Source organism: Mixophyes fleayi, chromosome 2 (assembly GCF_038048845.1).
Source record: "Mixophyes fleayi isolate aMixFle1 chromosome 2, aMixFle1.hap1, whole genome shotgun sequence".
NCBI lineage: Eukaryota > Metazoa > Chordata > Amphibia > Anura > Limnodynastidae > Mixophyes > Mixophyes fleayi.
In genome coordinates, this window is record NC_134403.1 from 305049483 (window position 1) to 305193661 (window position 144179).

General features: G+C 39.9%; 1 protein-coding gene across 7 annotated transcripts; it reads right to left on the bottom strand.

Moving 5' to 3' along the window:
• Positions 1–1187: 1187 nt before the first annotated feature.
• On the bottom strand, positions 1188–109607 carry LOC142139148 (granulocyte-macrophage colony-stimulating factor receptor subunit alpha-like). 7 transcript variants are annotated; one of them, XM_075196507.1, is made up of 13 exons: positions 99180–99254; positions 87782–87921; positions 84572–84664; positions 84082–84202; positions 72342–72490; positions 60548–60695; positions 42467–42587; positions 42173–42375; positions 27135–27271; positions 22259–22409; positions 16831–16927; positions 15301–15385; positions 1188–2101 (listed from the first exon to the last, which is right to left on the bottom strand). In XM_075196507.1, the coding sequence occupies exons 4-13, from the start codon at positions 84164–84166 to the stop codon at positions 1982–1984; spliced, it is 1296 nt and encodes a 431-aa protein (XP_075052608.1). In that variant the 5' UTR covers positions 84167–84202; positions 84572–84664; positions 87782–87921; positions 99180–99254; the 3' UTR covers positions 1188–1981. The 7 variants fall into 7 exon arrangements, with proteins under 7 accessions (XP_075052608.1, XP_075052607.1, XP_075052609.1 ...); XM_075196506.1 differs by lacking the exons at positions 87782–87921; positions 99180–99254 and adding an exon at positions 109455–109607; XM_075196508.1 differs by lacking the exons at positions 87782–87921; positions 99180–99254 and adding an exon at positions 109340–109422.
• Positions 109608–144179: the final 34572 nt, after the last annotated feature.

Sequence of the window (144179 nt, forward strand, 5' to 3'; positions counted from 1 at the left end):
ACCTGTTCTGCGCCACCCAAAGGAATGGATTTGGAGAAAACATTTTATATATATATATATATACATACATATATATATATATATATATATATATATATATATATATATATACACATATATACACACACATACACATACTTATATATATTATATGAAACCCATGCGAGGTGGTCCAGTTGGATCCTGGACAGGTTTTCGGGGAGAGTTAGACCTCCCGTAGGTGTGCGCGGTGCAGAACTTTGAGCTGGGGAGCCTGTTCTTTCACCGGATGGATTTGGATAACATTTAATATAAAAACAAGAACGACACTGGGCAGCCACCTAATGGATGGGTTGGAAGAGCTTCTAAGCTGCTAATTATTTTTAAGATGTTGATAGTTACATCCAGCTCATTCTTAACTTAATAACTTGAAGATTTAAAAACGGGCAATGTTGGTACTGGAGCTAGTCTCTAAATATTACAACACTTGTCACAGGTCATCTGCATAACATTCTGCAAAGAAAAACAGAATACAACTCCATTTTATATACTCTCGCATTGAGTGATCAAAGCAATGGAATCTAAAAAACATATTATACCTGACAAAGAGATGGATCAATGCACTACAATAGCATAGACATAAACCTGACCCACTGCAATCCAACAAATTTTTCTCTGGTCTTGAAATTAGCATTTACCTGAATTAACCTGGGTTAAAATAATTAATTCATGCTTGTCTTATATCAGTTAACTAGGCATAATTTAACTATAGAGAAAAGTCAGAAATATCTTCTGGATTAAATGGGTCACATTGATGTCTCTGCCAGAGTAACATTGTGTAATGAGTTTAAGAGGTTAGAGTGACACATTCCAACTCCCTACTCACTTTGGAAAACTACACATCAACCTATTAGGATAAACTAAAAAGAAAATGTCAAACACTCTCACTGTGGACTGCTGCTCTTATAATATCAATAACAAGAATGAGATAACCAAAAAGAGTGCAAAAGTGTGTGAGGGCAACAAAGTGAGCCAACATAAAACACATATAATAGAATAAGGTCAAAACAAAATAAAAATATAAAATTCAAAGGGGAAATACGAAAACTGATATTCTACTATTAGGATACTTAATTTGTAATCAAAATAGTGAGCTGTAATGTGTTCTTAGGATCAGTAATATTAATAAAAGAATGACATACACAGTCTCACATTTTTATGTTGTATCTTTATTTTATTAATGAGCTGCAACAACTTGAAATAATCAACAAAGTGGATTGTCATAAGAAATATGTGTTTTTCATACATCACATTTTGCTGAACCTTGCAGCATAAATACACAGTCACATTCTTTCCTCTCCAGACTATATACTATCTTTACAGTCTGCTTCTCAAAACATTATTTCCAAACCGCTTAACTCCTAATTGTAAGTAATGTACTGGTCAAGGGATTTGAATATCACTCCATACTACCCTTATGTTAGCTCAGAAGACAGGCAGGTCTGAAAAAGGAGATGGTGGGACAAGTAGCTTATTGCAATTTTTGCCTTGTACGTAATAATTTTGCTACCATGGATTATTTGTGGGGTTTATGATGGGCGATCCATTATTATGTGCACTGATGGCTTTCATTCTATGGAAATAAATGGGGCTTATTGCAAATTTACAGTAATCTATAGCAACCTTTGCTTTCCTTGTTCAACTTGAACTATACTATTTAGCTGAAATTGCTGTTGGTTAATGCGAATTTGCTATTTGGTTCTTTAATTTAAAAAAAAAACAACAATATCTCAGTAAATTGACACTAGTGATATAGTCAGTAGTTGATCGAGATTCATTTAAATTGTGACACATTATTCATTTTTTATGGTACATCAAAGAGATAAATATGACTATAAATAAAGAGAAGAGCATAGTAATTCATAAGTCCATAATAACAAAAACAAAAACCCATCATATAACAAACACTTGTTCCATATTTTGCTTGACCTTTCATATTTCTTTAAGTTTCTGTGTTGCATTCAGACTGTTGTTTTTGCAATATTTCTGTTACATCAGAGCAAACACAATCTTCTTCTTCTTGTTTCAGAAACGGAATTTCACTTTCAGGAAACTTCTGTCTCTAAAATCAAACAGGAAAATGGCAATAAAAATAAATAAATAAACAAATACAAATAGACCAATATTCGTTTAAACCTACAAGTGTTTATACAAAGACAAACCTTTACTACACATGCCACCATAAATTGCACTAATATTATCCACTTTCTAACTGGCTGTTTATATATAGATATATCTATATCTATAATATATAGATATATCTATATCTATAATATATATCCCACTTTGGTCATGATTGTTTTCTGCCAGTAGTTTAAACCTAATGAGGGGTTGGCCAAGCATTCCAAAGCCCTTCATAGGCAAAAACATTTATACAGGCTAATCATATAGTGGCATATGACATGGCAAGTCAAACTGGTACCATACTGTCCTAAATAATATATTAAAAATTGAAATCCATGCTACAGCTACGACAAATGGGTACATATTTCCTTGCCAAAGGAATTCACTTCATTATGCTAATTTTAAGCAACAGCTAATATGATGACTTAAAGCATGCTGTACGTTTTGGGGGTCCATAATATAATCAGACTAGAGAACCTTATGAACAAAATAAGAACAAGTGGGCTGTAATAGAGAGTTTACCTCCCTCTGTGCATATAGTACTGCTGTGAATCTATCTGGAATTTTTATTTAAATATTTATTTTGAATTCAATCTGTCTTTGGAATTTCTGCAAGTGTCAAAGTCATTTTCATCTTAAGCAAATCCCATCTTTCTATGATGTTTACTTTTTAATTATAAACACTTAATGAAAGTATTTAGGTATGACAATCTGCCACCTAGAAGATTATATTGTCAGTCTTAATGTGACCGCACATGTGTCAATTCTGTTAGTTGGTCAGAGTATTGAGAGGCTTAGGAAATTTGTTAGTATCTGTCAGTATTATGCATGAGTGAAGTTGCAGAAAATATTCATAAGAATCTAATTTCCAAGTGAAACAGGCCGTTTCAAAAGGTACAAAGTTTCCTCTTGCTTCACCATTCCTCAGAATGTCATTTTACATTATATTTTACAAAATTTATAGTCTAGAAAAAGAGATGGGATGAAGCTTAATTTATCCTCCTCTTTGGCGTTGGGGTTGGGTTTGGGTCAAGAGTAGAAATAGGACTTGTACTGCAGAGCATTGTGAAAATAATGCATTTAAAATCTGACAAAAATATCTATGTAACACAAAGTGTGAACAAAATAGTTTTAAATAGGGGTGCTAAAGATTAGAATGATAAAAAAAAATAGGCAGAAAAGGTGGCTGCCTCTTAGGAGCTCTGCAACCACCTATATGGTAATTATAACAGACAGCAACAAAATAGAGGCACTCATTCTTAATATAATTTATGGTAGAATTAAGCTAAAAAAATAAATGAGAGGATAATGATTTAAATAATTTAAATCATCCAAAAGACTAATGTATTACAGCACATACAGTACATAATAACTCAATCTAAATTGATGAATAAGAAACAAACTAGAAGATTGTTATATTTGCAGTTTAGTGAATTTTACTAACATGTGGCTAAATACATCCTATTTGCAAGGATAGTAAAACTTGTTGTCCAGATGCCCAGAGAACATGAGCAAAATATGGATCCGGAAATGCAAATCAATGTCCCAATTTTGGCCATTTCAGCAGTCAACAAGAGGGGTAGGTTCATTTCTTTAAAAGTTCAGATTCTTTGTTCCTGCAGCAACTTTCCAAAAATAAGCCTTGTGGTTTTTCAATAATGTAAGATGTTTACTAAAAGTAGCCAGGCAACCTGCATCCTATGACCTACAGGACTTGGTAGGCTCCGCCTCAATCTTTGCCAGCGTCTTCGGCATCTTTTGCCAGTGTCTAGCCGGTTGGTAGGCATTGGCAGTGAATTGATCTGCTGTTGTTACCAAGATCATTATTTGATGTGGCTACTGTTCTCATGCCCTTGACCACTGCTTGTATGACTGATACATACTTATATTTATATGGATATGTATATGTTGGGTCGAACACGAAAACACATGTACATTAGGATTAATTACTGTACATATTGATGGTTTCTAACGACTATCTATATGTTTCAGAAACAGTTTTTTATATTTATTTTTATTTTTATTTTTATATGATATATTTTATTGCCCTTTATTAGATTTGTTTATAAATAATTTGTATTTTATTGGTTTTATCTGGCTTTTTTTTTTATGAGTCTTTGTATTTTTATTTTTGGAGAGCTCTAAGTGTTATAATGGCTCTTCATATGTCTTCATGGCTATTGGCTATTGACATTACCTTTTGGTTAGGTAGACACATATATGGTTAAATTGGGTGAACACATATGTCCTCTTTTAAATGTATGAAATGATACCTGTACCTTTAAGGTCTCACAGATCACAACAGATGATAACAATCATGTGAGGAAATACTCTCTTTAAAAAGGGCAACTATCCACATGGGATACTATGGCTTGATAAAGTCTGTTTCACAGATGAAACGCGCCGCCTTGCTTTCTGTTGCCTGCTATACCCTGAGTGTCCTTACCGGGTTACAACTTCCATATCAGTGGGACTTCTATGTACATGCCCGTCTGTTGTTTGTCTGGATCCGGACTAACGGTGCGCACCGAAGAATTTGTTCATTATCTGGATCCACTTACATGGTGTCACGGGCACTAGGAGTCTTTACCCAGGGATCACCAGGTGATGGACTTACCAGAGCAGTATAGATGGTAATATGGTACTCTGGTAGCGGGGTGATCATGGAACAGGAGACAGCAGATGGTAGAGAATGCTCGTGGAAAGTCTATGACTAGCAGCACTGGTAATATACAGGTAGTAGTACACGAGGAACTGAATGGACAAAGGAAACGTGAGGGTAGTCAGTGGTCTGCGGTAGCAAGTTGTACCACTGCTATAGTGAGGAGGAATGTCCAGCAGCAACGAGGAGGTGATGAGAGTCAGCGGTCTGCGTTTAGCAAGTTGTACCGCTGTCTATGTGAAGGAATGGAATCCAGGTGGAGGTATCCGGGAAGTCAGTGGTCTGCGTTAGCAAGTTGTACCACTGCTATGTGAAAGGATACTGGAAACAGGTGACTCGGGAACAGGGATCAGTGGTCTGCCACTAGCAAGTTGTACCACTGAATATATATGTGAGGAGGAGCACGGGGAGAGAAATGCAATACAGAGTATACACGGGCACACTGAACTTGATCCCACGATGATATGCACAATATAGTAATGACTGAACAGCACTGCACAATAATACAAAGTCACAGGAACTATCCAGGCAAAAGGTAACACAGTCAAATGATGGCAATAGTCTCAGCGGATAGTAAACTCCAGAGGAGAACAACTCAGTCCAGCAAGATATGCAATACACCAGCACAGTCAATGAGAAGTATGCATACCGTGGTTCAGAAGCAGGCTGTCAGACAGGAGTGCAGAGATACCTGAACGGCTGGAGGCCGGCAGGATGCGAAGTCCCAGGAGGGTAGAAGCGGTAATCAAGTAGGTGCAGCACACAGGTAGATAGCCCAGCAGGGATCGAAACAAATACTCAGGAAGCAGTAGTATATAGAACTGGACACCTGGAGAACACTGAAGTGTAAAGATGGTCTAGACGAGATGAAAGCAGCGAGGCGTTGATCCGATGCAGACAGGCAAGTTGACACAGGCAGGAACACTGTAGAAGCACGGAGAGCGGATCAGCTGGCTGCAGACAGGAATAGAACTGAAGGGTAGCGGCAAGCAGGACACTGCAGGTACACGAAGGTAGCGGATAGGAATCAGCAGGTGCAGTCTCGATGAAACACGGGAGAGTTGAGATGAGCTGGAACTGTTGAGCACGGAGGCAGCGGATAGGAATCAGCTGGTGCAGTCTCGATGAAACACAGGAGAGTTGAAGTGAGTTGATAACTGTAGTGCACGGAGGCAGCGGATAGGAATCAGCTAATACAGTCACGATGAAACACAGGAGAGTAGAAGTGAGTTGATAACTGTAGTGCACGGAAGCAGCGGATAGGAATCAGCTAATACAGTCACGATGAAACACAGGAGAGTTGAAGTGGTCTGGAAACCACAGGAGAGTTGAAGTGGTCTGGAAACCACAGGAATCAGCAGAGCTGAATACACGAGGAAACACAGGAACACCTTCAGAGGCTCATGGGAATGAGACTCCAAGATCAGGCAACGAGGTATGGACAGCAGGTGCTATAAATAAAGAGTGTTGCCTGATCAGCCAATTAACTAAAAGGAACATGAACAGAAGGTTTGAAAGGGCTGCACATGCGCAGACCCTCAGGATGGTGGACGGCCACGGTTCCTAAACACACGGGAAGAAGCACTCACAGTCTGGTGAGTGACACATGGTAAGAAGCCCTTATCGTTACTAATGCTGATAGGCATTTGCCATCTGCCGATTACAATCACGGAACTACGGAATGGACACAATTGTTACATCCTGGAGGTATGTGGAACGCTTCATTTAGATAGCCGCTATAGCGGTAAGAAGTTATATATCAGCTGGATGTCCAACGTATGCTTTGTGATTTCTCATACGGGATCCTATTACTCATTGTAGCCGCGGCTGCGGTAAGATATCCCACTCTGCTGGAAATTATTCCCAGTATCACTGAACATATGACTGTTTACCCGTATACCGGCTATTATTAACACTTGACTTTAATAAGGGTGGTTTTGAGGACCTAATTTCATGAAAGTTATAGTCTATTGCATGGACATACATCGATTCATATATTTATATACAATTTTTTCAGAGTCACCTCTAGAGAGAGTTTGGATTCTTCTCTCTTGTATTTTGAAGGAAGAAATTTCTATGTTTATTCCAATGACTTTTTACCAGCTGATGCTATATAAATTACATGAACTATTGGAATATATTTCTTTATATGCATGTATGTGTATAAATTGAGATCATGTGGTCTGTATTTCACTGAACCTTTACTAGAGTTCTCCTAATTTTCATGTTTAAAAGGACAAGTGTGTACTCAGCTATATTCAATGTATACCACTTCATTGTGGTTATGTGTGCTTGCTTTATGCACTTTGTACGTTTTATTATGAATTTGTATTAAATGTTTATTAAGGTACATCTGCGCAACTCTCTGTTTCCTTTTTCCTATGTATATGTTGTGGGGAGACTCAACACTATCTCCTATTGCGAGTTGCTGCATTTGATATCTTGGAGGCACTGTGTCCTATACTTGAACCCCTCATTAGCGCCAGAGACTTAGTTTGTTTGTTCCAGAAGATATTATGTTACAGATTTATTTTCAATTCCCATTACAGTTTTAAAAAGTATTATGTGACATTCTCCAGATTAAATGGTACTTCTCCACACTCTACAATCCACAATCAAATGGTGATCCAAATTCTAGATCAATATCTAGGAGTCTACTTAAACTTTCAACAAGACACATGTACTCTTTTACAGACAATAGCTAAATTTGCTTATAATAATTATTTAAATTAATTCACCATCCAGATCCTGTTCTTTGACAATTAAAATTTCCACCTACAAGCTTATTCTGTTTCGTGGATGTGATGTACCACTAGCCATCTTTGATCTCTATCAAACTCTCCCTTTGCCTAAAACATTTCAAAATGCTTAACAAGCTCAGACCCAATTGGATAAAATATGATCCACCTCATATCCATATCAAGTGTTATCAAATCGTCTCTTAAAGGCTTAAGGTAAACCAGTCCCTTTGTCACATATCCCTCCCCCAAGCATCCCCAAGTAGGAGGAGCGCATTTTTGTTGAAAACCTGGTCTATGATTTACTGTAAATTTGAAAGGTTGCAGTGCCAAGAACCAACGGGTTACCTTGGCATTTACATCCCATTGTTCTGCATCCCCCACAATGGTGTATTATCTATTATTAATGAGAATTATTTGCCTAGAAGACAATACAGAGCTTCGATGGCCCATTTTATGGCAAGACATTCCTTCTCTATGGTTGCATATTTTTATTTCCTTGTAATTTCTGACTCACATACAAGACTGGATTCTCTATTTATTCTTTTTCTGTGTCAAAACCACACCTAATCCATAACCTGAGACATCAGGTTGAAGGAAGAACCTCCAGGTAAATTCAGGTGCTTATAGCACTGAGAGGACCAGAGCGTTAAGCAAAGATATGGCCAAGCAGCTTCTGCAGAGTCAGACCCAGCTCACTGGTCTGGACAACTTGTCTTTACCATGTACGTATGTGGAGCAGCTCTTGTGGTGAAATGGCTTGCACATCGCCTGTAGTAGCCTACTAGGCCTAAATCACCTTAACTGTGATTTCTTTTCCATTATTGGCCCGCTTTTGACTGATTTCACCTTCTCTAGTAGGGTTTTTTTTGCCCTTGCCCAACAACGAATGCCAAATATTTGGCTTCTCTTATATCTATGGCACAATTTTCCAGTCCAGCTGTCAAGCCCGTAGACCGCAATGAAGCCAAGACTGCCTTGAATTTGGCCAATTGCAACTTCCATATAAATCACTACAATTAGGAGGGTGTGTAAGCTGTGTGGGGTCATAGCAATTTATTCATGGCACTTTGAAAGCTGGCAGGTGCCCCATGCAACCCAAAGGGTAGAATCCTACACTGGAAGAGACCATCAGAGGTGGAAAATGTGGTCGTTTTCTTGGCTGAGTAAGTAATTGGAACTTAGCAATACAGATTTTAAGTCAAGAGTAGTCAAATAGTTACTACCAGCTTGTCCACCTGTAGCATAGGTTTTAGCAGAACTGAATACCCCCATTGGGTTTTGGGACAAGCACAATAGGGCTGTTCCACTCACTAGTAAATTCCTTATTCACATTCAGCTGGACAATCTTCTCAATCTCCTTTCTCACGGCAGCCCATCTGGCTTCAGGAATATGGTACAGCTTCTGCTTCACGACAACTGCCGGCAGAATGACAATGTTGTGTTCAATTAAAGTAGTGCATCTGTAGTGTGACCACGAATGGAAGAAAAGACATCCCTGTTCCAGCGTCTCATTTCCACAGTCTATTGTTATTGCCTAACAGATAAAGTTGGCTTTAGAGGAACTTCAGAATTTTCAATGACGGTAACCACTAAACGAGAAAGGTTGGTTCTCTACATATCAAGTTTTCAGGAGATTGGTGTGGTATATTTGTTCCTCCCTTCCCCTCCCCAATTCATGAATCCTGTGATTGACAGGGTTGACAGCCTCTAGGACTTCATACGGACCTTGCCATTTGGCGAAAGGTTTGCTTTCCTTTGTTCCCAGGATTGAAAGATCGAACTACAGCAATTTTATTAGAATTTCTCTTTTACTGTTCCTTAGCCTCTTCTGCCTGTTGTACAATGGGCGCTATCTTTCCCAATCACTAATACATTGGGCAACAAATTGTACCAGATTTGGCTCTCTGGCACCTTATTGCTCTCACTTTTCCTCCAACATATACAAGATACCCTTGGCTGTTTCCCAAACAACAACTCAAACTCACTAAACCCCGGTGAGGCTTGAGGTACCTCAAGGATGGCAAATATTAAATATGGGATAAGAGTGTTCAAATCTTTTTTTCTTCTGCACCATGGCTTTCTTCAGCGTATGCTTTAATGTGTGGTTAAAGCATCCACCAAGCCATCCGTTCGTGGATGGTACATGGAGGTGTTCATCCCTCTAATAGCTGACACATGTCCTTCTTTAACTTGGACATGAGCAGAATACTCTAGTCAATGAGAATTTCCTTGGGAATTCCCAAACATGTACAAATAACCCAGAGCTCTTTAGCTTTAGTGCTGGACTTTACATTCTGAAAGAAAGCTGTCTCTGTATATCAGGTTGCATAATCAACCACCATTAATATAAGCTGGTGAGCATGAGCGGACTCCTTCAGTTTCCCCACAAGGTTTATACCTATATGTACAAATGGAACCTAAACTGCAGCTATTGGTATGAGAGGTGCCCTCTATACATGGGTTTGGGACAGGTTCTCTGACAAATGGGACATTACCGACAATACCTTTTCAATGCCATATGTACACCGGGCCAGTAAAACAATACCAATTCTATACAGAAAATAATGTTTAATAACAAAATAGGACATACCTTCTGCAGGCTGGGCAGCTTCCGCTACACCATTCACCTCAGTTACACTTTTAAATGCATGTCTCAAAGTTGCATTGTTAAGCTGGTCACAAGCAAAATCCTGCTAAGGAAACAAAGCTGATATTGCAGACCAGTCTATATCCTCATCAACAGATGGGAAGGGCTCATCCACGATGTCACCAGCTAGTGCTGCTTTCGACTATCCAAGCTTCCCCAAACGATCCCACTTTTGTGGAAGTCCTGCCATGACCCACTGTATAGTATTCCAGGTTGGCAGTTCCCAAAGATCAAGGTCCAGGCACTGATTTCTCAGACAAATCCTTTAAGACCGGGTTTCCACCCATTGAATCAGTTGCCATTATGTCCGGCCGGACTTGATCACAGAGGACCTCTTTAAACAGTGGGAAGTCTAGCCCCAGAATAAGCAGATGCGGCAGCTTAGGCACGTGGCAGCAGAAGAGTTCTTTCATATTTCCCAGTCGTCACATATATGCAAAGAATCTTCACCTTGGGCAACCGAGTAGTTATGGTTTTAGGCAGGGCATAGCTGGAAACCTACATAAGCTCACTCCCAGAGTCAACCAATGCTAGGACAAGATTTTGGATGATAGCATAGTCCCTTAGAACAAACAAGGACTTCTTGAAGTGGGACTCATAGCACAACAGCTTGGATAAGCAGGCCCAAAATGTGTGACATGCAGATGCTTTGTTCATTTGCTGTAAAGCACCAAACCTCTCTACCACTGTGGCAAGTTCTTCATAAGACTTTGGGTCCGACTGCAGCACCCATATTTGCAGACCACAGTACAGCCTCTGGATGCAGTGATCTATATCCAAAACTTAAATAATCTGAGTAGGTGAATTCACCTCTAGTTGCAGCCAATTTTTTTTTTAAAAAAAATTGGATATCTCAGTCAATTGGTCTCTGACCATTTTTTTCTTGCTATAGTGCCACTCGTGCTGGGCCGGCCTGGCTCCGAAACCCCAATGCATGCCAATTTCTCAAACACGGATAGTCAGAGGCCCAGTCCTTATCCAGATCCATATAAGCTTGCTGAGCTTTGCGAGTTAGATATGGCGCTAGACTCTTAGTCCAAACTTCAGGAGGCTAATTTGCCCTCTTTGCTACTCTCTCACAAAGGCAACCGGATACGCTTCTATGTCAGTTGGCGACATATTTTGCACAGCCGGACCAGGTACAAAATTTGTATCATGCTTCGCGGGCCTCACGGGCCAATTCTGTCCATAAGAGCCTGACGTTTTCCTCCTGTAAAATGTAAATAATCAAATTCAAAGTGGTGCAGCTGCTGTACTGGTACTTTAAGCAGCCATAGTCAAAAGCTATCTAACCATGACAACATAAATAAGGAAAAAAAATAATCATCCTGAAATGAATCACACAAGTTCCATGACACAAACTAATTATGCATTTATGGGGTTAAAAGATTGAAGAGCAATTATGTTTCTTCCTATGAAGCAGCAACTGAAAAGAGGGTTTAAAATAATGCTGGTGTCAAGTTTCACGAAAACTCTGACTCACCAATAACAGCATAAAAAAACACAATAAAGAAATGCATTTATTGGGCTGTGGTGCTGCTAGTTTAGGCAAGTCTGCGATGACACTTATCAGTGATTAAATATAACAATATTGACAGCTGAAAGAGTACAATTATCCATCCCTGCATGTTTATGCATCCAAAGATAATTACAATTATAATGTTAAGAACGAAGCAGAGTAAAAAAGAGATTATTTACATATGGATAAAGATAAAAAAAAATATAGATTGGGTGGTGATAATAGATCTGTTAGTTTGCAATTGTATTGGAAGTCCCCAATGCTGACATTCTCCTCCATTCCCACAACACACTGCTTCTGCACCTCCCTCACAACCTCAATACAGCTCTGGATTGCCTACCACTGCCACCAGTGATGCTGACAATGTAGAATCAACTAGACCTAAAATTGAGCAATGCATTTCTGGTGGCCATGAAAAATCAGACTCCACAAAGGCAAGTAATAGTGATAAGTGACCATTTGTGACAGGTGGATTTACAAGTATCAATGGATTTTTTTTGCACTATATTTTATACAAATTTACAATATATCTCTCTCTCTCTCTCTCTCTCTCTCTCTTTATATATATATATATATATATATATATATATATATATATATATATATATATATGCCTTGTTAATTTATCAGTAACTTCTGAACATTTATTAGTAGGGCTGTTTTATATAAGGATATAGTTTAATTTTTTTTTTTATATATATACCTTAGCAATAAAAAACATTCAAGCCATTGTCTCATTTTAATTTGTTATATCATGGAATAAAATTGGATTTATATGGGATATCCTACCACTGACCAATTCAAAGTTTGCTGCATCTATTTAAAAAAAAAATATTTTTTTATTATCGATAAAAAATGGGAGTGGGGGGGGTGATGAATGATGTAATAATGGATTTGGTTAGTTTGTAATTTTCACTCTCGTCAATTTCCAAGGCATCCTCCGCAATTTTCCCATAATGCAGTGCTACAGATGTGCAAAGAATTTTAGTTGCTGGCATGTAAAATCTGCTCTCACTTTAATCAATCCTACACAACCTGAAACATAAGATAGATACTTTACCATTGAACAAGTTGAAAATGGAGGTCCCAAAAGATAGCGCATTCAATATTCCTGTGAAACTTCATGAGTAAAAAAATGTCATCAACAACTATGTTATGATGAAGCATTCCAAGATGCTGGGTCGGGCGTGCTCCCATCCTAGGCAATTGCAAGCCAGTGGGAGCTATGCTGTTCATGCCCTTTGAAGAGATGCTGATTTGTCTTGTGTGCAATGAATGAAGCATGAGATATAGCTTGTAGCCAGCAAGTCCATTTCTTGACTGAATATACAGGATTGCATAATCTGGGCCTGAGTCATTAAGGAACGTACATGCCGATAAGTGCCGTATATCCGTAAAATCACTCTGCACATGATGAAAAACGAACCATACACCAGAGAGCGAAGTGACGTACAATCCATCTTGGAGCGCAAAGGACCCTTACTCTAGCCTTAGATTTCAGGGGTGAAGTGAAAAGGGGACTAGGATAAGCAAGTGGTGAATATACAGTAAGGGCGTGTCAAGTCCATGCGCAGGCAGCAGCATCTGATTAAAGCTTTGGGCATCTCTATGGTAAGTGATTTTCAGTCGTATCACTTGAATCAGATACAAGTCAAGTGTGTGCAACTTACTAGAGATGACGTCTGTGTATGCAAGCTAGTTCATATACCTGCAGTAAGGAGCAACTGTAAAAAATGTTTTTCATGTGTAGTAGACATTAACATTCAAATAAATGTATTTTATGGAAGTAAAACAAAAAAAACACATTTTTAGTTTCTAATGTTTTATCATTAATGACTATATTATTATCAGGTGATATTAATTGAATATTTTTTGTCTGTGCTTTCTTTTGTGACTTCATATTCCACATATGTATTGGACATATCCTGCAGTGTCTTGTCTGCTAGAACAGAGCGGACCTAGACCATTATTTATGAACAGACATATGCTCAGGTATGCTCCTTCTTGAATATGGAGATGCATATACCCAATGTACATGTGTTTGTTTTTTTTTTTAAAAAAACACAAATTACGTTTCTTTTGCGTTTCTTGATTAATGAGATCCTCTATGTCAAATAAACCATATAATTTAAAATCATTAAAGCTATGGACTTCACATAGACCTAATTTCTTTTCAAGTTGTGCTTGCATTTGAAAATAAAGACTGCTGGATCCTAACTTTGTTTATACATGTCAACTGGCAATTTTCAAAATAGCTGCAATTTTAATTTCATTAATGAATGTTTAATAACCTTTAATTTTTAACATTTCTATATGTATTAATTTTGTTGCTGGAACACGAGATTTGCTCTCACTTTAAATGTTCTAACACAACCTGGAATATATTACACTCCATGTTATTTGGAAAATCTTCATTTCAGAATTTGAAAATTGACAGCTTCATGAGCAACAAAAAGCCATGAACAACTATGTCACTGACCATTCCAAGCTGCTGGATGGGGCTTACTTACATCATAGGCTAGCAAGACTTATGTCAACTGCACAAACCTTCGAGCAGCAGCTATTCCCAGTCTTGAACTCTTGATATTCCACCAGTGACAAAAGGATCAGGAAAGTAGGACGAAGAATTTAAATGGAGGCATAGGCTAAAATCATTCAAAATGAGTCTCAAGTGGATGAAGAATCTTGAGAATCAAGAACAGGAAGCACAGACAAAAGCAACTCGGGTTCTTGGAAAGACCTTTGGGTGACCACCTGTGACTACAATCGAAAAAGCGAAGCAGGATAGTACATGCAAGACCATGTGGCACACAACTGGATTCTGTTCACCTTTAGGCAACACTGGCATCCACAGGTTATAATACCTGTGAAAGTGTGTACATGGCATCATGCTTTCCTATGTAAATCAGATATGGGGCTGAGGTTTGGTAACATGGAGCCTCTTGTTTTTATGAGGAGAAAATTGTTCTAAATTAACAGTGATAGTACCAATATCAGTGCTAAAAATGGCAGTTACTGGGAAAAGACTCAGAGGGAAATTAGCTTAGCTTGCTGACCTGGCTCTAAACCAGAAGTCTCCCTTTTAGTATTTAATATATACATTTATTTAATTTTTCTAGGGACTTGCTTATCTTATTGACTGTACAACTCCCTAATTGATTTCTTTTCCTGCAGGAAACCATCCCCTGTAGGGAGCGTGAACCTGCATTTTTATGTGTGCTGTTCTTTTAGGAGGTTTGCGACTACGTGCCCATGCACAGCTCTTTCATTGTGATAGCAGAAAGTCTGTGAGTTCCTTCACTTGAGCAAAGGTCGAAGAAGTCAAACATGACAGCCTACTTCTGGGAAAGCATAATGCAATTTGTGAACAATGATGAAAGTGTACTTGAGTGAGGCTGGGAGCAAGACTCTGTTTATTCCGATTTCCTTTAGTGAAGCCTTTAACCATTAAATACAAAGGCATAAGCACAGTGAACAAACTCTTCCAACACACACACACACACACACACACACACACACACACACACACACACACACACACTTTAACAATGTTAAATATTCCTTATACCTCTATTTCCTTTTGTTCAACTGTATCAAACATTTTGAGTGCTGGTTTTGGCACTCGTGGAAATAGTTTTGTCCATATTCTGAACCTTGAAAGAAAAAGAACAGGTATTATTGTAATTTATACCTGCATTTTCTGTTTAGATTTATAAACAACTATTGACTAACAAGTAAATAAAATACTGCACTTATAATATAGAACTTAGAGAAAACATTAACATAACACATAATCCTGATATGACATTTCCATTCAGAGGATATTGGAAAAATACTGGTTTATACTTTCTCCAGTTTAAAGGTTTGTTAACAGTTAAAAGAAAAAAAGTTAACAGCGGCGCACGCAGGATTTTTAAGCGGGGGTCCCCCCCCAAAAAAAACCATAGAGAGAGCTGCTGCCGCGCATGCGCAGCAGCTCCATTTGGGCGGCACTGCTCTGAACAGCAGCCACGGTGCTGTCAAAGAAGCGTCCGCAGACGCTTCTTTGACAGCGCTGAGGCTGCTGTATAGTACAGTGCCGCTATGTAGGGACACTGTTCTTCACGGAGGAGAGGGGTTTCTCGAGAACCAGAAACCTCCCCTGCGTGCGCCCCTGGTTAATAACAATCTACATTAACAAAATGCAGATGTAATTGCATGTATAATTCTTGCTGAAATCAAACCCATGATTTGTAGTCGATCGTGAGCTCAAGTTAAGGAATTGTAGAATGTATAACCTGCACCAATTGCCTTACACTGACACAATCCACAACAAACATCAACTGTTTTGGTGTAATAGCATGCTACTGCTACATCTCTACTTTACAGAGTCACTTCTGCCATGTATAGTGTATAATTTTTGCCTTAAAAACTTGTTCTATAAGGGTTTTGACCCCACCTACTACATTAATTTTGTGGCAATCGGTGAAAAAGTAAAATTCTACCTCTTATTGTGGCAATGTTCACCACACTAGCTTGTCTTCAACAATCTCAGTGTATACAAGTTGAGAGGTCTGCACTATCAACTACTTTGAATGCCAGACACTAGTCTCCATATTAGATGTTGTGCCTTAGGCTGGGTACACACGACAGAAATTTTCCAATATTCTTAACTATTTTCCCAACGACTGAAAGTCCTGATCAACATGCCGATTCATGTGTGCACACTACATACATTTTACAAGCTTTACCTTCAAATTTGTGCTCTTCATCTCTCTACACTGATGGTTGTGACTGCATGCAGAATTTGCCCGACATCGTTTCCATCATTTATAAAGATTTTTAGTCCGTTTATACAATCAAACAATACGATCTGCTTTGGAACGATAAAACATGATCGTTGGAGTGCACACACTAAAGCGATATCGGACCAAACGGTCATTTATCATGTGATTTGCATGATAATCGGGTGAAAAACCTGTAGTATGTGCTCAGCCTTAAAATAGCCCTCAGATTGCAGGTCTACCTAAAACTCTACTCACCAAATTGGAGGTCTGTTAACAGCAACAGATATTTCACAATAGCATGAATAATCTTTATGAACATGTCAAGGCTTTACCTGCGACACAGAATTATGAGAAGTATTAGAACAACAGCTGTGCCTATTCCCAGTACAATCAAAAGATGTTTTGGTATAAACCCTGTTGATTTGGACCCTGGGGGAAAGAAAAAATAAGCTAAATTAGATATTATTTAAGTGGACAAATGAAAAACAAGGTAGGACAACTATCTAATATATATATATCGTGAAGTGTAACAGTCGTGATGGATCCTCATCGTGGAAGCGGGCAGCCGGACTCCAGACGTCGTGGCAAATGTTGTTGGTGCAGTCAGCACCGATCTTCCGTACCTCATCTGTTTATTGGTAGCGATAAATTGAACATAACAATATATACACACAAATAACTACAGCTACAGTGGCCAACCAGTGTCTCTCTAGTCTCATGCGGCTCTTTGTACTTTTAAAAGGGACTCCTGGCCAAGAGCAGGATTGCAGCATGGTGCTCCGGTCACCTGCGTCAATTTAACTTAAGACTGACCGGGATGTTAGTTTAACTTTTTATTTCCCCTGAGGAGATACATTAATATAACTCACATGTTGGTATCATCAGTCGACAGACTACTATCAGCTACAAAATAGAACTGTTATTAAATATTAAGCCACTCTATACACTTGAGAACTTAATGTATAAATGCAATTGATAGCACATCAGTATTTGTATGCTGCTATTTTAATCACATTTTGTGCTATGTACATACAACACACTTCTAAAGTTTTAAAATTTCACTATAACATATGTAATCAGGAGGTTGATACTTTTTACTTGAATACTTTTTAATGAGTTATTAATAAAGTTATTTTTAATCTTGTACCACATTCCAGAGTGCCCCTTTAAGGATGTAGCCTTTTCTTCTTTCTTTATACATGTAAATTAATATGTATGGGTGCACCTCCAGATAACTATATATGTTGGATTTTCTGGATGGATTTATATTTTCAGACGTTCCTGAGCATGTAGCATACCTGGTACGGTCAGATTTTTTCTTTGTCTGGGGCATGTAAAGTGGTCTGATGGGCAAGTTGGCTAAATATTTTAATGACCTTTGAACCATCCTCCAATGGACTAAGCAGCAAGGTAAGAGCTATGCTGTGCAGAGCTGTGTTGATTTGACTATTATTGTGAGCATTTTTGCAATGTACAATATTTTCTTTTTTTATTTACAGCATATGGTAACCATCTTTAAATACGCATGGGAATGTAAAAATAAGCGCATACACGAGGAACTACACAGACCTTTCTTGGCAGAATGGGAAAGCCTATATTTTCATTGAGTGCAAATGGAAACCACTTGATGTGATATGCCTGACTTTATTGGCATAATCCAAATATCAAACGCCATTTTGTCATATACCATACTAACATCAGTCAGGAATTTCTAAATTGTACTGAACTCATGCAAACTAAAATAATCAAATCGAGAAACGGACTTAAGTGTTTTGTAAATTTGTGAAGCGCTCCCAGACAGTTAGACATGCCTTGTATCAAGTCACTTGGAACATTACAATGAAGGTAAGTTTGTTAAAAAGTGTCTTGTAAATGAAGTTTCCATCTTTTGCCCAGAAAATTATATTCTGAAAAAAAATGTTGTTTTTTTTGTTGTTTTTTTTAAAAAACTTGGACACTGAAGCTTTTCATGGAAGTGAAGTAAAAGGAATACCCTGAGTTCTCAGGCCCATATTGCATTTTATATCTGGGGTAAATGTATGAAGGGTCTGTTTCTGAAAGTCACCAGAAATCAGCAACTTTGCAGGGAAAATTTAAAGCGGTGATTGCTTTTAAAGTTATGTTTGCCTTTAAAAGCTATCGCCACTTTAAATTTCCACTGCAAAGCCGCTGATTTCCGTTGACTTTCAGAAACCAATCCTTTTCAAGATGACTTCCTGGAAATATTCCATGATTTACAGCTGAAAAGATCTCAGACTACATTCCTTGTCAACTATTTCAGTACTGATGCTGACTGTTTAAAAGTCTCTTTAGTCACAGGTGAAGCAACGTCTCAGATTGAGATGGTTGAGCTTTCTAAAGGACGTTAGATTTAAACCTTTATTCAAGGGAAGAACTACTGAACTCTGGAGAACTGTACAGATGGAGAAATACCCCATGTTCAGTGGGCTGCGCTCAGACTACTATCAATGTTTGTGCCTACTTATCTTTGTGAGTCATTTTAATTGACACACACGAGGGAATTACTTTAAGTGGCCTCAGCTGAATACAGATATAAAAAATCTTGGATTTTAATAAAAAGATTATTGAAGGCAAGGAAGCCACATTGAGTCAAAAATTGCAGCACAAAAGGTTAAAATAAAAAAGGTTAAAAAGGTTTAAAAGGTTAAAAAAATAAACATTCTGATTGTTTTATCTTAGCAAGATATTATCAATTATATTATATTTGCAATGTATGTGTGTACAGTATGTATATGTGTAATTATACTATGTATAGGCACAAACATAAATGATAAACTTAGCTCTTTGTAGATTCTATAGATATTTCTCACTCCAACTCACTCGCCAATGTGTAACCTACTCAGGCACACAACACTCATCAAAAAAAATGTGAATGCTACACAGAATGAAAATTGCCCAAACCCATAAATAAAATGCCAAACCCCATTTTTTTTCTGTCACTATCTCCCATTACTTTCACCACATGGGCTTTTACATTCAGATGTCTTGTTACAAAAAAAAAAAATGTTGTAATTTTTTTTCCTGGCCGTACCACATCATAGCTTGTGTAAACTATACATACTTGGGAGACCTAGCTGAGAACAAATTTGTCTAACTTTTGGTGGTTGCCCTGATTGTGTGAAAGTAACTTTGGGAATAATTGTGATTTTCCTGTATAATGCTTTTAATATATAGGGGCATATTTAGCAATGACCGCAATATAAGAAAAATAGTTTTCAATCCTTATCGCATTGATAAGGATTGAACTATTTCTCATATTTATGAAAAAACCAACAGAGGAACAGCAGTTCCGATAAACTGCTGTTCCTGTGAAAAAATTTTTTTACCACTCCATCTTCGTATTTCGATCCTGGGTGGCTTCTTCGTTCCTCCTGTCAAATCCAACTCGGGCATGCCAACAGCACTGACCCGAAGGACCTGTTTCATGTGACAGGACTGCACATGCGCTGTAAAGCTCTGCTCTTCGGAGCTGAAAATGATCAGAAACACTAATGTACACCAGCATGAGCTGGCGTACACTACCACATGTGTAAAAGTTATTTCGAAAGTTGCTAAATCGCGGTACATAGCAGTCCCCATAGACATCTATGGGGACTGCTATGTATTTTGCAAAAAAAATTGCAAAGCAGCAGATATCTATGATATCTGCTGCGATGCATCAATAATAAATTTGCAGGGTAGTTAGATTTGCGGCTATTCCTCGAAAACGTCCATTTTCAAGGGGTTTACAGCAAAAAAAAAGATTGATAATAGGACCAATAATATTATTCTACCATACTACCATCAGAAATTGGCATCTGTCACAAAAAAAATTAAGTATCTCTATGAATTGTTCGATTAATACTTATTATTTGAAAAATAAATTAATACAAAATAATAAAAAACAATAGTATTTCAGTAATAGTAATAGTAATATTTCAGGTAATCAGTATTCTTTATATGAAACTTTCTTTTTTAATTTATTTGATCCAAAATGAGGACATTGGTGATGTCCTTAACCTGAAACAGTCTTAACATTTGTATTTAGAGTCTACCTGTTACCTACTGTACACCCTATGAAGAGAGCTATTTTTTGGACTACACTAATATTTATAAGAATCTAGTCACTTCACTCGGAATCAGTGATATCACTAACAAAGGAGGAACAAAGTGAGCCAAGTAACTCACTGCTGCTTTAGCGCCTCATTAACTTATAGGCTATATTCTCATAAATATTATTATTTATTTATAAAGCAACAACATATTTTGCGCTGTACAAAGTAATATATTTTGGAAATATAGCCATTACATGTTTTTATCATTTACACCAACATTAGACAACACTTTTATACAGACAACACCTAAAGCTACCTCTCCTGCACTGACATATCTCCTTTTCTTTTATCCTGAGTGTCCAATTGGTTCACTGCCATCATCACCTGAATGGCCCAAAGCTACCTAAACATGACCAAAACAGAGTTCATCTACTTATCTCCTGTCAGTGTTACAAGCCCTTCTATAGTCTCTCTATCGCTTGACTAAAGAACAATATTTCCTGTATCCAAAACCTGCTTTGTTGCCATAATTGACTCTGTCCTTCACTACTCACACCCAGTCGCTTGCTCTGTCTTGTCAGCTTATCATTCAAAATATTGCTACTCCATCTACAATGGTTTAATTTTGTGAAACATTACAATAAACAATAAAGATGATGACAATAGGTATGAATACCCTGCACAAAGAGTTTGCAATCTAAAGGAAAAGTGATACAAACAAGAGATGGAAGAACATGTAAGGTGTGAGACGTTCTAATGTTATGAGTTATTATAGAGTCATTTTATATACTTGCCTATAGTGTTGAATTTTAACAAAACAATTCAAATCTTGGAGCCCATGTGAGTGTCTGGTGGTACGAGAAAGACAGTTCTAGAGAATAGGTGTAGAATGAAAGAAATCACTTGTGAGTAGGAAATGAATTAATGCATGAGAGGGAAGGAATATTATCAATGGGTTGGAAGGAACAGTGGTCGTACATTGAGATGCCTTCCCCATCACCTAGTATGTACTTAGGTGTAGCTGTATGACAGAACTGAAGACCTCCACAGGCCTCCATAGAAGAGTGGTACAGGGAAGGTAACATTTGTGGAAGTGGGCCTCGCTTCTGCGAGTCCCAAGAAAGTGAAGAGAATAGATATAAACAGATCATGGCTTCATGGCTAGAGATCAGTTTGCTACCCAATGATGGGGCATTTCATGAGTACTGGGGAGGGAAAAAATATGTTAATGAGGTTGTTTAGATTTGAAGTATGAAAAAGAGGTAATAGGTAATTGAATGCCTATAAACAGATGTCATTGTGGGAACAGAAAGAGGATTAAAGTGTATTAGACAGATATGGGTTAGGAGAGATGCCTCTGGCAAATATGAGGGGGAGAAAGTAAAGTGAGAGAAGGTGAGTCTGGAATTTAAAAATGTGAGGTGTCTGTTTTGCAGCACAGAAGGGGGGTTGTAGTGTTCTTATGAAGCAGAGTAGTAGTAGATGATCTGTAACATCAATGGCATACCATAAATGAAAAATAAAATAATTGAAATATTATAATATTGGCTAATCACACAAGATACGGTACCTGTCTGTGTTGGTCCTAAGAATGCTTTAAGATAAGTATCTTTGTTTGAAGAAAGAATACCAGAATATTGTACAAACAGCATAAAACCCATGGAATATCTTTGGTTATTCTTCTCATTTATTATTTATTACTTACCAAGTTTGTGTGGGTCACTCCATTTACTCCACGTCTTATAATTCTGTGAACACAGATCAATCCATTTTACTCTCATCATTACAGTAACCTCTTCATTTGAAAGAAATTGATTGGTTTTAAAAGATGTTCCAGGTGTGGTTACATTAATTCCCTGAAATTAAATAGTTTCATTAAGTATATATAAAGCATATTTTAGTCTTTTTAATATTAAATGGGAAGTAGAAATAACTCATTTAACAAATACTAAATCTAAAAAGTGAACTTTGTGCAGAAGTTTCTAATACTCCATGTAAAAGGATCTCCTCCCTTGATTATGGGGTTTTAATCTCCATGACCTATAGACAACCCCTTTTGATGACTAGTGTACAATAAAGACCACTTGCGGTTAGCTAGTATACAATGTAGGGCAGCTTCCTGTTGGTTAGTGTAAAATACAGACTTGACTGTAGCTTCTATAAGGCAAAGTGAGTAACACATGTCTGGCTGCAGATCCCAAAGTTTCATTGGCATTAAAATTAATCAGCATGTAAACAAGTGATGTTACTTTGCATTATTAAATGTAGACTATAAAAAGTAATATCTGACTTAAATCATAGATTATGTTTATCATATAAATAACCAGCAAATCTTATCATTTCAGGCCATAGGTCAGAGTATAGTGACAATCTGGTATTAATCACATGCCATAATAGATTAAATTAATATGGAATCAAATAGACTAAAAAAAACCTATATAAAGTAAGATGAAAATATATTATTACAACAAGCTAAATTCTTGTTTACTTAAGGAAAGGGGAAAGATTGAACATTTTGTTGAATCCGTCTGGAAATCAGCATGTTAGAAGGTGCGGGACCAGCATCAGGAAGATTTTGTATCATTTTGTAGTAACCTACTGAGAGAAAAAGCACATCTGGGGACCAGACATAACTATTAACTTCTCATCCTCCATGTTAATCTGAATCAGTAAGTGTAGACTCTAAGGGCTAGATTTACTAAGCTGCGGGTTTGAAAAAGTGGGGATGTTGCCTATAGCAACCAATCAGATTCTAGCTATCATTTTGTAGAAGGTACTAAATAAATGAAAGCTAGAATGTGATTGGTTGCTATAGGCAACATCCCCACTTTTTCAAACCCGCAGCTTAGTATATCTAGCCCTAAGGCTGGGTACACACTACAGAAAATTTTTCCCGATGTGAAATCATTAAAGATTTTACCAACAACTGAAAGTCCAGATCAGCATGCCGATTCATGCGTACACACTAATGCGATATTGAGCCCAGCGGCTGTTTATCGTGCGATTGGCACAATAATCAGGTGAAAAAAGTGTGTACCCAGCCTTAAGGGCCTATTCAATTTACCATGGTTATGCTTTAAGTATAAATATGTAATACATTTTTGTCTTCACGCTATTCAATTTTTCACCTTTTCGAGCTATTCAAACCTAAAATTTACTTTATGTGCCTAGTTTATTTCCCTACAGAAATTATAGGGATGAGCACAAAAAGTTTTATTTAGTTTATCATCCACAATACTTTTACTTGCATGTAATAAATTACAGCCTAAAACTGCGCACCACACTTTGGGTGGCAAAAAGATTTAGGGAATTTCTGTCTGTGGATATAGGTGGGGTCATTACTGACCCACTCAAGTAGACTAAGTCACCTATACATGACTTAAAGAATCCTGAAAACATGAGCTGCTGGGGTTGCATAAAGATTTGAGTTAAGAAACACTGATCTAGATTAAGCAGATATCTGAATTAAAAATAAATACATGCATTAAAAAATAAATCAAAATGAAAACTTTTCACTGGTGAAAAAAATGCCCTCATCCTTAGGACTGGTTGGGTACCATTTCACGATGCTGGTAATATCGACATTGTATATACCTACAAAAAAATGCAGATTTCAAGAATGCCTACAAAAAGAAAATGACTTACCCTAAAAATGACACTGTAGATGTTCAACATCGTTCCGCTATATACCGATTGCTGTTAAAATTTCCGTCACTGATCATAGTGACATTGATATTTCTGTATTTAAAGCGGCAATGCCTAACCCTAACCTAACCATAAACCTAACCTTTAAATGAGATCTTAAAGTCGTGGGGTCCTAGCATTGGCGCTTTAAATACAGAGATATCACTGTTGCTATGATCAGTGACCTAAATAGAAAGTACCGGCATAGACAGCAATTGGTATGTAGCGGAAGGATGTTGGGCATCTAGAGTGTAATTTTTATGGCAATTCTGCATTTTCATTTTATAGGCATTCTTGAGATTGTAATTTTTTTGTAGGTATATGTCGGTATAGGGGTAGTCATTAATATGACTACCATCACTTAACACACATAGGGCCTAAGTCATTAAGGAAAGTAAGGCAAAAAAGGAACAAATGTTCTCCAGGTCAAACCATGTTACAATGTAAGGGGTGCAAATTTTTTTATTATTTTGCTGATAAGAAAAATACTGGCTACTTTTTCATCTAGCACACAATTACTTGATAACTTTATTTTTACACTGAAAGTTAAAGTTGATCTAGTACTTGTCCTACCCCAATTATAAATCTGTCATTACATTTTAAATTTACAACTCCCTCCAATGCAACATGGTTTTGCCCAGGTACAAAGTTACTTATTTTTTATGCTTTGCTCTCCTTAATGACTTGGGCCCATTGGGTGCAAATAGGTCAAAACCATACTTACCCATCCCCCATCGGTATTTTCTGATGGTGTGTGCCAGGTGCAGAGGCAGCCAAGATGTTATCATGCCAGTGTGTGATGATGTAACTGAGTTCGTTGGGGCTCTTCCACTGCACTAAGGGAAAATAAATTAAGTGCAGAGGATGTTGAGGGCACCAAATGTATCCAACCTCATCCATCCTTGCACCTACAGACTCAGGGGAATCCTCTTTTGAAAGAGGTGGATCCCTTCTTTCAAATGATGTGACCCCTTTGTAGTTATTTTTTTAGTGTTCACATGTGATAACCAAAAACCCTAAGCAACCCAGGGATGGGAGACAGGTGTTGTGATGCCCAAATCTCTACCATCTTGTCTCTTAGACACAATGAGGACACCTCATTTAAAAGAGGGTAGTCCCCTTTTAAACCATGGTGCCTTCTGGTAGTTTTTGTCTGGTGATCAGACAACAAAAAGCATTAAGTAGTTCAGTGATGAGGTTTTAGAATGTCAAGATCTCCCCTAATCTGGCTTTAATAAACTTATTTGACACGGCTGGATGTCTATTTATAAAAATTGGCTACTCATATATTTCTACACATTTTATGTATTTTCTGAAAAGAATCTGGATAGAATCCAGCCTTTTGCTGCTTTAGGAAGACGGATTGATGTCAAAGCAATTAACACAAAGTATTTCTTGGTGGTGTTTGAAAAAAATAAGTAAAAAAATATACATTTGCTTTTGTTCACTTGTCTGCAATTTTGATAGAAAAACATTTTTTGGCAATTTTCTCTATCGTGTCAGGGGATATAAGCTAACAAATAGTGTTTTCTGAAAATTTAAAGTCTTCTGAGTCTTCTGAAAAAAGCGAGATATAATTTGTGTGGGTACTGCATAAACAAATTACTGATAATCATGTTTGAATGAGACCATCCAAAAAAGTGCTAAATTAGGTTCAGCACAGGGGTAGGAAAAGTTTCACAAGTGAGGGAGTTAAAGAGAAATTAGATCTTTCAAGGTATTTTACACACTGCATCATGACCAGGTGCAAATCATACATGACCAGATAACATTTTACACTTTTGATATGTGCTGGTTAGACCAAGAATATTATTTAACCATTTTGCATACTCGATTAAATAGGGACGTTTTTTGTTAGCAAAGTGAAATAAATATCTCTTTATATTAAGAGCAGTATACAAAGAAATACATATTTTTCTCCATGTATGTATTTATTTTTAAATAGAAAACCTATTTCAGGTATTTCCTATTGACAGTAATGGTTGAATCAGCTACTGTTAGATAGAGATTACACAGCATTAAAGATAATCAGAGGTGAAGTGAAATTTTCCACAAACTGAATTCCACACAGTAACCTGCCATTTTGCAGAGTGGCAAAGTTCAAAGCAGTCTTCACGTCTCGATTTTGCTTCAGCATCCAACACTGTATTTGTAAATTCTGCATTTCCAAATAATATATAATCTATGTATATAGCTGGGACAACAATGTTGAAAATTCACTCTGTTCTGTGGTGTAGTTAGTGCAGAACTGGGAATTTTGGGTGGAACAAAAATTAATACTTATGATAAAATTCCGAGAGAGAAACTTGAAAAATCATGCACAGATGAGGAATGTGGTGAATATTCCAGGGAATTGTTGAAACTTACTAAAATTGCTTATTTCCATACTGGATCTATAATTTTTGATCTTTGAGCAGCCTTTACTTTCCTACACAGAGAGAAATGCCTGATTACATTCCTATTGTGAAGTCATGGGATTTCATGTTAGTAATGTGGAAGCCTAGTATTCCACATGCGGTAGGACATAGAAACCACTCTGAATGATGTATACAGAGATAGATGACCAGAATCTGTAAATAATAGTTCCTAACCATTTTGGTGAAACCACAGTTTTAGGTGTGGGGCAATGAGCTGGAGCACACAGACCCCATATCATGCGGATGTAAATCTAAGACCGCTAAACACAAATCCCACCTGTTGTGGAAGCAAATGGACCAACAATGGGTGTCAAAGAGTTAATGGTGAACAAATTAATTTAAACTGTGACATATTATTGACTTAATTATTGAGGCTTATATATTATTATTACATATGTACATTACATTGATTATTGATATCAGATGCATAGCATGGTCATGACCCAGTAGATGACAAAATGGTAAAAAATAAATAGTTACCCCTTTTTCCTTGAAGTAAATATTGTACTCAAAGCAAACATCCGATACATAGCTCTGTGTTATCGGCTTCTCCCATTTAATTTCAAGTTCACTTGAATAATAACTCAGATTTATGTTTCTTGGAGGATCTAAAATTACTGGAAATAAGAATGCTTGTTATAATAACATAAGCATGAGCATACATACACTGTTTTTTTAATTAAGGAAAAAAATAAATAAAATTAAATTAGATTTTTACAGTCACACAGAAATAATAGCATTTACATTATCTCTTATAAAGCAAACAAGATCACTGATGGGTGTGACAGGGTCTATATAGTAGATGAATAATAGTTATCATCTAGGTGCGATAGTAACTCTACTTTAGATGTCATAGTGGCTGCTATGATGAATAGACACTGAACAGTGTATATGGTCAAAGATATGATAATGCCTATGCTGATTTAGTGCTTATTATGCATAGTGGCTATACAGCGGTGGCTTCATTGAAGCTCTACAGTTACTATATTGCAGATCTACAGAGTTTGCATAATAACTATACAGCAAGTGTGGAAGTGTCTTTACAATGTATGCGAGAACTGCTATACCATGGATGCATTATGGCAGTGGCGCACGCAGGGTGGGGTTTCTGAGTCTCTAGAAACCCCCCCCTGCGCTAACTAAGTGGCCACTGTCCTATACAGCAGCCGCGGCGCTGTCAAAGAAGCGTCCGCGGCGGTGCTGTATTGTATACAGCACCGCAGCGGACGCTTCTTAGACAGCGCTGCGGCTGCTGTATAGGACAGCGCTGGCGAAACGGAGCAGCTGCGCATGCGCAGCAGCTCTCTCTTGTTTCTGGTTTTTTTGTTTTTTTTTTGGGTCGACGGGGGGATACCCCCCCCCCCCCCCGACAATCCTTTGTGCGCCGCTGTATGGCTATATAAATTATGTATACTGACCATGCAATGTGAGTCAATTGCAATAGGTAGCTCATAAATGGTGTCTGACAACTCCAACTCTCTTCACTTAGGTATTCTAGGACATTGAAATAGTGGTGTTTTATTTTCTACAAATATTCTGCTTTCATTTCAATATAGCGCTAAGCTCACATGCAAATAAGTTAAACGGATGGTGGTTTCCTAATTGCATTTAAAAAAACAAATTACGTACATAAAATGTTCTTAAAAGTTACACACTAAATAAACAATAACATAAATACATACATAATAGGTAAAAAAAAACTATTAAAATTAAAATGGAACAGTGCGTTGATGTATAGTAAAGCTAAAGTTAAATCTGAGATTATGAACAGAAATGGAACCTAAAAGGCATCTTTTTAAAATGTGCTTTACGTAAGCACAATTTAAAATATTTTTTAAAAGTAAAATCTTCAAATTTTTTTTAATATAGCTAATATAAATAGATTTTGAGGGAAAGCCCATAAAAAATTCTCATATATGACAATCATTTTCTTAAGTATGATGTTTTTAAAGCGTTTATACTACCCTTGTATTTGATCATCCTACATTTGTATAATAACCCATACTTGCCAACTTGTAATTTTTCCTCTCTGTGAGATCCTGGAGGGAAGGTCAGGTGCCAAGTGTGTGAGGGGGTGGTGATGCCATGGTTTCACGCAGCCCCACCCCTGTTGCAATCTGCAGCATTGTACTGTGGGGGGGGGATTGGGGCTCATGTTGTGACTAACATCATTAAGCCCCACATCCTTGGGATTCAGGAGGGTGGCTGCACATCCGGGAGTCCAGAATGACTACCCAAAATTCGGGAGACTCCCGGACATTCAGCAAGTAGGGAATAACCTATATAGGTTATTTTTTCCCCCTCCAAAACTAAAGACTAAGCGACAATTACAAATTCAAAGTTCTTGTCTACTTTACAATATTGAAAAACTCCCCAGCAAACTAGACGTGCGTTTAGCTTTGCAGAGAGGTACAAGTGCACATCTTTATTACATATGGCATTATTGTGTGTTTGAAGCCTTTTTAATTTGGGCACAAGTACACCTAGAAATGCACTTCTTCACTCAAGTGCAACTTAGGACTACACATTAAAAGCAGAGGAGAGAAAATATCTTATCCAGAGCTGGTGAAAAGTGTTTTTGAGTAGCGGCCTTTTGCAAAGCAAGGAACATCCATAGAAATGTGTTCTCTGTAGCCCTTAATCTCATTTCAATAATCTTGTTTCCCTATTTCAAACCTAATTTTTGCACTGCTCTGACATATTAGGTGTGCCTCCTCCGTACTTAGCATGACAACACTAAGGGGTAAATGTATAATACCCCAGTTTTTTCATCTCGCGGGAGATTGGCGTCTTCGCAGCAAAATTTAAAGGGGCGATGGCTTGTAAAGGCAAGTTTGCCTTTACAAGCCATCGCCCCTTTAAATTTTAGCTGCGAAGACGCTGATCTCCCGCGAGATGAAAAAACCGGGGTATGATACATTTACCCCTAAAGCTCCGTCTTACTCCTCCTAGTAGGTGGTGCAAACTTCGGATTCTTCGCAAATGCTGCTTTCTTGCCAAGTAAGCCCATGAGCTTCAGTAAACATTTAGGCGTACCATTTTACACTTGGTAATATGTCCTCAAGTGAGTTTTTCTGAAAGGCTCTTAAATCAGTCAGGAAGAATTGTTTGAAAGTAGTGTTAAACTGTCCTGTCATGAATTTTATGCTTTATAATAAAATAACATTTGCTTAAAACTTCTAATAACTTAACATAAAACTTAATTGCTAATTTGGCACCTTTAACTTCAATTCATATAAGCAAAAGTGGGCATTTAAAAAGAAAATACAAATAAATGTTTTATTGAACAGACTAGTGTCGAACTAGGGCATGAAGGGCCCACTGGAGGATTGCCACAGTAGGGGCCCATCAGAGGGGGTGTGGCCAGCCACTATAGAGGGGAGACCAGACTAGAGATGCTCACTGACCACTGTGTTTTGGTTTTGGATCTGGATTACCATCGTGTTTTGGTTTTGCCAAACCGCCCTTGCGCGTTTTGGTTTTGGTTTTGGTTTTGTTTTGTTTTTTTAGCAATTTTGTTTAAAAATCAATGTTTTTGGGCATAAAATAACCAAATTTAGTGCTCCACCTGTTTCTTGGATAAGTAAGGTAATTCTAAAGCTAATAAATTAGGAAGAAAACAGTTTAATCCCTGGTAGGCCGTCCTTAATTCTGCACACAAACCTGATTGTCTTCCTCTCCATCTTAGCCTATTGGCAATGCAGCCATCGTCTTTGGGTGTATATAACACCCTAGACTTATAGTTAAATATATAAAGAAATGGACAAATGCAGTTTGGTTTCTGTGTCTCTAGGCCCCCATCCACTTGAAGTTAAATAGAAAAAAAGCAGCCTGCATAGACTGAACAATATAAAAAATAAATGGACCAAGGTAGTTTGGTGGCTGTCTATGACACCCCCCCCTCCCGCCCTCCACTTGTAGTTGAATAGAAAAAAAGCAGCCTGCATAGACTGTAGAATTAGAATATAAAAATAAATGGACCAAGGTAGTTAGTGGTTGTCTATGACCCCCCCCCGCCCTCCACTTGTAGTTGAATAGAAAAAAAAGCAGCCTGCATAGACTGAACAATATAAAAAATAAATGGACCAAGGTAGTTTGGTGGCTGTCTATGAACCCCCCCCCGCCCTCCACTTGTGGTTGAATAGAAAAAAAGCAGCCTGCATAGACTGTAGAATTAGAATATAAAAATAAATGGACCAAGGTAGTTTGGTGGCCGTCTATCACCCCCCCCCCTCCACTTGTAGTTGAATAGAGAAAAAGCATCAGATCCCCTCTCCACTAGGAGTAAAATAGAAAACTATTCAGCCGTTATAGAGTCTAGAATATAAATAGAAATTGAGAAAGGCAATTTGGTATCTGTCTGCATCATAATCATCAACATCATCATTAGTGCCCTCGCTGCCTACACAAATCTCCCCCTCATCATCTTCTAATTCCAAAGTGGCATCCTCAATTGGTATATCACCGGCTACACTTGTGGTGTTCAGGCACACATCAGCAGAACTGCTGAAAGGGCTCTTCTTTAAGGGTACACTAACAGAATGCTCACAATTAGACAAACCACTGGTGGATGAACTCTCCACAGGGATTGTTGTAATTATCCTCTAATGCCTTACTGTTTTCTTGCAGCTCGTCTTTGACGCGTAACAGTAGTTGTGCTCCACTTTTCGACTCCAAATTACTTGGTCTTGCTTTTCTTGCGTGACTTGAGTGACCGTACAAGAAGAAGGCTCGGTAACATTTTTGGATATGGCACTTATAGAGGAAGGCGAAGGCCTCATTCTTTCTTTGCCACTGCGTGTGTAGAATGACATGTTGGCAATTTTTTTTTTATCGGCACTTAACTTTTCCTCAGTTACACTTCTTTTTCACTTCAACACGGTAAATTTTTATTTGGTGTGTGTTTTTTTCCCTGATTTAAAAAGACTATGTACTTTGACATCGCCTTTCCCAGATGACGTACTGGGAACACTACCATCAGGACTGATGACATAACCAGGTTGCTGATTTTGCTCATGTGTGGACTGTTTTGAATCCATTTTAATGAGGCCAAAGCACTTGTAGTGCCAAAATTGTATTAGATAGATACAGCTGACAAATATGACTTTTGACAGCCAGAAAAATTTGTGTTTCACACTGGGGAATATGGGACACCCCAAAAGCACTTGAAGTGCAAAATATTGTTTTAGATACTGCTGACAAATATGACTTTTGACAGCCAGAAAAATTTGTGTTTCACACTGGGGAATATGGGAGACCCCAAAAGCACTTGAAATGCAAAATATTGTTTTAGATACTGCTGACAAATATGACTTTTGACAGCCAGAAAACTTACTGTAAAACAATGGGGAATAAGGGACACCCCAAAAGCACTTGGAGTGCCAGAAATTGAAAAAAAAGCCTCCTCTATCCTCCTCTCTTACTGCTCTAACAATTGGTATTAATATTAGAATTGTATAGAATAGAAACAATAATGTGTCCAATTATTGCTCTGTCCCTGCGCTGATATAGCCTGTGACCTAACCCTGCTCTCTCCCTCTGTCAAATGGTGATGGATTGCTGTGGAGGCGGGTATTTATGCTTTTCAAATCTTGCGAGAACCGAGCTCAGAAATACAAATACGTCACAATGACATTTTGCCTTGATTTTGATTCCGAATGGGCGGGAGAGTACCGAGTCTGCTCGGCTCGGTACTCGGATAGGCGAAATTCGGATGAATTCGGATCTCGGGGAACCAAGCCCGCCCATCTCTAGACCAGACACTAGAGGGGGAGTGGTCAGTCTATGAAGGACATGGCTAACGGCATAGTATATTATATAAAGAATGCAGTGTATATAAAGAGTGCATAGTCTAGGCCGAACCCCGTAGATGAGGACAAAGTCCGGCCGCACTAGAATTAGAACAGTTGGCAGACTGTCTTGCTCTTTCCTACCTGTTCTTGTTCATTACCTGCTGCTGCTGATGTCTTAAGCTCAGTTGCTGTTTGGACCCTGAAATGTTGGGGTCCTGTTTGGAAAAACAAAAGGTACATTAAATGTGAAAAGCTTAGCAATGAGGGCACACTCTAGACCCCTTCCCCAACCAGTCACAATGTTAAATCAATAGCTCTCACGTTTAATACTCCCTGCACACAGCCCTGACATTAAATTAATAGTGTTCACATTTACTAAATAAATATATTCCCCAAGACATTGATTAACAGTACTTACATAAAAAAATACACATACCCTCTACAATATTAAAAATAATTGTATTTTCATGTAATAAATAAACCTATTACGCTCCCTAAAAAGCTCAAACACTAAATAATTAGCATTCTCACTAAACCAAAAGCAATACTTCTCCCCAGACTCAGCCATGTATTCAATTATTAGACCCAAAACCACCCCAGCATCACCCCACCAATAAATTAATATGTCCTGCAAACTATTAAATAGCCCACGCCCCCACCTAAAGTAAATTGAAATCACCACCCCTCTCCCCACACTTACCTGCTTTCATTCCAGCACTGCAGTGAAAAAATAATGTTTCAAAGAAAGACAAAAATTGAAAACACACACAAAATATATATACAAGCAGAGGGGCACCCTGTCTCCAAATAGTTACATGTCCACATGCACACTATTACTACCCTTAGTGAGAACATTCAGTGCCACCCCAGACCTTGGCTTCATGTGAATTACCTTTGTTGCAGATCAGGGGTTGGCACTAAAGTCCAGTCAAGCCCAGATGTGGCAATTGCGTATTTAGATATATATATATATATATATATATATATATATATATATATATATATATATATATATATATATATATATATTATAAGGGCACAGATGTGTCCTTATATTAAGGTTGCATCTAATAAACGGCATTCCGTCATGTTGAATCTGTGAGGGGGGGTGGCATGGTGTTTGAGGGGCTACATTTTAAAACATTATTAAAGCTATTTAGCTGAAATTCGGCATGCGAACGGAGAACTGTCCACAGTGCCGCATGCCAAATTTCAGAAAAAAAAATTAAAAAATGACAAAATAGGAATAATCTAAAGTTCAAACTTTCGCCTTTTTTTCTACTTCCTGCCTTTAAAAAGTCACCGTTTTTTTTTTTTTGGGAGAGCAAAACTCAGTGTACAGGAGGTTTTAAGACTTTGGGTTTGTTTTGGTAGAAAGCTATTATGGCTGAGGACTGCCTTTGAGGGTTTAAAATTTTGATAAACTTACAGTTTTTTTACAATTTGGTAAAATATGTCTCATTTTAAAGATAGTGGATTTCACAGAATTTCATAATGTTGCGCATGTCAAATAGAGGTGTGTGCAGGGTATACTCAGAGTGGCTTCACTTGCCTGTACTACTATGGGTGACCCTCTCGCAAAGAAATTTTCTTCTGTGAGCAGGAGCAATTAGCCGTATTTGCTGGGTACAGTGGGGCCTGGTTGGTGTTTTGGGAATGAGGGATGGCACCCTGTAGTAATATTAACCCTGGCACCGTTTCTATTTCACAGTTTAATATCTTGGAGTGGTGCCAGAGTGGCTGTAACAGAGACTGTTTTAAACTTCCAGCTCCTCAGTGACATCAGTTAATTTATTAACTACACTGAGCTGGGAGCGGGACATTTAAAAGTTCTCTGTGAGAGGAGCAGGTTTTAAGGTGTTCCAAATATTCAAGTCTGTATTATTTGCCTCCCCCATCGCTGTGCCTAGTAACAGAAGCAGGAGAAGCGCTAAACTTGAGGATACCTTCCCCGACAGGATGACCCTGTTAATATCAACACCCCCCTCCCGTTTGTTATATCCTGCCCCTTTCCGTATTGTTTCCTGACTTCTTCTGTGTTATCTCCTGACCCACTGTGTTGTTTCCTGCACTCCCCTGTATCATATACTGCCATGCGGAGCGGGGGCATGTTCCAGTAGCATCGGGGACAGCTATATGACTCACCTCCGATTACCAAATCCTCAGTTAATAAGGGAGAGTACTGATGCTCAAACTTCAGTTATGCACTAGTAAATACTAAATCCTCAATATGAGGTTCTGTTCACCCAAATCTCGGTACATTCACAAATCATGCTCTAGTATGAAGCTCCAAACTTGCATACACACTTATATAAATTACCATCCATAAATCAAGACTAAGAGGGATGGCTGTGGGGACTATCATCTGTGTATTCCAGTGAACACACAAATCTGTGAATTAGCAGCTGCACCATTTTGTGAGTGACAGCAATCTCACTCCATGATAGTGCTGAATCAGCAGCTAACCACAGGATGTGATGGTATACCATGTCTGTATTGCGCAAGAAACACGCCCATTAAGGTTTCTGCCTTAATCGTCGTAATTTCATTGCTTTTTGGAGTTTGAGTTAAAGAGTTTCAATCGTTTTCTTACATTGTAGATTGTGTATAAGGAACCTTAATTGGACATGTTAAACCATAAGGTTTTTTGTCTATGGAATTTCATGGCTTTTTGCAAAGTGAAAATATTAATAATAAATACATGAACTTAGAATTTCACACCAGTTATAGTGGAAACTAGATGGGCCAAGTGGTTCTTCTTAATCCCTAACAAACAAGAGTGTTTACATTGCTCTACTATATTAGCCTCTACCACCTCTGTTAGATGCCTATCCCACCTGTCCCCTACTGTTTTGATAAAGTAATTTTTCCTCAGATTTCCTCTAAAGCTAGTACCCTCCATTTCCAGTGTATGTCTTTTTTTCACATATCCCCAACTGCCGACCAGCTTTGTAACCTCATGCACACGTCACCGCCGATTGCACCAACTTCCGGTTTCCTCCCACACTCAAAAAACATACAGGTAGGTTAATTGGCTGCTATCAAAAATTGACACTAGTCTCTCTGTCTATGTGTGAGTGTGTGTCTATATTAGGGAACTTAGACTGTAAGCTCCAGTGGGGCAGGGACTGATGTGAATGGGTTCTCTGTACAGCGCTGCGGAATTAGTGGCGCTATATAAATAAATGATGATGATGATGATGATAATGATGTTACCTCCTGCGTACCAGTGTCTCTCACTTGACACCCCATTCTCACCAGCTCTATTTTCACTTGTCACCCCCTTTGCACCAGAGAATCTTTCAAATGTCACTGCAATGTGGTGCAATATGTATGTAAGTATATTTTGGCAGGCAGTGATGGGGTGCAGCATGTACGTTTGTTCGTTATGGCAGGCTGTGATAGGGTGCAGTATGTATGTTGTGACAGACAGTGGTGGGGTACAGTATGCATGTATGTTCTGGCAGACCAAAACCAATGAGTAAAACACAGCCCACAGCAGGCAATGAGAAGTGGGTGTGTATAGATTATCTGCAGATTCTCTCCAGTACATGTCACTTGTAAAGAGGGACATGTCAGATACTAATGTCCAGATACCTCACATCTACTCCCCGCTGTGATTACCACTGAGTGTGATCAGTACAAATACCACAAAGCGCTTTTGAATAAATTAACTGATGTCACTGAGGGCCAGGAGGTTTACAATGGATTCACTAACAGCTGTCTCAGGGAGAGATTAAACTCTCAATTGAGAGCAGTGTCTGGGCTAATAGTACTACAGGGTGCCCCTCCCATATCCCCAAAACATTAACCAGCCCCCCTGTGGCTAGAAAATGTGGGTAATTTCTTCAGCTCAGAGATGAAAATCACTTAGCCAGAGACTCAGTCATGTTTGTGATCTCAAGTGAAGAAAGTCTGAGTACACCCAGCACAAACCTCTAACTCATACTTGCCAACTCTCCCAAAATGTCCGGGAGACTCCAGAAATTCGGATAAGTCTCCCGGACTCTAAGGCGAGCAGGCAAATATCCTGCAAAAAGCATCTTGCTGTCAAAATGACGCGATTCCCAGTGAATCACATCATTTTGGCCCCATCCCCGCGACAAAATGCCGTTTTTGTCACTGGGGGCGGGACCAAAATGACGCGATTCACCGCGCTCCGACCCTCCCGCCCTCTATCCGGGCCCCCCTGCCTAGAATTTCCTGGAAAGAAGATTATAAAGGTTGGCAAGTATGCTCTAACTGACATGTGCAACATTATGAAATCCTCTATCTTTAAAATGGGGCATATTGTAAAGAAACTATAACTTTCTTAAAATTTTAAACCCTCAAAAGGCACTCCTCAGCCCTAATAGCTTTCTTATAAAACAAACCCCAAGTCTTTAGACCTCCTGTACACTGAGATACGCTCTCCCCCCAAAAAAACTGAAAAACAGTGACTTTTGCAAAACAGGAAGTGGAAAAAAATGGCGAGATTTTGAACTTTAGATTATTCCTAAATTGTAATTTTTTATTCTATTTTTCTGTGTATGTGGCACAGGTGGACAGTTCTCCATTCGCATGCCAAATTTCAGCTTAATAATTTCAATACTTTTTAAAATGTAACCCTTCAAACACCATGCCCCCCCTCCAATGGATTTCCAATGGCAGAATGTCGTTTTTTACATGTAACCTTATAATATATTGGAGATTACTCCTATACATTACAGTTATCTGTAATAACTGACTTCATGTATGCAGGAATGGAGTGCTGAGTGCATTCCCTATCCATTCCGGATGCCGGAATGGATTTCTCACTGCATTCCCCATCAATTCTGGCAGCTGGAATGGAGTGCTGAGTGCATTCCCCATCTATTCCACTAGCCGGAATGGATGGCTGAGTGCATTCACCATCCATTCCGGCTGCCGGACTGGATGGCTGAGTGCATTCCACTCCGGGAATGGAGTGCTGAGTGCATTCCCCATCCATTTCGGCTGCCGGAATGGAGTGCTGAGTGCATTCCTCATTGATTGCGGCTGCCGTAATGGTGTGCTGAGTGCATTCCCCATTCATTCCGGCTGCCGTAATGGTGTGCTGCGTGCATTCCCCATACATTCCGCCGGAATGGATGGCTGAGTGCATTCCCCATCCATTCCGGCTGCCGGAATGGATGGCTGAGTGCATTCAACATCCATTCCGGCTGCCGGGATGGAGTGCTGAGTGCATTCCCCATCCATTCCGGCTGCCGGAATGGTGTGCTGAGTGCATTCCCCATCCATTCCGGTTGCCGGAATTGATGGCTGAGTGCATTCCATTCCCGGAATGGCTTTCTCAGTGCATTCCCCATCCATTCCGGCAGCCGGAATGATGTGCTGAGTGCATTTCCCATCCATTCCGGTTGCTGGAATGGTGTGCTGAGCGCATTCCCCATTCATTTCTTCTGGCATCGCACTGAGAAAATAAACTTTGAAGTAAAGCGGTGCCAGGGCTAAAAAATATACAGTGTGCCCCCCCTCAGACCCAAAACACTAACCAGCCCACCTACAGCCAGTAAATATCTCTAATTTGTCTGTAGTTTACAAACCAAAATTAGTATGCGGGGGAAGACACAGCCAAATTTGTAATCCCAAGAGAAGCCACATATACTACACCCAGCACAATACTCTATCTGACATGTACAACGTTATGAACTTTTCTGAAATCCCCTATCTTTAAAATGGGGCATGTTTTACCAAATTGTAAAAAACTGTAACTTTGTCAAACTTGTGAACCTTCAAAGGCACAGCTCAGCCCTTATAGCTTTCTAGCAAAACTTACCACGTGTCTTTAAAAGCCCTGTACTCCGAGTTACGCTCTCCCAAAAAAAAAAAAAAAACCTTTGACTTTTGCAAAACAGGAAGTGGGAAAAAAACGGCGAGATTTTGAAGTTTAGATTGTTCCTAAATTGTCATTTTTTATTCTTTTTTTCTGACATTTCACACGCGCTACCTGTGGACAGTTCTCCTTTCACATGCCAAATTTCAGCTTAATAGCTTTAATACGTTTTAAGATGTAGAGCCTCATACACCATGCCCCCCCTCTCAGATTTCCAATGGCAGAATGTCCTTTTTTACATGTAACCTTAATATAAGGGCACGACTGTGCCCTTATAATATATATATATATATATATATATATATATATATATATTTATTTTTTATTTTATTTATCTATTTAATGGAGCCAGCGAATAAATGTGCATATTATGCCACACAGTAGTATCCCCAAACAATATTATGCCACACAGTAGTGCCCCCAAACAATATTATGCCATAGAGTAATACCCCCAAACAATATTATGCCATAGAGTAATCCCCCAAAAAATATTATGTCATAGAGTAATCCCCCCAAAAAATATTATGCCACCGGTCCCCAAGTTCAATTAATGCCACATTGTTGAATTTAAGCCACAAAGTAATGCCCCCGAATCATATTATGCAACACAGTAGTGCCCCCAAACAATAATATGCCACACAGTAGTGCCCCAGTTCAATTTATTGTCCTCTCCTCATCCCTCACTGTTACAATGACAGGCTGCTGATGTACTAACATGTGGCCAAAACAACAATGACTGGCTCCTGAGTCTTTTGTCCTGCTCCTCTGGGTGGCAGCTCCTCCTCCGTGGGCAGGTCTGCTTCCACGTGACACACCATTGCTGGCAACAACAAGGTGCAGAGAGCCTTGTTGCGGCTCTTTTTAAGTAAAATCGCTTGTGGCAAGTGGTCCACTGCTGCTCCACCCCACCATGGAAGCAGGCAGAGTTATCAAGTGCCTGGGCCCACCGAGGAATACCTCGGCACCCCAGCAGTCCAGTCCAATGCTGGAACAGTCTTAAAAATGATGCTCCCCATGGAGGATTTGTGCTGCAACTCCCAATGCATGTATTAGGACACATTTGCAGGTAACCATAACAAGCTGTATCTAACACGCAAATACATTTTAAGTGTTACAGAAGAAAAAGGTCTTATAATAACAAACTCATGCAATGGTCATAATATGTGTGGACGGTTTCCCCCTCACCTCACACATGGCCTGATCTTGCTGAATGGGTTAAATCTCAGCACTGAGAGATTAAAGATGTATTAAAGGGTATATTTATTAATTTAAATGTAAATATTTAATGTATGGGCACTTTGGCACCAGTTAGTCTCTGCGCTGGGAGTATAAATGTATTTATTTTCATATTCATCTATTGATTCCTGATGCAATAGCCATTTGTTGGAGGAAAGCCTCATGCTAATTAGTCACTTTTCCACTGAGTGGCCAACATCTTTTCAGCCTGAATACCCAGTGAGGAGTCGTTACCTGTTATCATGTCTTGTTAGAGAGACAGGAAACCTGCTAACAATGTAGACAGTATTAAAGTTATTCTATCTTTTTCAAATAAGCATTGCCCAAGCGATTGTATTGTGTTTCCAACGCACAAAGTAATTTATTTTAGCAGATGCAAAGTTTAACAGTTCAATACATGATTATAATATAATACAGTACAGCCAATACCAAAATATACATACATACCGCGCTCGCTGCGCTCCCACGGGTACCAGTGAACAGTAGTTCACTCTAGAATACTGTGGTCAGAGAATGACTGAAGCTAGTGGAAGCACAGCTATGATTATATACATTCAGTGTTACAGAGAGAACAATGCAGATGACGTGGCTTGCTTCTATAGGTCCAGACTTTAGGCGGGTCCAGTGTAAACAAGTCATAGGCTAGTTCAAACAACCCCCTCAAAGGCTGAGGGTCAACATTACAGTTGATTCTCCCGCCCAGAAACCAGTTAAAACTAGGCCATTAGCATTTTACAGTTTGGTATCACTCTGACTATTTATTCCCTAACATCAATAACTAGAGTATGCAATATGCGATCTCTTCGGCGAATGAACCGGACAGCTGCTGATGAATAGGGGATTAAAATGATATCAGACATGACACATTTCCTATAACCTGAACCTTAAATAACACTGAAGTGTACATATAATCATAATATATAAACTAATAATAAACTAAATACTATCTGCTCATAAATCACTGTATAACGGAACCAATATGAATATGAATTATATAAATAACTAAATGTTGTAATGCGAGTGTGTGCGTGAGTATTTTACCGTGCAATCGCAGTATGCCACTTGTAGCGTGGCATACTGAGTGCAATCGCACAATAAAACAATATTAACCAATATACTTTCGTTCATCCGATTATACGACTTCGACAACAGCAAGTTTTAGGAAATCACAGATTGATGTGAATTTTTTAAATTAAAATTGCAATAAATACACAGAAAATATTCAATGTACAATTTCAGACGTTTTGGTGCCAGCAAGGATCAGGGGGCTAGACTAACCCCTGCCAACATGGGTATCAGAATCTGTATGAAAATCTGTATAAAAAGCCTTCTGTTTTACCATGTAATGTATCATTCCATCTGTAACTTCTGGAGATTCGCTAGTATCTCAAACTAGGGTGTAAAAGCCCTTGTCATGGCTCTTGAGAGGAAAAACTTCACTGTTTGAAGAATCTGCCTGCGACTATTTCCCTTCCTCGGCGTCTCTGTGTTAACACTCTGCCTGCTACCCAGCAGTCCTGAGCCATAGTAAGTGGTCAGGAGGTACCAGCCAGCCAACAGCAAAGAGGCATTGCAGCAGCTATACCAGTTACCGCAGAAGTAAGCGGTTCTGGGTGCTGCAAAGGAGACCAAAAGAGCCCAGTGGTGGCAGCCAAATTCTCCTACAACTATTGTGCTGTTGGCATTTGCAATCGGCAAGTGTATGGTGGCAAGGTGACACCAGTACAAGTGGTCAGTAACAGTCGGATACTGACTGTGAGAAGGAAACAAAGATTAACTGTACAGGAGGAACATCCGTTCGTTCCTCTTTTCCCTACGGACCGGGTGGCAAAGTAAGCCCCTCCGGTCACAAAATGCAAACTACTTTTTCATTTAAATTAAAAGATTAGTCAAAGTGTGCCCTTTTAATTGTTCCAATGTTTATTTATCATTGTGATTTCATTTACTATAATATAATATAGTATAATAAGGTCCTTTGCAATCAAAGAAGAATTGGATGTTGCTGCGTTCACTGGCATATTATCCGGTAAGAGCATGTGCAGTGTAATTTTATGCAAAATACAGCACGTCTCTGCAATTACACTCCTTGATGAATCAGGCCGCCAGTGTGCCTGAAACTTTTTGGCACTTGTACAGCTCCTCTCAGCCTTTACACTTTCTTCCTACCTTACATTTCCTTCAATCTCTCTTCTTTATTTTTCATTTCCCATTGAGAGTGAGTTTATGCAGTTCCTTACCCCGCAAGGGGTCTGCAGGATTTTCAAATGAAAATCCTGCAGACTGCCAAAGCAGGGAATAATTTCCTTAGATAGGCAAGTCTTACAAAGTTAACTATACACCTCACAGCCATACATCCACTAGCCTCACTTCTTCTATGCACAATGTGTCCTTGGATTGCTGGTCCTCTCAGCAGAGCACAATTTAGTAACCCTATACCCTTGTCAGATACACTAACTTATATATTTAATTCATTCAGTTAATGTTCATTGCTGATTGATTTTACATACACATTGTGTAGGAGAAAAAGTTGCCTTTAAGCCTCTTCCATCCCTAGGCATTGGCCATACTACTATTTTTCTTTTACCACTGAATTGTTCATAAATACAAAAACAATTCTATGAAAAACATCATATTACCATGATCATTAGGTGTAATCTTTTCATCAAAGAACTGAATTGAAGTTTGATTGCTTGATCCCACAATTACGATGTAAACTGGACGTTGGAATTCAATGTTTGGAGACTTGAATACACATCCTACTTGTCTCCCAAAGGAATCCTTTATGTAGACTTGGCACTTAATATTCACAACTTTTCCATTAAGAAATGGTGAATTCTGCCTAATCCCAAAGAATATAAAACAATTCATATCATCATGCAATTATGTAAAAATGTACATAGTCTATGTATATAATGAACCACCATTTTTACCAGAGATCCAGAGAATATTGAGTATCTTCTGGGGCTTCTTTGCCCACACTCCATGAACAGTTCATGAGAGACACATTATAGATCATACAGGAAAATATATCAGCAGCAGTGTTAATTTTTCCTAAAAAAAAACAACAAATAAACAAAATAACTATAACAGAACAAAAACTAACACAAATTGCAAATATAGAATATTGATATACAACAACTTCCAGAAAGAGATATCCCAAAGTTATCCATTATTTTGAATAAGATGAGGTTTAGGATAATTGTACAGAAGGACAAAAACATTTTGATATTTTAAATCTTAAAATTATCCTAATTTAGGTAATGACAGTAATATCTGATCATGTTACTGTAACTCTCACATATAGGTAAACTTGTGTTTTTTGGTTTAGTGACCTTTTAAATTAAACTTTGTAAAGTGCAGCACACAGCTTCAACCATTTATATATACTGTAAAGCAGGAATGATGTTCATGTTCCAATTACCATAAATGTAGAAAATACTATAACTATTTTATTATCAGATTATATACAAGTCTGCTTAGTTTGTATTAATTACTGATTTATATACAGCATTTAATTTCTAACATATTATATATGATAAGGTATGGTAAGTCTACTGTTTGTTCATGTTGTCATTCAGGGATGTGATGTTGGTGTAGATTTTGGTGAACACTGCCTACACAAGCTAGGTCTAGCAGTACTACCTTCATCTTTAAGCTTTTTCTAACCAAGATGTGCTATCTGTGTTCTGAGTTGTGTTACAGACCCTGCATGTATTAGGCCTTCATTGAACTCTGTTTGCCCTTGCTATCTGTATTTTAGATCTGACTATGCTTTCTACATGCTAAATTTGTTCTGCGATTGTCCATTCCATTTGACTTTGCATGATTGCACGCCAATTGTCCTATGATTCCTAGAAGTAAGTAGCAAAAGCTACATGAATATGTTATTGGGAGCAGATGAAGAGCCAGAGTAGCCTAGTCATTTGTATTGTCATAAGCACTTTACTCACTTCAGCCAAATAAATTACACTAGTCCAATGCTTCAATTAATTTTATTCACTAGCATGAAAATAAAAGAAAACTTAATCAAAATCTTTGCTGCCTGGCTTCTAACTAATACACAGACACTCCCTCTATAAAGAAAGGGACCTAGTGGCCCACACATATACAAAGCAACAGAACTTAGAGATCTGTTAGGGCTCACGCCCCAGGTATCAACTCCTAGAACTGCTTCAGAGGTCTTCACCTATAGCAGCCGCCTTTGCAGTAGAGCTAGACGCGCTCACAGGTACTCAGATGACCCCAGGTCTTATTCTTTAGTAGTAGGAGCTGATAACCTGAGAACGTAGTGCAGGTGTTTAACAAAGAGGTGGAGTGAAGATCCCGGAAAGGTTTCAAGGTCACAGGCAATACAGCAGCGGCAGAATCCAGGCAAGGGGTCAAAGGTCACAGGCAATTCAGCAACGTCTAAATCCAAGCAAAGGGGTCAGGGTCACAGACAAATCAACAGCGTCAGTATCCAGGCAAAGGGTCGGCAACAGAAATATAAATATCAGGAGTAGCAATACAGCAGGGGAAGTATGCTAGAAAGCAGGGACTATAGCCTATTGCCCCTCCCTGCCTTATATACCAGTATTGACCAATAAAATGATTGGGGCACAGGAGAGAGTAATTAGCCACCTGAGGCTAATACCTAATTTGCGCATGTGCCCGGCTGCCCTGGATGCCGGGAAGCAGCATTGCAGAGAAAGAGCATCCCGACCGCTGCCTTGGCAACGGCCGGGACAAACCGGAAATGATGTCCCGGTCGTCATGATGAGAAGAGCGATTCGCGGCGGTGCCCGGAGCCGCCACGACTCGTGACAAGATCATAAACTGCGGTGTCTCTCAACAGCCATCTGACCTCCTCCCCAGGTAATGAGAGACTGAATGAGTTGCTTTGCAGGCTTTTATCAGCACCTCGCAGGTGCAACTCCTGATTGTCCAGTACTGAGACAGGTAGTTTAGAAGACCTGCAAATGGGCCTTATGTATGGAGTCTACCCTTCTCTCTATACATAACCCCAGGGAACCTCGCCGGTTTTTCCTATAGCTGAAGACAACTTTGGAAAGCTCCTTTTCACAAACAAATAATTTCCCCGGGGCTTTAATGCGTACTAGACCGAAACCTGTGAGGTATTTCTGAGATTATATATATATATATATATATATATATATATATATATATATATATATATATATGTATATGGAATAGAACACGATATCAGATTGGCGCTTTACCTAATGTATGGATAATAAATACAATGATAATCAAAAAGTTATAAAAAACAGAGATATAAATAAACATAAAACATAAACAAAAGACTTCCACAAATATGTGTGGCAGCCAAGTCTCCAATATCGGATGGTTAGACCGGAAAAGGTATCAAAATGATAAGTTATGGAAGGACGGCGCCTTCAGGTGTAAAGACAGATAATTGTGTATATATAGTCAGTAAACTTAGAGAGACCAGAGAACATAAAGTCCCGAGAAAAGTAGTAATGCAGGTGGATATCAGCATATAGCAGCATATATCAGAAAATCAGATGAGACACTGTGCAGATTAATAGTATAGTAGTATGCGTACCAGAAATAAGTAAAATAACAACTTATCTGTATATAGACTCCTCAGTCATCCCAGGTGGTGATTTCCTTTGCTCGCAGAGACAAGATGCAAATATAGTATGTTCTATTAATAACTGCTGCATCACCGCTCAATAGTAGGAAAGATATAAGAAAGCCATATGGTGTAGTATTTTTGCAAACAATTTATTCAGCAGATTAACAATATAGGATGCAAACTCACAATAAAGATAATAAATATAAGTTTATCTGTATAATATACAGGCGAGATCACTGGTAGTCATATCCCTGGAGGTGGTTAAAGATGTCCCACTATAGGCTCCATACAAAAGCTCAGGAAAGGGTGATATCTTAATTTGTTATTCCCAGGGTAGATCAGTGAAACAGGATCTCAGATAGTACAGTTGTGGGCCTCAACGCGTTTCGTTCAGTTTGAACTTCATCAGGTGAAGTTCTGATAAAGTTCAAACTGATGAAGTTCAAACTGAACGAAACGCGTTGAGGCCCACAACTGTACTATCTGAGATCCTGTTTCACTGATCTACCCTGGGAATAACAAATTAAGATATCACCCTTTCCTGAGCTTTTGTATGGAGCCTATAGTGGGACATCTTTAACCACCTCCAGGAATATGACTACCAGTGATCTCGCCTGTATATTATACAGATAAGCTTATATTTATTATCTTTATTGTGAGTTTGCATTCTATATTGTTAATCTGCTGAATAAATTGTTTGCAAAAATACTACACCATATGGCTTTCTTATATCTTTCCTACTATTGAGCGGTGATGCAGCAGTTATTAATAGAACATACTATATTTGCATCTTGTCTCTGCGAGCAAAGGAAATCCCCACCTGGGATGACTGAGGAGCCTATTATTAAAGTAATTTCATTGTTTTAAAATAAGCATTGCCCAATCAATTGTAAGTGTTTCCAAAGCACAAAGTGATTTATTTTAGCAGATGTAAATAGTCAACAATTCAATACATTATTATATTATGATAAAGTACAGTACAGCCAATACCAAAAGATAAGTACATACCAATGCTATCGCATGCTCTCGCTGCGCACCCACGGGACCCAGTGGACAGTATATCTGTTAGAATACTGTGTCAGAGTTGACTGAGAGCCAGGGGGTGTGCAGCTATGATTATATACAGTACAGTGTTACACTTGAACAATAGAGATGACGTAGATTGTTTCTATAGGTCCAGACGTTGGGTGGGTCCAGGGCAAACAGGTCATAGGTTGATTCAATCTAAGGAATCCAAAGGTGGGGGTCGTCTCTCCAGGGGGTCTGCTTCTTTCATAGCCAGCATCATACAAAGGATTATTCCCTAATATCAATAACTAAAGTATGCAATGTGCGATCTCTTCGCCGACTGCACCGGACAGCTGCTGATGAATAGGGTTTCAGTATGATACCAGACATGCCACCTTTCCCACAACCTAAACCATGTATATCACTGAAGCGTACGTATAATCATTATATATATATATATATATATGTATATATATATATATATATATATACTACTAATAAACCAAATATTATCTGCTCATAAATTACAGTGTAACGGTACCAATATGAATACGAATTATATAGATAACTAAATGTTGTAATGCGAGTGTGTGCGTGCGTATTTTACTGTGCGATCGCACCACGCCACGTATTACGTGGCGTACGGATCGCAATTACACGGCAAAACAATATTAAACCAATATACTTTCGTTCATCCAATTATACGACTTCGACAGTCCACCCTTTGAGAGTACAATAAACTATCACCTTAAAGATGTTATATGCAGGATCTCAGTACCACGTTTCATTGTTATGTAATACAAATACCCCTTGGTGTATGACCACGCTGTTTGTAGATCTAAACAAGTTATCATAAGAGAGAGTCTTAATCCTCTAAACGATTTCTTTTTTTACTATAAACCATACACTTCTGGAGCTTGGAGATAACCTTTTGTATGCCCTTCAAGGGTGCAATAAAACACTTAATACATTATTTGGAAATGTACAAGGTACAATAGAACATGTATCAGCTATACAGAATTCTCTACTACAGTTCTTCAAGTTTAACAGGTTCTTCTGTCCAACGCATGTCTTTAAGCTCAGAATACATTTAAACACTTCTTGTTCATCAATAGCATCATCCTATGTCTATCAATAATGTCATATGCAATCTTCTTCAGCCTGCGTTAATATACACACTTCTAATAATGTCATCAGTTCTTTTCATCAACACTTGTCTGTTCGTTCTTTTGTCTGTTCTTTCTTCCCAGTCTCCCAATACTCAGATTTAACAGTGATCGGCTTGCAAAGCAATGGGAGTCTTCAGACTAAGGGACCTAGGTGTCGTACTTTTTCCCCTAGTGACCTCCCACCTATAGTTCGGGTACCTCAAGAATATTTAGTGGAAAGAGAACTAATCCTACTTGATATAATCACTGAGGCACGTGTGAGCACGCCCAGCACTTTGTTTGGTCTAAAACCTTACCCTCCCAAGAATGATAATCATTCTTAAGGATGCCTGCTCAAGTACGAATATTACTAGACTGGCATCGCTGGGTGTACCTCTTTTCTAACCATGGGGTCGCCGTACTTACGGACGTAATGCTACTCAGACAATAGCCCCTAGCACTTTCTCCAAGCTCCGAGGTTTCCAAATTTTCCTTTACCCCTGAATTGAATAGAGTAACTGGCTGGACCGATTATGCTACTAACTTCTCCTTCCTCCCCAATACCTCCTTATCATTACCTGAACCAGTCTCTGTCACCTGCTAATAATCAAAAGAATTAACCGCCCTGAGAAGAGAATGAAATGAGAGAACAGAAAACAGGAAAAACTACAACTTCATGCTGGACAACAGTCTTAGCCTTTGGCTCAGGTGCTACTAACTGCATTCGAGGCCTTCCAGAAAAGACTCATGAGTGCCCTTGGACCCTTCTCTGAGTGTTGGCCCCTCTGCAGTGGGTGGAATGGGCACCAGTGTGTCTCTGCTACCCTTGAAGCCATGATGCTGGTAGCCTACACCTGGTACCTGTCTGTCAAATAACCTAAACTTAAGAAATTATTGCTCCACAACTTACTCTCCCGATCCAACATCCTGACAGTTAGTGTGACTTTTCAGGAAACAGTGTTTTGGACGTTCTCGGTTGCTGTCTCACTATTTACCTTCTATCAAGGTCTAACCTAGCCTCCCAGTTACAATCTCATCTCACGAGGGGTCAAGAACATTTCAAAAACTGACAGGTTAGGAGTCTGCCCAAGAGTGATCTTTTGATAGCGGGAAAGGACTAGTGGCCGAAGCTATCAGTCACTTCAATCAAGTTCCAACTCTTATTCTATTCAATTCGTTCTACCGAGTACCACTACTTTATGTTCACTCTGGTTTATGGCTAATTGAAAGTATGTGATTTGTTACCACTACTCATACATTATACCTCTATTATCAATAACATGAATACCCCTATCATCTATTATAACTCTAGGACTATCACATTTAATAACAAAAGTTTTGAGTACGACACAGTAATACATTAGACACATTTCAATACACCTTTACCCAGACATTTTTCATTGGTACACCTGTGTATACTTGAGGATCCTGCATGGTGGTAATTGGATGACGTGTATTTGTTTTACCTGGAGGAAAACCCATCAGCAGGAGAGATATAGGATGGCTCTATTGGTATCATTTTCCTGACATTCTCTTAATCAAGATAGGACGTTGCCGTCCTACTAGTTTGAGACGAAATATCTGATGCATCCCAATATACTCTTACCAGCTTGCACATACCTTCTGTATCCAGCTGAGCCAGACCATTTGCTGCCTCCTCTGGGACTGGGAGATACCCTCTGGGAGCTACTAGTCTACCTTGTCCATCTCTCCAGAGTCCACCAGACTCCTCACCACATCTCTTCACCTTCCAGACAGTTTATTCCTCAGGTAACACAAATCTTAATATATTAACCAATATGTGTATGTGTGCATGTGTGTGTGTGTGTTCACATTTTAAAACTAAAACAATACAACGAAAAACAAAACAAAACATAGATCTGTTAACTGTCACATAAAACCCTGCTGTCTATTTGACAGCTATGTTCGCCCTGGTGTGACAGCCATGTATGGTCGTGTGTGTAAGTGTGGACCTTACTAGCAGCTACTTCAGTTGGTAACTGTGTCACTGTATAAAGTCCTCTATGTAGTGTCCTAATCATGTGCTGGTATTGCTATAAAACGATTTCTCAGTCACCTCAACATCGCCCCCTAGACTAGAAAATGCTGAAGACCAATGTATATCAATCGATTTTCCCTCTGCCAACTCACATGCCATTCTCAGTACCTCACATTCAGCTACTTGACTAAGTGGGAAAGGCAAAGGGGTCTATTTCTATAATACTTTCTTCAAATATAACAGTATACAGTACATGTCTGTCTAACAGTGAAAAAATATAAAACATGAAAATTCTACATTTTCTAGGGTTTCACATTATGTCGTATCTTGTGGTAAAAATCCTACTCCAATGTTCTATACAGAGATGCATATCTGTATGCCTAACCTCCAGCAATCTCCTATCCACCCTTTGTGCATCCATATAAAGGCACATTTTTGTACAGGAGGCACGAATCATGAAACAAAAAAAACCCAAAAAAACAGATATGCAATCTATAAAACATGAATTGTATTTCCACGACAGAACCTTTCTGCTTAAAATCAGAAGTTTCTATACGCATGAAAACAAAACCCCTGACTGTTTCTGTGACTCATGTCAATCTAGTGTGTGTATCCCTGAACTTGTCTTATGTAAAAAAAAAAAAAATATGTCTTAGCCCCATTGTTGAGACTGTGTCTGAATTAATCTCTACCAGAGCAGAGAGAGAGAGAGAGAGAGACTAGCGTTTGTGTAAAGAATGAGAAATAAGAAAGCAATAAATGATGGGAATACAAAGATTTGAATACAAACATACATGCAGAAAGGGAGATTTTTACAACAAAATGACAGCTGGATTGGACTCTGACTCTATGGGGAAATGGCTGTATTCATTTAACTATGATCCCTCCCAAGAATGACTAGGGGGTCTTAACCGTGCAATCCAGTGTCGTCCGTCATTTGTTCATTAAGAACTCGGTATCTCATTGACTACATACCTTTTCAACGGACTTTCCTAACTTATAATAGAGAAATGTAAAAATTAACTGTTGATGACTCATCTGAGATACATAAGCGATATTTTGGAGCAAAGTATGTATATACTTCAATGTTGGATAATGATTCTCAGCCAAACAAATTATCATGAGACACTGCAGCCTAAAACAAAGAGTGTTCCATTTGTCTATTGTTAATTAGTCTTTCAAGAGTAATTCTTCTATTTCTCTATCTCACCCCTTTTAAACACTAAGTCTATATATCTTCTGTGTAACCTTATCTGTGAGAAGAAAAACAAGATTGTTATCTTAAAACAGCAAACAGAACAAACATTTCCATTCTTTACCATCGGCTAGCGATTAGGAAAGCAAACATTTGACAACATAAAACAAAACAAGCAAAAACAACAACGATTACCTTTTAAAATAAGTTTCTTTCTACATTTTGCACATTAATACTTACCACAGATTAACTTTTACTTTGTCTAGTTGTAGGATTACAGGTCTGACCTGAACTCTAGAGTTGATTATTGCTTTCACGCACAGCATTTGCTGCTATAACATGCGCGGGCAGGTGTGAGTTTTCTAGTCTATGTGAATTCCTTCTTGGATGATATCTACGTGACCCACCCCCTATGTGTATTGTCTCTTTCCTTTTTACAATCTCTCCTAATGCGTCCTTCTTCTCTGCAATTGTAACATCTCACTATTCTGGGTTTCCTGTTATGTGGGTTGTATGCTGGTGGTCGTGTGTGCAGTCCCTCTAATGCTGGGATACTTACCATCATTACCCTATCACTTAGTGTCTCTTTCTGTTTATTTTTATCATGTCCTATAGCTGACTCCCTGAGAACATTTACAGTACTTCCTCTCCAGTATGGTAATGAAGTTTGCACCCTTCTTTTCAAGTTTTCCCTGAGGCCATCCATTAGAACTTTAACAGCAACCTCTCTGTAATATACATTATCTTTTATGTCTGATACCCCAGTATATTTGGCCATCTCTATCAGAGCCCTGCAAAAATAGTCTGTTGCATTATCACTATCCTCTTGCCTAATAGTAAAAACTTTACTCCAGTCCACTATCACTGGAAAATATATGGCCAACCGTGTGATTATTTTTTCAAATATTGTCCTGATTATCATCCTCGGTCAAGGATTCATCCTCCTCCAACATTCAATCCTTAATGAACTTTTGTATATCAGTATTGAGAGGAAGACAGGTCTTCAATAATACTTGGCAATCATTATTAGTTGGCTCATACATATTACCATAATATCTAATAAACTGCTGACATTTGGTCAAATCTTTCCTAGGATCAGGGAAATCAGACAAAATTGAAAATGTTTCAGACCTAGTACATGTATCATGCTTTGCTACATGTTTTAAGGGAACATCACCATCTCTGTCCGCTTTCCCATTGGGAGCTGTTGTAGTGCAGACAGGATGTATGTCTACCAAATGACTATGTTCTGAACTAGTTGCTGAAATTGCTGCTGCAGTACAATGGATGTCTCCCCCTGTGTTAACCTTTACTTTATTCTCACCACTTTCAGCCGCTGCCCCTGCTGATGGGACCGTCCCTCTTCTTTGTCCTGAAACATTACTTTTAACATTACTTAAAACAACATACAAGTTACTAGTTTCAGTTTTTACATTTTTGGTATTGGCTGTACTTCCCGCCCCGACCGAATTTGTCGGGGGCGTGTTTGCGCTCAGTTCGCCACGCTTAGCAATGCACACTTCCGGAATGCTTGTTTCCGGTACGCTTACTTCTGCTGAACACGCGTTTTTCGCTACACTCACTTCCGCTGTGCATTCGCTGCTCTGTCACGTGTTACCTTCCATTTGCCAAAATTTTAAACAATGATTATGTGCATTTCTCACTTTCGTTGACTTAATCAACCGTACTTTATCTTTTACGTTATTTTGTACCTCTGCATTAAAACTCCCTATTGTTGGGAAAGGCCTAACACACTCTTTGGTCATCTCGACCCCTGTGTTGCAATAAGCCGTTGCGTATGCACCATATTTATTACACATACGAAACCTTGCTGAATCCCTAAGGCCTTCTTTAGGCAGTACATTGGCCATCTCTAGCGTATGCTTAGCACCCATGTTGAACAGTTTCTTAGATAGCCCGGCTACCACAACCTTCTATGCGGAACACAGATATACTGATTTCAACAATTGCTACAATCACCGCTAGAGATCTCTTACTGGCCGTGGACGTATTTGCTACAAGCCGCGTACACTAGCTTCCTCTTGTCTTAGACAAGGACCCCTAACACAGAAACTATCACTGTGGGACCCAAGGGCTATCAGCTCCTCGATGCCCTGGCTAAACCACAAAAATCTGTTGAGTTTATTATAACTGGGAGAACAAAGTCGATACAATCAACCAGCCTTTCCAACATAATTCCTCCTAGCTGCTTCACCAATTCGCACTGATGGTTGTCATGCGGTTAGATCGCACAACCTACCAATACTAAATATTAGCAAACCTTGCGATCTTTTGGTAGCACTTTGCGAAAACCACGTTTTCGCATTCGGTATACCTGCCCTGTATACCGTCCTTCAGTTGGGCAATCCGCCTCGTCAGACAGCAACTGAGCACAATGAATAATAAACAGTGTATCTACGTTACAAAATCACACACTATACACCTTTTCTGCGCAGAAAATTAAAAGTTCCCAACAATAGTAATAATGTCTCAGAGGCTTTCACAAGTAATTATACTATGCATATAATAACTATCAAAACGATTGTTCAACCACGTGGCAAATCTACCGGAAGTTCGCGTACGCACAGAAGGAAATACACATACGCTCAGCAATGCAATACACTTTAAAACGTAAAACGACAATAAAAAGAAACATTTTTCTTTCTTGTCCCTAGATTCAAATTAGCGTACCTTCAGTCTATGCAACAACGGACATTCGGTTTCGCAACACACAGTGAACCACAGGTCTTAAACACATTGCGTTCTTTCCTGTTATGCGATGCGTCCGCCAATCCACCCTTTGTTGAGGAACCGAATACCGTGAGCGTTGCATACCTGCCGATAACGTAACTCCTAAACTCACGAGCCCCCAAATTATTAAAGTAATTTGATTGTTTTAAAATAAGCATTGCCCAATCAATTGTAAGTGTTTCCAAAGCACAAAGTAATTTATTTTAGCAGATGTAAATAGTCAACAATTCAATACATTATTATATTATGATAAAGTACAGTACAGCCAATACCAAAAGATAAGTACATACCAATGCTATCGCATGCGCTCGCTGCGCATCCACGGGACTCGGTGGACAGTATATCTGTTAGAATACTGTGTCAGAGTTGACTGAGAGCCAGGGGGTGTGCAGCTATAATTATATACAGTACAGTGTTACACTTGAACAATAGAGATGACGTAGATTGTTTCTATAGGTCTAGACGTTGGGTGGGTCCAGGGCAAACAGGTCATAGGTTGATTCAATCTAAGGAATCCAAAGGTGGGGGTCGTCTCTCCAGGGGGTCTGCTTCTTTCATAGCCAGCATCATACAAAGGATTATTCCCTAATATCAATAACTAAAGTATGCAATGTGCGATCTCTTCGCCGACTGCACCGGACAGCTGCTGATGAATAGGGTTTCAGTATGATACCAGACATGCCACCTTTCCCACAACCTAAACCATGTATATCACTGAAGCGTACGTATAATCATTATATATATATATGTATATATATATATACTACTAATAAACCAAATATTATCTGCTCATAAATTACAGTGTAACGGTACCAATATGAATACGAATTATATAGATAACTAAATGTTGTAATGCGAGTGTGTGCGTGCGTATTTTACTGTGCGATCGCACCACGCCACGTATTACGTGGCGTACAGATCGCAATTACACGGCAAAACAATATTAAACCAATATACTTTCGTTCATCCAATTATACGACTTCGACACTATATACAGATAAGCTGTTATTTTACTTATTTCTGGTACGCACACTACTATACTATTAATCTGCACAGTGTCTCATCTGATTTGCTGATATGTGCTGCTATATGCTGATATCCACCTGCATTACTACTTTTCTCGGGACTTTATGTTCTCTGGTCTCTCTGAGCTTACTGACTATATATACACAATTATCTGTCTTTACCACTGAAGGCGCCATCCTTCCAAAACTTATCATTTTGATATATATATATATATATTGGGGCAAAGAGGTATATTTGCCACAGTACCCTGTAAGGAAACAGGTAGGAAAACAGTTAGTCTGCAGCAGCCGGCTGCAGACAGGGTTAAGTTTTAGCTAGGTCTCTCTCTTAGCACACACACAGGTGTTCCGCTGGGATTTGTTTGTAGTGCGTGTGGGTGGCACCACCGATGCCAGTAAGTGGCCTGCGAATAGACAGGTAAGTAATGTCTAGCCAGATGTAGGTGGTGGGGATTTTAGTGCACTGTTACTGGATATGATTGCTGTACCAGCATTGGAGCTGTTTTACCATCCTGACAACTGCTAACAAACAGCTAAACAGCGTACCTGTGTCCGATTCCTGTGAATGGTGTACTTTCTCACAAGTGGTGTCATCGTGGGATCTGTAGGACAGCTAAGACACAGCCGTCCTCCCAGCCTCTAGACGCAAGGGTAGTGAGTGGAGTTTGTTAAAGACCACTGTAATCCACCAAACTGTTGTAATGCTTTGTTTCCAATGTGTTGCTGTGAAGAGACAAACCTTTGCATTGGGAACTGATTAGCAGTTGTTTTGTTGCAAAAGAAAGCAGAAGTTAAAACACTGCTGGTCATTGTAGTGCTACACTTGTTAAGGGTTCAGACTGTGACTTGGGTGTGGTCCAAGGAAAAAAAAAAGTGGGTGTGTTTGCTATTTACAAGTGAAGGTTTCACAGCATATGCCAGCTGAAAAAAAAGGGGTTTAAAAACAAGCAAAAACAAATTTATTTTCTGGTAATTGTAGTACCACACCTTGTGGGTCACTCAGTTGTGAATTGGGTGTGGCCCAGAAACTTTTATTGTTACCTGAATGCTGAGAGAAGCTAGGTTTCATTTCCCAGCACAAACTCCTGTGAAAATGGAAGGCATTTTAAGAACCTTAGTGTATATGGCAGCAGTGCAGGAGGAAAATACCCGACTTCTCCGTGAGGAGATTGCTCAGAGGAGACTGGATAGAGAGGCTCAGCTTGCTGAACTTGGTAGAACACTAAAGAAGTGGATGCATCCAGAAAAGAACACTGCGGACAGAATGATCGAAATTCTGGCCATTGACCACTGTATTCGGGGTATGGACCAAGGGCTCCAAAGGTGGGCGCAACAGGCGGATCCTCAGTCATATGGGGAATTGGCTGTTGTAGTGGAGAGATACAGTGCCTTGCAGCATATGCCCAAACCTCCGTTGCCCACTCCAAAGTTTGTGCCTCGGTCAAAGACTGGCATATGGAACAGTGGACCGGATGCTGGTGAGGAAAGATTGCTAGATAAAAAGGCAGCCAAACCTGCATTAAGTCCAATCTGCTTCAAGTGCAAAGAGCCTGGACATTTCAGGGCTCAGTGCCCAATGTTAGTGGAGCATATGGATTGTTCACTAGCGCACACACAACCAAGCTATCCGAGCTGCTGTACAATGGTAGCGGGAGTTGCCCCAAAACTGCCATACCCTTTAATCCTGGGCAGAGACTTCCCACTGTTCAAGCAGATCCTCCAGGAACGAATCCAGCCGGACACGTCGGCAATTGAAGCACCGGCCGAAAGTCCAGCCTTGATGGAGGAGCTTGAGGGAACAGAAAATGGAAAGCGCCAGGATCTACTACGGAACCTGAACCAGACAATTGAGGAAAATACACCTCCTAAGATGTGGGAGTCTATACAAAGGACAGCTGCTTCAGTACCAATGCAAAAGCAGACCCTGGCATCGTTCGCTGGCGAGACCTCCGGTGGAGGGTCTACGCCGCCCGATGAGGACTCAGACTGGGCAGGACTGTCTAACTTGTTTCCACTAAGAGACTTTGGCTGAGACCAACTTGGAGATGTTGCCTTAGCTAATGTCTATAAGAATGTGGTTGAGATTAATGGGGTAGAGAAGGCTAACAAGCCTGCAGAGGGTATTGCCTATTATGTGGTAGAGAATGATCTGTTGTATAGAGTTGCTAATGTACAGGGTTGAACTGTACATTAGCAACTGTTAGTACCACAAATTGTTAGTACCGCAATAGTTAGTACCACAAATCCATACATCACTTGTTCTCAAAGCTGCACATACACATCTGTGTGGGGGACACTTGGGGGAAGATAAAACACGGGAGCTGATATTGCTCAGGTTCTATTGGCCAGGAGTGTACGTGGCAATAAAAAGGTTTTGCCGGACGTGACCAGTATGTCAGAGAACATGTCCGAAGCCAGACTATCGGGCCCCGCTAGTTCCCATCCCTGTGGTGCAGACCCCATTCAAGCATATTGGTATGGATTTCGGTAGGCCCATTAGAGAAGTCGGCCCGCGGCCATCAGTATGTATGGGTCATAGTGGACTATGCCAGCAGGTATCCCAAGGCTATACCTTGGCGCAATATAAAGTCCAGCACAATAGAAAAAGAAACTACGAGAAGTCAGCTGTAGTTGGAACTCTCAACCAGGTGACAAAGTTCTCATGAAGGACGATCTGTCCCCAGAGCTGGGACGTGCTCTTCGCAGTGGCAGCATCAAGGTTGGTGATGCTAAGGGGAGGGGTATGTGGCAAAGAGGGATATTTGTCACAGTACCCTGTAAGGGAACAGGTAGGAACACAGTCTGCAGCAGCAGACTGCTGACAGGGTTAAGTTTTCCCTAGGATCCTCTTCTAGCACACACACACACACACACACACACACACACACACACACACACACACACACGTGTTCCACATGGGTGTGCTTGGTTTGTAGTGCTTGGGGTGGAGGATAAAGACACTGTCTGTATGTGTGGGTGGCACCACCGATGCCAGTAAGTGGCCTGCGAGTAGACAGGAAAGTAATGTCTAGCCAGATGTAGGTGGTGGGGATTTTCGTGCACTGTTACTGGATATGATTGCTGTACCAGCATTGGAGCTGTTTTTCCATCCTAACAACTGCTAATAAACAGCTAAATGGATCAGCATACCTGTGTCCGATTCCTGCGAATGGTGTACTTTTCTCACAATATATATACATATATATATATATATATATATATATATATATATGTTCGAATACACACAAAAAATTCAACGTAAGTATTTGTTCATGATTGTAAACTGACTGATAAAATGAAGTGGCTAAAATAATATTTAACATCTGTCGGCAATAAACTATGGTTTAATACATAGTATAAATGCAGTGCGGCTTCCTATTACATATGAATTTAGAATAGATAGAATCAGAATTAATGAAATTTAGTTGATGTAATACTATACACATAAAATTCAATTAAATAGATTGCTTTAAGACTAAATAATGGAAGAGAGGACACGATATTGAAGTTATAAGCAATAATAATAATCAGTCATTTATATACTTCTCTGTTCGTAAGTAAACACTACAAATATAGAAAAGATGCAGAGTTGGTAGCAGATTGGGTGCTTCACTAAGGAAAGTAAGGCAAAAAAATGAGTATGTTTTCTCCTGGGCAAAACCATGTTACAATGCAAGCGATGCATATTAGTTTATTATTTTTCACATAAGTTAAATACTGCCAGTTTTTTCATGTAGCGCACAAATAATTCAAAGCTTTATTTTTACACTGAAATTTAAATTTGATCTAGAACATGACCTTGCCCAACTATAAATCTGTCCCCATATTTTAAATTTGGCTCCCCCCTCCAATGCAACATGGTTTTGCCAAGGTGAAAAGTTACTCTTTTTTTTGCTTTACTTTTCTCAATGAATCGGGCCCACTGTGTTCAAGTCAAGTCAGTTATTTCATCTCCCAGTACTTTTTCCATTCTAGTCCGATTTTTGCACTCCTACGATCTATCACACTAATCTCCAATATACCGATGCAAAGCCAATGTATAAATAGTTCACTACTACTTTAAGTTAAGTCTTGGGGGATCCTAGTTCTGGAGAACATATAGCACTCTGTGGTAACAGTGACTGCTATAGGGGAAGACCTTGTCAATACGGTTTGACTCCTCTTCTGTCTGGAGTTGGAGTTTATCCTAACAGACTGGTGGAGTTGATGATACTGTAAAAGGAAAACCAACAGCATGGGATCACCTTGTCATAATGTCAACCATCAATGGCCTGTTCAGCATGGGCCTGTATTCACTAGGGGAATAGGGCCTGCAAAAAAAAAAATTGGGTCCCCCTGCCCTAGGAGGAAAAACCTCTAAACTGTGAGCGCTATATGTCTTACATTTTTCATTTTACTATGGAAGTGGCATACTATCTATAGGGGGCACATGTAAGTGGCATACGTAAGTGGCATACTATCTATAGGAGGCACATGTAAGTGGAATACTATCTATAGGGGGCACATGTAAGTGGCATACTATCTATAGGGGGCACATGTAAGTGGCATACTATCTATAGAGGGCACATGTAAGTGGCATACTATCTATAGGGGGCACATGTAAGTGGCATACTATCTATAGGGGGCACATGTAAGTGGCATACTATCTATTGGGGACACATATAAGTGGCATACTGTGTATTGGGTGTTCGTGTAAGAGGCATACTGTGATGAAACGAGTTTGATAACACCTTAACCAGCCTGTCCCTCATTTCTCACAAAATGTTTAGCTTTATAAGGTGTACTTTTTATAGCCCTGGTTTTGTTCCCCAGCTCACCAGAGTAAAACTGCAGTGTCTAATTACATGTGGATAAGGGGACATTGTAGCTCATTGAAAATATGTATATTGTATCTTGTTGATATTGCAGTGAAGCTATTATTCATTGTTCTTAAAGTGTTACCAAGTGAGTTATGGCTATCAGGTTCCAGGATACAGTTGAGGGAGCTGTAGATACATTCATTCTCCCCCCTCCTTTCTCTACAGATAGTATGGAATAGCTGGGTACCCTGTCACATCACAAAGTAATGTAAGGGGTTAATTTCAGCAGGGATTAACTGTTATATGATATTTGGAGGTGGGGAAGGTCAATTAGTACCCATTGTCCTCCACAGGACTGCCTAAGACATTCTGTCTGGGGGAGCCACTCTGAAATAACAGCTCATCTCCAATCCCCCTCCAACCCCCTAGACCACCACTCACCAATGTTTAAGAAGGAGAGACCAGGGGTTTGCCCAGGGAGGGGAAAATACTGTGGAAATTTGACCCTAGATATAAGGAACCATTCGAGGGGAGGAGGTTTTTCGTTCTGAGAATTGATGGCTGAAAGCTGCAGGGTGGATGGTTTTTGAGTTGCTGTTCTCTACCAGTGGAATAGTAGGGTAAGGGACAGGTGATGTGGTAAACTTGTCTGGTATTTATTTACTGGTTGTATGTAATATTCTAGTGACTGTTTTTATTACAATAAATATATTGTTTTACTTTTCTAACTGTATTTGCCTGAGTGACTATTTGAACCTTTGAAGATACTGGGTAGGCTTCCCAGGCATAGTAAGGCACCCATGGGTGGCAAGTCGACGTGAAGTGGGTAGTATTTGGCTAAAAAAACATTATCTTAACATATGCTAAGAATTTGGGCACGTGTAACACACACAACTGCCACACTTGGGCTTGACTAGATTTTAGCTGCCACACTGATAGAAAAAGGTTGCCAACCCCTCGTGTAGATCATGAAACCTAGGCTGACATACGGGGAACACAGCCATTCAGGGTAGGGGGCTGATCTGTACTTCTTCCTCTCTAATCCTGCTGGATTCCCTCATGCTCTTCCTGTACCTTTCCACTCTGCTCCTCCCCTCACTGTATCTCTGCTTACCCTCCTTTGTAAGGAGCAGACAGAGTAGTATCCCACATTCCCTGACATACATGGAAGGAAAATATGTTATAGAATTTAATAACGGAAAGTAAGATGTTATACAGACAGACATGATGTAAGGAAAATATCAGTTTATGATACAGTGGTATATTCTGACTGAATGTGTTGGTGGGAAATAAAGGTTTTTAGTGAAGTGGTGGTGGCGAGGGATAAAATAAATGGAATGTATGGTTCAAATCACAAGTTATTTGCATATGACAACCAGCCAAGAACTCACATACTCTATATACACCCTTATTTTCTGTAATATAACATCACAATGCATAGGTTGGTGAGTTTATATTTCTGACAGTCCTATTTGAAAACAATTTACCTTCAGGAATCAATATTATTTCTGTCCAATTATTTTTCACTTTTTCTTTGTTACTCAATTTTTCAGTGGAAATATTTATAAACACTCCATTGTGTAGTACAAATTGCATATGTAGGGAAACTTCATGTTGAAAGAAACATGTAGACATCTGTAAAACATGCAAAATACAAATTTAATTTTTTGAAATACATATTATTACAGTTCCATTAACACAATATGATTGTCTGTTAGGGCTTCCCTCCGATTCCTGCATAAGTTTTTAAAACAGTAGCAGACGTCTTCACCTACAGCAGCTGCCTTTCCTGTGGATATGGTTGCTTTCACAGGTACTTGGATGCCTCTAGGACTTATACTCAGAAGTAGTAAAAGCTTACACCGAAGAAAAGGGTTAGCGAGGAGTAGGAGGATGGGATACCACTCTGAGGAAGAGTTCAGGGAGTAACTGAAGCCAAGCAAGAGGTCGTAGATCAGTAGCAAACTAGAAGTGTCAATACAGGCCAGGAGATTGGGGGCAGGCAGCAAGCAAGAGTAGTCCAGGTAACAAAGCCAAGGGGTCAGATAACAGGTGGTCAAATTAGCAAAACACAGACAGAGAGCAGATACAGCAATAGGAGGACAGGAATGCTATAATCAGCTGGGAGGAGAAGTCTTCTCTGCCTTTTAAACAAAAGAGGGCCAATCAGAGGAGAAGAAGGGGCACACCTCCAGTCAGCAATGGTGAGTGCAATCAGGTGATTGCAATGCAATTGCTCGCCCCGGCTGTCTGTCAAACAGCCAAGGGCAGAGAGATACAGAAGCTTCTGGATGGATGCATGAGCCGCCACAACAGCGCGGACGGTCAGGAAAGACTCGGGGGGCAATGAACTGTCACAATTAGTGTCAAGTACATGTGTGGATTAAATAATAAAATAAAATAATTTTCATAAGATAACAGTTGTATATTTAGTGTTTTGCAGTTGTTTTTAATAATTGAGCTGTAAAGTACTTAAAAAACATGAATCTGGAAAACCCGACTTCACAACTATTATGTATAATACATGCCATGGTAAATTTAGCCCCCTGTAGCAATCTGATGGGGTTTCTGAGTGCCTGTCTCCTGGTATATTCTGTGATTGGCCCTCTGACTGAGTTTCTGGCCGTAACTGAGGATCCTTGTCCAGTCCTCTATTACTGTACATTACGCTCTCCACCCCCACATACTCAAGTAAAAACTATCCAGGGTCAGGAAAACTTTGGGGCTCCCCATCCACTTCTTTCTCCCCAAGGTTCAATCCCGCCTCCCACAAACACTCAAGTGACTACATAGTGGCAGGAAAATGTGGGGGCTCCAGTATTGTTTGACGATGGGTAACCCTTAGTTCCCCTCCCAAACCACTTGTGGGTGTTCTTATATGGGTAGTGTGAATCCTCATAGAACCCTAAGGTGTCCTCCGAGCAGCAAACCAGAGGGAATGGTCCAGAGCAGGCCACTGGGATGGAATCCAGAGTTGGAGCTGGTTGTGCGGCTCATGATACTCGCTGTGCCAGTGCCCTCTCAGGCTAACACTTCCTCATCTGTCAAGTCTGCATAGGGAAAGGTGTAGGAATAGTCTTCCCAATGTCCCATGGTATTTGCCCCTGCCATCTTCACATGTTGTTATATGAGAAACAAGCGACAACCTGGTTAAGATGATATCACACTCGTTTGGGGCAGTAGTCTTACAAGCATTGATATCAGGCATACCTAACCAGTGCTCCGTGTGAGGAATTCCTCTTATCCCTCACTATCAGTGATATTTTTCCCATTGATCCCCTTCACTCTGCTCCTACATCATTAGAGCAGCCTGTGTGGTGTTTCTTTTTTATCTGGGACATCTATACCCAAGTATTGGAAGCCTGCTCCGCTTTACTGCCACTGAAACTTAAACCATACAGCCATCGAGCACGCACTCTAAACCCCACTGATCCGAGGCACACTAATCTACTGAAGCTGCATCGTCACTGACTGATGATGCAGCTCCAATAGACCAGTGTGCCACGGATCCCCAGGCATGTACAGTGAGGCAGACCAGCCCTCCATCTTTCCACCCACCTGGTGCAAAAATGGTGCAGATTTGTGAATCTCCCTGATCACAAGGAACCTGCTGAGGCATTGGAGCCGGCTCCAATGTGGTCATTCTTTCTCCTACCTGTACTGTGTTACTGGCCCTGAATTCTACACCTCTCTGACACCTGCACCATCATCTGAGTGTGCCGCCCTGCTGCCCTGACACCCTGCAACCTTTTCACTGCTTATTCCTGTCGGGAGGATCTGAGCCTTACCTGCTGGATGCTTCTTTAGCAGCTGTGCTTGCTAACACCTGTTCCTGTACTGAATGCACCATACACAACTGCTCCATGAAAGAAGTGTCTCTTCATGGAGGTGTCTCTTCTGAAGAGTGTACAGTCATTCTCAGCACATGCCAGCATTGGGTGAGATATTTTGAATTTTCAATACAAGTCTCTGGGTACTTTCCCTGCCTAAACTCCTATACTACTACCATCTAAAGGGGGCCCTCCCCTGCAACCTACATATCCCACTGCAAAAATCAACAGAAAACTGTCAAACTCACCATCTATACTTAAACTGTGGTTATACGACAGTAATAACCCAGGCCCCCTGTGCTCTGTTGTGTCACCAGCAGAGGGAGCACCTGCTCTGATTTCAGCTTACAGTACTTATAAACCATTATACCTGATGATTCCAATTTCATTGTTTTATAAATGGGTCTCATTAAAATCTCTGATACCGGCTAAGCAGGAGTCCCAATGCTCTACTGTACTACCAGCAGAGGGAGATCTTGCCACAAATTGTGTTTCCAAAATTCACAAAATAATATACTTGTAGTCAGTGTACTCTACAGCTTTCGGGTGTGTGTGTAAATAACCAAGACATATACCCTTATCTCATTGGCTCTATGGAGCCACTCCAGTCACTTTCAGTTGACCACCTGAATATAATGTGAAATTTTCTTCTCCCATGTGTGTGGACTATTTTGTATTGTAACATTACCTGTATATATCGTTTTTGTCTTTTCCATTCTCACTCTCTCACCTCACCATACAAGAATGTCCAAGAACAAGAAATCTAGCTATCTAGCTATCAGACTTTCGTCAAATATTATTCTTAAAATAGGGATCAGCGCACGGTGAACTGAAGCATACAATATGGCACTAGATGCACGTGGAGATGTTTATAGCTCTTTTCAGATAATATGGCAAAAATAGAGGGTCAGTAATTTTCCAATTTGATCTTACCCTGCTCTTTCCCTGTATTCACTTGAGGTATCCTCTCCACTGTGACCACGGAGTGTTGATTTCCCAATCTGAGGCACGATGTGAAGAGAAAAACACAAGTAGTTCCGGATGGTGTTCGGCTGTGAGTACAGCTCGTGCCGTCTGCAGTGGAACGCAGGTGAACCGCACAGTTCCTTCTATCACTTCCTGTTTAAACGGATGCCCGGATAGTGCAAACAAGGATGCAAAGTTGCAATCGTGCATAATGATGTAAAAATGTAAGTTAGCCGACGCGTTTCGTCCATAGGGACTTTCTCAAGGATAATCCTGGTTGTAACAAATTGCCTTTTATAGTCGAAATTTCGACCAACTTTATTGATAAAATAGTGTTTTGACACACAATATAAAATTCATCGATACGCTGGAATATCAATAAAATATATACAGATATACTCTGCATATAATAAAATTATGTCTTGATAGGACACAAGTATATAATACTATATTCTAAATCAGAAATGGCCATAAATCAAATTCTAGATTTAGACCTAAAGGGATTAGAGTTTTTAATTTATATATAAATTCTGTTTCTATTTTGGACATTGTTGCAATATAATTTCCTCCTCTCCAATTTTTTGGCACCAATTTAATGCCTTTGAACTTTAATCCTCCAGGGTCTTTGTTATAATAAGTTGAAAAATTTTGGGGAACAGTGTGTGTAGTAATCCCCTTTTTAATATTTCTTATCTGTTCCATAATACAAATTTTTTGTTTTCTTTTTGTCCTCCCCACATATTGGAGGCCACATGGGCACTCCAATAGGTATATAGTTCCTTCAGAATTGCAGCTAATATTTTCTTTAATGGAATATATCTCTTTAGTAGTTGCCGAACTATACGTTAACATGGGGGTAGTTGAATTAATTTTGCAATTTTTACAGCAAGAACAATTGTTACAATAGAAAAAACCTGCTGTGTTTTTAATGGTTTTCTCTTTTTCAATTGGTAAATAGCTTCTCGTAAGCATATTTCTCAAATTATCTGCTTTTTTGTATATAAAAATTGTTTTTTTTGGGATAATTTGGCTCAAGATTTCATCATGTAAGAGAATATGCCAATGTTTTTCTATTATGTTTTTTATTACCTGGAAATGACTACTAAACTTTGTAATGAACACAGTATCGAATTTCTTCAGTTCTTCTTTTTCGTTTTCTCCTTTATATGTCGTTAGTGTGTCTCTATCCACTTCCTTCATATTTTGAAAGGCTTCTTGTATAATATTTTTATTGTAATTCCTTTCTATAAACTTTTCCATCATATTATCTCCTTGTTTAGTGTAATCAGGTAAATTGGAGCAATTTCTTCGGACTCTTCTAAATTGCCCCTTCGGTATATTTTTAATCCACAAGAGCAGGGTAAGATCAAATTTTTGCCATATTATCTGAAAAGAGTTATAAACATCTCCACGTGCATCTAGTGCCTTATTGTATGCTTCAGTTCACCGTGCGCTGATCACTATTTTAAGAATTGTATACATATATTTTTTCAGCAGCAGGAGTTCTTGCATTAAGAGAAGCGCCGATAATTCCACTTTGTTTTTGTCAAATATGTTACTGTGAGCCAACCCACCCTGTCCAGACAGACATCCTCCCCTTCTCTGACTCTGAGATGGATTATATGGTGGATGACGTTCTGCACAATCCACCAAAGCGGACATTGCTTCCCTCTTTTCTGAAATTAAATATAACAAACAAACCATCAAGGATAGGGTCGCTAAAGCCATGACCACTCTTACCTCTGAAGTTCCTGACATAAGCAACAGTGTATATTTGCTTTAGAGAACACATGGGAAGATCATTCAATGTCAACATTTTTCGGAAAAAGATTTTATCGACAAACGTAACCGTCTCCTGTCTCTTGTTGACAAACAGGAGGATGCTGAAAATAGTGGCAGAAGCAACAATCTTTGAATCCGTATAAGTTGAAGGTCCTCAACTTGAGGACTACCTTTTATGCTACTTCTTTTTGCTGCCTCCCTCAATATCCAATGACTTGCTACTACTGGAGAGCTCACCGGGCACTCTATACCCAGTTTCTGGATATCAACACTCCGAGGGATGACATCCTCCGCCTACACTACTGTAAGACGAAAAAAACAATACTTAAAGAGGCAAGAATGCACCCGGACATATGAATAGACAGGGCCAAAGTACTCATCTTCCAGGATCTGGCACCCTCCACATTACTTAAACGGAGAGAGTGATGAGAGATGTGACTCAAACCTTACATGATAACAATGTTAAATACAGGTGGGGCTTTCCCTTCTCCCTTCAATTTCAAAGAGACAGCAGGATATAACAAGCAAAAACCCTTGATGATGATGGCGGTCACTGCTCCAGAAAAAAAATCTTCAGATACTCACACCATTACTGTCAGTCTCCTCCTCTGGACAAAGCGCTGCACCTCAGCCCCAGAGGGCACCAAAGCTAACCTGGCACCCTGCCTCATCCAAATCAAAAACCTTCTTATCACCTGAAATGTTACCAGTTAATCTTGACTGGACTAATTTACCCCATTTGGAACTCTTGTTATACCTTGAATGGTTGTTCATCAGTTTAAGTTGCTCTGGACATATCCGCTCCTCCTAGGTCATATGGAGAACTACTTGACATTTTCCGTTTCAAACTTGGAAAAGTCCTTGCTCTGTGTCTGTTTTTCTCTGCTTTTTGCAGGTCTCTTGGACTTCACGGATCTCAACTGTCTACATCAATCCTCCACCTGTGCTCCAGATTTACATAGACTTATCCCACTGGTTGCCTGTATAGACTCAACTATGGATAAGTCATATGTTTACTTATGTTCTCTTGTTTTCACTTTACACCACACATTAAGTTAGATTCAGATTGGTAATGTTGTTTATGTTATTGCTACATGCAGCACTAATGTTCCATCATACATATGTTTATGTACGTGCCGTTCTGGTCCTACCATGCACTATGTATCCCTGATTTTCACAGATAAATTTTCTCTACCTGGCTGATGCCAGTGTCACAATACCCCACTCTGACCGTTATGGCCAGCTCTAGACAACTTTGGCTTTCTAGCCACCCTTCTCCAGCGTGCAAATCCCCAGGGTACTTTTGTTCATGAGCCTTGTCCCCCATCCCATTACCTTCCCCACCCCCCGTCCACTTCTACTCCTACTACTGAGGCCATCCCCCTGGGCTCCCGGCGACCTGGAATCCCTCTATTTACTCCATCTTTCCATAGCAGTCCAACCTAACTTCCATTGCCATTAAATTTTTTATGCTCATGGTGAAGGGACTGAATTGCCCTTTGAAGAGAACCAGTTTATTTCACTCTCTTCTTCAAATGAGAGGCAATATAGTGTGCTTACAGGAGACTCACTTTTCTGATTACCGCCATCCCGAACTCAAATCCAGATACTATCCTAGCTCTTATCACAGTTGTGATCCCATTTGCAAATAGAAGGGTGTCGCAATCCTCTTTGCCAAACATCACACATTCACACCTTTCAGGGAGATTAGGGACCTAGAGCGGAGTTATTTACTTCTAACAGGTGACCTTAATAACATTCCCTACACTTTCCTCAAAGTTTATGCTCCCAACCCAAACCAAGCTAATTTTTTCCGCTCTATAGGTAACCTTTTATCTTTGCACAATAGAGGTAGGGTAGTCTTGGTGGGAGATTTCAATGTCACCATAGAGAACCATCTGGACAGATCCAAACCTTCCCCTCAAGCATCTCTCCAGATTATAGCTACCAACTCCAAGGCTTTGGGGTCTCTTCTCTCCAAGCACCTCCTGTTTGATGCATGGAGAGTTAAAAAACCCATCACTAATAACTTACCTTCTATTCCCCAATCCACAACGTGCACACCTGTGTGCTGATCTGGATCAACATCTCCTTGATATTGATATGTTTCCCAGTACCTGGTCAGATGATGGCCTGGCTACGGTGGATGTTGTGGGCCCTCAGACTGGACAGCGACAGTTTACCTGGCGCCTAACTGATAGAACTTACTTATTCATCACTTAAAATCACAAACTGACAATGAATTCCGAAATTATTATGTGGCAGTCTAATTAGGGCAGCTTTGTATGCTAAATACAATGAGGATTCAGAAGTAGCTTGAGGCCTCCAGGTGGGTAGCTAGCTTGGCCACGATCCACAAAGCTTCGGGTTTTCCAGAGGACTACACCAAACTTGTAGCAGCAAAAGGAGAGTTAAACCTTTTGCTCTCTGCTAAAGTTGAAAACTCACTCAAGTGTCTAAACCAAACCTTCTTTGAAAAAAATGACAAGGCAGACAGGTTGCTGGGGTCCGGGCTGCGATCAAAATTATCCCAGAGTAATGTGCTCCGGATCAAAATCACATTCAGGTTGTACCAAGTTCTAGCAATTTTACAGCAAACTCTACAACATATCACAAAAGGCGTGCCCCTCTCCTGCCTCAGTGGAGTCAACCCTGCATTTCATCTCTCAATGTCATTTGTCCAGACACCTACTTGCCGCACTTGAGGTGCTGTGGACGCACCACACTGTTCTGATTTTGTGCAAAAAGGAATTCCTTGTAATTACAACCACAGAACCAGAAATATGATACAAACATTAAATTGTTTATTGCAGCGAAAATCACAGTCCAGGTAAAGCAAGAAAACAAAGACCAGTTCAGGTTTGATAAATCAACGGACTTTCAGGTGTAGCAAAATAACAGGTAAATGATTATGAAAATACAAAAGGTAACTTTGCTGAAGCCAGATTACAGCAATAGCCAGGAGTTCTCAGCAACTATAAGTTTGCAGTGTATTCAGGCATAAGACTGATATCAGGTAGGTTTCCAGGAGATAAAGTACAGGTGAGTAGCAGGAGCTGGGTAAAACAAGGATTTCCTCAGAAACGGCAAAACAACAAAGCAGGTAGTCCAGGGACAAACATACATTAATGACCAGCACAGGAACCTGGTCGAAGCTGGTATAAGTAATGAGTGACACAGGTGTGCAGCACCTTTGGTGACATGGAGGTACTGCATCCAGGAACAGGAAAATGGCAGAGACCAACACAGAGTAATAACATTACTCCCCCCCCTATTAAAGGAGCAGATTCCAGATGCTTCCATAAAGGTTCCATTCAGGCTCTTTTCTTCTTCTGTTTTTTTTTCTTCTGGGATCTTCTAGAAAAAAACATCAAGCTCTTCTCCAATGTAGTGCAGACAAGACCCAATTCTTCGAAATCACAAGAAGAATGGACAAGGAACATCAAATTCGGTTTCAGAGTCCGGGTCCCAACCTAAAGTCGGAACTGGACATTTTATTTTATGACCAGATGATGATACGCCCATGAAGCCGGCAACCATAGTTGGTGTCAGTTGTGACTGACCCAGAAGAACTTTTCCCTTCTGGTTAATTTTACTCTTTGCAGACATAAAAAGACGGATTGAGGTCACGTGCACAGATGATTTATGAATTAACTCGGGAACTGATACAGAGGTTGAAGCCGAGGTGTGAATTGGAACAGAGGAATTGTGAACAGATGATTTGATTACATTAACAAAATCTGTAGTGTTATGGATAATGGGATCATCGGAATTAAGAAGGAAGAAGGCCCAAGTCTGTGGCTCCCCTCTAAAACTCATGATTAATGAACCCACTTGGTTAAATTGGTCAGCAAAGTAATCTGGAGATTCTTGAAACTGTTTTATGCAAAGGTGAAGTACCGTAATAAATTGTCTGATGTCTCCGTCAAAGAAGAGTGGAGGAGGAGTTGATGGCTCAGAAGAGGCTTTGGGGCGTTCTGGCTAAATAGCAGGCTCTGGGCGCTCTGGCACAATAGCAGACTCTGGAGAGTCCTCAACTTAGGCAGCGGTCTCTGGAGAGTCCCAAATTTGGGCAGCAGTCTCTGGAAAGTCCCCGACTGGGACGGCAGAGCAGGAGTCCCCGACTGGGACGGCAGAGCAGGAGTCCCCGACTGGGCCGGCAAGTTGGGCACACTTGACAGCAAGCCCGGACTAAGCACACCCACTCAGACTGGACAGCACTGTGAGAAGCCTCAGACCAGACAACGTTGTGAGGAGCCTCGGAACGGACAGCACTGTGAGGACCCTTGGACCAGATAAGGCTGTGTGGCAACTCTGGCTGAACCGAACTGTTTGGCAACTTGGGCTGACCTCATCAGTTGGCCATTTATGTTAGAAACATAAGTTAAATAAGGACTGCTTTTTCATGTAGCACACAAATACTTGATAGCTTATTTGTACACTGAAATTTATAGTTGATATTTGTGTGCTACATGAAAAAACAGTCAGTATTTAATTTATGTGCAAAACAGAATACTAATTTGCACCCCTTCCATTGTAACATGGTTTTGTCCAGGAAAAATAAGAAGACTCTCAAGTTAAGATCCTTAATGAATCGGGCCCAAAGTTTTAACAGCTTTCTAGCATTTTATGTCGCATACATTAATTGTATATGCGCCATTGAAAATATCAGTGTCCCTACCGAGCATTTCATTATGTGCAAATGTGCCTGTTTGTCCAGCTAGCACATACATAGATGCACACCAGCTATACTGAATTGTCATGTATGTGGATCTACTGTGCTTGCGATCGGTACTGACTAGATCTGAGGAGCATGGAAACCCCAATGTTCATCAAGGGCCAGTACAAGGGAGTGGTGAGAGAGGAAATAAAGTCAAAATAAAAAAAAGGTTTAACAGGCAGAGATGATTAAGAAACGTACAACAAGCTGTGTATCAGACGATCAGACAGAATCGTGCTAATTCACAACAAACACTAGATCAGCCTGTTGCACAGACAACAGAGAAAAGTATGAGCATGTTTCAATAAAGAGTGCCTGAAGTCATTCAAACAAACTTGCACATACTTGTCATTAGGAGTATCTATATATTAACTGCATATTCAGTGCATACCCAAAAAGAGGTGCTGTCAGCTGGATGCATGTAATGGATGACAAACATGTTTACACTATCTTAGACAGAGTTCAAGGACAGGTACATTATGCCCAAATTCTTAGTTTGTCCCAGTAATATTGTTCTGTGTTTAATTCTAAAGGATTTCAGGTAGAAATGGAAATGTACATGGTGGAAATAGTCACTTCATATTTCTGCCTTCATCACGTTAGGAGCACAACGTTCTTGACTTCTGCATTCCTCTCCTAAAATGTTGCATGGTAGAACCCCATTTACGTCTAAAATAGTTCATAAAAGTGATGGGACATTGACAGGTCCGGATTTACCGCTAGGCAACCTAGGCACCTGCCTAGGGCCTAGTGGCTCTCAGGGGGCCCAGAAGGGAGGGGGCTGAAGGGGCGTGACTCGTGTGTGTGTGTGGGAGGGGGGGGTCGGGTGCCGCGAGAGGGGAGAGGAGCTAGTGTGGTGGCTAGTCTCCTACCTCCCTCCTCTTTGTGGCTTGCTCTGTGTCACATGGGACATGCACCACATGACAGGTGCCGCCCCATGTGTGAAGAGAGGGAAGAGTGCACAGCTGGTGGATGCAAAAAGGTAAGTTAGGGGGGTGTAATATATTGCTAGTGTGTGTGTATTATGTGTATGTGAGGGGTCACTGTGTGTGTGTATTATGTGTGTGTGTGAGGGGCCACTGTGTGCGTGTATAATGTGTGTGTGTGAGGGGCCACTGTGTGTGTGTGTGTATTGTGTGTGTGAAGGGCCACTGTGTGTGTGTGTGTGTGTGTGTGTGTGTGTGTATTATGTGTGTGAGGGGCCACTGTGTGCGTGTATTATGTGTGTGTGTGTGAGGGGCCACTGTGTGCGTGTATTATGTGTGTGTGTGAGGGGCCACTGTGTGCGTGTATTATGTGTGTGTGTGAGGGGCCACTGTGTGCGTGTATTATGTGTGTGTGTGAGGGGCCACTGTGTGTGTGAAGGGGGGGGGGGGCAAACCGATATCTTGCCTAGTGCCCCATGAGGTGTAAATCCGGCTCTGGACATTGGCACTGCCTTAAGTATCACTATTTTACATTGGAAAAATCCTAGTACATTGTGCCTATGAATGGGATGTCCTTTATAAATTGTGCATAACCTACAAGGATGTGTGAGGATCAAACATTTTGTGGGGATTTTATATAGGTCCTACAGCTTCCTGCTAACCTTGAAACACCCCATACATGACCTGTGTCATTTAAACAAAAAGTAATAATTGTTTTTACATATGAATACAATACAATGCTCAGAATGCACCAAACCCATTGAGCATCACCATGTCCCTCCCATCAGAAGATCAAAATTTTGTTTGTCCAAGGTTGGTGCTATCTTGATCCTTTAATCTATACCTGTTGCTTACCCCACAACCAAACAGCATTTTTACTAGAGGGTTTTCAGGTTTGTAAACTACACTGTATATATTTCTAATCTGTCTCCTCAGTCGCTTTCTGTTATATATGCATTCTGTGTGGTGGTCACATCTTCAGCTGCTCCCCTTGAATTTAGTTATTTTACATGACTTTAAATGAAATATTTAAAATATTCAAAATGTTAATACTTACATTCAAGGGTTCCTCAAGTTTTCTCTGAAGCAGAAGGTTATATGTGTAGTTCTCCATAGACTTTGTTATGTTACAGTCCCATGTCACATTGAGGAGTCCAGGATACATAGCTACTTTCAGATTTGTAGGTAATGGAGCAAAGGATGCATCTAAAAAAAAGAAAACATGTTAGAAACAATTAAAGTTTAATGTCAATTAAATATTATACAATATAAAAATATTATGCAATTGAAAAAAACTATTTATTTTTGCATGCAGGGAAAATACTGCCTGATTTTGCATGCAACACATAAATACTGGGTAGCTTTAGTTTACATTCCAATTTAGAGTTGAGCTAGGATGGTGAGTCCCTCCGACATCCTGGCTTTAATAAACGTAAGTACTCTCCTATTTTAAACAATGTGGCCCCTTAGTAGCTATTGTTCAGTGATAACATGTTTTCACCAGACAATAACACAACTACTCTACAGAAAACATTAAATGACCCGATCCCTCCCATCCTGGCACCAAAAAACTAGGTGAGAGGAAATAATGTGCCCCCACATGTCAGGGGGTATAAGCAAACTAATGGTATTTTGTAAAAATTCAAAGTCTTCTGAAAACAAGGTATAATTTGTGTGTGTGTACTGTATAAATAGATTACTGATGTTTATTTTGGAATGAGACCATTCAAAAAAGTGTCAAAACAGGCTTAGCACAGGGGTACTAAAAGCTTTAAAAAAATGAGTTTTGTTCACTTTCTTGCAATTTCAATAATAAAACAAACAAAACTTTTTTTTGCCCATTTGGGGTACAACCGAATGGTATTTTATGAAAACTGAAAATCCTCTAAAAATAAATTACAAAAAAGGTATACAATTTGTGTTGTTACTGCATAAGTAGATAACTGATTTTGATGCTGGGATGTGACTAACCCAAAAAAATGGCAAATTAGGCTCAGCACAGGGGTGAGAAAAGCCTCAGTGGTGAAGGGGTTAATATTAATTGCAAAATCAATTAATTAAGGTGTTCATATGGTTTATATTTAGTACAATTGAACTCTTTCTTCAGAGTTGTATTCATATTTAGTGAACTCCTTAAATGGAAGCGCACACACACACACACACACACACACACACACACACACACACACACACACACACACACACACACACACACACTCACTCTCTGTTACCAGGACCATTTTTAATTTATGAGAAGCTTCCAATGAAAATACAAAACGTCATTCTGTGCAGAGAAGATCTCTAAGCAGCCTGTTGACACAATGGTTAGCATCTCTGCCTCAGAGTGCTGGTTGCGTGGTTCAGATTCCTTCCATGCAGAGCTGGATTAAGGCTCTGGGGGGGGGCCCGGGCACTTTGGACAGGGGGGCCCCTAAAGTGTACTATGGCTATAATTTTAGACTAATACACAGACAATACTGTGTGCACTACTGTTAGGTGCAGGCAGCACCCCCTTCATGAGTAGAGCAGTGTGAAGTTGAACATACCTCCCAACTGTCCCTGTAGTCGGAACAAAGTTCTGACTGAGTGGGTCAGTCCCGAGGACTGCCCCACCAGAATCAGGACAGCTGGCAGACTGTCCTGCTCTCTCCCACCTGTTCTTCCCGCTTTCAATACTTGTTGCTGCTGCTTGGGTCCTAAGCTCAGTTGTGCTTGTCTGGATCCTGAATGTTGGTTAGCTGTTTGGAAATAGAATAGGTACATGAAATATAGAAATACCAGCAATGAGTGAACACAGTAGGCCTCCCTGCTTCTATGCAGTCTGACATTAAATCAAAACAATTTATGTTTTATTATTAGTGCCCCTTTCCTGTAACCAGCCCGACTGTAAAATAATTTTATTCATCGTTAATAAAAAGACTTATTGCCCCCAAACCACCCCAACATTAAATTAATAATAATCACATTTATTAAATAAACCAATTTCCTACCATACATTAAATAACTTGCATTCAATTTTAAGAAATAGCAATCCTTTTTCCAAAACTCTGCCACACATTTAATTAATAGCACCCAAACCACCCCAACATTAAATTAATCATCCCACCCTACATTGATAAGTCTGCACCAACCCCACTATTAAATTAAATTTCCCCACCATCACCCCACAAACAAAATAACACCCATTAATTAGCCACTATCTACCTCACACATTACATTTCCACAAGCCCCCTGTGCCCTCACACATTATACTGCAACAAGACCCTGCTGCCCTCACACACATTAGACTGCCACAAGCCCCCTGCTGCCCTCACACACACTACATTGACACAAGCTCCCTGTGGCCTCACACATATTAGACTGACACAAGCCCCTGTGTCAACTCAGCAAGGGATAATCCAGAATTTAGGATGGGATTGAGGTAACATATTAATTAGAAGTTTCCATTCCTTTCTGGGGGTTTTCTTAAGGGAATTCCTTTGCAATGCAAAATCATCATCAATCATCTGTAGACTCATTTGGTATAGTACCACATTTTTCAACTGAATAAGAGGGAAATGTTATTCTATTATTTTATAGAAGTATAATATTATTATTTAACCATCCTGAAGATGTATAGTCCAGATCTGGTAAGTATGAACACATCATTTATTTTTTTAATTTTTTTGTAAATTACTTAATCTTTACAGCCATTTTGTTTTTATTTTATAGTTTGCTACATGCATAGATAATATATGATAAAAGTCTGGTGCTTGTGTATTATGTTGCCTATGTATATTTTTTAGATTTGTTTTAAATTGTTACAAACGCTTTTTTGATCTACGAGTGTTAATATTCATTTTAATATGGAGTACTGTAGAATAATGTGAGTAGATAATCCTTCCCACCTCTTCATAAGTGTCTGCTAAAAGACTAAAATATAGTGTAAAATAAGGTGCTGTTCCAAAATACAGTGAAAAGGTGCCAGTAAACAAAGAAACTGTACTAAATAGACACAAGTTCCCACATGGTAAAACAAATACAGTTACTTCCTCATTGTTTTAGAGGTTGTCAACAAGTGTAGAGTCTGTAGATAAATAATTTGCAGAGAGGGCCCCCCCTAATAGTGCAGTATATTAATAAATTGCAGCTATGCCCAAAAGTAAAAAAAAAAATGCACACCAGATGGAATACATATTAGAGATGGGCGGGTCCGGTTCTCCGAGAACCGAACCCACCCGAACTTTGGGTATCCGAGTACCGAGCTGAGCAGCTCGGTACTCTCCCGCCAATTCCGAATCCAAATCGAGGCCGAACGTCATTGTGACGTCGTCGGATCTCGGGACTCGGTTCTCGCGATACTTCAACTTTATAAATACACGCCTCCACAGCAATCCATCGCCATTTGACAGAGGGAGAGAGCAGGGTGTAGTCATAGGCTAATTAGAGCAGGGACAGAGAAAGAATACAATATTGTTCTTGCAATTGCTCTAACCAAAATCGCTAGTGCAGAGAGGAGGATAGAGGTTTATTATTTTTTCTTCATATTTGGCACTCCCCAGCGCTTTTGGGTTGTCCCCCATAATTGTGCATTAATATTTCTGGCTGTCAAAAGTCATATCTGTCAGCAGTATCTACTCAATAAATGTTAGCACTCCTCAGTGTTTTTGGGGTGTCCTCTCTAATTGTGCATTAATATTTCTGGCTGTCAAAAGTCATATCTGTCAGCAGTATCTACTCAATAATTTTAAGCACTCCTCAGTGTTTTTGGGGTGTCCTCTCTAATTGTGCATTAATATTTCTGGCTGTCAAAAGTCATATCTGTCAGCAGTATCTACTCAATAATTTTAAGCACTCCTCAGTGTTTTTGGGGTGTCCTCTCTAATTGTGCATTAATATTTCTGGCTGTCAAAAGTCATATCTGTCAGCAGTATCTACTCAATAAATTTTAGCACTCCTCAGTGTTTTTGGGGTGTCCTCCCTAATTGTGCATTAATATTTCTGGCTGTCAAAAGTCATATCTGTCAGCAGTATCTACTCAATAAATGTTAGCACTCCTCAGTGTTTTTGGGGTGTCCTCTCTAATTGTGCATTAATATTTCTGGCTGTCAAAAGTCATATCTGTCAGCAGTATCTACTCAATAAATTTTAGCACTCCTCAGTGTTTTTGGGGTGTCCTCCCTAATTGTGCATTAATATTTCTGGCTGTCAAAAGTCATATCTGTCAGCAGTATCTACTCAATAAATGTTAGCACTCCTCAGTGTTTTTGGGGTGTCCTCTCTAATTGTGCATTAATATTTCTGGCTGTCAAAAGTCATATCTGTCAGCAGTATCTACTCAATAAATTTTAGCACTCCTCAGTGTTTTTGAGGTGTCCTCCCTAATTGTGCATTAATATTTCTGGCTGTCAAAAGTCATATCTGTCAGCAGTATCTACTCAATAAATGTTAGCACTCCTCAGTGTTTTTGGGGTGTCCTCTCTAATTGTGCATTAATATTTCTGGCTGTCAAAAGTCATATCTGTCAGCAGTATCTACTCAATAAATGTTAGCACTCCTCAGTGTTTTTGGGGTGTCCTCTCTAATTGTGCATTAATATTTCTGGCTGTCAAAAGTCATATCTGTCAGCAGTATCTACTCAATAAATTTTAGCACTCCTCAGTGTTTTTGGGGTGTCCTCCCTAATTGTGCATTAATATTTCTGGCTGTCAAAAGTCATATCTGTCAGCAGTATCTACTCAATAAATGTTAGCACTCCTCAGTGTTTTTGGGGTGTCCTCTCTAATTGTGCATTAATATTTCTGGCTGTCAAAAGTCATATCTGTCAGCAGTATCTACTCAATAATTTTAAGCACTCCTCAGTGTTTTTGGGGTGTCCTCTCTAATTGTGCATTAATATTTCTGGCTGTCAAAAGTCATATCTGTCAGCAGTATCTACTCAATAATTTTAAGCACTCCTCAGTGTTTTTGGGGTGTCCTCTCTAATTGTGCATTAATATTTCTGGCTGTCAAAAGTCATATCTGTCAGCAGTATCTACTCAATAAATTTTAGCACTCCTCAGTGTTTTTGGGGTGTCCTCCCTAATTGTGCATTAATATTTCTGGCTGTCAAAAGTCATATCTGTCAGCAGTATCTACTCAATAAATGTTAGCACTCCTCAGTGTTTTTGGGGTGTCCTCTCTAATTGTGCATTAATATTTCTGGCTGTCAAAAGTCATATCTGTCAGCAGTATCTACTCAATAAATGTTAGCACTCCTCAGTGTTTTTGGGGTGTCCTCTCTAATTGTGCATTAATATTTCTGGCTGTCAAAAGTCATATCTGTCAGCAGTATCTACTCAATAAATTTTAGCACTCCTCAGTGTTTTTGGGGTGTCCTCCCTAATTGTGCATTAATATTTCTGGCTGTCAAAAGTCATATCTGTCAGCAGTATCTACTCAATAAATGTTAGCACTCCTCAGTGTTTTTGGGGTGTCCTCTCTAATTGTGCATTAATATTTCTGGCTGTCAAAAGTCATATCTGTCAGCAGTATCTACTCAATAATTTTAAGCACTCCTCAGTGTTTTTGGGGTGTCCTCTCTAATTGTGCATTAATATTTCTGGCTGTCAAAAGTCATATCTGTCAGCAGAATCTACTAAATAATTTTTAGCACTCCCCAGTGGTTTGCGCTCAGAATGGATTCAAAGCAGTCCACATATGATCTGAATGAGCAACCAGGTTCTGTCACCAGTCCTGATGTTAGTGTTCCCAGTACGTCATCTGGCCAAGGCGATGTCAAACAACAGAGTGTTTTCAAATTAGTGCAAAAAACAAAAACCAAAAAATTTTTTACTGTATTGAAGCGAAAAAGAAGTGTAACTGAGCAAAAGTTAAGTGACGATAAAAAAAAAATTGCAAGCATGCCATTCTACACACGCAGTGGCAAAGAGAGAATGAGGCCTTCACCTTTGGCTATTAGTGGCAGATCCCAAAAAGTTACCCAGCCTACAATTGGTGCACAACTACTGTTACGCGTCAAAGCCGAGCTGCAAGATAACAGTGAGGCATTACAGGAGAATATTTGCTCTGATTCACAAATGACAACAATCCCTGTGGAGAGTCCATCCAACAGTGGGATGTCTAATCGTGAGCATTCTGCTGATGTGTGCCTTAATAGCCCGAGTGTAGCCAGTGATACCCAAATTGAGGATGCCACTTTGGAATTAGAAGAGGATGAGGGGGAGATTTGTGTAGGCGACGAGGGCGCTAATGATGATGTTGATGATTATGATGCAGACAGATACCAAATTGCCTTTCTCAATTTCTATTTATATTCTAGATTATATAACGGCTGAATAGTTTTCTATTTTACTCCTAGTGGAGAGAGGATCTGATGCAGACAGATACCAAACTGCCTTTGTCCATTTCAATTTATATTGTACAGTATATAACGGCTGAATTTATTAGTATTTTATACAAGTGGAGGGGGGCCTAGAGAGACAGAAACCAAACTGGCTTTCTCCATGTCAATTAATATTGTACAGTCTATAACGGCTGGATTTTTTGGTATTTTATACAAGTGGAGGGGGGCCTAGAGAGACAGAAACCAAACTGGCTTTCCCCATGTCAATTAATATTGTACAGTCTATAACGGCTGAATTTTTTGTTTTTTTAAAAAAGTGGAGGGGGGCCTATAGAGACAGAAAGCAAACTGTCTTTTTCCATTTCTTTACATATTTAACTATAAGTGTAGGGTGTAATATAGATTCAAAGACGATGGCTGCATTGCCAATATGCATAGATGGAGAGGAAGACAATCTGTTTTGTGTGTAGAATAAACGAAGGCCTACCAACGAAGAATTAAACAGTTTTTTTGGATGATTTATTACCTCAACAATTAGATTACTTATCTCTAAAACAGTTGGAGCACTAAATTGGGTTATTTTAGGCACAAAAACATGTATTTTCCAACAAAATAGCAAAACAAAACCAAACAAAACCAAAACCAAAACCAAAACACGCAATGGCGGATTTGCAAAACCAAAACCAAAACCAAAACACAACGGTAATCCAGATCCAAAACCGAATCCAAAACCAAAACACGGGGGTCAGTGACCATCTCTAATACATATGTAAGCTTATCTCAAATGTCTTGTGGTCTGTAGATTTCCAGTGGATCTGTTTCTCATAGGTAGCAAGCAGCTCAATAGATGCAGTTATGCAGAACAGCAAAAGATAGCAGCAATATAGTGTAATAAAATCATCAAATGTAATAAACTTTAACAAAATGCAGATCTACAAAATCAGAAACAAAAAGGGTTATCTGCTTTAATTAATGTGGATTCCAAGGATTAACAGTCATTTTCCAATGATGGCAGCCACATATGATTGGTACTCTGTAGACTGGTCCATAGATGATATCCACTGTGTTTTTTCATATTGTGGACTTCCTCACGGGCACTTTTTAGCTAATACCATATGTCTACTAATTTCATATTTATCTACTTCAGCTATTGCTGCTGTATGTCTCCCTTAGGGTGTTTGCTGTTTGAGGTAAGGGCTGCATTCCTAATGAGCTTTAATAGGTGCAATTACTGCACCTTTTGTTATCATTATTCATCTCCTGCTGGGTGGCACCAGTTTTGAAGTGTGTGTGTGTGTGGGAGGGGGGGGGGGGGGGGGGTAGAGAACAACAGTAGCACAGTTTATTTCAGGAGATGAGTGTGATGACCTTGTGAGAGGTAGTGATGTTCCCATTCATGTGATCAAGTAAGTGAGTACAGGTCTGCAAATGAGGGTAATAGTTAGTTCTTTATTATTACTAGGAGTCCCTTGTCATAATATTTTGCATGTTTGAAATTAATAAAATGGTTATATTTTCCAAAGGAGTTACTGGTTATTATCTATACTGCCCAACAGTCCATGGGAAAAAATCAGGAACACAAATGCCCACACATTTGTTCAACTGAAGCCATGGCATGCTGTGGTCATATCATGAGCATATTTGGCAATACCATTATGTACTTGAAATTGGGCATGTAAACATAAACCTGTACTGTAAAATTTCAAAGTTGCAGCTTTTGGCTCTTTTTAACAAATAGGATACGTCAGCGGGACGCACACACACACACACACACACACACACACACACACACACACACACACAGCTCTCTGCTGCATCACTCCAAGCTGCTCAGAAGACAGGAAGTGAAAAATGAGCACTTCCTGTCTGAGGGCCAATCAGCAGCAGGCATCCTCACGATTGGCTGTCTGTTGCTGCCACTGACCACCAATGATGTTTTCATTAACTGTATTTTTCACCCCCCCCTCCCCCACTCGCGGCGGGTGGGAGAGGGGGTGCCGCGAGCAGGGGAGGGGGTGCTGCGAGCAGGGGAGGGGGGGTGAAAAAGACAGTTAATCAAAACATTCAGCAGCTTCTCTCCTACCAGGCGGAGGGGGGCCCTCCGAGAGAGGGAGGCCTGGGGCACATGCCCCCTGTGCCCCCCCCCTTAATCCGGCTATGCTTCCATGACCCTATTTGTGTGGAGTTTGCAAGTTTTTCCCATGTTCGCATGTGTTTACTCTGGTTTCCTCTCACACAGTACAAAAAATTACCCGTGTGTGTTAAGAAATTTAAAGTGTAATGAGGCAGTCACTGTGCTTGCAATGATGGCATTTTGGGTAAAGCAATGGTAGCAGGAGATATTGCAGGAAAGTCAGAAGCATATTATTACTTTTTAGAAATCTTTTAACACCATAAAAGTAAAGAACATTACATCATTAGCTAGTATTTTGGCCATCTTGTCAGCTTGTGGTTAGATAATCTTTATTTTCCTATTATATATCTGCGAGATGCTGATGGCAATAAGGCCTACTTCAGGTATAAAACTAACAATTTCATCATGGTACTACACTGGGAGGAGGAGGAAACAGTCAATTCCTCCTTTTTACCACTCTTTGACATCAGCTACTATGATTTTGGTAATGGGGCCAGATGTAGAAGATAGACACAACCACATTGCGGCTACAAGTGAAACCTAATTCACTATTTTTTTTTCAGAAATTAAATTGTATGTGAAATAAAAGGATTGCTCAGACAAAGAAGAACTTAAGTAGAGCTCACAGTGTGGAAGTCTAAGGAATGCTAATTGCTAGTTCTACAAACATGCTCCCTAATAACCCCTTGGAGCCTGATTTAGAGTTGGAAGAAAGTTTAATGGTGGTAAAAATGGGCTTTGCCACATTGCACATGCACAAAAATGTGTGACCACCTTTAGAACCTGAGTCATTAAGGAGAGCAAAGTATAAAAAAGGAGTAACTTTGCACCTGGTCAAAACTATGTTGCGTTGAAGGGGGAGGTATATTTAAAATGTGGGGGCAGATTTATAATTTGGGTAGGGCATGCCCTGGATAACTTTAAATTTCAGTGTAAAAATAGAGCTATCATGTATTTTGTGTGCTAGGTAACAAAACAGCCAGTATTTATCTTATGTGCAAAATAATGAACTAATTTGCGACCCTTGCATTGTAACATGGTTTGTCCCGGAGAACATTTACTCCTTTTTTTGCCTTACTTTCCTTAATGACTCAGACCCTTAGAGTATAAAGTACTTGCTGTTGCAGCACCTTATTCCTGGAAAGGTGGATCTGCTGTGCACATGTTCAGAACATTATAGATGTGCAGACATAAGTGAAGCATGTACCCTAGAGATGCAGCTTATTTGCACTCAACTATAGCTCCAAATATGCTTCTTATGAGGTGTATTGTTTGCGGGTCCCTAAAGATGATGACAGCACTTTCACAAATCTATGTACCCCACTAAATGAGAAACCAGGAATAATGCTATAGCCAGGACTGGTCACTGCTAAAGGATTTTCCCTGAGAAAGCAGTAACTAGCATGAGGATTTGCCATGGTGAGTCTGTCATACTATAACAGAGAGGCCTGCAGTGTGGTGTCTCCTTGTCATAATTTATGGTCACCATAGGAATGAAAATTGTAGGGGAATTGTACTCACAAATAGCATAAGCCCTTCCCCTCCCTGGGTAATTCCAGAGGGGAGGTCAACTGGCAGTGTGGAAGGGGAAGGGATGCCACAAATTGCAGGGCCAAGATTATGCGATTCATCGTAGATTACATAATTTAGACTCCTATGAAGTGACAGGATGCGTGAGAAGTGCCTGCTTTCCTGGGAGTTTGGGACACCAAGCCAGATTTCGGGAATTCCCCAGATATTAAAGGACAGTGCCGAAGTATGCCTAAATCCATGGGGAATGTTCTTCCTGAAGTAGTCAATAGAATATAGAAATAAGAAGAACTGTGATGGTAAATCATCAAAAATTCCTCTAATTTTTACATTTGTTGTCTGCTTAGTACAGGAGAGTGTGTGGGAAGTGGAAACAACAATGTCAATAGGACGTAAAACAGTGTTTAATATAATATTTACAGTAAATTAAAAATCCCACACAATATATACTGATAGAGTTAAATACTTTTTTAAGCAGTATTTACATCAGGATGAAGCATGTCAATTATGTGCGACAATCAAAGGAGTAATAGATTTACTTTTCTTTTCTGGATAAGAAAATGTGGAGGTTGTGACCATTGAGTTCTAGTGTAATACAGGAGGTGAAAAAGTTAAAGCAGAATATGGCTGCAAGTCTCCAGCCTAGTGGCTCAAGTAAGTTATGTCCCATTGTTGTTGGTCTTGTGTTTATATGGACAAGTTCAAATGTAAGTGAAACCTTATTATAAAAACAAACGTGTTTGACATGCAGCTGTTAACTTGTGTTAAACACGTTGATAAGGAGAGACAGAGTTTGAAAAACAGGAATTCTGCTGCAGCCCTACCCAAACATGAATAACACTGCATTGTACTAGAAAAGATAAACAATAACATAGTACAGTGCACAAAACAAATTCTTCATAAAGAACTAGTGGCAGGAATATGATACATTAGTAAATACAAATCACCAACTATCAGAAAGTTCCATACAGTTTTGACACTATGGGGCATATTCAATTCTCCGGAAGTCCCGCCGCGTAAAAACTACTACCGTTATTACGGTAGTAGTTAGCTGGATTTCAGCTCGCGGCTCAGGGAGCTGCGAGCTGAAATCCAGCGAGAAAATTACCGTATTAACGTTTTTTCCGCGCACTATTACCGTAATAACGGTAATAGTGCGCGGATCGTGGGATTTTCGGCGTTTCCACTGACAATTGAAAACGCCCCTATGAGGCATATTCAATTCTTTAGTTTCCCCGCGGCGTTAAAACTATTATAGTTATTACGGTAATAGTAAGCTGGATTTCAACTCGCAGCTCCCTGAGCCGCGAGCTGAAATCCAGCGAGAAAACTACCGTAATAACGGTATTTACATGCACTGTTACCGTAATAATGGTAATAGTGCACTCGCCGCGAGATTTTTGGCTATATTTCCAAGAATTGAATATGCCCCTATGCCTTGGATATAGCATAATTATAAGGAACAAACGGTGGGATTGAGTACACAGGTGTCAGGTACTGGGTCGCTCTGTTTTTCTCAAACAATTGTGCTCCATCGATACCTGAACTTCAATGAATATACGCTTTAATAAATTTTCCACAATGTAAAAGATATTATCTTGTATTTGAGTACTCCTTCAGGTATAATTAAAGTTTTTTGTTTTTTTTTTAAATTGAAATACATGCTAAAAACATATAGTATCAAATGCATAAAAATATAGAAGCATTGTACTGTATTACATTGTGTTACTATAATAGAATTGCTTATTCAACTGCCTTCCCTGTCACTGAAGATGTATCTTGATAAATAATCACAGCTATTCCGCTCACCTGGAGAAACCATTGTTACTTTGCACACTAGTTGAAGAGAAAACCACAGAATGATCAGAAATACCAGATAAGAGGAATGCACCATTTTCAAATAATTCAGACTTCAAATCTCACATAAGATCTAGAACAGAAGAAAATATTTGTAAAACTTTTAGAAAAGATACAGTAATTGAGCTGGTTAGTTCACATATTGTTATGGGGGCTCCTTGAACATGCGGTGAACTATTGGGTGGAATAAGGATAAGTGGTCCCTTTAACTGACATGCTTCCCAGTTAAAAGAACAGAAATAATAACTTATGGTATATTTTACACACATGGCTTTGTGACATAAGGCTGGTATGAGCTGAACAGAACCTGTGTGAGGAGAGCGAGACAGCCAGGCAGGGCAGGCGCAAGGTTTCTCGGCAGACTTGGCAAATTCAAATTTTCAGCCCACTGCCACCCCCCCCCCCTTTTGCACAGATCAAATACCCACTTCCAAGACCTTACCTGCCTTACCTCCTCCAATGGTCCAGATGCAGTGATATTTGATGCAGAATGCTGTCCAGACTCCACTGCTGCCCAGGGTCAAACACAGGATTTCTAGAGGGGAGGTATCCAGGCATTATTTTTCAGAACAAAAAAACCTATATAATAATAATAAGCCTATGTATTATGCACTTGCTATAAGCAATGGGCATCTTATTTCCTTTATTATTCCTTTAAATGGAGATGACAAGTAATCTGAATAGATGGCCTTAACATGTAACATCACACTTCACTTATATGTCCTGTGCATCACACTGCTGCCCCCCCTGCATCAAACTACTGCCCCCCTTTCATCACAGTGTCCCCCATCCAGAACACTGCCCCCCTTCATCACAGTGTCCCCCATCCTGCACACCACCCCACACTGCATCACACTGCTGCCCTCCTTGATTCACACTACTATCTCCCTTAATCACACTACTGCCCCCCCCCCTCCACCACACTGTTCCCCTTCCTGCTTTATACTGCCCCACATGCTTCACACTGCCCCTTCTGCTTCACACTGCCCCCCCTTCTGCTTTACACTTCTCCCTTCTGCCTCATACTACTCCCTCCTTCTGCTACACACTTCCCTGCCTTCTGCCTGATACTTCTCCCGCCTTCTGCTTCACACTGCCCCCCCTTCTGCCTCATACTTCTCCCTCCTTCTGCTTCACACTGCCCCCTTCTGCTTCATACTTCTCCCCCCTTCTGTTTCACACTTCTCCCCCCTTCTGCCCGACAGGCAATGAGGGTGGAGGGTGGGAGGGAGAAATGCAGACGGACAGTACCAGTGTCCCAAGGAAGGGGGAGGGAGTTAGATTACATGCCCCACCCCCTGTGAAGCTGTGGGTGCTGTGCAGGGGGATCCAGGCATCCCCCCTGCAAGTTTGGGAGCACATCTCTGGCCTGCTGCTGTAAGGTGCCAAAATACTTCATAACTGAGAATATGAGTGAAATGAGGCAGATCTGACAGAGAAATTACCTCAGAGCATGGCTGCATATAAAAAGGGGAAGCAGTTCCCAAGTTCAGAGATATACAAGAAGATGAAGCCCCCATAATAATAAAGTCCCTGGAGCCAATTAACAGCATACTTGCCAACTTATGGCAAGTATGATCCGGCAGCCTGCCGGGAAAGGTGGACGTGCAGGGGGTGGGGCTCCAAAAATCGTGTAATTACCCCGTGAATCGCGGCATTTTGGACCTAATTCTGCCCACTTCACTAGGAAGGAGGCACATCTGGGAGATTGCCACACTCTCCCGGGAGTCCGGGAGACCCTCGCGAAATGTGGGAGTCTCCCGGACATTCCGGGAGAGTTGGCAAGTATGATTAACAGCAGCATTGAAAATCTGCCATATAGAGTCCCAGGACCCGAGTTTCAGGAGAACACATTAAGGAGAGCACAGTACAAAAAAAAGGAGTAAATTTGCACATAGGCAAAACCATGTTGCATTGGAGGGGGCAGGTAAATTTAAAATATGGGGACAGATTTACAGTTGGTGTAGGGCATGTCCTAGATCAACTTAAATTTCCGTTTAAAAATATAGCTATCAAGTATTTGTGTGTTACATGAAAACACAGCCAGTATTTTTCTTATGTGCATAATAATAAATGGATTTGCACCCATTGCATTGTAACAACGTTTGACCAGCTTAAAATTTACTCCTTTTTTCTTTTGTGTTTGCTCTCCTTAATGACTCAGGCCCCCAATGTTTGCTGCAAGATACAGTGTTCAATGTGATCAAGTGGGGTAGAGAGGACACCAGACTGGGTGTTATAAACCTAGGGAGGAGTGATGCGGCTGCAAGAGGACACTATTGGAATTATCAGATTTACTAAGCAAAGCTGAGAGTGCACCACATAAAGAGGGTGTCAGAGCCTGAGCAAAGTCAAGTGAGCAGGAGAATCCCAAAAGGGAAAAGAGAGCACAACGAGTATGTGTTATAGCCCAGGGGATAAGGTCCCCGCAGAGAGGGTAATGAACTGTGATTCTGAGGGAATAACTGTGATGGTCTTTGTTAGAAGCAAAATAACACAGTGTGTGTGCCAGAAGCTATCATTACATATGGGAAAAGTTTAGAGGTCAGCAATGCTGTAACAGTGGTAATTTAGTAAAAGCATCCCTGTAGACGGAGATTAGGAAGAGGATTACATGTAACCTACAAGTGATATCTAACCACTAGTTTAAAAATATGTGACAAAAATATTACCATCTGGGAACATTTTTAAGAGTTTGTGCAGGATGAGTTACTGTAGAAATGTATGGTATGCAACAATATTCATGCTAATCAATTAAGAACTGTGCTGGGGGAGAAAGGAGCTGTACATATTTATTTTAGTGTTGTTTCCAACTAAAGTATCATGCTGGAGTGTAAATAAACAGTTTATTTTTTATATAGATGGTCTGGCCCCACCCAAATCATTGAGACATCTGTTTGCACTGCACCCTAAGTTACCATACCTGTTTCCCTGAGTCATTAAGGAGAGCAAAGCTTAAAAAAGGAGTAACTTTGCACCTGGGCAAAACCATGTTGCATTGGAGGGGGGGGAAGGGGGTGTACATTTAAAATGTGATGGCATATTTATAGTTGGGGTAGGACATGTCCTAGATCGACTTTAAATTTCAGTGTAAAAATAAAGCTATCAAGTATTTATGTGCTAGATTAAAAAACAGTATTTAACTTCATGTGCAAAATAATAAACTAATTTTCACCCCTTGCATTGTACCATGGTTTGTCCCGGAGAACGTTTACTATAATTTTTGCCTTACTTTCCTTAATGACTCAGGCCCATAGTTCGCAGTTTACAGTCAAAATAAATGATAAAATCTTGCTTTTACTGCCTATTTGACTATATTATTGTGTTTTAGAATGAAACATTAAAATATTATACAATCAAGCATTTTGTACCTGTTCATCTCCCTCAATTTTAGATCAGCTTTAATATACCAAGTGGTAAATTAAAGGGACCGGGAAGACTGTAAGTCCAAGTGGATTCTCAGTAATCATGCAGATAAGGCAATTGATCTCGAGTGATTTCCATGATTCAAATGTACCAGTCCAATTGTACCAAGTAGTCTCAGAGGGAGATAAGCTCTAAATCCTGAGAACATTTGAGTTTCCACAGGATTTAAGGCTTCTTCTAGCAAGCACCAGTGGGTATGGACACATTAAAGCTTCTTCCTACTTACCAAAGCCACCGGCCAGTAAAGGCTAACATTGGCGGGTAACCATCCTGCGAAGCCTACAACATTGGTGGGGGTCTCCTGCAAAGCCTATTTATCAAGGACCGCCTCTGTCCGCTGATTGCCAAGAGGTTAGCTAAGGGTGTCTACAGGTAAAATAAAAATATCTATTTATTTTATTTTTTTTATTTATTTTTTTTATTCATTTTTTGAAAAGACCCCATAAAGTTCAAGAGTTTAACACAAACTTAATGGACCTAATGCAGAGATGTAGGCAAAATGGTTTTAAGTTATGCTACAAAACAGCACATGCCAAAATAGAGTATTTCCACCCATGTGCAGAGCCATACACAAATGCGTCTGGCTCCGCTTCAGCGGCATATGTACCTCGTTTACAAGTCATTAGTGTGTATTTGCAGCTGCACTATAGCAGGTGCAAAGATACACCTCTTATCAGACGTATATCTCTGCTTCTGCAGGTCCTTATGAGCTGCATTTGTATGAACACGCCTGTGAAGGAATGCCTTGAGGCAGCTGTGTAGATAGTTTATTCTATTTAGCATGTATAGTCTAGATATATAAGTTAGTATAAACATAGGTTAGTATTGTTATAATGTTGGTTAAATTTGTAGTTAGCATAGGACATTAGTGTTATAATTAACCCTCATAAAAACATGGAATATAGTTTTTATGAGGGTTAGAGGCAAAAACTAGACTCTAGACTGGCAATCAGCTGGTTAATGTTCCTCGAGACCAGTGTTCCAAACTATTGGGGATTTAAAGTTATGTTTCTCAATAATTTTAGTCAGTTAAGATCTGAGGTCTCATGCTGTATAGCTCTAATATGTTGACTTCAAAATAAAATCATGCTGTACCATAATCCTAGTGTCAGTCGATGTATCAAAGTACCCATTTAATCACAACGCCCTTATTGTTCTCTGCATTTTACTGATCATTGAAGATTAAACACCAATCAACCAGCCTGACTCGAGCTCCTTCCCTACATATAAGGTTCCTGTCACAAAATCTTCTCACGTGACACAACTGTGTGCAGAATCACAAATTTCCCTTCTCTCATTTAAAAAATAAAAAAAGCTTTTCACTCTCGAACGGTCTTTCTCATCTCCTCAAAGCACATCCTTTATCCACGAGGCCTTGGGTGACTATGCTTCAGCATTGGTTTTAGGAACCACAAACAGGTTATTGGAATTTTGTTTACTGCTATATGCCCATCAGTGTTCAAGGTGTGTCACCTTATACCTGTCCTTTGCATGCACAATATTTCCTCCCTTTATTCCCTTACTTCTATTTTCTGAAAAACTATACACGTTTTACATAAATAAACAGCAAATATTTAATTAAAGAAAAAAAGTACCAGTATCAAATATAATTAAATGCTAAAATGTTGTATTACTTTGTCAAAAATGACTAATCCTGTATTATAAGGAATAAAGCACTCCATACTGTGAAATATAAAGATATTAGAAGTCACCTTGGAGCTCAGTGTTCTGTAAAAAGTATGAAGTTGAAGGTCTCCTGATTGCACAAGAACACAGAACATTTCTGTAACCTAAAATAACCTCTTGTCACAGAGGTTTGCATTATCTCACATTTAATAATTACTATAGCACAATCAGCACATAGCCTGGGTTCACATGTGTAGAATGTGTAGAACATACTTGCCAACTCTCCCGTCCGGAGAGACCGGGAGTCTCCCCCTTTTCGGGTGGGTCTCCCGGACTCACGGGAGAGTGTGGCATTCTCCTGCATGTGTCTGAATTTGAGCCAAAATGCTGCGATACTCCGGGAATTGCAACATTTGGCCCCGTCCCCACTGTAAAATGACGCGTTTTGCATCATTATGTCACGGGCGCGGGGCTAAAATTTCGGAGCCCTACCCCCACAAGCCCACCTGCCCCAGGGAGGCTCCCGGACACCAACTCCAAAAAGTTGGTAAGTATGGTGTAGAATACATCAGATGGTGTAGTATCCTCTACATCGGTGTTGTATACAGCTTAAGAATTGTGCATAGGCAAATATATTTTATGAACATGTTTTTGTCTGTTAATTAGCCAAGTATAAGTTGTAATACTAGGACTGTAACTATCACAATTTAATGAGACAATTTACCTCTTGCTATCTTTTAATAGGGAAATATAGTAAATTTGTCTTCTCCTGTAAAGAAATGAATGTGGCAGGCTTATGTATTTTTAGATGCAGCAACCGAGGGAGGCACAAGTGAGACTTGCTATTAATTACACTGCTTTTAACTTCCATATCTACCAAAATTCCTTATTCATCCCAACTATGCACATTCTATTCTTCTTTCGGGTGCTGAAAACCCTGGACTGTCAAGGGAAAATAAGGACTGTTAGAAGATACGCAGTCTGCAAGGGTACTCCAATATAGGAAAAGGAAAGAGTGTCTCATAGTTACCATAGGGGTAAAAGGAAACCAATGCTACTGTCTCTGTGAAAGCACTCCTTCACTGCCACAATGATATCAAAATATTGCATAATTAAGATACAGAGAAAGCCATAGGCAAATTGGTATATAATGGGTTAACACTTGGGGCTAGATTTACTAAGCTGCGGGTTTGAAAAAGTGGGGATGTTGCCTATAGCAACCAATCAGATTCTAGCTTTAATTTATATTAGTGCTTTCTACAAAATGACAGCTAGAATCTGATTGGTTGATATAGGCAACATCCCCACTTTTTCAAACCCGCAGCTTAGTAAATCTAGCCCTTGGTGTTCTCCTACTATGCATTTCTTAAAGGACTGCTTCAACAGACAATTCAGAGAACACTCCATAATGTTTATAATAAATCTGATCCTAATTCATGCTATGAAATTAAAATGTCAGAAAGAAAAATAAAAAGCAACAATAAGTCTAAATCACATGTTTTATTTTCAAAAACATACATACGTGGAAATGAAATGATATACAAATTACCCAGCAAGGGCTAACACAGAATACACATAGGGGAGACCAGCAGGAACCACAACTTTAGGGACATGGGGTACCTGAGATAAGGACCACCACAGAATTTGTGAAAACCCTTATAGGGTGGTCTATAAAGTCAGTTCAAACTGCATTACTTGTATAGGGAAGGTAGAACAAAAGCCATAGGCAAAATGGGCACATAATAGGTTAACTCTTTTTAGTTTTACTGCTGCTTCCTCAACAGGCAATTCAGAGATCAATATTGGCTAGTGGGGGTGCAATGACTGCCCTGCCATTACATATCAATTCCCCACCAATGAAGTGGCAATCTAGTTCTGCGGACTTCTTTGCCCATTGAAAGACAGCCACTGGGCAGTGCAGCGAGGAGGGTGCCAGCTTCCTGCTCCTACAGCGTCCTGACATACAAATAATGATGTCAGGACGCTGTCAGAACACAAGTGACAAGGAGCTGGCACAAAAGGAAGAAGGGCACAGAAAAAAGATGACCGAAAGAAGAAGAGAAGCTCAGGTAAGTAAAATACTTCAGTTCTGGTAAGAAGAGGGGGCTGGAGAGGACAGGAGCGAGGGCTGGAGAGGAAGGTGTCTGGAGTGAATGGGTTGGTCTGGATAGGAGTGAGGGGTCTGGTGAAGAGGGTGTCACTCTGAAGTAAATGGGGGGTCTGGAGAGAACGTGTGAGGGGTCTGGTGAGCAGGATGTCTGGAGAGAAGGAATGAGGGGTCTGGTGAGGAGGGTGTCTGGAGTGAATGGGGATGTCTGGAAAGGATTGAGGGGTCTGGTGAGGAGGGTATCATTCTGGAGTAAATGGGGGGGGGGGTCTGGAGAGAAGGAGTGAGGGGTCTGGTGAGGAGGGTGCCAGGAGTGAATGGGGATGTCTGGAAAGGAGTGATGGGCCTGGTGAGGAGTGTGTCATTCTGGAGTAAATGGGGGGGGTCTGAAGAGAAGGAGTGAGGGGTCTGGTGAGGAGGGTGTCTGGAGTGAATGGGGACGGTCTGGAGAGAAGAGAATATATTAATTATATAATAATAATTACTATTAAATATGGGGAAATTTGTAAGCCATAATTTGATTGCTGGGCTGGTGGGGGAAATAGGCAATTGTATTAAACGTAAGTGTCAATAATTTTATTTCGGTGAGAGTCTGTTTGTTAAATATGGAGGCTTTTAATTTAATGTTGGGTATGATGAAGAATAATTTGCTTTATTAAATGGGGATGCTATTAGTTTAATGGTGGGGGCTGGTGAGGGATGAACTAGGTCTATTATTTAGATGGTGATGCTACTAATTTAATGTATGGGCTGATGCGCGAGGTATGTCTGTTTATTAAATGTGAATGTTATTAATTTAATGTCGGAACTGGTTGGGAGAGATTTATTTATGAAACATGAGTGCTATTAATTTGATGTCGGGGTTATATGGAGGGAAATAGACATTAACTGTAAATGCTATTAATTAAAATCTGGAGCTGATTAGGTGAAAGGTTGCCTGTTTTTAAACAAAAGAAGCTACTGATTTAATGTCTGTCTGGCTTTGGGAGAGAGACCTAGATTATTCACTCATTGCTCAACTTTCCAGTAGGTGAGTAATAACAATCTCTGTTCCAAACAGGACCCCTATATTCCAGGATCTGTCTAAGCAGCAACAGAGCATAAGACACCAGCAGGCAGAAGACACAGGTGATGCTTAACCACTGAGAGGCAGCATCTACTCCCATAAAGGTACATTGTGGGGAAGTGGGGTCCACTAGTGTTCTGTTTTGCCCAGGACAATAAAATGTCTAGTACAGCTCTGAAGTTAAATCCTAATACAGACTATGAAATTAATAAAAAACACTACAAAGTGTCAGTCTTCTGGGAAAACATTAACATAAAAGTTAGCATTTAACCCATTGGGAATTAAAGTGTTGAAAGTTTATATCCAATACATTTCTCATTTTACTAGGATGGCAAGATGAACTCTCCTATATTATTTCATGGGATGTGTTCAATCGCCAAGAATTGTAAATGGGATGGATCACCACTATGTTATTAAGAAAAATGTAGAAATATTGCATTGGTGGTATTTTTAATTCTAATGTGCCTTTAGTGTTCATGAGCAAATTCACAAAGGGTTCTTATGGTACGGCCTATATATTGCGTTCCATATGAGCATTGCAACACATGCACAACATAAGGGAAATGGTAGCTCAAACTTCCCTCTATGCAAAATGATGCTATGTGCTGTATGCAGTTAATTGCATCCGGGTTAAACTTACCATAATAACGGTAATAGCTTTAACGTGGCGGTACTTCGGGGGGGATTTGAATTCCCCCCTAAGTGTAAAAACTAAGTGTAAAAAGCCTGTGGGAGGTAAGGAAGAGCACCTGCTCCTCAGTTACGCGTAGTACATCTGTGCTGCACTGTGCACAGCTTCCTGCTTGCTTTCTGGACGGTAAAAACTAAATTAAATGATTATCATTTAGATAATGAATAAAGCTGTCCAAATCCAGCATGGATCTGGTTCAAAAGAAAATAAGGTAATCAATATACCTTTCCCACTCCTGGATATATACAGATCAGCATCAACATTAAAATCCCCTGCCTAATATTGGGTAGGTCCCCCTCATGTCTCCAAAACAGCTCTGATCCATCAAGGCATTGACTCCACAAGACCTCTGAAGGTGACCTGTGCTATCTGGCGCCAAGATGTTAGCAGCAGATCCTTTAATTTGTCCCTGGCTTGAACTAGAATATCCTACAGATGCTCAATTGGATTGAGATCTGGGGAATTTGGAGGCCAAGTCAGCACCTTGAACTCTTTGTCCTGTTCCTCAAACCATTCATGAACAATTTTTGCAGTGTGGCAGTTTGCATTGTCCTGCTGAAAGAGGCCACTGCCATCAGGGAATACCGTTGCCATGTAGAGGTGTACTTGGTCTGCAATAATGTTTAGGTAGGTGGAATGTGTCAAATTAACATCCACATGAATGCCAGGACCCAAGATATCCCACAGAACATTGCCCAGAGCATCACACTGACCATCTCTTCACCAGGTAAATGAAGCACATGCACCTGGCCATCCACATGATTTAAAATAAAATGTGATTCATCAGACCAGGCCACCTTCTTCCATTGCTCCATGGTCCATTTTGGTGCTCATGTGCACATTATAGGCACTTTCAGCAGTAGACAGCGGTCAGCGTGGGTACTCTGACTTGTCTGCAGCTACGCAGCAAGCTGCGATGCACTGTGTTCTGACACCTTTCTATCATAGTCTGTATTACCTTTTCAGCAATTTTGTGTTATAGTAGCTCTTCTGTGGAATCAGACAGACTAGTGTTTACTCCCCGCATGAATCAATGAGACATAGATGACCATGACTGTGTCGCCGGTTCACTAGTTTTCCTTCCATGGACCACTTTTGGTAAGTACTAACCACAGCATACAGGGAACACCCCACAAGATCTGACATTTTGGAGATGATCTGACCCAGTTGTCTAGCCTTAACAATTTGGCCCTTGTCAAAGTCGCTTCAACTTCAAGAACTGACTGTTCACTTGCTGTCTATTAACACACCCCTTGACAAATGCCATTTTAATGAGATAGTCAATGTTATTCACTTCACTTGTTTTAATGCTGTGGCTGATGCTCTATATTACCTAAAAGGAACATTGGCCCAAACTTGAATCTTTTCCCAAAACCCATAAGGAGATTAGCTAGACCTGAACCACTGAAGTAACCAAAGCAACTCAGATGTTGCAAATAGAAGTTATTCTTGAATTTAAAAGAATTATGGATCATTAAAAACCAAATACATTCAAACAACAATAATATCACACTCTCTCTCTCTCTGTATATATAATTGCCATGGGGACTGTGGCTCCAAGTGTAGCTAATGTACATATATGGCAAATGTACAATGATGACCTTATTTGAACCAGATCCTTGCTGGATTTGGAAAGGTTTACTCATTATCTGAATGATAATAAAACATACAGTCAGAAATACTTATTGTGTTCTTAGACCCCTCTATTACAACCCACAGGTCTCATTTGTCTGTGCATACACACTTAAAAGAATTAGATCATCATCATCATCATCTATTTATGTAGTGCCACTAATTCCACAGCACTGTACCGAGAACTCATTCACATCCGCCCCTGCCCCATTGGAGCTTACAATCTTACAATTTAAACATACACACATTGACAGACTGAGATAGACTAATATCAATTTAATAGCAGCCAATTAACCTACCAGTATGTTTTTGAAGTGTGGGAGGAAATCGGAGCACCCGGAGGAAACCCACGCAAACACAGGAAGAACATACAAAATCCACACAGATAAGGCCATGGTTGGGAATCAAACTCATGACCCCAGCGCTGTGAGGCAGAAGTGCTAACCACTAAGCCACCATGCTGCCCCCAATTACATACGTGAATGCAGAAAATAGTCATAAGGACTCTTTGCTCAAATCAATCCCAAAGAGCCAGCTTTTGAGGAGTAAGAAGTGTACCTTTGAAGATGACTATGAAAAAGAATGCCTCGCTTTTATCCAAACAAGATGAAGTTGATAAGTTTGACAGAAGTTCTTTATCAAAAAATCTCCATTTCAGAAAAATTACTCTTCATTTTGGCCTATAATAAGGACTACAGAAATTTTAAGGCAGTTATTAACAGAAATTGGCGAATATTAAAACTAGACCTTTTGCTTGAACCTGTGTTGACAGAGAACCCAAGTTTGATTTATACTAGAGCTCATAGTTTCCTAGGTTTATTTTAAACAGCACAGGGAGTTCTTTCTACATAAAGTTTCAGCTTCCATTCCTCTTATATTGTGTACCTGTCCCAATACCCATACAGAATGCAGTATATAGGCCGTACCATCAGAACCTTCTTCTGTGCATATTTATAAACACCAACAGTACATTAAAATTAAAAACATGAGCCATTTAAAATATCTGCATTTTTCTATATCTCTTAATACTGTCTGATTTAAAATTCTTGGCTGAACGTGTCCCTTTAAATAATAGAGAAGAGGATCATCTTGCCACCTTAAGAAAAAAGGAGAGACATTGGATATACACTGTCACCACTTTGATTCCCAAAGGATTTAATGATAGCTTTGAGTTAATGTTTTCCTAAAAAAATGAACAAACATGATTTCATTGTTGCTTTTTTAATTTTATATCATTAAGTATAGATGTGCTTTATTATGAAATTGTTATGTTAATTGTAACATCTGCATATTTCCTATAAATGTGCCCCTCTGACACTGAGGGGTGTATTTACTAAATTGCGGGTTTAAAAAAGTGGAGATATTGCCTATAGCAACCAATCAGATTCTAGGGCCTGATTTATTAAGGATCTTAACTAAAGAAACTTCTTATTTCAGTCTCCTGGACAAAACCATGGGTCTGATTTATTAAGGATCTTAACTTAAGAAATGTCTTATTTCAGTCTCCTGGACAAAACCATGTTACAACTGTTTTTTCATGTAGCACACAAATACTTGATAGCTTATTTGTACACTGAAATTTAAAGTTGATATTTGTGTGCTACATGAAAAAAAAAGTCAGTATTTAACTTATGTGCAAAGCAGAAGACTAATTTGCAACCCTTGCATTGTAACATGGTTTTGTCCAGGAGACTGAAATAAGAAGTTCCTTAAATTAAGATCCTTGATGAATCAAGCCCCCTAGTTATCATTTATTTAGTACATTCTACAAAATGACAGCTAGAATCTGATTGGTTGCTATAGGCAACATCTCCACTTTTTCAAACTCTGTCTTTTCCAAAATGTGAAGCAGGAGAACAATAAGGGTTAACACATTATAATCCATTTTGCCCATCTTCCTTATACAGGTATGCAGTTTGAACTGACTTTGCATGGACTATAGTGTGAACAAGTCCACTTGCTTTGCGGCCCAACTGATAAGTTGTTTTTTTTACAAACACAGTTATGGTGTCTATCTCAGGTCCCCTCTGTCTCTAAAGTTGTGGTTCCTGTTGGTCTTCTCTCTGTGTATTTCTGAATTAGCCCTTGCTGGGTAAGCTGTTTATCATTCCATTTCTGCATTTTCTAGCTGATGTATGAAACTGTAAAATAAAGTTGTTTTCTTCCCTGTCTTCAAAGTTCCTATCATCATTCTGCTGATAAAGTATTTTTATCCATTCTTCTCATACATATTTAACAAATAATGATAGTGCATTATCTATCGTGCACTTACCGTTAAAAAAAGTCCCTCTGTGTGTCCCGCATATTTAAGAAGGGTGCATCGCAGCAGATATCGTGGATATCTGCTTCTTTGCATTCCTTTTAGTTTTTGGGAGCTGTCACCATTCTACAGTATGATGACTGCTCCTAACCGCAATCTAACAAGTTCCGGAAATTTATTTTTTTCGGAAACTTGTCATGTTAATGTACGCCGCTGGCGTACATTATCATTTTTGAAAGATTTCAGTGCTGCCAGCTCTGATCCGAAGAGCAGAGCTGGACAACACATGTGTGGAGGGATCACACGATCCCTCCCTGTCACTCACCGCTCGATTTTTGCAACTATAGTTGCACAGCGAAAGCAGAGATGTCTGTGCACATGCCCAAGGGTTTCACTCGGCGCATGCGCAATGGAGTCAGAAGAGGAGCCCCGTTCATTGCATGCTGCTTTGAGAGCGAAGAGGCAGTGGTAAGTATGTTTTCCCCTTTACAGGAACAGCATTTTTTTTCGGAACTGCTGTTCCTGTGTTGCTTTTTTAATAAATATGAGAAATAGTACAATCCTTATCAATGCGATAAGGATCGAAAACTATTTTTCATATTTTGCGAGTGTTGATAAATGTGCCCCATGGTAGCTAGTTATCTAGTTTTGTCCAAGAAGCGTACAGTCCCAATGGTGTACTAGTGCTACATGTGAAGGGCATTCATTAAAACTGTCCCGTGGGTGATTGTGAAGAAAAAGTGCTGAAAAACACATCAACCAGACATTTGCTTTCATTTATCTATGCTATAAAATTACATTGATAATCTTGTACCTGAAGAAAAAAATAGTGTATTACTGTTTTTAAACACATATTCAATGTAAGGAAATAATCTAGCACCTGTTTTAAAATATCTCAGTAAGTAAAAAATCTTTAGAATATAATACTTCTGGTTGTTATTGGTTTCACATTCATACTGTGTATAAAATGAATTTATGACATCAGCAAAAATGGCATTTTCTTATGATCCATCTGTACATTAGTTTAATAGCTTGAATCTTCCAAATGACTCACTGTTAGGGGCAGATTGAATTTGGAGCTAGCTGTCGTGCTGTGTCTCCGGAACAATCCGCTGAGACATATCGCCTCAATGCTTTGACTCAAATCTCCGCTCATTTTCCCTTGTGTCCTATAGAGATGTGAGGAAAAAGGAGCAGAGATTTCATATAGTGTTGGCAAGCAATGTGCTCAGCCGGACATAGAGTCGCTGCAGTCGGCATCTTGTGGCCAATCGCATCTGTCCCATAGACTCCAGTCCCTTAGCCTCGCTAACATTTGAAACACTTCTCTTTCTGGTTAATTTTCACATCTTTGTGGATATCGTCTGCCTCATCACCCGTCCCGTGTATGTCTTTACATTTTAGTTCCTTATGGTATTTGTGGTGATAAATATTAAGATGAGTTTTTTACATGAATTTGCATTTGGGATTGTGAATATTGTTTCCACTTGTAGACCTGCAAGGTGGTTTCTATAAACGTAAGTGCCCTTATGTAGAGACTGTTCTTTGAGGGAGAGAAGGCATTTCTACTTTTTAAACACAATTTTATGAAAACCATTGTAGTATTTGAAAGTAGATATTTAGCCTGCAGATTTCATGTTTTATCTGTGTCTTCTGGAGGTTCTACCGCAATGGTTACCTTTATGGTTGTTGTCACTTATCTACTGATGAAGATGCTGTAAGATTATTTTATTCATGACTCACAATAATTAAAAAAAGTATTTTAAGTAAAACCAAAATCACAAATAAACCAACTACACCCAGTAGTATATTTAGTTTTGTTATTAGAATACAGCTCACATGTAATGATATCACAGCATTTCTTAAACATATTTTAAGAAATTTCCCTTATTAGTTATAAATTATTGTGATACTTGCTGTAAAAAGTATTAAAAGTGGGTCCTTAACATATTACTTAATACACTAATTAGTGTGTTTGGAAAATCTATTGGGAAATAATTTGAAACTATATTAAGAGTCTTTCCTTCATATCACTGAAACATGTACTTAGATGACGTATACTCTAATTCTGAGCAACTTTGCTACACCCAATCCTGTATTTTGACATGTCTATCTATATATGCACTATATTTTCCTCCTCGATCCTTTTCTCACTGGCAAGTACAACCTCATTTCCCCATTGTCTACTGATTCTGCCCTGTGTCTACTATTACTGTAAATGTCACCAACTGTCTCCTCTCACCTTAGTTTCGCAGATTTTTCTTTGCAGATCTTGTAGTATTTGAAAAGCACTGTCAGCCCAATAGCTCAGTCAAAGTAAAACTTGTTTAGCAGCTTACTGTGACTTAACTGACAAACACAGAGCCAATCAGTGATACATATCTGAGAGAGGAGGAGTCTGATCATTGACAAACTTAGAAGTAATATTTTAGATACTGCTTCCAGTGTTATCTAGTCTTGAAGTGTACAGCAGTCACCATTGTTTGATCAAAGCCTAATTGCTGTAATATATATTTATATATATATATATATATATATATATATATATATATATATATATATATATATATAAAATTATTTGGCAGTTCATCGGTTTAACTGCCAAAGGGCATTTTCTCACTCCTTCGTGTCTCCTTCGTGTCTAACCCCAGTTATCAGATTATCGTGTGGTGTCAATTTAAGCTGGAATTTTTGTTGCTGCATTCCAAAATAGGATTTTCTTTTAGTAGCATATTAGAATCAAGAATAATTTTAATTTATCCACAAAGCATCTGAACGAACTGTTAACTTTTATATATAAAAAAATAAAAATATACGGATTATACTATTTTTTGTTATTAATAAAAACAATGCCACAATCTTAAAGAAGCTGTTGTCACAAATGTGCCTCTCATGTAAGAAATCCTCAAATCACAACCTGTTCACATATTAAATAAATAAATCTTCTTGGGCCAATCATATTCTCCAAAGCCTAAAATGTAAATAAATGTGAATAAATACTACTTACATATAAAACTGTTCAGCTGACCACTATACTGGTCTCTTCAGAAGTACATACCAAATTGTTACAAATACTACACAGTATATTTTATATCTTGAAGTATCAATGTCAAATCTACATTGTAGGTTTTATTTCTCTAAGGATATAAACAATCAATGAAATCGAATCTTCTATAGTCCATTCATACCTTCAAATACAGCTCTGGTGTTCAATATATAAATTACATTCACTCAGCTAAATTTTTGGAACTAAAACTAAATAATTGTCCTCATTATAAACCACAAATAGAAACCTATATATATATATATATATATATATATAGGCTAAAAATACATTCAACAGTATTTGAGAGGTGTGATAAGATTTTTTGAACTTTTGTAGCAATAATCTTCTCATTAGACACCAGTGCACCAACTTTATCATTAAAATATTTCATCTCTATCTCTCCTTTATGTCAACAGACACCACATAACTAAACTGAATTAGGCGGAAGAGTCCCGATTTGAGGGCTACAACTTTGTTCCACATGTGGGAAAGTTGGAAAGTATTCTCTGTTCACTGCTGCTTTTCATGGCAGCAGTATCAGGATGCCACCCACCATCCCCAGAGGACCGGCCCAATGTTGAACAACCTGGGCTGGCAGCACTATGTAAGGGGATAAAATGTTTTCCATACAGTTTTAACGTGCAGTTTGTCCTAAACCGCATCGGTTTTGACCCTGAAATTTTTTTTTTTAGAATTGTGAAATGGATCTTACCAATTTTCTTAATGCCTTAAGAGGATTTATATATTAAGAAATAAATGCTAAGTTCATATCTAATCTCTTTTGGAATTTTGGTTTTCTAGGCCTTCTTCTGTAAATAATTATTACAGTGTTAGGGCTGTTTTTAAGATCTACAGGAATATCATTTTGCTTTAGACAGTTTAACTGTCATTTTTGTTGCCTTCTCTGTTCCTCCTTTGGAGACCTCTGCAGACTCCTTGAGGACAACAATTGGCACCATAACTTCTGTGAACACAAAGAACAATGTCCTGACTCTAGGTCTAGCAGTGAAGACGATGCTAAAGAAAAATACAGAGCACACAGCTACCACAAGCTAGCAGATAACCATGACTGTCCATTCAGTAGAAGGGGGAAAACCTGCTCCAGAATGAGAAGAGGATGTTGGTTCAGTTAAGGTAAAAATGATCATGATTGTCAGCAGCTGACTGTCTTACCATTTCTACAAAGACTGGTTCATCTTTCATGTCTTGTACGGTCTTTCCTTATTCCAATCATACCACATCACCAGTAGACACACAGAAATGTCATTCGCCTATTACTGCTTTAATACTGGTGGTGGATAATGCTTCTGCATTTCTGTAGCCACATAAACACTTTCCCCACCAACAGCTGCAATTGTTATTCTGCTAAATTATATATCAATATTTCCCCACATCCCTTATATTGGAAGCTCATTTGGCCAGCTTTATCTTCTGTTTCATGTCATTGAACGTTATAAATTTGTATTGTGATCTCCTCAATGTACAGTGATGCATAATATGTTGGTGCTTTTTAAATAAAGCTATTACTATAACCAAAACTCCAAATTGCCACTCGTATAGATTAACATTTAGGGATCTATTTACCAAGCAGTGAAGAGACAAGTGCTGGTGTAAACAAAAGGGTTAACACCAGAGATTCCTCTGGCTTTAACTTATTTACCAGCACTCACCCCCATAAACCTCTATAGCAGGGGTGGTCAACCAGTCAGAGAACAAGAGCCAAAAAAATATCTAGAGGTACTGCAAAGAGCCATCTTCCACATGTCATCACACTACTCCACATGCAAATCAGACCTCGCCATCTTCGATCAGATTTCACCAAATGATCCTTACATGCATTTAGACCTCCCCACATTCCCCTTAAATGCTCATCAGCCTCCACACATGTCCCTTATATGCTCATCAGCCTCCTCGCATGCCATCAAATCTACCCATATTCCTAATGCATGTCATCAAACATACCCACATGCCCATCAACCCCACCACATGCCATCAAATCTACCCAAATTCCCCATACATGATATCAGGCCTACCCACATGCTCCATACATGCCAATCAAATCTCCCCACATGCCAAAAGACAGCCACACATTTCATCTCCCCAAATACTATCACACCTCCTTACATGTCCATCAGCCTTTTCTCATGCCATCAGATCTCATTCCATCAGATGCCCTTTATTTACCTCTCCCAACCCTTAGCTATTGGAGCTTGCCCAGAGAAAGGAGTAAAAGCACACTACACTCTCTCCTCCTCCTTCCCTGATTTGATTGCCCTTGACACTGTGACCTCCCTGCATTGTGTTGAAGAGGTTACAAGATGTGACTGCTTTTGGTCAGTCGAGCAGTTGAATGTTTTCCACTTTGTCCCTGCCGGCGCCTGGAAAACTGCATTGATGCTTCCAGCCTGGAGCCACAATTCAAAGCTCAAAAAGCCACGGGTTGGCCACCACTGCTCTAAGGGGACAGCAAAATTAAGATGGCGTTACTTTCATTCACAATGGGATTCAGTTGGCTTCTCTGTATACTTAGCTGGTCAAAGCAATATATGCATGCTCCGCCGGTATCCGTATATGTCAGTTCCTCCTTTAATAAAAACTCATCATGCAGGAGTGAGGTTATTGCCGGGACTTCCAGAGCAGACTCTGCCTGGTAAATAGTGGCACTTCATTATTTATCACTGTGAATTGTAATAAATAATGATGGTTACCACTAGGGATGAGTGGACTCGGATTCTGGCAATCCGAACCCCCCCCCCCACGAACAGTTCAGATCCGAGCCCGATCCGAGCACTGTTCGGGTATTCCTGCGAATGGCCAAACTGAAAACGAGGCTGAACGTCAGGGTCCTGCTGTCGGATCTCGCGAGATCCGGATTCTTTATATTCCCCGCTTGCCACCGCCATCTTCACTCGGGCATTGATCAGGGAAGAGGGAGGGTGTGTTAGGTGGTCCTCTGTCCTGCTCTTTCTCGTGCTATGCTGGGCTGTGTTGTGCTGTGCTGTGCAGTGCTGTGCTGTGCTGTGCTATGTCCTGCTCAGTCCAGTGGTGCTGTGTCCTGTGCTCTGTCCTGCTGAGTTCAGTGGTGCTGTGTCCTGTGCTCTGTCCTGCTGAGTCCAGTGGTGCTGTGTCCTGAGCAATCTATAACTACGTTCACTGTTCCTACAGTATTAAAAAATAGGTACTGCAATCTCAAACTACGTTCACTGTTCCTGCTGTACCAAAAGATAGGTACTTCTGCAATCTCAAACTACGTTCACTGTTCCTGCTGTACCAAAAAATAGGTACTGCAATCTCAAACTACGTTCACTGTTCCTGCTGTACCAAAAAATAGGTACTTCTGCAATCTCAAACTACGTTCACTGTTCCTGCTGTACTAAAAAATAGGTACTGCAATCTCAAACTACGTTCACTGTTCCTGCAGTATTAAAAATAAGTACTGCAATCTCAAACTACGTTCACTGTTCCTGCTGTACCAAAAAATAGGTACTGCAATCTCAAACTACGTTCACTGTTCCTGCAGTATTAAAAAACAGGTACTGCAATCTCAAACTACCTTCACTGTTCCTGCAGTACAAAAAAATAGGTACTGCAATCTCAAACTACGTTCACTGTTCCTGCAGTACAAAAAAATAGGTACTGCTGTATAACTCCAGTCCAGTGGTACTCTCCTGTGCCGCATATCATTTTTAAAGGCTTTGCCGAGTGTGTGTGGTTTAGGGGTACGCTCTCTTGTGCTGCATATACAAAAATTTGGAGGGTAAAGTAGGGAAAGATCAAGAACCACTTCCTCCTAATGCTGCAGCTGCTGCCACTAGTCATGACATAGATGATGAAATGGCATCAACGTCGTCTGCCAAGGCCGATGCCCAATCTTATAGTAGAGGGCATGTAAAATCCAAAAACCCAAAGTTCAGAAAAAATTAGCAAAAAATTAAAATCATCTGAGGAGAAACGTAAACTTGCCAATATGCCATTTACGACACGGAGTGGCAAGGACTTGCTTAGGCCCTGGCACGTGTTTAGGACTAGTGGTTCAGCTTCACACAAGGATATAAGTCCTCCTCCCCCCCCTCAAAAAAATTTAAGAGAGTTAAGCTGTCATCAACAACACAGCAAACAACTCTGCCTTCTAAACAGATGGCATCACAAATACCCAAGGCGAGTCCAAGGGTGTTGGTGGTTGCGAAGCCTGACCTTCCCATCACTGTACGGAAAGAGGTGGCTCCTTCCACCATTTGCAGCATGCCCTCTGCATATGCTGGAAGGATCACCCGCAGCGCAGATCCAGATTTGGATAATGAAGGTGTCAATGTTGTACACCAGGAGGAGGATATTGATGTAGCTGGCACTGAGGAGGTACTTGACAAGGAGGATGCTGATGTGGTTAACTTAAATGAGGCACCAGGGGGGGAAACAGTTGTTGTCCATGGAAGGAAAAAGCCCATTGTCATGCCTGGGCAGAAGACCAAAAAATCCACCTCTTCGGTCTGGAATTATTTCTATCCCAATCCGGACAACAATTGTATTGCCATATGTACCTTATGTAAAGCTGCAATAAGCAGGGGTAAGGATCTTGGCCACCTAGGGACTTCCTCCCTTATACGTCACCTGAAGAACTTTCATAATTCAGTGTTTAGTTCAGGGACTGTGGCTAGGACCGTCAGCAGTCCAGGGACACCTAAATCCCTTGCTGCCGTTGCATCCACACCAGCACCACCCTCCTCGTCAATTTCCTCCTCGATCTCGATTGGAGATAGTCCTGTAGGCCATGTCACCGGCATGACTGAGTCCTCTTCAATCCGGTATTCTTCCGGAGGATCCTGCAGCGCTACGCCTACTACTGCCGCTGCTGCTGTTGCTGCTGGTAGTCGGTCATCTTCCCAGAGGGAATCTTTCACTAAACAATTGACCGTACAACAGTCGTTTGCCATGAGCACGAAGTACAACAGTAGTCATCCTATGGCAAAGCGGATAACTGCGTCCTTAACAGCTATGTTGGTGTTAGACGTGCGTCCGGTGTCCGCCATCAGTGGAGTGGGATTTAGACGGTTGATGGAGGTATTGTGTCCCCGGGTACCAAATCCCGTCGAGATTCCACTTCACTAGGCAGGCGATACCCGGGATGTACAGAGAAGTACGAAAAAGTGTCCTCAGTGCTCTTAAAATTGCGGTTGTACCCACTGTCCACTTAACAACTGACATGTGGACAAGTGGTTCAGGACAAACTAAGGACTATATGACTGTGACAGCCCACTGGGTAGATGCAATGCCTTCCGCAGCAACAGCAACAGCAGCATCAGTAGCAGCATCTCCAAAACGCCTGCTCGTTCCAAGGCAGGCAACGTTGTGTATCACCGGTTTTAGTAAGAGGCACAATGCTGACAACCTCTTAGAGAAACTGAGGGAAATAATCTCGCAGTGGCTTACCCCACTTACACTTTCCTGGGGATTTGTGGTGTCTGACAACGCAGTAACATTGTGCGGGCATTACATATGGGCAATTTCCAGCATGTGCCATGTTTTGCCCACACAATATATTTGGTGGTGCAGCATTACCTGAAGAGTGACAGGGGTGTGCAGGATATGCTTGCGGTGGCCCGCAAAATTGCTGGACACTTTCGGCATTCTGCCACTGCCTACCGCAGACTCGAGCAACATCAGAAAAGCCTGAACCTGCCCTGCCATCACCTCAAACAAGAGGTTGTGACGTGCTGGAACTCCATCCTCTATATGCTGCAGAGGATGGAGCAGCAGCAAAAGGCCACTCAAGCCTACACAGCCACCTATGACATAGGCAAAGGAGTGGGGATGCGCCTGAGTCAAGCGCAGTGGAGACTGATTTCCGTGTTGTGCAAGGTTCTCCAGCCGTTTGAACTTGCCACACGAGAAGTCAGTTCCGACACTGCCAGCTTGAGTCAGGTGATTTCCCTGATCAGGCTGTTGCTGAAGCAGCTGGAGAAAGTGAGGGAGGAGCTGGTAAACCATTGCGATTCCACAAAGCATGTAGCTCTTGTGGATGAAACCCTTCGTACGCTTTGCCAGGATCCGAGGGTGGTCACTCTTTTAAAGTCAGAGGAATACATTCTGGCCACCATGCTCGATCCTCGGTTTAAAGCGTATGTTGTGTCTCTGTTTCCGGCAGACACAAGTCTACAGCGGTGCAAAGACCTGGTGGTCAGAAGATTGTCATCTGAAGAGGACCGTGACATGGCAACAGCTCCTCCTTCATTTTCTTCCACACCTGTGGCTGTGAGGAAACAGCTGAAATTTCCGAAATGACCCGCTGGCGGGGATGCAGACAACATCTGGTCCGGACTGAAGGACCTGCCAACCATTGCTGACAGGTCTACTGTCGCTGCATTGGATGCTGTCACCATTGAAAAAATGGTGGAGGATTACTTTTCTGACACCATCCAGGTAGACATGTCAGACAGTCCTTACTTTTACTGGCAGGAAAAAAAGGCAGTTTGGAAGCCCCTGTACAAACTGGCTCTATTTTACTTGAGTTGTCCCCCCTCCAGTGTGTACTCCGAAAGAGTTTTTAGTGCAGCGGGGAACCTGGTCAGTGAGCGGCGAAGGAGGTTGCTTCCGCAAAATGTTGAGAAGATGATGTTCATAAAAATGAATTATCAATTCTTCAATCAAGACCAGCAATGGCCTCCAGAGACTACAGAGGGACCGGTGATTGTGGAGTCCAGTGGGGACGAATTGATAATGTGTGAGGATGAGGAAGTACACACTGAAGGGGGCGAGGAATCAGAGGATGAGGATGAGGACAACATCTTTCCTCAGTAGAGCCAGTTTAGTTTGTACAGGGAGAGATGACTAGCTTTTTTTGTGTGGGGGCCCAAACAAACCAATCATTTCAGCCACAGTAGTTTGGTAGGCCCTGTCGCTGAAATGATTGGTTTGCTAAAGTGTGCATGTCCTATTTCAACAACATAAGGGTGGGTGGGAGGGCCCAAGGACAATTCAATCTTGCACCTCTTTTTTTGCCATTATGTGCTCTTTGGGGCCTAGTTTTTCAAACTGCCATTCTGTCTGCCACTGCAGTGCCACTCCTAGATGGGCCACGTGTTTTTGCCGCCCACTTGTGTCGCTTAGCTTAGACATCCAGCTACCTCTGTGCAACCTTTTGGACTAAAAACAATATTGTGAGGTGTGAGGTGTTCAGAATAGACTGGAAATTAGTGGAAATTAATGTTATTGAGGTTAATAATAGTGTAGGAGTGAAAAAATAAAATAAAATATGAATTTTAGCACTTTTTATGCTTTTTTTTTAAAAAAAAATCAGAACCCAAAACCCAAAATCAGAACCAAAACCTTTAGTGGGGTGTTTTGGCAAAACCAATCCGAACCCAAAACCTCAAGCTAATCAGAACCCAAAACCCAAAACACGAAAAGTGGCCGGTGCACACCCCTAGTTACCACCCCAATAATAAATACACTTCCTAAAGTGTTTATCTCAATGTGGTAGAAATGGCCTAAATGATATTCCTCTCACCCCTCAGAGTGACCTCTTCCAGAAGACATTCTGCTATTAACAAGACAGTTGCGGTGATCAAGCGCGTTGATTGTGAGAAATGGTGCTCTGTACTTCACCAGTGCTGGATTATGGCACTGGGTAATAATGTGTGCACTACTGTCAGGTGCATGCAGCTCTCCCTTTACGAGCTGAGCAGTGTGATGCAGGAATACCTCTCAACTGTCCTTGAGGTTGTATTAAATCCTGACTAAACAGCGCAGTCACCCAAATTCGGGACTGCCCCACAGGGCCGCCATAAGGGGGGTACAGGGAATACAGCTGTATGGGGCCCAACAGCAGATTATTTATTATGGGCGGGGGCCTCCGCAGTGAGTTAAGGGAGGAAGGGGGCGTCATTACTAGGCAGCAGCTGTGCCTGAGATGTGAGAGTTGGTGTGGGGAGAGACCTCTGTGCGTAATTAAGGATGCGGCAGCAGACCCCCTTGTAGGCAGCATGTCTGCCAACACTCCCAAGATGTCGGAGCACCACAGTTGCCTCTATATGCTCCAGTCCCGGACCCCAGGTGCCCGGCTCCCGGACAGAAAGCCGCAACAAAGCAGAGAGCCTCCGTGCAGCATCACTGACATCATGTAATTAATAATGCCATATCGCTGTCAATAGAGAGGAGCCAAAAGGAGACAGCAAGAAGACACAGAGAGGTAAGTAAACTACTGCAGGGGTTAAATGGAACCAGCGATGGGGGGTGGGGGGTGACTGCCACCAGACTCCGCACAGTTGGCAGACTGTTGTGCTATCTCCTATCTGTTTTTGCAGATTTCACTGCCTGCGGCTGATTATGTCTTTAGCTCAGTTGCTGCTTGTCCAGATCCTGCAATGTCAAGGCCTTATTTTGATAAAACAGTTCCAGCCAGCCCTGACATTACATCAATAGTACCCACAATTAATAATTAGGCCTTCCTCTATGCAATCAGCCCCAACATTAAATTAATAGCATTCACATTTGATAAATAAGTTTATTCACCACAACCTTCCCTGACAGTAAAAAAATTATAATCACATTTAATAAATAGCCCTTTCTTTTCCCCAAATGCAGCCCCACATTCAAATAATAGCCCCCAAGCCACCCCAGCATTAAATGTCCCATCACCACAGTTTAAATTGATAGGCCCCACTAATAAATAGCCCCATCATCCCACAAATAAAATAATGGCAACTACCATTAAATAATTAGCCCTCACTCACACTCAAGCATTAATTTAATAGCCACCTCCCACCCATATTACATTAAACCCCCAGAGGAGGGGCCAGTCACCAAGTACCATACTGTCCCGCACTAGTACCTCTTGAACCAGTACTATAGGGACCCTCTATGTGCCCCTCCGTTCCCTATTTTGTCTGATCGTCACTCATATGACAGATATGGTAGTATTAGTAGACTATATTATGCAATGATAGGAACCTGATAAGGATCAGTGGCTGCATGGACAGACCCCTTAACCTTCAAAAGGGGCACACCTTAACCTCAGTAATAAGTTAAAAAAAATATATGTTTAATCAATGTAAGAGACATCTATTTGTAAACAATGCAGGCATTTTAAACAAGTGCTACAAGCTCTAACAAACAGATATGACAAGCAGAAAGAGCAGGGCACCACAGGTAAAGGTACTAGATCACACCTCCTTCACACCCACAAACAAGAGAACCAATCAAATCCCTTGCATCCACTACTGAAATTAATGTCACTTGAAACCATTCAATGAGAATCTATTTATATATCCTCTACAACCAAGCATATCACAATTTCTCTGACAAAGGGATATAAACACATTGCACGGACCATCCTCCTTGTATTGGGAGCTTTAACCTACCTTAACACCAATTCCTCTCTACCGTAGCAAAGCTTTTACAACTAACAGATGCAGTTAATGGAAGCACTGGTAGAGGGGGAAATCCCCTCCTCTCATCTCCGTCTGCAAACCTTACCTCACCAAGTACGGGTGGGCTTTATCCCTCCTTCCACACGATTATTCAGCACTCTGATATTTGGAAGCATTTTAGCTCCCCCACCCGGTCTTCCTGCCTTTTCATTTCTTGCTGGTTTTTTTACACATAAAAGTTGCAGAAACCTTTATCTCGCAAACCAGCAGCACAATTAACCAAGATTACGTAGTGAGGGAGAAATTACTCCCTTCCCCTGTCCCCACATCCTGACGTTACACAAACTTTACAGTGTCACATCAAGAAATATGTGTAGACTTAAAGAAGTATTCTATAGCTTCATCAGCATATCTTCAATACAACCTGAAGTGCACAGTATCAATCATCTATACATTACATAAGCCAAAAAATAACAGGTCCCTTTCTCAGTGGCCAGAACGAATGGACACACCTCCCACAGGAGGAGATCTGAAACTATATCCCACCTCATAAGGTACAGCTGGAAACAAGTATTCCACTCTAAAGGGGGGGCACAATAATAGTAATCGAAAAATTGAGGAAAACTATTTCCCCGCACTTAGGGGCACATTTATCAATATTCACATAAAGTGAAAAGTAGTTTTCAATCCTTATCGCAATGATAAGGATTGAACTACTTCTCACATTTATGTACAGCCCTGCACAGAAACTGCAGTTCCGAAAAACTGCTGTTTCAGTGATAAAAAAAATCATACTTACTCCCCTCTTCGGAAGCGCTGTCTCCGGGTCTTCTCTTCACTCTTCAATTGCGCATGTCCAGTTCCAAGAACTGGACATGCGCACACAGATCCCCTCTCTGTCTCTACAACTATCGTTGCAGAGAGAGTGCGCTGAGTGACAGGGAGGGATCATGTGATCCCTCCACACATGCGCTGTCCAGCTCTGCTCTTCGGAGCAGAGCTGACAGCATTAGATTTCTTAAATTCCGATGATGTACGCCAGCCTCAGCTGGCGTACATTAACATGACAAGTTCCCGAAAAAAATGTTTTTTTCGGGACTTGTTAGATTGCAGCCAGGAGCAGTCACCATTCTGTTGAATGGTGACTGCTCCCAAAAACGAAGAGGAATGCAAAGCAGCAGATATCCATGATATCTGCTGCGATGCACCCTTAATAAATTTGCGGAGGACAGGAGGACACCTTAATGACCCGTTAAAAGCACTATCGTGCTTTATTAAATATGCCCCTTAAAGCTCTCCTTGTCGAGGAACCACAAAGGACATGATCAGGTAGACTCATGGAACTACATGCTCTGTTAGGAGGACAAATTATATTATTACTATTTTTATATCCCAACTGAAAACATCAAGCTTCCATGTACTCCTCTGCAGCCAGCGCCAAATGATCTTATTTGGAAGCACTCTGCTTCCTGAAAACAAATCACACATGAAGTGATACAGCGAAAGGAACAATGAACATCTGGGAGAAAACAGCTCTCGCTATTTACAACCCTCACTAACTGGCATCTCAACACACCTGACAGGATATCAGCAAAAAGGGGCATACACTACAAATCTAGAATCGTGAAGCCACCAAAAATAAAATGAGCGCAAAATTGTTTATCTTTACAATTTACCCTCACAGCTATATTGTTATCTCGTCCACGCTTGTATAGGAAACCAAGCATGACTGTATTCAACTAAACAAGACTATTTGGGGCTACCACACAGTAATTTAGTTTGGCACAGCACTTCAGGCAACATTGGTTAACTTTGCAGGATTCATTATACCATCCCCTTTATAGAATCTACCAAATAATAGCCCAAACTTTGACACCCAACAAGGGGTGTGGGTGAAAACCGGAATTGCCGGAATGCTGCAGCATCAGAATGATTTGGCTCCCTGGAATGCCCTCTGCTGCTTGGTGTCTTGAGTGAACCTTGTTGTGATTACCCATACATTCTGGCTGCCGGAATGGAGCCCTGAGAACCTTAACTATCCATTCCGACTGCCGGTATGTAGCTCCAAGGACCTAATCCATCCATTCTGGCTGCCGGAATGGGGTTCTGAACACCTTAGCCACCTACTCTGGTTGCCAGAATAGGTCTGTCAGTATCTTAGCCATCCATTACGAGTACTGGAATGGAGGTCTGAGTACACTTAGCATTCATTGGAATGGGGCTCTGAGCACTTTACCCATCTATTCCGGGTGCCGGAGTGGAGCTACTAGGACCCTATCCATCCCGGGTGCCGGAATGGGGCTCTGAGCACCTTACCCATCCATTCTGGGTGCTGGAATGAGTCTGCCAGTACCATAGCTATCCATTCCAGGTGCCGGAATGGGTCTGCCAGTACATTTCCCATCCATTCTGACTTCCGGAATGGATGGGTAATGCACTCAGCGCTCCAATATGACATACATCCAGGCAGGTAGAGCGTATAAATAGAATATGTAGCTATGATATACAGATATATATATTAAATATATTATATATATATATATATATATATATATATATATATTTATATACATACACACACACTACAATATATATGCAATATAATATGTGTAAACAGTTGTTCCAAATATTACAGAGAACATATCTGTGTAGCAGAATGGAATGCACTATACTGGCAAAGAAAATACAGCAAGCTTCACTCAAGACACCAAGCAGCAGTGGGCACTGTAGTAAACTGTCACATGCTGGTGTTCCGGCAGTTACGGTTTTTAGCATATCCCCCCAACAAGTGCCTTTCCACAGTGTATGGACAATATCACACCCACCCAGCACCACCAAAATACTGTAGCTGTTAATCATTATCATCATCATCATCATCTATTCATTTATATAGCACCACTAATTCCACAGCGCTGCACAGAGAACTCATTCACATAAGTCCCTGTCCCATTGAAGCTTACAGTCTAAGTTCCCTAACAAACACACACACATGTCAATTTAATAGCAGCCAATTAACCTACCAGTATGTTTTTGGAGTGTGGGAGGAAACCGGAGCACCCGGAGGAAACCCATGCAAACACGGGGAGAACATACAAACTCCATACAGATAAGGCCATGGTCACGAATCAAACTCATGACCCAAGTGCAGTGAGGCAGAAGTGCTAAACCACTAAGCCACCATGCTGCCCAATCACTATTTGAACTATACATATCTACTCAAACTAGAACAAAACAAACAATCCAGATTTCGGCCCAGTGAAGTAACAGAGTAAAAGCTGACTACCACTCAAGGAACCCTTCCTACTTAACTAAAGAAATTATCCCACCACAGCCTGTTAACACACCCACTATAAAACACTTACATGCTCCTGGGATACTCTTTGTTTTTAAATTATACTTGCCTACTCTCCCCAAATTCCCTTGGAGGTACCCAAATTTTGGGGAGTCTTCCCGGACTCCTGGAAGAGTAGGCAAACCTCCTGGATCCTATAAAATGCCAAAATTCACGGCATTGACTAGCGGGGTGGGGCTAAAACATGACATTAAGCCCTCCTCCAGGATCTCCCGGAGGAAACAAATGTAAAGTAAGCAAGTATGTTATAAATAGGACTGGAACCCTTCCATTTCAAAAGTCAGCAAAAAAAATTACAACATACGCACCATAACCATTGTAGACAGTCCAAACTATTCTGTAATCACAATATAAAGACTAAAGCAATCATTCTGCTTTCAAACAGATTCATAAGGAGTAAATTTAATTTGAAGTCTAAAAGGCAGATTCAATTTCCCACTAGTGAAAATCAGCAGAGAACTTACCGTAGTAACGGTAATTATGCGCACCTGTGTTGTTCTGAAGAGCAATGTGGGGAATTGAATATGCCCCTATCTCTGTATGTATCATCATAATCCTCCACAGAATCTGCAGAGCCACGCAATCATCAAAATATAAACAGAACACTGTATATATAAGTAAAGGGCAAAAGAAACAATAGAATCAGAAAAAATCAATACAAGGAGAGACAATAGAGAAAGCAACTACATTAGAAAACGCGGGTTGGGTATGCAGTGTCGACAGTTAACATGTCGACAGTTAACATGTTGACATTTATAATGCCTGCACAATAAGGATGACCTATTGATTAGATCGACATGTAAAATATCTACAGATTGTAAAGTGACAGTCAAAATGTCAACATATAGCACTAAATTTAAAATGGCAGTATGGGGGAGGGGGGGGGGGTCATACAGCTTAACAAACCCTAGTGCTGCCAACCTAGACTGGTAATAGAAAAATCAAGGGGTACAGCGTGGGGTACCGCTGCCATAATTCCAAAATAGTCCCAGGCTGATAAGCACAGGCTGGATTCCTTAGGGAGAACGGGTCGAGGGAAAAAAAAGCAAACCCCCTAGATGTACTCAGCCTGTGCTGAAAGCACTAGGACTATTCCAATACCCTTGGGCGGTGGGTTGGGTTAATAATGATGTTTTATAATAAAAATGCATTTAGTCCCTCGTGTACTACAGGTCTCAGCGGGTGGGGTACAAATTCACGAGGACAAGAATTCCGACAGAAGGGAGGTAGGAGAATTGCGATGGCTATGATAGCGCCATTAATTAAATCTAGACTTACCCAAAAGCTGACAGGAAACATTTGCGAGACGACTGAATCCCGGCACTGTGACTCTGCAGACAGTTAAGTTCCTGACAGTCAGTTTGCTGCTCTTAAGGGGGCGATTACAGAACCCGGCAGCAGGATAAAGTAGAACTGTTATTACAAAAGGAAAAAAAAAAAAAAGGTCTGTTTTATAAACACTATTAAGTTTGGCAGCGCTAAAGGTAATAGTGTTTTGAAAACAATCCCTTTTTTGGGTAAGTCTAGATTTATTAAATGTCGCTTTCATAGCCATCGCAATTCTCCTGTTGACCTCCCTCTTGTCGGAATGGTAGTCATCAGAAAGATGACTACCGCCAGTCTCAACATGCCCAGTCTGCCATTAAGTGTCTGAGCATGCTGCCGCTTGTTGTACTACAAGCATCAGCATATCCATGGCTGCCAGGGCATGCTGGTAGCTGGTTGGGTGTAAATATACGCAATGATGATGATCACGGCAATTAGCAGCTTCTGGTTGGTTTTATGCAAATTAAGTTTCAGCTAATTAATTAGTTTAGTGTATCTTTACCACAGACTCAGGAACACCCTCGTTTGAAAGAAGGGGACTGCTACTTTTGATTTGACCCCTGAGAAGGTATTATCAGGTGATCATGTGTGATCACATGATCACACATGATCATGTGGGGATCAGTATCTGCGAGTTGCAGAATTTGTATAACTGTATAAATGTATTTTATGCTCAGTAAACATTAACAAGATCCTAATAAATGCATTTCATGGGAAAAAAGGAATTGCAATATAATATATAATAGACATGTGATTTATTAGAGTGATGTTGTTCTGATACTGTATCTGGGTTTTGGAAAAAAGAGTGTTTTCTCCGTGGAGGAGACTGCACACGGTTCAAGACAGATAACTCTGTCGTGCGAATTAAGGACATATTCTTGGCTCTGGATTGTTGCTTGATTTTTGACTGTTGCAAGAGCGAATGATATGTGGTTAGAACGGTCTTCCTAGGAGCATTTTATATGAACTTTTAGCATTGAGATTTTCTAGGAGTACCTAGTACAAGTTAACTCATTATATTAAGAATATTATTATGTGTTGTGTATGTTTATCTATTTGCTATTAGGTTCATATGTGATATTAATTTTTAGGTTTATGATTTATGTATGTTTAAATGCTTTTTCATTTTTTGATTCATGAATAAATTTATATATCTTTTTATATCCGAAGTGTCCGCAGCTCCCTATTCTACCCTCTGTATTATATTATTATTACAATACATTTTTTAGAGTGCTGTCTTCATTATTTTTCAGTTTGCATTACATATGACTTAAACCTAGGATCAGGCATGGTTGCCAAAATGTAGTCATCCAATATCAAGATGCTGCAAGGTCAACATACTTGCTAGGCCAACACACATAGCAGAATCACTTACTTTCATATCCTCCTTCAGATTCTCTAGCTGCTTTTCCAGTAGTTGGAATAGGGGTATGATTTGGCTCAGGCTGGCAGGGTCTGTACTCACTTCATTTGTTACAATTTCAAATGGCTTGAGTAGGTTGCATAACACTGAAATGATTCTCCAGTATGCTTTAATAAGGTAACATGTCCTCTCTCTGCCTCTCTCATGGCTTGATATGTAGGTATTTATGGTTTGCTGCAGTTCCTTCAGCCACTGAAGCATATAAAGTATTGAAATCCACTTCAATACTATCTTTTGCTTCAGTTGGTGGCATGGCAAATCATATTTATTTTGCAAATGCTGCATTGTTCCACATGGGGTCTGTTATGCCTTCAGCATTTTTATATTTACATATGCATGTATTCTGTGTAAACTCCACCTAGTTGCCAGCCTGGTATTAGCTTAAATTGAACTCTCAGGGCCTCTGCAGTTGAGGTTTCAGTGCACCACGGGTAATTACAGGAGGTCTCCATTTTAGATATTACATGCTAAGAAGTCAGAGGTACAGTATATCTCTCCCCTTAGCACAGCATTGATGGTAAGATTGCTCCCTAGTTATGCACTTTTGCCACGTTTGTTATGTTTGCATTACATTGCATCTTCTCATGTTGTAAATGTATTCCATCATTTCTGTATTAAAGTTTTACCACTTGAATTATCACGTTCTTAACTACTTGAATAAACAACATTAAGGTAGGAGTGGTTATGCTGTCTGTCTCATTATATTCAAAGGGAAGTTATAGTGAGAACAGAAAATCGTCTGTCAGCAAGTGGGACGCATATTCCGATTATCAGACCTGCTACACTGCCAACTAAATTATCTGCATATGACAATAGAGCAGTTTCTACGCAGCATGCATCACAGTGGCCACTCAGCAATAGGAGTACCGCCATTTGACCTCACAGAAACCTTCACATTGTTAGTGCAGCCATCCTGATTCGGCAATACAGCAGTCTCTCCATAGTCAAGCACCTCCTTAAAGGAGCCAACATCCTGACTGTGCAAACACAGTTATCTATATACTTCAAGATAGTGGTCTCTATACAGTCAAACACCTACAACTCAACATCATGTCACAGAAAACAACATCTTCATACAAAACAAGGTCTCAAACCTGTGGTTCCTCTAAAACCTCATCTATCGGCAATGGAGCCATCATTGCCCGCATAAAAGCTGAAGCCGCGAAAGTAAGCGCCAACTTTGCCAAGCAATTGAAGGCAGAGAAATCACGTCAGGAGGCAGAAATGACAATAAAGAAAAAGCGCTTAGAGGCAATTATGGAGAAGCTCGCTGTAGAAAAGGAAGCTGCAGCTGCCATAGCTGAAGCTGAATTTTTGGAGGCTGCAGATCAACCTGATATAAAAGGAACCATCAATGTACTTGACTCAGAACTTGGATCCCAAGATCCACTGCAACGCACAACAGAATGTGTCCATCAAGTCTCCAAAATGAGTAGCAACCCTTCAGAAGTGCAAGGTATACAATTAGACTTTATCAGTGAAAAAAGTCAAACACCCTGTGCAGTGCAACCACAAGTTAATGAAAAACTGCAAATTTACAAGCAAGAGAACTCTACACAAGGTGAACCCACGCCAAGAGGTTGAGTCTGTAAACTACAACAAAGGCAGCGCCTCCTGCACGCAAAAGTGGTATAACACAAGCCGGCTGGAAACAGACATTTCTAGCAGGTATGACCACACACCACTTGCTATGTTCATACACCAGCAGCACATCCTAGAGCCAACCAGGACACACTAGACTTTGTTAAGTTTCTTGCACAACGAGAGCTAGTAACACAAGGACTTTCAAAATTTAATGATCGCTCTGAGAGCTTCACAGCTTGGCGATGCTCCTTCCAAAATGCAATCAGAAGCTTAGACCTTTCATATAGCGAGGAGATAGACCTCTTAATTAAATGGAGTGGAAATTAATCTGTTGAACATGCTAAAAGGATCAGATTGATCAATGTAAAGTACCAAGAGTCTAACCTTAAAATGATCTGGGATAGACTTGATGAATATTATGGCTCACCAGAAGCAATAGAAAGTGCACTATTCAAAAGAATTGATGTTTTCCCTAAATTACTTAAAAAAGACTACCAGAGACTTAGAGAACTGAGTGACTTATTAAAGGAGCTTCAAGTAGCCAAGTCTGAAGGAGACTTACCAGTGCAGAGACTTACTTATAGTGCAAAAGCTACCTTAGAATCTGCAGGAACAGTGGGTTACACATGGCTCCAAATACAAACAGCGCTTAATGTGACATTTCCTCCATTTTCTGTTTTTGTGGACTTTGTACATTAGCTAAGACTAGCAATGATCCTAGTTTTGCCTTTACCATGCTAGGTGCAACCCCAATGTTACCTAACCTACGCAAAATGTCAGTTGCAGTTCACAAGACTAATGTGTATCCTCCAGATTCCTTCCACAGGTCTGCCAGATATATCAACCAGGAGACTAGAGACAAAGATCATGGCAAACAGAGTCCTTTACATCGGAGACCACATTCTCTCCTGAAATGCAGAGCCTTCAGAGAGAAGTCCCTGGAGAACTGCAAAACCTTCCTACGAGAAAATGACATCTGCTACAAGAGCTGCTGTTCAAGATCCCACTTCGCCAAGGACTGTAAGGTCAGTGTCAACTGCACAGAGTGCTACAGCACAGATCACAACACAGCTTTACATCCTGAGCCTCCCCCATGGACTTTACTACACAGTCACAGTGACACAGAGCATGACAGGGAGCACAGCAAAGAGGGGAGACACACTACTGCAGTCACACCAGCGATTATTTCACAATGTACTGAAGTCTGCAAAGAAGCCATAAACGGCAGATCTTGTTCCAAAATCTGTTTAGTCAGAGTCTACCCAAAAGGTCAGCCAAACAAAACCATTAAACTTTATCCATTCCTAGACGATCAAAGTAACAAGTCTTTAACCAGATCAACCTTCTTTGAAATCTTTAGTATTAAAGGCCCCAATAATCCCTACACCTTAAAGACTTGCGCAGGGAGTTTTGAGACAACAGTGAGGAGAGCTACCAACTATGAAGTCGAGTCCATGGACGGAAGGACTTGTCCTCCCTTACCAACCATCACTGAATGCAACCATATCCCAGATAACAGGTCTGAGATTCCTACACCAGACACAGCTATTCATCATGCACACTTGAAACATATAGCACACCTGTTACCAGAACTGGACCCTCAAGCCAAGACAATTCTACTTATAGGGAGAGATGTCTTAGGGGTCCACAAAGTCAGAAGCCAGATCAACGGTCCATGCAACGCACCATATGCTCAATGACTAGATTTAGGATGGGTCATAATAGCAGATGTATGTCTAGGAGACATAGACAGACCAGCTCCTGTTAACAGTATGCTTAGCCATACTTTGGAAAACGGACGTCCTTCTATTTTCCAACCATGTCACAATCGCTTTCTCATAAAAGAATTGTCACATCATCTTGTCATAGGCTCCTCTAGTGAAAATCACATCTGTGACAACTACCAAGATCCTCTAGGGTGCACAGTCTTCCAAAGAACACAGAACGATGATCAGATGACAATGTTCATTGAGGACAAATATTCTTAGAAATAATGCAGAATGGACTAGTCCAAGATGAGGCAAACAGCTGGTTTGCATCTCTACCCTTTAGAACCCACAGACCTCGCCTACCTAACAACAGAGAAAAAGTACTTAAATGCTTCTCTTCACTTAAACATAACTTTCACAGAAAAATAGAGATGAGAGATCACTTCTTCTCTTTCATGGACAAAAATTTTAAGAATAGCCACGTTGAGATAGCTCCCATCCTCAAATAAGCAGAGGAATGTTGGTACCTACCTATGTTTGGAGCATATACCCCAAGAAACCAGGTCAGATCAGAGTCGTGTTTGATTCCAGTGCCAAGTTTGAAGGTATCGCCTTAAATGATGTTCTGTTGACAGGACCAGATCTTAACAACAAAGTTCTCGGAGTACTCCTGCGCTTCCGGAAGGATGCCATTGCCTTCACTGCTTATATTCAACAAATGTGCCATTATTTCCATGTAAGAGAAAAAGACAGGAATTTCATAAGATTCCTTTGGCTCAGAGACAATGATCCTTCTAAAGACAGAGTACCGCATGAGGGTACATATCTTTGGTAACAGCCCTTCTCCTGCAGTTGCCATCTATGGACTTAGACATTCAGCTCATGAGGGTGAGCAAGAGTACGGTTCAAATGTTAGACAGCTCATAGAAAAGGACTTCTATGTGGATAGTTGTTTAAAATCTTTATCAACAGACGAGACTGCAATCAGCCTCCTCAAAAGAGCTCAGAAAATGCTTCTCTGCTCAAATCTCAGGCTTCACAAAATAGCTTCTAACAACAGAGGAGTGATGGAAGTCTTTCCTTCTCAAGATCATACTAGTGATTTAAAGGATTTAGATTTAATAACAGATTCTCCACCAGATAAACATAGTCTTTAGCTGTTATGGGACTTAAAATCTGTCTCCTTCACCTTCCATGTGAACAGTGAAGAAAAGCCCTTCACTCGCAGAGGTGTCTTGTCTGCTATAAACAGCTCGTATGACCCCGTAGGATTTGCAGCTCCTGTCACTATCGAAGGTAGCACCCTGCTCAGAGACCTAACCTACGAGTCATCTGACTGGGATGCCCCACTACCTTTACAGAAAAGGGAACTCTATCTGCCTTAACTAACCTTTATATGGTTGTTATTATTATTTATTTTTATGCTCCTGTGCCTTCTACAGAGGTACAGAATCTGAGACTGTGTGTATGTATGATGCTTCAGTTAAATCAATAGCAGCTGTTGCATATCTGAAAACCATGGACATAAAAGGACAATGTCATATCAGATTTGTTATGGGCAAAGCAAAGTTAGTACCACAACCAGAGCACACCGTACGCAGACTGGAACTTTGTGCTGCAGTACTAGCTGTTGAATTTGCTGAACTCATCACATCTAAGTTGCCTATTGAGCTTGCAGAAACAAAATTCTACACAGACAGTAAAGTAGTGTTAGGCTACATTTACAATGAGACCAGACTGTTCCATGTTTACGTCAGCAATCGAGTTCTACGGATTAGGAGAACCACCAATCCAAAACAGTGGAACTATGTATCTATCGTTCACAATGCTACAGACCACGCTACAAGAGCTGTCACAGCCAATCTCCTTAAAGACACTTCATGGCTCACAGGACCTGATTTCTTGTGTAAATCAGATTGGAACTTTTCAGAAAGCGACACATTTAAACTTGTAGACAATGTCAAAATCTGTGCACAAGTGACTACAATTCATACTACCATTTCAAATTGTCAATTGAAGCCTCACAGTTTTCAGCTTGGAAATTACTTGTCAGAGCTATTACTTGCCTAACCCACATAGATCGGTCATTTAAAAACGCCACACCTGTAAATGCAAATGGATGTAAGGGTTGGCATCACTGTCAAAATACTTACATAATAACTGAGGCACAACAATCAAAGAACCTCATTATCCATGTTGTGCAACGTCAAACCTATACTAGAGAGATTGACTGCATTACCAGTTGAAAACCTATTCTTAAAGACAGCGTCCTAAAAAATGCTAGACCTCTGACTTCAGTTTCAAATGGCCCAGAAGATCCATTTCTGCTTAATCCTGCCACTCTTCTTACCCAGAAAACTGGGACTATCCATGCTCCTTCCAGAGAGTTCAACACCAAAGACTTATTTAAATGTCAATGGAGTTACAAAGTCTTGAAAACACCTTCTGGGACAGGTGCAAGAGACAATACATCACTACCTTGCAACCAACAAACAAGTGGCATGTTGCTAAACCTAACTTAAAACCTGGCGATTTTGTGCTCGTCAGAGATTGCCAATCACAGCGCAATGAGTGGCCTTTAATACTTGTCACCAAAACATGCCCAAGCAAATATGGGAAAGTCCATAAGGTCAAGGTAAAGATTTGGAAGCACAGAGAAACTAAGTTGTTTTTTAGACCAGTATCTGAACTGATCTTATTGTTACCTTCGGAGAATCAAGTGGTGGCATCAGTTGATACCAGGCGGGGAGTGTTATGCCTTTAGCATGTTTATATTTACATATGTATGTATTCTGTGCAAACTCCACCTAGTTACCAGTCTGGTATTAGCTTAACTTGAACTCTCAGGGCCTCTGTAGTTGAGGTTTCAGTGCACCATGGGTAATTACTAGAGATTCTCAGGCTTGGTTCCTCGAGAACCAAACACACCCGAACTTAACAGATCTCGGTGCTTTCACGTCCCCTCGCAATTCAAAACGAGGCAAAACGGCGATCGAGCGCCATTTCACAGAGGGACACAGAAGGGGTAGCACAGTTCTTGGTAATCTGTAGAGCAGTTGAGCAGTGTTATAGGTAGAATCGAAAGGGGAGGGGTAGCAGTGTTCTTCAAAATCTACAGTGACATTCAGGAGAGCTCCATTGCTCCATTGCTAATTATCATTGCTGAAATGCAAATACTAGGGCTGGCAGGCTTGGTGTAAATCTGCAGTCACATTGTACTGTGTTATATAGGTAACACACAAAGAGAAGGCTGCATGCAGAAGTTATGTAAGCATGGATGTCTAAATAGACATGTATATGTATTACCTTCCACTTTGCTGCTGTTTCATCAAGTGTTTGTAATCTGCACTTTACATCAAAGGTACCTAACTATATTATAATCTTGTGGGAATTGGGGCTGATTTGAAGCTCAGTGATGAACTTGCTTTTTGCTGGGAGTTACAATGGCTCTTTTTAGTGCATTGTCTGGCACCCTGGATTGCTCTGGGTCTGATAAAAGCACGCATCCCGGGGAGGGTGGGGGGGGGGGGAGGTCAGCGCTCGATTCCATGTATTAGCTGTAGAATTACCACAGTTATCCAAGAGACAAGTGGAGCGATCAAATGAACCATAACTGGTTTCATGGTCCAAGGACAATTCCATCTTGCACCACTTTTCTTTTCTGCCACTGCTGTGTGCCAATGTTTCCTAGATGTGCTGGGAACTGCCATGTGTTAGAGTCATTGCTCTGTTGCTTAGCATCCAGCCAGGTCGCTACAGTATTTGTCGAAAAGTGTATGAAAATAATATTCTGACCTGTGAGGTGGTCAAAATTGACTGCAAATGGCTTGAAATTAGTGTTATTGAGGTTAATAATAATGTAGGAACAAAAAAAGTGCAAAATTATGTGATTTTAGCATATTATTGCTTTTTTTTCTAAAAAATACAGATCCAAATCCAAAACCAAAACCAAAACACACAAGGGCTGTTTTGCCAAAACCAAAACACAAAGTTAATCCAGATCCAAAACCGAAACCAAAACCAAAACCAGAACACAGGGGTCAGTCAACATCTCTAGTAATTACAGGAAGTCTCCATTTTAGATATTACATGCTAAGAAGCAAGATATACAGTATATCTCTCCTCTTAGCACAGCATCGATGGTAAAATTGCTCCCTAGTTATGCACTTTTGCCATATTTTTTATGTTTTCATTACATTGCATCTTTTCATATTGCAAATGTATTTCATCATTTCTGTATTACAGTTTTACCACTTGAAATATCACATTCTTAACTACTTGAATAAACAGCATTAAAGTAGGAGTGGTTATGCTGTCTATCTGATTATATTCAGGCCAAAGGGAACTTATAGTGAGGACAGGGTCGTTTAATGCCAAAGATGTCCAGAAATGTTATGGGCAACAGACAGCATCTCCTGAACCACTAAGCTTATTGTATGTGCATATCATGGCACGTGTTGAAATTCATTCAGTCGTAATGCACACTTAATGAGCCTGATTCATCAAAGAAGCAAAGCAAATATAATGTGCATTTTTACGCACGTACATCGGTTATACGCAGGGTCGTATTCATCAAGGAACTGATCTGAAGAAACGTCTTTTGTTGAATATGTATTCAAAAGTATAACAATATGTTCCTTAATGAATATGGTACGAAGTCAATTATGTGGCGTAGCAGTGCGTTATTTTTTTCCACTCTAGCTAATTCACTGGCAGACATACGTTTGTGTACGACATACATTTATATTGTTGATTGACAGAGGAACGGACAGAAGTGTAATTCCTTCTTTACACTCATGTTTTATTATCATAGCTGTTATCATAAATCATAAATGAATACTAATCCTACTTATTAACCCTTTGTATGATGCGTTTTGTATGATATTGCCTGATATGAAAAAGCATATATGATGATAGTGGGAGAATGGCTGTGCTGTCATACACTGTGTGGGAATAATGGTAGAATGGCTGGGCTTTTGTAAATACTGTGTGAAGACAATGGAATAATGGCTGTGCGGACATATACTGTGAGATTTTAATGGCTGTGCTGCTATTTACTGTGTGAGAAAAGGAAATGATTATCATCCAGACAAACTGTATCTCGTTTCTTACACTAATAGGGGACAAGTTACTATACTCTTTATCTCTGCATCTTTCTGTTATTAGGATGTGATTATGGGACTTGTAGTTTTCTATCTCTACACTTCAAAAATCATAGCAAAAGAAACAAATGCACACAATATAACAACCAACTACATTGTTCATACAATTGGATGTGTGGCTTTGCATCATTGGGCGTGGCTACCAGGTAAGAAGTGCTAGGCCACCCTCCTACAGAATAAAACCTGCATTGTTTTGTACCCCATTGAACAGTCACCAAAAATTGGGATTGGCCCACTAGAATCACAACATTTCACAGACTCTCCTGCTCTCTCCTACTTGTTCTTGTCACTTCCACCACCTGTGGATGCAGGTTTCTTTAATTGCAGCTTGTCTGGATCCTGGAATGTTGGGGGCCCTATTTGGAAAAGAATGGGTACATTTAGAAAATTACAACCAACCCCGGCATTAAATAAATAGCACCCACAATTAATAATTAGGCCTTCCTCCAGCCCCAACATTAAAATAATAGTATTTCCATTTAATAAATACACCTATTTTCCTCCCTCCAAACAGGCGGAGCAATAAATTAATTGTATTTACATATCAGAAATATACCTATTTCCTGCAACCATTACTGCCATTAAATAATTCATAGGCACATTTAATAAAGAGACCTCATTCTCCCCAAACTCACCCCCACATTCAATAGCCCCTAAACCACCCCATCTTAAATTAATAGTCCCCACTATTAAATTACCCCACCATCACTCAACAAACAAAATTGCACCCATTAATTAGCCACCACCTACCTCACACTACATTGCCACAAGCCCCCTGTGCCATCACACACACATACACACACACACACTACCACAAGCCCCCTGTGCTATCACACACACCAGTAGCACACGCAGGGGGGGATTTCTGGGTCTCCAGAAACCCCCTCCCCTCTGCTAACTAAGTGCCCACCATAGTGGCACTGTCCTATACAGCAGCCGTGGCGCTGTCAAAGAAGCGTCCGCGGTGGTGCTATATTGTATACAGCACCGCCGCGGACGCTTCTTTGACAGCGGCTGCTGTATAGGACAGCGCTGCCGAAACAAAGCTGCTGTTGTGCCCCTTATGATCAAACTGTGCCCTACATGCTGCTCTTCCCCGACTTCATCACACTGTGCCATCCTGCCACCCCTCTTTTTCATCACTGTGCCATACTGCTCTTTCCCTTCATCACTGTGCCATCCTACCCCCCTCACCTTCATCACTGTTCCATGCTGTTCCCCCCTTCATCACACTGTGCCATCTTGCACACATTCATGACTGTGCCATGCTGCTCCTTCCTTCTCCTTCATCACTGTGCCGTCCTGCCCCCCTCTCCTTCAGCAATATGCCATCCTGCCCCCCTCTTTTATCACTGTGCCATGCTGCCCCCCCTCTTTATCGCTGTGCCATGCTGTCCCCCCTCTCCATCACTGTGCCATGCTGCCCCCCCTCTCCATCATTGTGCCATCCTGCCTCCCCCCCTCTTCATCACTGTGCCATGCTGCTCTCCCCCTCTCCATCATTGTGCCATGCTACCACCCCCTCTCCTTCATCACTTCTTGCCTTTCTGCTGCCCCCCCTATTTTCCTCACACTGTGCCTTTCTCTCCCCCCTTTTTCATCATACTTTGTCTCTCTCCCTCCCCCTTTTTCATAATACTGTGCCTCTCCCCCCCTTTTTCCTCACACTGTGCTTTTCTGCTTTCCTCCCATTGCCTCCCTTCTTTTATTTACCTTTGTATTAACTTCTTTCATCTCTTTTCTTTTCTTCTGTCCTCTCTCTTCTCTCTTCTTGCTTCTTTCTTGGTCCTCTCTGCGCCGCTTCTCACAGGATGTCGGCCGCGACTTGATGACATTACGCCCCACATTCAGTGTGAACAGAGCAGAGAGGAATGAGTATTAAGTATATGTATTTTTTAAACATTTTTTAACTACCCTGCTCCCCCCACCAATGAAGAGGCAGATCCCCGCCACCCCCTTCCCCCTGCAAAAAAAAAAAAGCAGAAAAGAAAAAAAAAAAATTGGTTTAAAAGATAAAAAAAAGACTTCCGGTGGGCATGGCCAGCGGGTCTGTATGCGCTTCATGAGCTCCCATACAGCCAGTGAAAAAATTCCACCAGCTCCCTGAACGCAAAACACCTGATTTCAGCCCTTTTACATGCAGGGCGCAGCTTCGTCGGCCATCTTGGACTCTGTGGATTCCTAAATCGGCGAGAGCATTTAATTTCTTCTTGTATTAAGTGACGGGGACATAGATTATCACTTGACAGTGACACCACTGCACAAAGCAAGATCCTTCAACTTCTTCTCTGTGAGTGTTGGATGTTTATTGAATTTCAGTCTGCCTGTTGATATTGCTCAGTGGCAATCCAGGGGATAGACGGAGCCATTTTATCTACAACTCATATGCTTCTACAGTCTTCCCAATGATTAATCTGAATTCACTTCTCCTCCGATGCATTTATACTACTTATGTATAATATAATGTGAAGTGCATTCATGGTCTCACCCCGGCATTCATCACTTGCACATTCTTATTACAACCACCGGTATGTGCGGATTTCATGCTGATACCTTGTCTGCTTAACCCAGATGAAGTTTGAAAGAGAAGTGTATAATGGGGCAGAAAAGTGAACCACCATAATTGGAAACAGAATTACTGAAACATAGATAAATACAAAAAAAAATAAAGAAGAAATAAAAGGGGGAAAAAAATAATAAAAAAACAAACAAAAAAAGAGGTTATCAGAATAGAAAAGAAGGCCAGTTGTACATAGATAATATTGAATAATATGGACAAGTTTGTAACCGTGCCACAAACTGCTAAACAACAACGCTCCAGTAATGATCGTGATCGCAAAAAAGGTGACTCCACCGACACACAACAGGCAAAAGTACAACTACAATCTGTAATTGATAAAATGTCTGATTAAGCACTGGCTAGTGATAACCAGAGGGACACAGCTACCGCATCCGAAACCATATCAACTCCAGTCTCATATACTGAAGTAGTGCGGGCAATTAGGGAGACAATTGAACCTTTGTTGCAAGCTCAGTGATCCAAACTTACAATGGCCATACAGGGGCTGAAAGACCAATTATCTCATATCACCTAACAGGTAAATACTAATGAGCAACAAATTATGAGAAAATTTCCATGAGACCTCTGCTTTAAAAACACAAGTAGCTAGTTTGGAGAAATCACAGAGATAAATGATCAATAAAATTGATGACCTAGAAAACAGGTCACGCCGCAATAATCTGAGGCTAGTCGGCCTGCCTGAATCTATTAAAGGTCCAGCTGTAGATCATTTTCAGACAGTGACATTACCAGCAATCTTAAAAAACCCAGAACACCAGAGAGAGATTATACTTGATCGTGCACACCGTCTTGGTCTGTTGCGGGATAATGATTCCCACAGACCAAGGACAGTCGTATTCAAGTGTCTTAATTTCATGCATCAGTTATTGCTTTGGTCAGCGGCAAAGAAGATGGGACGTATATCCTGGGAAAATAACAAACTGCTACTGTTCCAACATTATTAGGCAGAGGTTACTCGAGCTCGAAAAGAATTCTCCACAGTATGTACATGGATGATTGGTGTGGATCGCAAATTTGTGCTACTGCATCTTGTTCCTCTACGCATCTTTGATGGCAAAGATTACAAAGATTTTATGACAGTTAATGATGCCAACTCCTTCCTTGAAGAAGAAGCAGCAGCACAATCAGCTTCTACTTCTCTGACTTCAGGGAACGATCCATGAGGTTATATCTCATCTACTGGTCTTTAACCTCACTTATTTACCAATCTAAATCTGCTTATATATTATCATCATCATCACCATTTATTTATATAGCAACACTGATTCCCCAGCGCTGTACAGAGAACTCATTCACATCAGGCCCTGCCCCGTTGGAGGTTACAGTCTAAATTCCCTAACATACACACACAGAAAGAAAGAGAGTGAGAGAGACTAGGGTCAATTTTTGATAGCAGTCAATTAACCTACTAGTATGTTTTTGGAGTGTGGAGGAAACCCACGCAAACACAGGGAGAGCATACAAACTCTTCACAGATAAGGCCAAGGTCTAGAATTGAACTCATGATCCCAGCGCTTTGAGGCAGAAGTTTGTTATATATGTTTGTTTAATGCCTATCTTCACTGAAAGAAACCAAGATTTGGGACCTTTTTCTTGCTATTCAAATATTATGATCTTAAATTTTGATGTATTGTTACGATCTGTTTATTAGGTTTTAACACTGTCATACATTGATATACTGGTCGACTGTTATCGTACCTCTCAACTAATTAGACCAGAGATATGGTCTATGGTTATTTACATTTATATCTATACGCACTGGTATATTTATATTGATATAGTTTATCTATATATATGTTTCATAATTCATCTTGCTTGATAAGATTTGTGGCGGAATTCTTAGCCATACATATACCTCTTCATCTCCATGTGGATACAGAGAGTTGTAATACATTCCTTTGGATATTCTATTTCACTCCCAAATATTAATTGATCGAAGCTTATCGATTTTGATATATATTTGACGTTTACTGGGATTTTATATTCAAACTATTTGATTACATCTTGTCGTGTACTACCGTTGTAAATGATAGAAACCCAAGGTGACCAGGGATGGCCGCTAAACTTTGCTATGTTCTCTAACAACTTTCTAACTACACCCCCACTTTTACCTCCCCCCTTTGTCCTCCCCGTATCCTAGATACCTATCCTAGAAATCTGTAGATACTAAAATGCTAATGGTTACATCTTAATTACAGAGCGGGTTAAGAGGAAAGAGGCATCCTCTAATACAAATTTTGAAGAAATATAACAAAATGTTTGCTAATATATTATTGAAACTTTGTTTGAGACATGGCTGCCCTTAAGGTCTGTTCTTGGAATGTAGAGGGTATTAATTCCCCCATAAAATGTAGGTAAATACTCACGTGTATCAATAAAATAGGATCTGATGTATCCTTTTTACAGGAGACGCATTTGACGGCTTCTGAGCATGTGAAACTCAACATGCTTCGCCAGACACCTTTAATACCTGCATCTTACAATTCGAAGGCCAGAAGGTTAGCCATACTGATACGAAAAGGGCTGAGTTTTGAGACCCACCACTCATTTGTAGACCTGGCTGGGTGCATTGTGTTATTGGATGTCTCCATTAAAGGGACTCGTTATATTTTGTGTAATATATATGCTCCGAATGTCTATAGTAAATCTTTTTTCCAGAGTATCCTCAACATGTTATATGCTTATATAGTAGTTTCTCCATATTTAGATAGGACAGAGAAGTTGTTGCCCGAGACATTCTATTGCTATTAATCACTTGATTAAGCAGTTACATGTGGAGGACATTTGGAGAGTGAGAAATCCTACAAAGATGGATTACATGTGTCGGTCAGCCGCACATGCTACATTTTAAAGGATAGATCTATTTTTGATTTCTACATCACTTCTTACTAGAACACAGACGGAACATATTGAACCAAACTGTATTTCAGATTATGGTCTAGTTAGGATTAAAATTGATAGTCTCACTCCTAGAGGCGATTACCGTCATCGGCGATTTTCCACTTATCTGATGACTTCCATAAAATTTAGAAATAGATTGGAGGCTGCATGGGCCACTTATTCTCAAAATAATGCAGATCACCGATCAGACGCTGCACTTTTTTGGCAAACAGCCAAAGCAGTAATTAGAGACGAAATTATATCATTTACTAATCAGTTTAAAAAAGACCAATCTAAAATATATCTTACAGCCCAAAAAGAAGTAACTATTGCACTCCATAAATTAAAAGCAAATCCTAGTCCTCGCAATAAACAAATATACACTCAAAAAAAAGAAACTTTTGACCAACCTGGTGAACAAAGGCAGATTCCAATTCTATAAACATGGGAATAAGTCAGGGAAACTTCTCTCAAATCTTTTGAGAAGTGATAGACCCAATGTTACTATTACGGCTCTATTAGATGAAGGTGGTATTTTGTGTCATTCGGGGGAAAAAATGATCGACATATTAAAATCCTTTTATCAGAAATTGTATGCTCCAGCGCAAATAGACGAGGGGTCCAAAAATTCCTTTTGGGATAAGGTGACACTTCCACAATTCTCAGATGAACAACTAGTATTTAATGACTCCCATTACAAAATCGAGGAGGTGTCCGCTGCTATTCACCATCTGAAACCCTTCAAGGCCCTGGGTCCAGATAGATTAAGTGAGAAATTTTATAGACTACTCCAAACTCATATAACAGAACCTCTGACAATTTTTTATAACTTTATTTTACAAAAACAAATTATCCCAATTCATTTCAGTGCCATTATCAAAGTATTGCCGAAATCAGGGAGGGATCACAAAGACCCAAGCTTATTCCGCCCAATATCTTTATTAGACATAGACTATAAACTTTTTACCAAAATCATGGCGTAATGTCTTAAATTTGTAGTACCATGTGTTGTTCATGGTGATCAGACAGGATTTGTGTAGAACCGTCATCCGTGACCAATGTGCGAAATAAACTAACTGTCATTCAGGAGGTTGAACCGTCAGATACACAAGAACCCAACCTGGTACTTTCATTAGATGCTGAGAAAGCATTCGATCTAGTAATATGGAACCTTTTGTTTGAATCCCTGCACAGGTTTGAATTTCCAAATGGCTATGTGACGATCTTGCGCACTTTGTACACTAAACCATTGACGAGAGTCATGGCAAATGGTTATATTTCTTCCCCATTTGTGGTTGAGAGACACACAAGACAAGGGTGCGCATTGTCACCATTATTATTCGCTCTGGCAATGGAACCTTTGGCAGTAGCTTTAGGGGCATGTTCAGATTATCAAGGTATTCGTATAGGAAGAATAGAGTGTAAGTTAGCATTATTTGCTGACAATATGCTATTGTTGGTATCTAACCCAGAAGTATCCTTACCTGCTATTCTGAACATTATACAACATTATGGAAATTTTGCTGGATATAAAATTAACATTCATAAGTCAGAAGTCATGACTATATCTGGCACTAAGCTTATCCTTACATGCCCAACGATTGTCTCTCAATTTAAAATATCTAATCATAAACTGAAATATTTAGGAATATATATTACCCCACATTTGCATAATCTATATGGGAAACACTTTACACTAATTCTAACACAGCTGGCTTCCACATTAAATAATTGGAAACACCTTCACTTATCTCTGCTTGGCCGTAATGCGGTCCTTAAGAGTGTTATATTTCCTAAGTTGAGTTACCTCCTCCAGATGTTACCACTGAGTATTGCCAAAGCAGATGCACACATTTGTACAAAATTGTTTTTACGATTTCTCTGGCAATCCAAACGGATTGGCTGCTAGATCGCGACCTATACACCGACAAATATCTACAGTCAGAAGTTTTCGCACCTTATTCTGGGGCGACACTTCTTCACCTGCCTAAATCAATGGTTCCCCCTCATATATTAAAGAATATTTTATTCATTCATACTTACAAAGCATGGGCCGCGATAACGAAAACATATAGTCGTGAGACGCCCTATACTAAATATTTTATATTCTGGGGCAATCCTGATCTTCCAGCTGGTTTGGATAACATAAACTTCCTAGCTTGGAAAAAAAAAGGGATTGTTGCTATTAAGGATATCTTTGACCCTGGATGCACAATATATACGTTTCAACAACTTCTGTAGAAATATGATTTTCCAAACATGCAATTCTACATGTACTTACAAGACAGATATTATTCCAAGGTCTTTAGTCGCCACAAACTTTGTCTCCCAGCATCTGACGAATTTGAGTCTTTCATACATTTTCTAACTTCTAATACTTATAGGATCAGATATTTATATGGGGATTTAGTGGCAAGTGACACATCTAGCATGTGGTCAAGGACTTTGATGGCTTGGCAGAAAGATTTGCCCGAGTTGTCGGACTCTGGACCCTTGCTGGATCATATAGAACACATAATGAAGGCTCTCTCCTCCGCTGATCTCCAAGAAGTTCATTACAAAACACTTAATAGAGCTTATGTGTCACAACACCAAAGAAAGTACATGGTCTCTGATGAGTTGGGTTGTTGCCCTAAGTGTAAATGTACCGTTGCTACCTTCTTACACAATATTTGGAGTTGTAGAAAGATATCTAGATTCTGGAATAAGATCATGGACTTTATAAATTCTAGTTTCCATATTAGTTTACAAAAGGATTTTAATGCTCTGATATTTGCTGATTTTGGTAACTGGATACCCAATTTTCCGAAAGTTGATATTAAACTAATCTTGACTGTATTGGTGACTATAGCAAAAAAGGTTATACTGAGTCATTCCATTTTAACTTCATCTCCCCTGCTTAATCAGGTGAAAGCAAAATTACTAGAAATCTTATATTTTGATAGAAGAGCGACGATACCTGATGTTGAAAAAGGAGCGTTTCGCTTTTATCGAAAATGTGTAGAAAAAGATGTACAAGATGTTATGAAAATTTTTGACTCAACTACATGGTCACTACAACGCAGATTGTAATGGTACATACTCTTTAACCAAAATGTAAAAACTAAGGTTTTAAAACCATTGGAGATGCTCTAAACTGTCTCTTAAGCTGGATACACACTACAGAAATTTCAACCAACTTTTTATGCCGAGCGATTTTACATGCGATCGATGGTCCGATCGCTCAGTCCATGGACTGCATACACACTAGCCTTTTTTAGAATGATAAAGGGAAGAGCAGACGTCCCTTTAGCGACTTTTTACAGCCATGCTGTCGTGAGCAATGACTGTAATTTCGTACTCACTGTTGTGGATCGGTCGGAAGTTTATACACACTACACAGCGGAAACGAGATTGGAACGAAAATATTAAACAGTACAACCAACCAAATGAGGCGCCAATCGTCCATTTGGGCAGACTTTCGACCATCGTGTCACTGTACAAACTGACCCGATTTTTGAACGAGCGGTTGTATTTCGGCTGATTCAGCCGATTATTGTACGAAAACAGTGTAGTGTGTACCCAGCTTTAGGCTGCGGAACAAAATTTTAAGATAGGTGCTGATACTGTATGACTGTGAGGCAATGCTGATTGTCTAAAGATTACATTTCCTCTCTCCTTGCTGCCTGCTGACAAAGTATCGAGTTAGTATCTATGGGCCTGATTCATTAAGGATCTTAACTTGAGAAACTTTTTAATTCAGTCTCCTGGACAAAACCATGTTACAATGCAAGGGGTGCAAATTAGTATTCTGTTTTGCACATAAGTTAAATACTCACTGTTTTTTCATGTAGCACACAAATATCAACTTTAAATTTCAGTGTACAAATAAGCTATCAAGTATTTATGTGCTACATGAAAAAACAGGCAATATTTAACTTATGTGCAAAACAGAATACTAATTTGCACCCCTTGCATTGTAACATGGTTTTGTCCAGGAGACTGAAATAAGCAGTTTCTCAAGTTAAGATCCTTAATGAATCAGGCCCTATATGTCTTATCTTATCTTTCATTAAGGTCAAGGAACATTCATGGTGGAGCTCACATCCCCCATGCCCCCCCCCCTCACCCACTCCATCTTTTCCATGTTATTTTTCAAATTTTTAATACAGAAATAACTGCAGATTAAACAAACCCAGAATTTACTTTATTGTACATTTTCCATTTTGTAACAAGTATGATCGAGGGTTTTATATGCCAACACTATTTTGCTGATGTATTACATTTTCTAATATCTATGCTGAAGAAATAGAAAAACAAAATATGTTTATATTATTATGTATCTTTTTGCACTAAATGTTTGATACTTCTGTATATGTTGTACCAATGAACAATAAAAACAGATTATAAAAAAAAAGATACAAAAAAACAAACAAAAAAAAAAAACCTGGGCAGTGAGGGCCCAGGCCTGGCCCCCTGGCTTGTACCCACCATCCCCCCTCTCGGCAGCCTTGAGCATACATTGCAACATTTTTAACTTTCAACATTTCATGGGTGGCAGTACTTTATGCTACACCTGAAGGACAAAATTAGAAAGCCCCGCAGGCATGCTAGAGGGAGAGACGGTGGTTTCCAAGCTGTCTTGAACTTCAGTCCCCTGAAGACCATGGCATTGGCCTGCATAGACGATCATTTGGTGCAGGTTGTTGGGAGGATTGATACCAGAGATAGCCCGCTCCTACCCACACCACTAACCCACAGAGGTAAAATTCAGATCACAATACATGCATAAAACATTCCAATGACTAATGTTTTGTTTGCAGAAATATAAACGCACACAACAACATAACTGTTTTTTTCACAGAAATATAGAATTTTTAGCCCTTGCCAATTTGCAAATTGCACTTATACTGTAACTTAGTCAGCCTATTGTAGAATATGGGCATGGTCTTCAAGATCACTTTGAGATTTCAAATGGATGCCTAGGTCATATTCCACTCAAGACACAGATGTTCTGTTTTTTAAATTTATATGGTACAATAATTTTTAACAATTTTTAAAAAAGATGACCCCACATATTGTTATGTTCATATTGTTGCTATCAATAAATATTGTCCCCTGCTATCAATGTCGTTCCAATGCACAAAAGAGATTTAATAGCAAGATGTAGCAAATAACAATAAAATAAAATAAAGTACAGCCGATACATATGCAGCACACTGGATCCAGCAAACAGTCATTCAGTCCTGAAGACTGTGGTCAAAGTAGACTGAATGATGGTCATAGTGTCTGGTTTATATACAGTTTGTGGTACATAAAAACAGTGGTGATGTCATAGTTGATTTCCATTGGTTCAGGATTTAGGATAGTCGAGTACAATGCAGGTCATAGGTCAGTTCAAACGATGCTCTCCATGGGTGGTGGACAACTCCCCAACTGTTGCCTAGATATCTTCCCTCAGGAGCCCGCCGAAATACAGGTTCAAACCAGCCTGTTAGCATTCCATACTTTATCATCCATAACTAGCATACGCAGAGTGCAATCGCTTAAACAATTGTAGCTGATGTCTGATGGTAAAAAGTGGATTAGTATGATACTAAATATGATACATTTCTTATATCCTGAACCTTAGATATCTATAAAGTGGTTTTAACATTATTGTATTAAACCATTAAATTGATTACATTTGAATATAAAAGACTATGTGCTGAAACTTTATTAAGGTGAACTATTTACAAATGTATGTGAGTGTAAATGTATTTAGAAGTGTTTGCTAGTGTTTTTTGCTTAATATGCCTCTCCACACCGTAAATATGCTATTCGCATATTTTCACATAAAGCCAATTAAATCAATGTTTATGAATTTGAAACGACTTCATCCGATTATTTGACTTTCACAATATACACACAGACTTTCATTTAAAAAAATAAAAAAGTTATGAAATCTATTAATATGATGCAAAATGTGTATGTTACGGAGTCAAAAATAAATTGTTTTTATGTTTTTTTTCATCCATTCTGTTAGCTGAAGATGCAGACACAGTGGAAGAAGAGGAGGAGGACCTTGTGGAGAACGCCCGTGATGTGGAAGAGACAGGTGTACTGGTCCAATGAATTCTTAGAAAATACCACAGATCAAATCAATACAACCCTAACTCATATCCTTTACACTTTCCAACACACTGACACTACTCTGACCCATCTCACTGACCTTATTGCCCAATATATCACCACTAACCCTCCTGCCCTAAAGCCACATTTATTCTCCTGCACCATATGCTACCACTTCTTCCCCTATGACGTACTTTTCCTCTCCTTCCCTTACACCACATTTACTCATTCCTGCCCCTTTGCCAAACTCCTCTCTTGAGCCCCTTATGCCCCAAATTTACCCTCCTTATCCTCCCCAAGTTTACACTCACTATCTTCCCCAGGCTTACCCTCACTATCCTCCCCAAGATTACCATCCCTATCCTCCCCAATGTTTCCATCACTATTCTCCCCAAGTTTACCAGGTAGCCCCACTGCCATCTCCAGCCCAACTGCCATCTCCAACCCTATTGCCATCTCCAGCCCAACTGCCATATCCAGCCCAACTGCCCTCTTTTGCCACACCACCCTCTACTGCCCCACCACTCTCTGCTGCCTCACCTCCCTCGGCTTCTCTAACACTATTGCAGTCCACATCACTGATAACAAGGAGTCAAGGAAAGAGAACCACAGCACCAAATGTTGGCCCAGGTAGCAAGCACGGGAAGAAAAATAAAATAGTCTCTAATTTAGGGCACATACATAAGAGCTCCACCAGACCGGTCAAGACAGTGATATCTGGCCTTTAAAAGGCCAAAAGTCCGCTCTATAACTAATCTGTTGGATGTATGCACAGAATTGTATGCAACTTCTTGATCCGTGTGTGGTTTTCAAATGGGAGAGAGGAGCCAAGGGTGGAAAGGGTACACAGTTTCTCCTATAAAGTGTAACAAGAAAGAAAAAAAAATATTAGTAATGAGTAAATAAACATGCAAACAAGTAGGGAGCTCTTTTTACATGATCTGGTGCTATTATAATTCTTCAATATTTCACTATTGATTCTACAAGTACACCATAATGCAAAAAGTATTAATATTTTGCAGATATGGTAGACCTACCATTTATGACTACAGTGTATGCCAATGTATTTACAACAATGGGTTGCTTGTAAAGAATGATTTAAGAGAACGTAGTATCTAATAGTCACACGTCACCATGTGGCTGTCACGGCAATAGGGTTCTGGGATCCATTTTGGGACACCTAGGACTAGCTGGGGCAGAAGTGTAGAGGAAACTGGGAGGCTGGATGAATGTGTTGCTCGAAGAGCTTGCTCTAATCCCGTATACTGGATGTTAGGAGGAGGAATGCTGGACTGGACTACGTACTGAAATAAATGCCTGGAATCTGAACCTGATGGACTGGATCCTGGATGAGGGAACAGGGGGGAGCTGCACCCACGACCAGAGACTCAGTACCTCCAATAACTGAGAGACTCAGGGAAATATAGTACCACAACTTGGACCGGGAAGACTCAGAACTCAGGCAGAAGATATACAGGGGTGGAAACCTCCCGAACAGACTAAGCCTGGAACTGACCCTGGGTAACTCAGAACCTGAAGTAGGCCTGGAACTGGAAATGGGTACCCTGAGACACAAATGGCTCCAGAAACTGGGTGTCTCAGAACAACAACCTACTACCCCAGATAGCCAGTAGGAGAGACATGAATAGATTGATGAGAGGAGGATCCACACAGAAGATAACATCTGGAATCTGTACACAAGCTGATAGAATGAAGGTGAAGGAATAAATAACCAAATTATTTATTTCAGCAGGAAGAATGAAGCTGAATTCACACGAAGGATTAATGGTTTGCAGTTCATATACCAGCAACAGGATGAAGCTGAATTCACACAAAAGGTTAATGGTTTGCAGTTCATATAGCAGCAACAAGATGGAGCTAAATTCACACGAAGGGTTAATGATTTGCAGTTCATAACAGCCACAGGATGAATCTGAATTCACACAGAAGGTTAATGGTTTGCAGTTCATATAACAGCCAGCAAGATAAATCTAAACTCACTCAGAGAGTAAATGGTTGAAGTCCATAAAACAGCAGCAGGATGAGGCTAAATTCACTCAGAGGGTATATGGTGGAGATTTGTATATAGCAGACGGATTGAAGCAGCAACAAGGATGAAACTGAATTCACACAGAGAGTAGAAAGTTGAGCTCTGTATACAGCAAGTGGAATGAAGCAGCAAACAACAGCAACTGTGGTGATCTGGAACCAGGAACTAAAAAAGTGTTGCAATGGCAATTTGCTGAATGTAGGAGGAGACTCTTATAGTCTGCAGAGGAAGCCAATTGGTGGATGAAATCAAGGGGTAAATGTATAGTAAAGGTCCGATTTTTTTCATCGTGCTAAAATCGTAGCAAATCGCGGTTGATAACCCGCGATTTTAGAACAAAATTTCTCAAATGTATCAAGCTGCGATTTTTATCCTGACCTTCAAAATCGCTGGTCATCTCTGGCGCTTTGCTGTGATGTAAATCACTCCCATGTAAGCTAACTCTGGCCCGCTGCCATAATGACAACCAACCCCAGGCTGGCTGGATTTCCTAGAGAGTGGGGTCCGTGAAAAAAAAAGAGCGCCCCCCTATCTAGGGACACCCAGCCCAGTGCTGAGAGCACTAGGGCTCTTCCTACACCCCAGGGCAGTGGGTGTAGGGTAATAACGGAGAATATAGTTGAAAAAAAATAAACGGACGCTATGTTTTTTGTGGAACTACAAGTCCCAGCCAGCCAGGGTGCCATAAAAGGTGTGGGCATGTTGATACTTGTATAACTATAAGCACCAGCATACCCATGGCAGCCAGGCCATGTTGGCACTTGGTGAACCACAAGTGCCAACATGCCCTGACACCCAGGGCTGGCTGGGACCTGTAGTTCCACAAAATGTTAAATAAACCACTACACCCTTGTTAAAGCCACTAACTTTTAATAATAAAAGAAACCCACAATAAAGACAGTAGTCAGCCTCATTGATATCATATATTTTTATGAAAAATAATAAATACCCTACACTTACCACATATGTTTTCATCTGTCGTCAGCAGTTTTTAATCCAAAAATGATTGCCAACTAAGTCCCCAATAATTTTGTATCCAAAGTCCGGTTTGTAAAAGTCCAAAATAAATTTGTAATTTCCAAAGTCTGGATTGAAATGTCCAAAAAGTATTTGTAGATCCAAAGTCCCTGCTTGAAATGTCCCAAAAGTATTTGTATCCAAAGTCACTGCTTGTAATCTCTTCTTGGGCACAAAGCCCCCCTTGTTGATTGCAGTCTTCAGCCAGGAGGGCACCCTTGTTGATTGAAGTCTTTTTTGCTTCAGCCAGTAGGGCCCCATATTTGTAACCTCCACGATTCTTCTTGCTTGACTGAAGAAAAAAAAAAAAAAAAGCAGGACCATCGAAAAACAGCTGCTACTATGTAGAAGCTCTGATACTCAATGAGCTTAGCTCTTTGTGGAAGGTCTAATTATAGTATTAGGGGATTTTCCCATGACAGAGTGGGAAAATTCCCTAATACTATAAATAGACCTAGCGCAATGAGGTCTTCTTGTACATCGGAGCTTCTACTGTGTGGAAGCTGTTTGCAGCGGTCCAGCTTTTTTTTTTCTTCTTCAATCAGAGCTACATGTTTACCATCTACTGCTCCTATAACGTGACTATGGTGGGAAACTGCCGCTTTTGGGGCACAAGGGACTCCTCATTGAGTAGCATATTGATGAAGTGCCAGATGTGCGACAACAGTGCCCTTAGCACAACCTTCAGCAAATGACTGAAGGTGGCTTGGCACATTCCTGCTGCAACACCCACTGTGGTCTGGAAAGATCCAGATGCACAGAAGTGCAATATTGCCAAGAGTTTGATCAGCAAAGGTATTTATGTTGGGATGTTGTGTAAAGGCTCTAGGATACTCTGCACAATGCTCAGAGTGTTCATGATGACATGAGGTGGTAGTTGATAGTGACAGACCACCCCACCACCAATCATTTCAAAGAGGCTGACACATGGTCTGAAGACACAACGATGTACCAGTTGCTGGTTTCGAAGTGGATGATGCCTGTCGTCCACCAGATTCCTGGACTTCCACCATCATCATCAGCTATTTATATAGTACCACTAATTCTACAGCGCTGCACATAGAACTCCCTGAAATTGGAGCTTACAGTCTAGATTTCCTACAATACACACACGCAGACAGAGAGAGAGACTAGGGTCAATTTGATAGCAGCCAAGTAACTTACTAACATGTTTTGGAGTGTGGGAGGAACCTGGAGGAAACCCATGCAAACATGGGGAGAACATACAAACTCCACACAGATGCCCTTGCCTGGCTATATGTGAGAAAATGGAGGAAAATAAAAAACAGATTACCTAATGCCTTGCAGATTTTGTACTCTGCTTGTACATTAAACATTATAGAAATATTTACAATTAGCATTGATCTATTGATGTTCATCCCCAAATTGCTTTAAATAGTCCAAAAAATTCTAAAAGTAAACATGACAAGAAATTTATGAAGGATGACAATTTCATTAAATTATAAAAACAAAACCAAAACAACATCACACATGTATGGTATAACATAGACATACATAGTAGACAATATAGGCAAGACTTTTAAAAGCTTTTAAAGTACATGAGCGCAATGCAAATATATGCAAGCGTGTAGAAACATACACACAGGAAGGGTATATTAGCCAGTGTGTATTTTTTCTAAGTGTGGATTTGTTACAAGTGTATTGACAAATTTATATAGCATAGTAAGAGTTACACAAGAGTTAAACAAGAGGAGAATGGGAGGGGGAACATTCTAACTGGAAACACAGCTACATGAGAACAACAATTATCTGTGAGCTCTGATATCCTCTCCACCTCATGCATTTGCATTGTGCACTGCCTGGACACTCCCCACTGATTTGTTTCTCAATCTTAATTGTTACTGCTGCAGTTTTATTATGATTTATTGGTTTCACTTATGCTGTTGCTTGTGTTCTCACCTTCTGCGAACCCTTTTTAGCGCCTTAAAAATAAAATGTAATAATAATAATAATAATAATAATAATAATAATAATAACAACACTTTAAAACAGACAAGCATTAGTAATGTGTTACTATGTTAAAAATGCATAAAAATTATTTGAAAAGCGCAGATAATTTCAAATCCGCACAAGTATGAAGTGCTCTCTTTGGTATATGACTATTCTCTGCAAACAATGGAATATCTGTTTGGTGAAATGGCTCCATAGTAATTTCCCTCTGTGGGTCTTATATATTGTTGTATAACAAGATAAATGCAGGTGTGCAAGTATGGCGTAGAATTGTCAATTCTCCCATAGGGATAGGGAACACAACTGCAGCAGACACTCATGCACTGCCAAGGACATATAGTTACCTTCTTTACAATTATTAATTATATTATATTATCACCCACAATTGTGCTCTGGGAAGTGAATAAAAGTAGAATGTGATAATAGTGAACATAGTCATATGTTTCTTCTGTGTATCAAACGCTTTATCAATTTATTCTGAAATATTTTTTTTTTCAGTTTTTTATTGTTACAAAATGTTCTTATTACACCATCCTATCATAAAAATAGTGTCAATGAAATAATTTTTTGTCTCATTGTCCTATTATTATAAAGGTACCATGTGAATTGTATTTATTTTCATAAAACTCACATTCACATCAATGTTTTATCTTTACATAATTCTGTGACCATGGCTAAACTGTTCAAAATAATATGATAAGATACCTAAATATAGCTTGATATTGCTAGATATTCAGTTAGTGTCTTCTGCTCATTAAATGCATGATTCAATGTTGCAAACTCGTCATATGATTTATTTTAAGCTCTAACGGAAAAATATCACATTTCTCCCTGATTCCAGGATTGTTCCCATGAAAACCTTTTTTCTCATGTTCATTATTTATGCTTATCACTGCTAAATGTTCAGTTAACGTTCTCTACCCACTAAAAAATGAGACTGCATTATAAGATGTTGTAGGTTCACTGTGAGATGTAGGCATTAAAGGAAAGATACCACACGTCTCCCTGATATCAGAACAATGTCAAAGAGACCCATTAATTCCTGTTCATTATTCATGACCCTTGCTATGCAGACTAACATTAGAAACCAAAAATTCAATATGCTCAGTCTCATTATGTGGCTTTCATTCTATTTTTAATTCCACTATGTACATGTGGATAAAATTATATCTTCTTGAATCTAGTTAAGCCTTATAAACATATCCATTCATTATATCTCTCTAGCTGTGTTAGCTATTGCTATTCAGCATCCAAGATATTTTGGATAAAAATAAGAATGTAAAAAAAATCCTAGCAAAATGATAGTCCAAAGGGTATTTTAATTCATCTTACCAAAAACTGACTGATGAAATTATTTTGCTATTAAATAAGGGTATATCATTTGGCCTTGCTTTAATCTTAATATCTTTGGTTTCTTTGTAAAACTTAAACAAACAAGGAAATTATTTTTGAAAAATGTTATTTGAAGAAAGAAGATGGGACACTTGTGATCTTGTATAAGAAGGACTATGAAGGCTTTGATTTTTTGGAATCATTTGCAGGAAAGGAAAAGTCCAGTTTCTGAAAAACTTACTCCAATCCATACATATGATGTTAACTATTAATACTCTATTAATATCAGTTTTGATGAGTATCCTCTGAATTTAAAAGATTATCGTTTTATCCTCACAAACATAATTGGATTTATATAGAAAGCTTCAATAGTTTGGTAATAAAGGATATCAAGATTTTTTATTCAAAATAAACTAAAGCTAAAAATTATTTTTCAAGCATTACATACTTCATTTAACATATTATATTGTACATTATAATTTACTGACAATCAACATGCAATAGTTCAAAATAGATCTAATTATGTGATGGAAGCTTGTAATTTATTATGAGAACAAAAATCCTATAACATTTTACTGAATGATCTTACAAAATGATGCCAACCAGATATGATAAAGATTATTTTAGAAAGGTGAATGGGATGATTTTGATAAAGTTTTTCTTTATTTTGATCAGCCTGTTAAAACCACGTGTTAACATTTGCCAAAAAATCATAAACATTCCACAAATCCATGGAGGTGCCCTATTAAATCTGTTCAGTTTATCTCATGTTGCAAATTTTATTTATAGCCTCATGTTTTCTCTCTGGCATTCCAAGACATGACATCCTTTATAAAATCTATTTTTAATATATTCTAGGAAGAAGAATATTTGTGGTTTAGATATGACATGCAGTGGCTATATGCCAACATAACTCATAATTTAGTAGAACTGGCATTTTTTATTAACTTGAGTAAACATATTTGGATTTCAGAGGAGAAACATGTTTTTAAGACTATATAAAAACAAATGAACACAATATTTTTACTTTTGAGTCTAGGGGGTATATTTGCGGGTTTGAAAAAGTAGAGATGTTGCCTGTAGCAACCAATCGGACTCTAGTTATCTTTTATTTACATGATATGATATTTGATTAGGATACATAATATTTTATGTGTTTAAACAGTATTTTTTTATTTTAGTATATTATATAAAAAAAAATATTATAGTAAAGATTTAAATTATTGAGCACATTTAAGTAGTCTTATTTCTTTTATTATATTACCATATAGAATAAAATATTAAATGATCAGTTCATGTATCCATGTTCATTTAAATCAGAATCATATGCATGTGAAGAAAGTGTTAGTAAACTGGTGGGGTGTGTCAAGTGAGTATTTTTTATTGTTTGAATCTACAGCTGGAGGCTGCTTATTGTTTAGCATGCTGCAATGAGTTAGTGTTAGACATCTACACTTTACAGAAACCTGAGAGCTTTCTGTCTCATAAAAGTAGAAAACCTATTTGGAGATTGATATGTTACACGAAAGTGATTACAAAAAACTGTTTAATATTTTCACAGAATAGAGATAACATCCACAGCAATTTATAGTTTGCATTCCATTCAAAAGGTGAAGCCGTTTTGCTGATCATTGTGTAATAGAAAGTATTGTAATATGCATAGAAGTCAATGTGACAAAATAGTGTGCATCAGTATTGGATAGTTAAATCCAAATTTCGGAGCAGAGATTAATTAATAATTAAGATAAAATACAGCAATTGGGTGTCACTATACATCCTTAGCAGAGCAGAATGCAGCAATTACGTTTGTCCATGTTAATGATTGTTGTTTCTTCAGAAGTAAGAGCTCTTGTGATGGGAATGCCAATCAGATTACAGCTGTAATTAAATTGTAGCTGTGTGGAGTTTTGACACCTAAATAGACTTTTAGGAACTGCTCAGCATGGTGTCTGGCTCATGGAGACCATGTGCTGACTGGCTGTATTTGATATAGACAAAAATAATTCCGTTTTAAAATATGCCACTTAAAATCAATAAAAGTAGTGATCAACCACATATTCCTCAATAGCATGATGAAGGGCAGCTCATAAGTCAAATTAAGAATTCTGGCACACAGAGAAGGTAAGGAAATGAGTATAAGCTCAACTAATACCATATACCTAGGCCTGTTTGGTATCAATAGATGGGTAAATTCATAGGGGATCTATTCTATTAATAATAAAATTGAGTCTGTGTGACGCTCCACAGAAAAGTTAGTTCACATAGTAGAATTGGGTAGTAAATTAGACAACATGCAAATGGTGATTGAAAAAAGTTTCACAGACCACAATCCCTGGAGGTTGGGAAAGGTGTGG

What these genes read in the sequence shown, in the direction of transcription:
- LOC142139148 (XM_075196506.1), bottom strand. Translation starts at nt 84,166, where the DNA reads ATGGTGCATTCCTCTTATCTGGTATTTCTGATCATTCTGTGGTTTTCT. An exon ending in AGTAACAATGGTTTCTCCAG is followed by an intron (nt 72,491 to 84,081) that starts GTGAGCGGAATA and finishes TCTTTTTTTTAG; the next exon opens with ATGCATCCTTTGCTCCATTA. An exon ending in AACTTGAGGAACCCTTGAAT is followed by an intron (nt 60,696 to 72,341) that starts GTAAGTATTAAC and finishes CATGTTTTACAG; the next exon opens with ATGTCTACATGTTTCTTTCA.